This window comes from Microtus pennsylvanicus, chromosome 3, assembly GCF_037038515.1.
Source record: "Microtus pennsylvanicus isolate mMicPen1 chromosome 3, mMicPen1.hap1, whole genome shotgun sequence".
Taxonomy (NCBI): Eukaryota; Metazoa; Chordata; class Mammalia; order Rodentia; family Cricetidae; genus Microtus; species Microtus pennsylvanicus.
Window position 1 is genome coordinate 119,869,559 of NC_134581.1, and position 144,179 is coordinate 120,013,737.

The 144,179-nt window shown below is 46.4% G+C and overlaps 2 protein-coding genes across 5 annotated transcripts; both read right to left on the reverse strand.

The window, feature by feature from the left end:
• Nucleotides 1–39,158: 39,158 nt before the first annotated feature.
• On the reverse strand, nt 39,159–101,570 carry Cdh17 (cadherin 17). Of its 3 annotated transcripts, none has more exons than XM_075966958.1 (18): nt 101,465–101,570; nt 77,544–77,613; nt 73,524–73,622; nt 68,613–68,744; nt 67,685–67,823; nt 65,594–65,752; nt 65,297–65,496; nt 63,815–63,946; nt 63,386–63,533; nt 59,876–60,091; nt 56,502–56,578; nt 54,564–54,755; nt 51,117–51,361; nt 47,711–47,841; nt 46,325–46,564; nt 42,716–42,832; nt 42,471–42,584; nt 39,159–40,059 (listed from the first exon to the last, which is right to left on the reverse strand). In XM_075966958.1, the coding sequence occupies exons 1-18, from the start codon at nt 101,470–101,472 to the stop codon at nt 39,959–39,961; spliced, it is 2,520 nt and encodes an 839-aa protein (XP_075823073.1). In that variant the 5' UTR covers nt 101,473–101,570; the 3' UTR covers nt 39,159–39,958. The 3 variants fall into 3 exon arrangements, with proteins under 3 accessions (XP_075823073.1, XP_075823074.1, XP_075823075.1); XM_075966959.1 differs by lacking the exon at nt 101,465–101,570 and adding an exon at nt 87,123–87,251; XM_075966960.1 differs by lacking the exons at nt 65,297–65,496; nt 67,685–67,823; nt 68,613–68,744; ... (1 more) ...; nt 77,544–77,613; nt 101,465–101,570 and having other exon boundaries at nt 39,821–40,059; nt 65,594–65,650.
• A 21,877-nt stretch (nt 101,571–123,447) lies between these two features.
• Nucleotides 123,448–133,803, reverse strand: Gem (GTP binding protein overexpressed in skeletal muscle). Of its 2 annotated transcripts, none has more exons than XM_075966962.1 (5): nt 133,622–133,803; nt 131,955–132,291; nt 126,864–126,940; nt 125,927–126,131; nt 123,448–124,764 (listed from the first exon to the last, which is right to left on the reverse strand). In XM_075966962.1, exons 2-5 carry the CDS (start codon nt 132,280–132,282, stop codon nt 124,487–124,489), a joined length of 888 nt encoding a protein of 295 aa, XP_075823077.1. In that variant the 5' UTR covers nt 132,283–132,291; nt 133,622–133,803; the 3' UTR covers nt 123,448–124,486. The 2 variants fall into 2 exon arrangements, with proteins under 2 accessions (XP_075823077.1, XP_075823076.1); XM_075966961.1 differs by having other exon boundaries at nt 123,464–124,764; nt 133,652–133,774.
• Between the last annotated feature and the right edge of the window lie 10,376 nt (nt 133,804–144,179).

Genomic DNA, 144,179 nt, shown 5'->3' on the forward strand with positions numbered 1-144,179 from the left:
TGGAACACGTTCTATGGTGGGATGTCTTGCTCAGCCTTGGTCCTGCCTCAACTTGATATGCTAGGCTCTGTTGACTCCTGATGGCAGGCCTTACCCTTTCTGAGGAGTGGATGAGGGGGTGGGGAGAAAGAAGGTGGGGGAGGGATCAGGAAGAGAGGAGGGAGGGGAAGCTGTGACTGTTATGTAAAATAAATAAAAAATTCAAGTAAAAAAGGAAAACAGACAACTGAACTGTGGATCTGGAGAACGGGGGAGGGAGATGAGCTGCTCACATACGGGAAAAGATAAAGGAGCTAGAGGGTGCTCAGCCTTCCGTCACGTCAAGTCCTCCGGATGCCACTGACATCTGAATATGTAGCCCTGAGAAACTTCCAGGAGGTTCTGAGTAGCGCAAGACTATTTTAGAAACGTAGGCTGAATAGATAAATGTCTGCCCTTCCTATGCATGAATACAATACGCAGGACTAGTAGTGTGGTCATGTCTCTTCTTCTCCTCCTTGATCTCACACAAACTCCTTGTGTTCCTCTTTGGATCTCAGTCTTTGGCAAGAGGAACCTCACTTCCCAGATATGCAGAGCCACTGTTAAAAGCACACAGGCTCTATTTTAGCTCAGTCATGTTAGATACAAGTATACAATATCTTGACAATTAAAACTTATCTCAGGTCCTAAATATCGATTGGTTTAAGACTTGGTTGAATTTTAAGAGTCATTTTCTAAATGTTCTTGTAGTCCCTACAAAAAAAATAGCTCATTGTTATGCCTTTATTTAGAAAAAAAAACCTTAAAGATTCTGTATTCAAGGCTACGTGGTACTTGCTTATTGTGAAGACTGATCCCTAGAAATTGTGGCAAAACTTGCATTAAATTTGCCATCTTGCAAAGCCTAGCTCTAGGCTAACTAACAACTCCTAACAACACCAACTAAACATTGATTAAATGTCTTGAATAAAACATTGGCTGTAGTCATGCACCTTGGCCCGCGTCCTGCAGTCCTCACCTCGACTGTAACTTAGGGCACAGACTTTGGGGAGAAATGCAGCCCTCCCTCCCCCAACCCTGACTTCACTACAAGGTCATTCATTCTTTGTGGCCCTGTTCTCTGAACTTTCCAGGGGATGCCTGCCATGCTGGTCCCCCTCCTTCCCACTACCCCTATTCCCCCACCCCCATCCCATGCACTCTTTGCCACCTAAACTCTGCTTCCTTCCTGATGAAAACCCTTTGCTGTCCCCCAAAGGCCATCTATTTGCAAAATGGCAATAAAGTCAATATTTTGTAGCTACCTTGACCTCCTGGGTGTGGCTTGCTCCAGAGCCATGTGGCAATCCCTCTGTTCTGCACAAGAGCCCGGCCTTGGTCACCAGCGTTTCTTCTGAGTTACTTTCTCCCTGGGGGACCGGAGTCCCTACTCTGCTTTGCTGAGCTTCCCTCCTCCTCCCAGGCCCAGCATAGGGAGCGAGTGAACTGGTTCCCACGCAAGAGCTGGCTAAGAAGTGCCCTCTCTCCAGAGCTTCACCAAGAGACAGTATTGGGCACCAAACTGTCTTCAAATTTAGTTATTGACTGTGGTCTCTTCTTTGACAATTTAAACTATTTAAATTCCTTATTGCTAATTCATGAAACAAATCTTGTGTTTCTGGGATAGTTTAATAATTTTAGCACTTTTTTAGAATTCAAAGTACAGTGTGAAAGGTATGTAACCGGCTGCCCAGGAATGCTCCATCTGCAAGAGAAATCCAAGTCTTGTGTCGTCAGAGGACAGGTCTGAATTCTAGGCCATGGTGGCCCCTGGACTGTGGCATCTGCGTATCTTGGGAACTGGTTAGCAAATTCTTAGGCCTCACAGGGCTGGTCTAGTGGTCAGCCCCTCTGGGTGAGCCCTGCCATGAGTCTAATGCTGATTAAACCTAGAGAGATATTGTTCCGTGAAAATGACAGAACTCTGTCTGGGAGCAATTAGCTGGGAACAGAGGAGAATCTTCAGTCCCCAGCCACCTCTAAATCTCCCCCTCACATCTCAGGTTTTCGTACCCTCTAGGGGACAACGAAAAACAAAAATGCCCCTCCATCTGCTGGACCTGTCACAGGCTTGTCAGCCAAACCACCTGGGAGGCTAAGGCAGGAGGATCAACGTTCAAGACTGGTCTTGATAAATTTAGCAGCACCCCATCTTAAAGAATCATATAAGGCCAGAGCGTAGCTCAGTGGTAGAGCGCTTGCCTGGCATGTGTGAGGCCCCGGGTTCAATCCCTACTGCTGGAGGAAAAAATGCAAGAGGAAATGGAAGAATAGAAAGAAAAAATGGTTCTTCATAGCTGCCAAGAAAGAGACTGCAGGTGTTTTTCATAACCTGGCCAAGACCAGTTCCTCTGCCGCTGTAGAAGAGAATCAGCTAGGCATGAGGCACGGTTTAGTCTATTTTCTGTTGCTATAACTTGATACCACAGGGTCATGAGTTTATAAAGAATAAGGTTCATTAAACTTATGGCTGTGGAAGGTAGGAGACCCAGGGTCAAAGAGCTCCTCCCTGTGAGAGCCTTCTTGCTGGTGGGGGTTCTCTGCAGAGTCTCAAGGTGACAAAAGACATCACAAACACAGAGCCAGGCTGCCTACTGACCTATAATCTCTGTGCATGAATAGGGTTACTCCGGGAGCAGGGTCAGGACCTGTCACCTCCAAGTATCCCACGGAGGACCCGCCTCCAAATACTTCACAGTGAAACTCAATAGAACTTGAGTACCAGTCTAAGTTCTGTTGGGAACCAGCGCAGAGGGTCTTCCGTGACTCAGTTTACTGCCTCAGAGCACGATGAGGGGAGAACCACTGATCTCAGCGCCCTTGCCTCCTGTGACCACCACCCACGCAAGTGCCGGAGCATCCGAGCATCAGAACATACGAGCATCCGAGCTCCCCAGCGTCGGAAGAAGGCAGTGGAAAGGAAGCGTCCCTCAGAGCGATGGAAGAAATCCACCTTTTGCTCTGCCTCAGGTCATCAGTTTTCCTGGCTTCCCTCCAGGCCTGATCACTGTGGGAAATCAACTTCCTTTGTTGATTCCAATTAATTTATTTACTTTGGAGGGAAGAACTAAAGTGCCCGGATCATGGACGTTTTACAATGTGTAGGGAGTTAGCTGTAAGCAGGAGATGTGAACGGTTCTCCCATATCAAAAGCCTGGGCATCGTCCCAAGAACAGAATTTTCCACAACAGAACATCTTCTGTTTTTAAATTACTCTAGAGGTCAAAGGCAATCAGAGAGTGGAAACAGTTAGAAGGTGCCAAATAGGTGTCTATGCCTGCCCGGTTGTCCAGGGCTGGTCACTCCAGAGCCCCTAAGCTCTCACGGGACGCTGGGGGCCAGTCGGTGATTATGAGCCATGTGACAAGGACAAACCGGAAGGGCCCTCCTGTTGTTTTCATTCCTGCTTTTCACTAGAGTCTAAGGCTAGAAGTTCACTTTGCTTGGCTCTCTGGTCCAACATCAGAATATTCAAAGTTTTAAGCCAAGCACGATGATTCTTACCTGTCATCCTAACAGCCAAGATGATGAGACAGGAGAATCACCACAAGTTCCAGACCAGCCTGGGCTATACCATGAGTTGCAGGACATCCAGGCTATAGAGCAAGACCTTGTCTCAAAAACAAAGCCAAACCAACAAAAAAGTGTCTAATTCCGGACAGCTAGCCTAACTCTCTACAGAGCCATGGTTCTCAGCAAAGAAAAATTACATTAAGTTCTCAGGGAGAAATGTCTTATGAAAATGTTCATAAATTTTACTTTATTGCCATCCTATCTTTGATTTTTCCCTTCTGCAAAGTCATGCCTTTCCTATTAATCACAGGCTCGCTGAGGCCGAGCTCTTGTTCCCACAGTGCTGACACCTGGGAGCACGGGGTAATTACCCCTTCCGTTTTCTCCCAGGAAACGCCCATTCCCCCGCGCATGCGCTCAGACCCCGCAGCAGCCCAGGTGTTTAAGAACAGAGTAATTTTGACTGATCTTCATTTAAGTCTGCTGCCTTCTAAATCATGACCTGCCTCCCTGGCCTGATTCATCTCTCCGTCTGTGAAGATGCCCTGAAGGCCCTGACACAGGAAGACCCCAAACCACTGGGACTCCAAACCAGCCCGCCACTCAAGTGAAGCAATCTGCCATCGGTGACTGGGTGGCTTTGTGAGCTGGCAGGCTCGGAAAAAGAGTGGAGAGCATGGACCAGCAGCAGAGAAGGCGCTGGGTCCATGTGCCTCATCCGTTAAGCAGTGTCTGTGCAGAATGGTGTTTGTGGGAGGCAGAAAACACAGGGACAGCCCTCTGTTGTCCCTGCCGTGGGGAGCTTGCACGAGTCCTGCAGAATGGGACTAGCTCACAGTTACAAACTCCCCATGGCTCATGACTTTATTGGGAGCTGTGAACAAATTTCTCTTAACCTCAGGTGAATACCAACAACAGACCAAAGAAGTGGCTCCACCCAAGACTAGAATCGGTGAGCCACTGGGTTTTGGGGGGGGTGTTAGCTCCCAGGAGCATGGATGAGAGGTGACCTACAGGAAGGTAGCAACTTTGTGAGAAGTCGTCCCAGGGTGGATGAAGACCCCAGAGCTACATCCTGGTTCTTGCTCTTTTTAGTGGTTAAGATCGCCACGAGCTGGAATTCAGGACACTTTCTGAAGCGGTCGGGAGCTAGAAAAACAGTTAGGAATGCAAGCCTGGATTGACCCAGATTGGAACTTGCACTTATTTTCTGGTAAATGATCTGCAATCATCACTTCTGTCTATGGCAGACCATCAAGAAGACGAGGGGAGCTTGCCAGGCTCGAGCTGCTCCGGGCTGTTTGATCTCAGAGACCCTGTTAGCTGTGGGGAACCCAACGCTCAGCAGAGTGCAGGAGAAGAGCCTGTCTGGAAATGTGTGTTGACAATTACTTCTCTGAATAAACATAAAACTACCATTCTCACTGAGGATTTTTGATGGAAAGTAAACATACATAACATGTATTATAAGATCTAATAAGCACACGTATCACACACATGTGCATCAGGATAGAGACTTGCCTATCATTATAACGCCCAGGCAAAACACTGTTAACCACTGGTATTTTAAGTTGACGCTATACCATTTGACTTTTGTTTTATTGATTTGACAGACAGACGTCTCTAAGGTTTTTCAAGGTAGCTGAAGTTCACCACAGACTTCATTTTAGTATGCATAGTTATCCTACATGATGCTCCGTCAGTTTCTTTATTGCCATAGGTAACCTTTGCTTTTGTAAGTGGCACTGACAGAGAAAGCGTTATGATAATAATTTTCCTTATCCTTTAAAATTAACGTGTATTAATTATAAAATAGTGGTTTTCATTATGCCATTTTTATATGAACATATATAAATATTATTTTAATAAAAACAAATCTAAAACAAATCAAGATATCGAAATTTCAGTATTTTTCCTAAGCATCTAGTTTTTTAATTAATTAATTAATTAACTTTACATACCAACCAGTTTCCCCTCCCTCCTCTCCTTCCATCCCCTCCCCCACCTCCCTTTTACTCTCCCCATCCACTCCTCCTCCCATCTCCATCTCTGCTCACAAGGGGTAAGGCCTTCCTCCCATAGGAGTCAACAAAGCATGGCATATCAGGTTGAGGCATAAGCAAGCTCCTCCCTCTTGTATCAGGCTGGGCAAGGTCTCCCACCATAGGCACGGTTGAGCATCCTTTGGATATATACCATACAGGGCAAACGGTTGTCCCAAGTTGACTGTTAGGCGGATGGTGAATGAGTTTGTCACATGTTCTTTCAACATGTGTGATTAATATCAAGACATTGGGGCATAGCAGTGCACTGATCTGCCATTCACACGTGACTTGAAGATCTGTCATTTTGTTTTATTTTGTTTTTCAAGACAGGGTTTCTCTGTGTAACACTCCTGAGATGGAGCCACTGGCGAAAGGACAGGAGTAACTTCCAGGATGCTGATTAACATGTGTTCCCAAGTTATCGTCAAGAGACTCACGCCAACCGTGTACACTGCAAGGCCTCCCTGGGGCCAGGCTGCCATAGAGGACATTGGTTTGGGGAGCAGCTTCCTACTTTTATTTCAAAACAAACAACAAAACAAAAACAGTACCACACAATTTCTTTGGTGAGGCGTATGTTCAAACACTTAATCAGGTTTTTTTCCTTAGCTGTTTCTATTTCCTTCTTGAAATGTAGCTTTGACCCATTTTCCTTTGGAACTTGAATGTTTTCTCATGTCCCTGAATGGGTTTTAATTGACTATTTCTTGTGGGTGACACATTCTACATTCAAAGGTTTGTGACATAAAACAGTCGCTCTGGCCTCACACAGCCCCAACTCCAGAGATGACCTGTGCAGAGCTGTTTCTTATGGAATTGTCTTTATATGCCATGTCATTTCTTCCTTTTTGTCTCTTGTTTCCTTTTGCAAACTTTTTTTTTCCTGAGACAGGGTTTCTCTGTAGCGTTGGAGCCTGGAACTAGCTCTTGTAGACCAGGCTGGCCTCAAACTCACAGAGATTTGCCTTCCTCTGCCTCCCGAGTGCTGGGATTAAAGGCGTGCGCCACCACCACCCAGCTCCTTTACAAAGCTATTAATACATATTTAAAAAAAACTCACTGTAAATTTTTATTTTTGCATTTTTAACTAGCTCTTTTTTTCTTTTCCTTTTTCTTTATTGATTTTTATTGAGCTACACATTTTTCTCTGCTCCCCTTCTTTCCCCTCCCCTTCAATCCTCCCCTATGGTTCCCATGCTCCTAATTTACTCAGGAGATCTTGTCTTTTTCTCCTTCCCATGCCAATTAGATCCATGTATGTCTCTCTGAGATTCCATTTTACACCTGTAAGAATGGCCAAGCTCAAAAACACTGTTGACAACTTTTGCTGGAGAGGATGTGGGATAAAGGGAAAACTCCTGCATTGCTGGTGGAAGTGCAAGCTGGTACAGCCCCTGTGGAAATCAGTATGGCGATTTCTCAGAAAATTAGGAAACAACCTTCCTCAAGATCCAGCAATATCACTTTTGGGTATATACCCAAAGGATGCTCAATCATGCCACAAGGACATGTGTTCAACTATGTTCATAGCAGCATTGTTTGTCATAGCCAGAACCTGAAAACAACCTAAATGCCCCTCGACCAAAGAATGTATAAGGAAAATGTGGTATATATACACAAAGTAGTACTATACAACAGAAAAAAATATATAATTTATACACTGAATTTGTCTATGTTTTAACTGTGCAGTTTGATTTTTTCCTTATCTATGTTTAAAAACAAACAAGATTTATTCCTGCTAAATATCATCCACTTCACAACTCAAACTGACCAGATTCATACCGCTGGCCCAAAGATCTTTAAAATTTCTCCACCAGGCAAAAGTAAAACTGTATCTACTGATCGGCTTTCCCTTCCCACTCTGCCCCACCCTCAGCAAGCACAGCTCTGACTCTCAGGGCTGCCATTAGCTCGTTACAACCCTCATGAAAGTGGAGTTATGCAGGGTCTGTCTTCTTCTGACCAGCTTTTTTCTCTTAGCATGCTGTCTTAGGTTTAATCTATGAGATCTGATGGGAAGTTTCACTTTCAAGGCCGCAGAATGTTCCATTGTAAGCATAGACACATGAGGCTGCTTCCACATAAGAAATTATGGATAATCCTGTATAATGATCACGAGGCTAGACATATCTCATTAAGCTTTTGATTCAATTCTTTTGTGTAAACAGACAGGAATAGGATGGTTGGAATGTGAGGTAACCCTGTTTGGGGTGAGAAGGGTGTGGGGGATTGAACCCAGGGCCTTGTGAGCAGCAGGCAAGGGCTCCACCCTGAGCTCCCCGACTCCAGCTCCTGTTTTCAGGGTGCTGGGGAACTTCCAGAGAGTACTAGCTCCTCACTCATGCTCTGAGAAGTTTTCCGTTTTATACTTAGATTTTTCTCTCTGGAAAGCAAGCTTCATCATAAACCTCTGGCATCTCCGTTTCCAATTCTGCTGTCTTCCACGTGTATTTATACTAGAAACTGAGGTGAAATTACCGTTTTCTGGTTACATTTTTATGGGAGCGGGAGCATTGTTTATTCTGTTTCCTTCCTGCAAAGCCTTGTTTATCCAGGAGTTAATGGCAGTCCTATTTTTGGTGCCTTGTGGTTTTCACGTATTTATCATCAGTTTATAGGCAGGTTCACCTTGAGGTCAGTTGCTTGCAGGGTAGCCAAACGGGGCCGGTAGCCTTATTACAGGGGTGTCTCTTGGAGACAGCTCTTTGCTCACATCCTGCTCCCCGCTTTCTTGCACCCTGATGTGGAGACAGTGTATTAGAGGTCGCTTCCCACACCCCACTTTTCATTGCTTGCCTGCATGGGTCCCCTGCTTCCTGAATCCTGTACCAGGGCTTTAAGGCTGCATACTTCACCTAAATTTGGAAGCTGTATGCTTTTTGGAATTAGTTGATTTTTTTTTATTAAAGAGTGAATTTGAATGTGTATAAATAAGTTGACAATGCAATGGGTATAAAGATCTCAGGGTTTTAGGATATTATGGTTGATTACATTTTTAGATTCTTGGTAAACATGAGTGCCTTTTTTAAACAATTGTTTTCATACAGGACTCTCTCACCACGGTTTCCCCTCCCCCAGCTCCTCCCAGGTTCTCCCCACCTCCATGCTCTTCCTTTCTCTCTCTTTAGAAAACAAACAGGCAATCAAAATATCTAGAATGTTTATTTTAAAAAAAAAGAAAGAAAACCACCAGAAATATACACACATACAAAACACACAAAAAATGCAAAATCAGAAACCATAACTAATAAACAAAAGACAAGCGAGACAAATACCCCAGCAAAGCATTATAAGAGAAGATGACCGAGGAGGCTGGAGGCCTGGCTCAACTATGCTCTCCCAGGAGACCTGAGCTGGGTTCCCAGAACTCACATCAGCTGGTTCGCAAGCAACTCTGTCATTCCATCTCCAGGAGATCCGACACCTCTTCCGGTCTCTGCTGCCATCTGTACACACATCACAAACACACACACAGACAAGCACACATACCACAAATAAACTAGAAAGAGGACTGAAGGTGACAAGGCAGACTTCGTGTTACACACTGGGAACAAGAGAGGTGTAGGGGCTGGTGGTGCTTGAAAGAAAAGTAACACTCAAAAACAAAGAAAGAAAGAGAGAGGGGGAGGGAGGGAGGGAGACAGAGAGAGAGGGAGAGAGAGAGAGAGAGAGAGAGAGAGAGAGAGAGAGAGAGAGAGAGAGAGAGAAAAGACCCGTCCCTCTAAATCTATCACTGTAGGCTGGTCACTGTGTATGTGAGGACCGTGGTAGCACAGACGTGATCATCAGCCCCTCCCATAACATATTAATGATAATATGATAATATTATGATTAATGATAATACTGGGGAGAAACGCCAGCTGTGAGCGTGCTCTGTCCACCCCTCCTGATGCCCACAGCTGCCGTCTGCCTTTAGAAGAACGGCCTCTCTGAAGTGGTAGAATGGTTTACACAGAAGACTGCAGCTTGGCAAATGATAGTTCACATGGATTTGTCTCCTCGGTTCTAGTCAGCTTTGAAAGCGAAAGAAATAGCGCATCATTAGCCGTCATGTTATGCAGGATAGTGTCATAATATATCATTCGTATAAAAAGGGTTGGACAATGCATGTATTTGCATAAACTGCATGTTTTTCAAGAAGAACACTCGATATAATGTGGGTACCTCCCAGAAGGGGTGGCATGTATGAATATGTGTACTTTAGAGGAGAGTTTTTAACATGTCCAAGCCTTCTACTGAAGGTGAACCCTTTCAACCATATGCATTTATATTGTTTCTATGGTTAAAAACTATCTGCAGTAAACACCGGTCATGCAGCAATGCACAGAACACTAGTAACCCACTTAGGAGAATGATTACAATAGAAAACAGTCTGTCATATAATCCTCCTCAATGCCCGCTTCTCCGAGTATTCTCCAGTCCTGGATCCAGAGCAAGGTAAGAGCTTGGGCAGCATCCATACTGAGGAGTAGAGGGAGGCCAGAGATGCTGGTCTGTCAGCTCCACGGCTTTGCTCGTTTCTGACCTAGGTCAGAGAGAGATGTTCTGCTGTTCTTGGCATCTCGTCATTCCTCTGCGGTGGTCACATTCTGGATGAGAGCCGGAGCTTGGAGTCTCAAAATTAGCGTTAGACATGTAGCAGCAGGACCGAAACAGATAAATCCCTCCAGCAGTAAAAGCAGTTGGCTGAGACCTAGAGCCCTAAGTGGTCAAAGTGGAGGTCCATGGGAGAAGAAAAGCAAACATCAAAAGCAAGATGCAGGAACACAGGTGCCCCGAGGGTGTTTATGGGTTGTCCCTGAGAAAGATAGCTGGCCATTCTGGTGGCTGACTCAAGATTTCAAACATGCTCAGTCAATCCTCCCAACTTCTATGAGGGGGTCACTGTTCTGATGCCCATTGTACAGATATGAACACTGGGGCTGAGAACCAGCAAGTTTAGTGGTCACCTAACTGATAGATGTTGGTGATTAACACAGTACTTAACCCCAGAGACAGTAACTGTGCCAAGGGTAGGGATAAGGCACTCATAGCATTAGCTTCTGCTTTCTCTCTAAAAGGCAGGAAACTCCAAACTGAGGGAAGAAAGCTGAAGAGGTTTTAAAGACAGTTTATAGCCGACATGCTTGACAAATACATCAAGGTGAGAGAGAAGACATTTTGAAAGGCAAGGAGCTTAACTGAGACCCAGATTTCGATTCATCACCCCAAAAGGCCAGTGCATGGGATGCTGGGAAAGAGAGGACGAACAAGAGCAGATTTCTCCTGTGGCAGGAAAGGCTTGAGTGTGAAGAAAGTGAACATAGCAAATGCTAGTTGCTGCTGGGGGTTAGCCTAAGCCAGCACTGGGGAGGGTGATTAAATCTTGGGTTAAATCTTGGCCAACACCAAGACATCTAGTATTTATGGGAAGTGCTCTAGAAGGAAGGCTTTGGACTTCTTACAGGGAGTCAGCACGTGTACAGATCAGCCTCTATCACTCTGCTTGTCTGTGGACAAGGACACGTCCATTTTGTCCCTCTGACTCCTGCCTTGTGTGTCTCCAATTCTGGGACAATGCCCAGGTTGCACAGAGAGCTAGGATGGAGGACGGAGGCCTTTCTCCCGACTCTCTCTACTTCCTGTCTGGAATGACTCACCACAGAGGCAGACAACTGAAGGAAATTTGGCTAAAGCCAAAAGCACATTTTGTTGCAGGGCTTTTTGGCTTTCTTTACTCTAGGCTTTCAAAAGCAATACAAATAAGAGATGGACCAGATGCCAAGGCCCATTGATTTGTGTCTGTTAGAACAGAGGTAGATGGCAGCCGTGTCCCCACGTGGCATTGCCCTTCTGTTCTGTGCCAGAATGGTGCTGGCGAATGCCTATAACATGGGGAGTGAAAATCTGGGAATATGGCTCGCCCTCACTTCCTTTATCTAGGTTATGCACAGGGGCGAGGGCTCTGTCTACCGTAGAATTGCCGTATTCTGTTTGCTAAACTTTGGGATTTTTAGCTGGCTTTTCATTCCTGTAAGATTGTCCATTTAACAATCAGATGGCAACTGGTTATTCAAGAATGTACTAAAGTCTGGGTATGGTGGTGCATGCCTTTACTTCCAGAACTTATTCCAGATGGGAGGCAGGCAGATCTCTGTGAGTCTGAAGTCAGCCTGGTCCACATAGGGAGTTCCAGGCCAGCCAGAAAAATATAGTAAGATTTTGTATGAAGGGGGGGAAAGGGGGAGAGAGAGGAAGAAGAAGGGGGAAGAGAAGGAGGAGGAAGAAGAAGAGGAGGAGGAGGAAGGGGAGTAGGAAGGGAGGGAGAGACAGAAAGAAGGAAGGGAAGAGAAAAAGGAAGGAAGAAAAAGAAGGAAGGAAGGACTGCAGGCATTGCAGAGATTCATCCTTAACCCTCGAATGCTAAAGGGCTCTAATGTAGGAACTGCTGCATAAGGGGTGTTAGCCTCATTTGAAGAAGGTCCTCCCCAAAGTCCACTCCAACAGTTCCAGACAGGTGAGCTTATGGCTCTCACGGTAGAGCAGACTCTACAACCCTGAGCTTTAAACTCAAAAGCCATTTCACCAACAATACTCCCAGGACCCAGAAGAAAGGAGCCCCTGATACGGGAGTGTTGGCCTCCAAGTCACTGGCAGGTGACAGAGAGCATGATGGGAACAGAGTGAAGTCAGTCACATTTGGGGAGGTCAGAGAAAGCCCCAAAAGCCACCAGTCTTTTCATACCTCTTCAGAAGGACCCTGCTCAACCCGCCCCCCCTCCTTGGAAGAGAGTTTGTTTGCAAAGCATTATAGTTTAAGGTCCCTGCCTGGCCTTCTGTAGCTCTTGTCCCCTTGTGTGTCTGCCAGAGTCTTCTGATTGTGTTCCTGGCTGAGCAGCAATGGCTAACATTTATTGAGTTCCTACTAGAATTTAGCCACTGTCCAAGGTGAGTCCCATCCCATCCAACCTCAGAATCCCATAGTGTGGTTACTTTCTCATCCTTACTTTATAGTTGAGCTGCAACTTGGAGAAACTCAAGGATTATCCAAAGTCAGAGACAGAGCTTGGAGGTCGATGGGCAACCATTCCAACAGTCCAGGACATGCTCTGAACCAAGAAAGAGTCAACTTCGCTAGACATGCGCATTTGGCCCACTGTTTTTATAAAGAAAGTTTTATTGCAGAATAATTTTACCATTCCCTTACTATTTTCTGCAGTAAAGACATTTAGGTAGTTGTGACAATGACTGTATGCCCCCATGCAAAACCTAAAATATTTACTGTCTGACCCTCTTCAGAAAGGGCTTGCCTGTCCTGTGCTTGACACAATACTAAGTGACCTCCCTTCCAATTAAGTCTGTTTCCCAGAAAGCCCAGTCTGCCCAATCATCACCCCTTCCCAGTAACCTTAAACCTGGGAGGTTCTATCATTCATATACTCGCATAGACCTTAAAATGCTTACTCAAATGAATGGATTTAGTCTATGTTTAAATAATCTTAAATACCCTTCTAAATATGTAAAGACCCAGGCAAAAGCAACATTTACTGCAAGCTTCCTTGGACTAGACAAATCCCTGAGGTCAAGACTGATGTCTCTAACAGGGTAAGAGGACAACTCTGAATTAAAGTGGAAGCTACCTCTCTAGCAATCCTTTGTCAAAAATATGTTATTCCTGTGAGTTAGGTCTGCAATAAACTGCCCGCAGGAGAAGAAAGAATATATATATATATATATATATATATATATATATATATATATATATATATATATATCTTTCACCACTTTGGAAACCGGAAAGCACACATAAGCAAAAACCTCAAGGAGAGAAGAATAAATAAGGAAAATCTACATTAAGCTCCTGGCATCTTGCAGGCAGCTCTGGTTGGAGAAGCCGAATGGAGGGATGGAGCTGGTGGCTCTCGGCAGCAAAGGGTAGGGATGCTACCAGGGGCTTTCCCACCAGGAAAGGGTACTTATTCTGGGCAGTGCCTGAGAACTAGGTGAGAGCATTCGTAGCAACCCTACCCCAGCTTTCCCAGAGTTTGCTTGGTTCATTGAGGTCTGGAATGAGGGACGTCAAGCTGAAGGGGAGACCTGGGCACATTCTCTGGTGACTTCCTGACTGCATTACCAGAACCAGAACCTAACCAGCAAGCGAGTAGTCGGCGGCATGCATGAGTGAATGCCTGTTGGCATTCTGGGATGCCGGTGCTGGCACTAGGCCCAACCAGGCCTTTGCCAGCTCTAACGCTTTATGTAGTCATTTGTAAATTAGGTTAAAACCTCTTTGAAAGCAGGGCTCTGTTTTTGTCTTTCCATTCCCAGGACCTAGGAACCAGTAGGCACTCAGTGTTGAGTGGGCAAATCTGCTAAAACTCTGGCTAGTGTGACCATGAAATGAGAAAGCGGACATGAAGTCCCAACAGCCGCTACTAGTGTGGGTGAAGAGGACACTGGGAATGACATCAGTGATGCAGGATCAGTTTCTGTCTTTCCGTTTCCCTGACAACAACATAGATTCATCAATGCTGACTGGATCACATCTGTTAGGGATTAAGGTAGAATGAGCGCAAAGCGGCCTTCCCCCATCTCACGGAAGTCTGTGCCTCTCTCTATTCTAGTGGTACCCGGACCCCATTCTCCACCACCCAGTACAGGAGGTGGAGAATAGGTGCCCAGCAAACACGTGCCAAGACCAGCAGCCGTCAAAAGACACAGAGCAGCAGATTCAAGGAAAATGATGCTCTACAAATGACCTTTCAGTTCTGAATGCAGTGGACATTGCAGTTGTGCTGTAAAGAATCTTTGCCAGGCACTAGGAGGTAGCTCAGCAGTTAAGCTCAAATACTGCTCTAACACAGGACCCGAGCTCAGTTCCCAGCACCCATGTCTGATGGCTCACAGCTCAGGGGATCTGACATCCTCTTTTGGTCTCCATGAGCACCTGCACATACCCACCCACCCACCCACACATAAATACATACATTAAAAATAAAATAAAAGATTTCTCTTCAAAAGGAATATAATCAGAAAGCAAGTGACTGGCTAGCTATGTGCCGCATGCCAAAGCTCGCGCTGCTGATAGTCTCCTGCTTTGCCAAGTCAGCATTCCAGATCAATGTGCCTTCCAGACATTGGTCATGTCTTTCCTGAACTGGGAAAAAAAATGTCTGTTCCTTGTCCAGGTTTCTGACATCTTTGGTGTCAGCAGAATCACTTCATGAATAGTGTTTCCAAACTTGCTGGTCAATTGCACCAGCCCGCTGCTTCCCCAGGTCACAAATGTACTTCTTACAAAAGCCACCGAAGCCCCTTCTCTCTCTCTCTCTCTGTCTCTCTCTGTCTCTCTCTGTCTCTCTCTGTCTCTCTCTCTGTCTCTCTCTCTCTCTCTCTCTCTCTCTCTCTCTCTCTCTCTCTCTCTGTAACTAGTCAGCAGATCAGTGATGTTTTTAAAGGAGTTAGTTTTATGGGTACACATCTCTGGAGTCTTTCTAGAACCCCAGATGTGATTAATTTAACTCTCGATGTTTGTGAAATTGTGTTTGGCTGCAGCTGTAGCTGAGCTCAAGGGTAGAGCATTTGCCTGGCATGCATGGGGCCCTCCAAGAAGACAGACAAACAGCCGCACAGCAGCAAAGCAGGTCTACTACATTCTCTGCAGCTGCTGCATTCTCTCTTGTTCCTGCAAGTCCTACCCATGTGAGGGAGGGAGACAGGTCATTCTGCTGGGGGTGGAAGTCATTTAAGTTGGTCATTGGTAAAACTTAGTGTATAGTAGCAACAGCTTGAAAGAATTAGTTGCTTATAGCCAACAGTGGTTTGAATGAACACGGCCTTTGTAGGTTCATAGGCTGTAGTTAGTGGAACTGTCTGGGAAGGATTAGGAGGTGTGGCTTTGTTGCAGGAACGGTGACACTGGAGACAGGCTTTAAGGTTTCAAAAGTTATTCCCAGTAAGTATTTTCTCTCCCCTTCCCTCCCTCTCCCTCTTCCTCTCTCTCACCCTCCTTCCTTCTCCTTCCACCCCCCTACCTGCCTCTCACTTCTGGTCAGATGGGCACTCTCAGCTATGTCCTTGTCTCCAGTACCATGCCTATCTGCCTACTACCATGCTCCACACCATGATGGTCTTGTATTCTAACTCTCTGACACTGTAAGCAAATCCCATTAAAGCCTTTCTTTTAAAACTGTTCATGCCACAGTTGCGGTGTTTGTTCATGCCAGTGGAAAGTATCGAAGACACAGCCATCTCGCGTCTGCCTGTGATGCATTCATGTGTATACATCTGCAAGAATCTTCAAGAAAAATTGAAACACATGTACTTTTGCTGGGGAAAAAAAACCCAGAAAAATCAGTTAGAGCAAAGTGTCAGGAGTAAGATCCTGGCCAGCCAGCCAGATATGAGCAGCACACATATTGGTATTGATTGGCAGAGTCGGGAAGCACCAAGCTGTGTCCTTGCCTCACGGTTGCAGACAAGGGCAATTGATCCAATCTAAGGTTCTTAATCTTCCCTTGCCAGGGTGACAAGGGACTTCTGTTTCCTACACAGCAATAAGCATAACGGTGCTGTTCTCTTCTGCTCTGGAAAGTGCTTCTCAGTGCAGGGAAGGTGGGCTAACCATTCTACATAACCACCACTATGGCCTGTGTATGCGTGTCCCCATCTCCCCAAACCCATGTCATGGAGACAGGGATCAGGAACTGGGGCCTCGTAAGAGGTGGTTAAGCCAGGAGGCAGCATCCTCCTGAATGGGATCATGCCCTTATAACAGAGCCCCAGAGAGATTTCTGATTCCTTTCATTAAATAAGAAAGCAACATTGACTGTGGCCAGGCCTAAAGTCCTCACCAGACACGGAAGCTTCTGGACCTTGATCCTGACCAGCTTCTGGAACTGTCATACACAAACTTCTGTTGTTTAAAAACTATCTAATTTGTGATATTTTGTTATAACGGCCCAACAGACGGAGACAGGCTGGGGGAGAGCTCTGCCTTCTTCCAGCAGGTCAGCTAGAGCCCGACTTCATTGTTCTTAGTAAGCCTGAGGACTTTAGTCTAGAAAGCCGTTCAATGATACTAAGTATCCAATTGCATTCTGTTATGCAATCTAACACCCATGAACCCCCCCACCCTCACACAGCCCCCCACCCTCAGACAGCTGCTCACACACCAGCTAATTTAACTTACACACTTAAATTGTGTTTTGTTACATTATTTGTGTGTGTGATGGGGTATGGGGTGCTCACATGTTATGGCACATGTATGGACGTCAGAAGGACAACTTGTTACATAATCCGCTCTCTCTGGTGTGGGTCCTGGGCGCTTGGTCAGGTTTGCAATAGTCACCTTAACCACTGAGCCATCTTGCCAACCTCAAATTTTACACTTTTAGTTGGGTTCTTGAGATCATAATAAGTAAAAATAAAACTGCAGATGTAACTTCCAGGGGAAAGAAAATAAATCTAAAATCCATATTCTGCTGTATATTATAGCAGCCCGGAAGTTAAGGGATTCAAACAACTAATTCTTCAAATATTTGTTACATTGAGTTCTGGGCTGGCTTGATGGCCCAAGACAGCTCCCCCATCCTCGGATCTCAGCTGACAAAGGACTGGGAGGTGCCCAGCTGAGGCCTTTGGGGGATCAGCCAAGTCACATTAATGGGTTTGTTTCCCAAGGCTGGGAACTGAATCCAGGGTCTTGCATGCGTTGGGCAAGCAGTCGACCACAGCGATGCATCCTCAGTCCTTGCAGTATTCGTTAAGAGCAGCAAATCTTATTAGCAAAGCATCAGACAGAGAGAGAGAGCAGAACACTGTTCTGTTTCCAGAGGTGGAGGAATTACATAAAGCGTGTCTGAGGGTGGATCAATGCCAGGCACAGTGGGGCCTTGTCTGCCAGCTAAGGGGGCTGTTTAAATTCATAACTCGGAGACTGGGAAGCAGGGCCACTGTCCTCCTGGCCATGCCGTGGCCTTTTTCGCATCAGAATGCATCTCAAAGAGACAGAGGAAGGAGTTTTAAGTGGGCAGGGTGTTTGGAGTTGGGTTGGCAGCTGTTGGTTCCCTGAAGGCAGGGCAGTGGGAACACCTGCGAACCCCTGGACAACCTGGCATTGTCCAGACAAGAATTTGGGTGGCGGGAGGAGCAGCTGTGCTGGAGTCAGCTCAGGTCTTCCAGGGCGAAGGCAGCCAAGGAGGCAGATGCGGTCACGCTGTGCCTTTGCCTTCTCAAGCCTTTTGCACATGCTCTAACACACACAGCATCTTGATGCCCATTAAAACGAGGTAAAAGGCAGCCTTCAAGGAAGGTCAATGGGAAAGAGACAAATTCCTGCTGCCTTCATGTTTACTTACATCTCATTGGACAAAAAGGGTCAGAGGGTCCTTCTTCAAAGCAGGAGAAAAGTCTTCCCGTGAGATGAGAGGAGCACCAAGGTCATGAGGTCAGAAGGTTGGTAGTCATCTTGGCAAATGGCGTGCCACCATTTCTCCATCCACGGTATGACCCCAAGCCCTTCTCTCCAAGGGGGGGGTTCAGGATTGGTCATATGACAGCGATCACATGACTTGAGCTGCACTCTGGTTGGTCACTTCCACAGTCCACTCAGGTAGAAAGGGTCTTTCTGGAATGAGAATGTGCTTGTGTGGCCCTTGGTCTTCCTATGATTAGCGATTACAAAGATGTCTAGCGTCTAGTCTTGATGCTGCATGGCTGTCCGTTTGTGTCTTGAACTTGCTGTGACATTGTTGAAGTGGGACCTTCAGTCTTGCGTCCCCAGCCTTGACCAGCTAGAGCTGAGTCATCTGGAGAAGAGGCACCCCTTCCCACTGGCCGGTCTAGACAGATATCTCTTGCTAATTACAGCCTGTGGTCTTGACTGTTCCTTGGGTTAGGGGTCTCTTCCTGAGGGAAGGACCACTCTGGGGGTCTTTCATTGTGACCAATGACTTCAATTTTTACATCATTGTGACCAATGACTTCAATTTTTACAAAGTTCCAAGTTAGTTCCCCAGAACTACAAAGAGTCGTGGCAGGCTTCCAAGTTGGCGCAGCTGCTCCCCAGACTGTTCCAGACAGACCCTGACCTTCCTCAAGTTCCGTAAAAGCAAGTATTTCTGCCTTTGGCCTGTCTCTCAACTTATCCTGCACCCAAGGCCAAGGCTCAGAAAGGGGAAGCAGGAACCCATGTTTCTTTTCTCTCATATCTTCTTCATACAGTCCCTAGGTCTAGAAAGCCGTGAAACTTCCTCCCTATCCTGTTCTTGCTTCCAATTCCATCAGACCTCAACTTTTCACCTCTGCTACACCATGTTTCCATCTATAAAGTTAACACAATATTGTCACACTAGAGTTGCCAACACACTGTACCGGCGTAAATAAATGCAAGGCTGATATTAAAGAATATATACAGCTTTAATGTTTAAATAAACTTACAGAACCGAGGTTCCCGCGCAGCCGTTTTCATAGGAGGCAGGAAAAGGGCAGAGCCGCCTCCCGCGCTCCCGATTTATTCATACGCATTCCCCGGTGGCAAACCCGCCCCCTAAAGGGGCTGGCTTAACCCTACATCTCCCCCTTTTGTCTAAATAAGACAGAACTAAACCAAATATAATTATAAACAATAATAACAAATGATAAATATAACAAACAATATTGAGAACAAAAGTTTTGCTAGACATTCTATCTCAAGGAGTCTAAATAATGTAGAGAGTAACTATAATTAAATAATCTTCAACTCCATCAAAGATATGAGAAGGGAATAAATATTACTTAACAAGTGAGAGATATCCAAAATGTGCAACAAATGACAGAGACAACTGACTACCTGGGCAATCACCCAAAGTCTCGTTTACAATGTTGAGTCAACCAACTTTGGCTAAGGCCTAATATAATTGACATACCATTATCAAATGCAAGGAACTTTCTTAGAATTATCCTACCCTGTCTTGGCAAGATAAGACAATCCTGTTTCATATCTTAGTCAGTAGTTGAGGTATGGGCTTTTCTTAACCCAAAGGCCAGTTCTTGCCAAGAAGACAATCTCCCAGTGGAGTGTCTTTGGTGCTCAACGTTCTCGGGGAGTAGAGTGGTGTTGCCAGGAGTAATTGTGTCTCGTAGGCATAGAATTCTAGCTTAGATTAAAGGCCATTTTCTATAGCTCTTCAAAGAGGCTGAAGATTATATTATCTATATTAAATATAATCTCTATGTATCTAAAAGACTTGATTAACCTAAAAATAAATATGACAAACATATAATTCTCAATACCTATCTAATTTGAAAACTAAGAGAAAAAACAACTGTGCAATATATGAAGACAATGATCTTCACCTGTAAACAATGTCATTACATATCAAATGTAAACAATGTTATTACATAAATAGTATCAGAGGTAGAAATTTACATTGTGATATGATAGATGTATCCATACAATATAAGCATACTCTTATACAAAAATAGAGGTAGGAACATTCACATTTAATATTCAATATATCAATATACAAGAAACAGTACCAATATAATTTTCTAAAAACAGTAAGTCATAAATACCAATCATCCAATCAAACCAGTTCCACACACACACACACACACACACACACACACACCACACACCACACACGTACCTCACACACACCACATATGTACCACACACACCACACACGTACCACACGCACACACCACACATACACATGCACACACACACCACACACACGCGCGCGCGCACACACACACACACACACACACGGTGGAGGGGTCTTTTGATGTTTTAAGTAAGATTACAATTTGCATCATGCCACACTCATAGCTATCCCAAAGTTCGTGGGAACCACAGGTTAGACCATAGGAAGGAACATTCCTTTATTCTGCAGACAAGCCTGTTGCTAAGTGTTTCAAGTTTGAACTGTCTTCCTTATTTACTAAAAAGAGGGCTAGATTTCTAGATACAGAAAAACATTTCTCAAGACAGTAGACAACTTACTGCCTGTTACAGAATTGTACTCTGTGCTTTGGACAATGACACTGAAATCTCTGTCTCACTTGGGGACAAATGCTCATCTGTCCCACCCCCTTTCTCTAAGTAGCTGGGCAATGGAGGCACTGCTCTGGGCTCTAGAGACAGCAGTGGCTCCCAAGAACTTGTCAGGCCTGCAGATTCCAAGTTCCCACCCAGACCTACTGACTCAGAATATTTTGGTGGGTGGACGGCAGGAATCTGTGTTTTAACAGCCTCTGGGAGTCTTTAAAGTTTAAGAGCACTAGGTTTGGACTACGAAGTGAGTAGGGTACTTGAAAATCAGCTGCAAAACTGTTAGTATTTCCATGGAAGAGTCTAGATTATCTGGGATGGCTTGGAGAATACGTGTAGGATGATCTCAACCCTAAAAGAAAGCAGCTGAGCAAGGAGGGATAGGGGCCTGGATAGCAACCCTTTTTAAAAGGAAGGCCAGCCCCCAGAAGTGACTACTACCTTAAAATTCTGTAGTGTGGCTTTGGATGGCCAGAGGGCGGCAGAGAGCGCATTGTTTAGGCCCGCGACTGGGTGGTGGTGGAGGGGTAGACATGCAGCCTAGGGTGGCAGATAAGGTGGACAAGAGCCGAGTATGACATAGACCAAATACAAGTCAACAGCCATTGCTAAAATATCATTCATCTCAGGAAATGGCAGAGTCAAAACAGATCTCCTGAATGGAGAGGATGGAGGTTAGAAATGTGGGGAGGGCGCACAGCATACATACATACACACACATACATATACACACAGATGCACGCACACACATACACAGACGCACACACACATACACATACACAGATATATACACACACATACACAAACACACATACACAAATATATACACACATACACATACATACACACACACACGTATACACACATACACACATATACACATACACACACACGCACACACACATACACACACATACATACACACACACATACATACACACACATACATACACACACATACACGCATGCACACACATACATACACACACGCATGATGGAGGAAGGTCATTGGTTAAAATAAAAGAAGCTGCTTGGCTCTCATTGGTTAGGAGATAGGTGGGAGGAGTAAACAGAACAGAACGCTGGGAGGAAGAGGAAGTGAGGTCAGACTCCGCAGCTCTCCTCTCCGGAGCGGACGCAGGAGAGACGCCATGCTACCTGCTCCAGGAAAGATGCACGTTATGAAGCTCCGACCCAGGATGGACTTAGGCTAGAATCTTCCCGGTAAGCGCACCTAGGGGCGCTACACAGATGATTAGAAATGGGCTAAATTAATATGTGAGAATTAGCCTAGAAGAGGCTAGATAGGAATGGGCCAAAGCAGTGTTTAAAAGAATACAGTTTCCGTGTAATTATTTCGGGTAAAGCTAGCCGGGCAGGCGGCTTGGGGTGTTGGGGACGCAGCCCCGCCGCCGCCCATATTACTACACACGCATACACACATACACACATGCACACACATACATATACACACGCATACACACACATACACACCACATACACACACATACACACACATACATATATACACCACACACACACAAACACACACCAACAACACAAGACTTCCCTCCTGAGTTCAACCCCTAGGAGAGAGCTCCGCAAAGGTGTCCTCCATCCTCCACACGTGTACAGCACACGTGTGCATACGTAGTAATGACTGTGGGCAAAGATAAGCATTCTAGCTAGAATGAAGGCCAAGCCAGAGATAATAAGGCTTCTCACGCCTGCAGACAGACGCTAGAAACTCAGGGCAGGTCTCTGGAGACTCGTAGCTCTAGGAGCACCACAAACCCTTGCTTCCCTTCTTCCTAAGCATTTATGTTTTAGCTTTCCCACCAACAGAAGCAGGCTCATGCTGACTGGTCTATTGCACTACAAGAACCCCAAGCACTAGCTGACATAACTCTTGAGCAACTGCTTTGTCCTGGCATCAGGCAGAGAGCTAAGCGCCAACACAGATCAAGATAATCCTTCCACTGGGGTCAAGAATAGGGAAAACTGTGGCCCAGCTGCTCATTTCTCTTAAAAATGTGTACCGGGGTGGGGAGGGGTCAGAGAGCTCATCACCTTCCCTGTACCTTGAGTATCAGAGAGAATTCACAGGCTAGCTGGTGTGGGTGTGATGGCCTGCACTATGTGGGAGAGTCCATACTGCATGTGTCAGGGGTCTGTACTGTGTGTGGGTCCTACTGTGTGTGGAGGGGCCATATTGTGTTGGGGGCTCTGCACTGTCTATATGTGTACATACTGTGTGTGGGGGTCCTCATGTGTTGGGGGTCCACACTGTGTGGGGGGTCCATATTGGGGGGGTCCATGTATCGTGTATCGGGGGTTCGCACGGTTGCCTACAGCATGTGGTTTTGTGCAGCACAGCTATTTTGAGTTTCTTACTAAAAAGAAGATGCTGAAAATTCTAGAAGACTTCTGCGTTCTTCCCAACCCCTCCCATTTCTCTCCCAGCCTCAGGATACGGTGAGAAGCATAAATACACAATGAAGAACCAGCCTGTCTCCATATTAGGTGAAAAGCCATCTGTAGTAAAGCAAACTACGTCCATCCCTGTTTATGACTAAACCTCTCTTTCTCAAGGATTGGGCTATGCCCCAGCGGTAACCTTAACTACAAATGTTTCTGCACTGCCTGTTCCAGGAAAGTCAATCATGTCTTTGTTTCAAAAAGTTCTTTGTAAGTATCGTGCAACCCTGCCTCTGTTTCATAATGTTCTACGACCACCTAGGACAACCTAACTGGGACCACTGTGGAGCCATGTCTTTGTTAGGACTGATTTGTTTGTTCTGGTCCTGTAACCTCATCTGTAACCTGTAACCCCCCATTTGGAAATCCTCTACCACTGAGTTATAAAAGCTTTATCTTCCTCATATCTGCAGGGTCCTGGAGAAGTCCCACAGAAGACCGCCATCCATGTATTAGATCAGCAAGAGGGTTTACTTCAGCTGGGGCTGTCAGTCCCATAGAAAGGCAAGATAGTGATGACCAGAGAGGAGCACACAGGCCTCTTTTAAGCACAGCCATGGGGAGGTCCCAAGGCAGGTAGGGCATTTGGGTTATGATTGGCTTGAGCAAGTGGCAACCATATTAGTACATTCTAATTGGCCAGGACTAGCACAGGGCTGGGCAGGACTGCAGTTTTCTGCTTTGGGGCAGGCCTGAAAAGTCCCAGTCCCCTGCCCTTGAGCTACCCTGCAGGCTGGCTAGCCTAGCCTGTACTGACTGGGAGCTGACTCGGCGGCCCAGGTTTGGTGTGGCCCTATCTCCGTTCTCCGCGTTGACAGGGCCATCAGTGATTAATTGCCCTTCGTTTGTGGCTCTTTCGGAAACTGCTTGTTCAGTCTCTGGGAACTGAAATTGAGGTCTGATCTCTGAGAGAAGATGGAGCAGCCTGTTACAGAGTCTGCTTAGTCCTCTCAATATCTGATGCTGACCTATTGAACCCTGCCTCAGGGGGAGGCAGCCTGTGTACACTAATTTTAAAAAAGAAAAAGCTTACTTTAATTAATTCTTTGCTTTAATTTATTTTCCCATAATGATTTGGGCTGGTGCTCTTTCTTCTGAATCTTTGGGATTAACAAGACATTGAAATGTAGGAGGAAGGAAAGCAGGGAACAGTCACAGAAGTCTCACAGGTGACCAAGGATGGTTTCAGATGAGGACCGTCCATTAAAGGAGCGAGATGAGCCACTGCCTCGGTCTGTCAGACTGCATCAAAATGCCATGGTTTGTTCTTCTTATACATTTAAACACCGCAGAACTTTGTTAGAGGGTTTCCACATGACAATGACCACGACAGGGCTTGAGGCACGACTCCATGGAAACTCCCTAGCAAAGGACCTTGGCAATAAGAATGATTTCTATTGGCTGATAAAGAGCGCTCTGGGCTGGGGTCTAGAGGAAGGGTTTGTGATAAGCATAAGGATGGATTCTATTGATGGAGGAAGCAGAGTACATGGGGACCTCTTTCATTCAGTGGGGGACAAGGCTTGGTATTAAAGCATGAGCAGTGCTGAGGATATTGGGGGATCTAGGAAGGCTCGGCTCCATATTATAGCAGAAGATGATCAGGTTTCCAGCATCCACTCCAGCCTTCTGGGTGACCAGACATCATTCATTTCCTTAAGTGAAGAAAATAGGCCCACGTGATTAACAGTCCTGGCTTCTCCCATGCTTGCTCTAAGCTTTGCTTCCTATGATGAGTATTTTCTCTTTATTCATTTTTAATTTTTGTGAAATAAGCATGTATTTTTTTAAGAAAAAATGTCAGAGACAGTGTCAAGAAAAATATCTTTATGGTAGACTTTTCCAGAAGAAGGATGGAGTCCGAGATTGCTTCACAAGTCAACTGCCAGCAACTAGTAGGTATTACGATGTGTGGAGATTATTTCTGAACTGGAAATAGTACTGCTTCTAACCAACCAAAAGCTCTGGGACCCACGAGAGGCATTTGAGAAAGAGAGCCTGTATTTCAGAGAGATCATAAGTGAGTCTTCACTGAGAAATGTCAGCAAGAGTATGGAAAGACATCTGTCAATCACCAGCTTGTCGCCCTGTCCGCCTGGAGCCAGCAGCCACTGGGCTCTGGAACTTGACTGGAAAAAGAGGCTTCTGTTTTTGTCTTTTTCTGCTCCAGGGTGGTTCCCATTCCAGTTGTTTCTCTGAGCTTTCTGTTAAACCTGATCTTACTGTAGCTAAGCTGAGTACCTGTGACACCGGGCAAGCCTGGGACACTCTCCTTACCTATGTGCACTGGGCAAGCCTGGGACACTCCCCTTACCTGTGTGCCCTGGGCTCGACCTTCTGTGATCCCATGTAGCACAAGGATAGCCTTTACCCTGCACCCTATACTCAAAGACCACAGGGATGGGCATTTAAATTTGAAAATCATTGCACTTATGTGTGCGTGTATATGCGAGCATGATGCTACAGGCTCAAAGGTGGAGGTGAGAGGACACCTTGCAGGAGTCAGTTCCCTCCTTCTTCCTCAGCCTTGGCCCCAGACATCCTTACCTGCTGAGCCTCCTTGCTGGCCACCGTACACTTTCTAAGTTTAAAAACGCGTGAAGCATTGAGGGAAAATGCTTCAAATTCTCTTGGATACAGTCTGACTCTCTGCCTATGTGAATATTAGGATGATGAAATATTTTGAGTAAAATAGCTAGCATAGTGCCTGACACGTCATATAACCTGGCTGTTGGTAATTTCTCACTTTCCTTTTCAATAGGAAATAAATGTGTTAATTCTCCAAATCTGTCTGTTTCGAATAGTGAGAATGTTAGTTTAACTCTTGACTTGTGGAGAGTAGAAGTCCCAGATCACCAAATAACACTTTATCCCTGTGTCTGGCATGGATTCCTTTGTTTCCAAACCAACCAGTTGTCTTCCCTGATTTCATTAGGGTTTGGAAGTGTGGATAGTTCTTCAGTGCTATCTTCCTCTGGTACTCTTGAAACAGGCTGTGTGTGTTCAAGTGTGTGTGTGTGTGTGTGTGTGTGTGTGTGTGTGTGTGTCCCACAAGGGTCATTCTTGATGTCATCAAGGGGTTATTCCATGATGCTGTTCTTGACGCTCCTCCCCACCCCTGCCCTAGAAAATATTAAGAGTGTGTGGCCTTCAACATAGACTTCTGATCCAGATGGTCTCACGAAGGAAAAAAAGATGCAGTCTATACTTTGGAATGTTCTAATGTGGAAACCAATATCCAAGAATGAGCTGTGAAAACAGCATCGCTGCTATTTTTAGAGCACCCACCCTCTCCCTTCTCCTCCTCTTGGAATAATGGGCCTGACCCTGACACCCAGACTTACGGTTCAAGAACCGAAAGCCAATAAAAACCGCAATGTTATCTCCGTTGTGCTCACTGCGATGCTCAAAATAGCTCTGTCCAAAAGGAGACTGGGCTATGGCAGGTGGCTTCATGTGCCCACACATAAGCTGCAGGAAGGGTCTAGCGGAGTGGAGGAGAGAGCAGAGCGAGCTTCTGCTAGTCAGTCACTTCCGAGAACAGGTGCTATCCTTCTCCCAAATGGGGCAGCCAGAGCCAGAGCCTTCCCAGCTGCTGGGAGGACACCTGTGATCAGCCCTGGTGCAGAAGAAAGTTCTGGATGGCTGTGAGCTGGAGTTGGCCCTTTTTGTTTTGTTCTCTCTTTTTTAATCTTTTTTTCTTTAAAGTATTGTCCTGCAATTCTTATTGATACTGGAAGTTGCTATTCTTTGTAATGACTCCATGGTCACCTGCCTGAGTCTTAAAGGAGCTAGAGCCCAGATGGAGAGGGTTTGGTGTGAGAAAGGAGGAGGCCAATACTACAATTAAGTTATTTATCGAGCACTCACCATCCTATTCCCTCTGTCCCTGCCTGCTGGAGCACTCATAACAGAGCCCCAGGAAACAGGCTACCGAGCTAGGATAAGCAATGGCTCTCCCAAGAGACCTGGCCCTGGAGAAGGTTTTCCCACTAGCTCTGGGTTCCAGTACTCACAGCGACATCTACACATGTCTGTCTCCTGACTTTTGTTCCATATATACTATATGTCACATGATCATGGGCAAGACAGAAACAAGTAGAGAATTCCTCTCCCTCTAATTCTGACCCCCATACACAAAGTTTGGAGTAACTGGTGTTTTCCGTGTGTGTGTGTGTGTGTTTTGGGTGACTATTGGGTGACCCAAAACCAACACCTGATAATAGTGGCCCAAGGAAGTCTCAGTTGCCCATCTAAATTCATTTTGCCTGTTCTTCTGTTAAGGGAAAAACTTGAGGCAATTCCAGATTGGTATATTTGAGCAAAGAATGCCTCAAAACAAAGGAAACCCTGAGTTCTACTGAGCAGGGTGGGCAGAGAGCTTTTATAGACTGGGCACTGGAGTCAAGTTGCCGATTGGCGTGATTGACTTCAGCTAAGTATTCGCCTTATATGGGAATGTTCTCGCCAGTTGGACATGTGTTACCAAATATGCTCTTAGATTAGATTTAGTTCATGTGCTAAGTTAAGTTGTGGTTTGTGACTCTGCAGCCCAAAGCATGGAGACCACCTCACAGGACAATGGCCTCCTGCTTGTAGAATTTAACACTTTTGACTGAATCCCAGTTTCCTTCTTCGAGTAGCCTTGGGTAAACACGTCTCCCCGCTCCACACTATGCCTGATTCACCCAGGGCAATCTCTCCTGCATCCTGGTGGCTGGCTCAAGAGCAGGCACATCTCACAGTGAATGAGAGGAGGAGGAGGAGGTTGCCCCTGGATTTGTCTCAGAAAGTTGGCTTTCTCTCTGGTGTCTGGAAGAGCTTCACCGTAGAGTTGGTCAGCTAAGTAGAGCCAGCCTTGACCTGGCAGAGCCAGAAGAAAGGAATAAATTCCTGAGCCACACAGGTGAGCCACTGAGTTAGTAGCCTTGGGTTCTAGATGTCTACTTTCGTCACTTAGTATTCTTCCCGAGGAAGTCAACTTGAGTTGAATTGTTCCACTGCTCAGCGGCAAACGTGTCCTGCCTGATGAGACAGTGCTATCCCTGTCTTCACTTGGAGATCAAATCAGGCAGCTGAGTAACCTGTGCAAAGTGTCCTCTGCCAATGAGTGAGGACAGAGGTCAAGGTCATGTCTCTCTGCTGCAGTGACAAGTTCTAGCCTACTGATGAATCTGAGAGAGGAGCCTAGTCTCGGGAAGGCAAGCTATTAGAATCCTGGTTTAGACACTCAAGGGCCTGGAACATCAGAAGGAGGGATCTAACTTCTCGTCAGATGGGAAGCCTGAAGCAGACCCCCTAAGCAGTGAGGTGATACATTGTCCTGACCTCTGGGTAGGACGGTAACGGAGAGGATCCCTATGGGCCTTCTAGAGCAGTGATTCTCAACCTGTGGGTCAAGAGCACCTCGGGGTGCAACAATGCTTTGACAGGGATCACATATCAGACACCCTGCATATCAGGTATTACATTGCAATTCGTAACAGCGGCAAAATTACAGTTATGAGGTAGCAACGAAAATAATTTTATGATTGGGGGTCACCACAACATGAGGAGCTGTGTTAAAGAGTTGCAGTATTAGGAAGGCCAAGAACCAGTATTTTAAAGGGACATTAACCACTCACAATATTAACAACACATTTCCAAGGCATTCTTCTATATGCAAACTGATGGAGGAAGGTCATTGGTTAAATTAAAAGAAACTGCTTGGCTCTCATTGGTTAGGAGATAGGTGGGAGGAGTAAACAGAACAAAACGCTGGGAGGAAGAGGAAGTGAGCTCAGACTCGACAGCTCTCCTCTCCGGAGCAGACGCTTCAGAGAGACGCCATGCTACCTGCTCCAGGGAAGATGCACGCTATGAAGCTCCGACCCAGGATGGACTTAGGCTAGAATCTTCCCAGTAAGACCGGTGCTATACAGATGATAAGAAATGGGCTAGTCCAGGTGCGAGAGTTAGCCTAGAAGAGGCCAGGTAGAAATGAGACAAGCAGTGATTAAATGAATACAGTGTCTGTGTAATTATTTCGGGGCATAAGCTAGCCGAGCCAGGCGGCTGGGGTGTTGGGGACGCAGCCCCGCTGCTGCTCCTTATTACTACATGCAAACTGCTTTTCTGATATGACCTTAGTCATTGTGACTCTTTGAATAATCCAGTTGAGGTTTAAATTGTCCCCATTTTACGGATGAGGAAACTGAGGCTCTGTGCTGTTTAGGACTTGTCCCAAGTCTTGCATTTATGTGACAGACCTGGGAACCTGATTTGTGAGGTTCTGACCTTCTTGTCCTTTCCTTGTGGCTGTGTTTGTGGATGTGACTTGTCTTCCTGAAAGCCACATGCTCAAAGGAAAATAGCTTCAAAAAACTGGCATGGTCAAATCTCACCCTTCTGAGGGGTAGAAAATGTGCCAACTGCCTTGACAGTTCCCAAGCATTGCCCATCCCCAAAGCCAGGGAAACCTCAGTGAACCTGCTGATCAACCCGCCTGTGGGATTAGAACCTGTGGCACAGACAGACCTTTCACTAAAAGCCCTTCTCTCAACCAGTTCCTTGTTAGTATGAGGGAAGAGTCAGAGGGAAGAGGAAGGGCCCCTCTGTCTCTCTTCTGTCCCCCTCACTCCGTCCCCAGCAGCAAAACAGTTTTCCTGAGGAAACCTCTCCCCATGGATTCATGGAGAGATCGCTGTTGGTTCCCTGAGCACTAGCTGGGGCTTTTTTTTGGTGGGTTGTGACATGGTTATAAACCGGATTATCTCAAGGGAGTGCACCGACCACAGATCCAGCCTTTTGTCCTGATTAACAGCAATGCATACTTCCAGGAGAGGCCCCTCCCTGACATTCCTGAAGAGATTTTAGTTTTTTGATTTCTTAAATTTTTCTGTTGTGTTTCTTGTAGTTTTAATTAATTAAAATATAATTATATCATTTCCCCACTTCTTTCTCCTCCCACCTCTCCCTATCCCCCTTCCCAAATTCCTCTCAAACTCATGGCCTTTTAATCTCTAATTGCTATTGGGGTGTGTGTGTGTGTGTGTGTATGTGTGTGTGTGTGTGTGTGTGTAAATATATAAGTGCAACCTACTGAATCTACTTAGTATTGCTATATGTATATGTTTATAGGGATGATTACTTGGTCCTAGATAACCATGCAGGGGGAATTGAAGAAGGACGCTTAAAAGAAATCCCACACTAGTTCAGAATTGAGAAATAGATGGTTATTTATTTAGATGGTTATTTATCATCTGATTGTCATTGTCACAGGCATGTCATCTGATACCGTCATTGTTCTGGTCTTGTTTATGCAGCCATGTTGTTGATATTTCATGGATGCGGTTCCCAAATCATATCTAGAAGACTTAATCTCACCACAGACCTGCTGATCTTTCCTCCTCCTCTCAGATGTCCCCTGAGCCTCAGGTGGAGGAACTGTGGAATAGCTGTAACCGTTGGAGCTGGGCACCCCACTTTTGACCAGTTGTGTCTAATGCTCTCTATCTGATGCAAGAAGAAACTCTTGGATAGGAGGTGAGAGCTGTTCTTCCCAGCTTCCATACGGGTGAGCTACAGAGAGGGTTTAGTTTCTTCAGAGGACATTTTATTTTTAAAATACCAAGTGCTGACTCCAGCCTAGTCTTTAATCTTTACTGTCGGTGCCTGCAATGGATTTCTGAGGAATCTGAAGCTTCCTAAAGATTGACTGAAGTCCAGGCTGACTTTCTTAGTGAACCACAGTAGGTCTGAGTTAGAAAACTCAGGGTTCTGTGAGGATTAACTTGCATATCCTACCCACATGACCAGACAGTGGACAGAGAGCGAGGTCTCACAGCAGGTCTGGTCTATGTATTACCTAAATGCTTGGTGAATCTGGTTGGCCCCCAGCCTGGCCACAGTGAGTTTCTAGTTCACTGGAGGCAGATGTCATGAGATAAACTGCTAGGTGGACCCAAGTATGATGCAGACAGAAGCAATTGCAGGGCATAAGACACTACCTCTTATCCGGAATATCCAGGATGCCTGCCTAAAGGAGCCACCTTTTTCAGGGGGGTAATATCAGAAAGGAAGAGGAGAGTCCACACCAGATGCTACTTGGTTGATGAAGGCAGAGCTAGGGCAACAAATGGGTGACACATCACCAGAGATGGGGGATTCTTGAGGTTAATAGGACTGGGGGAGAGGTGAAGTGGAAACTACAGGCCATGCCACTAGAGAGGATGCACCACTGCAGGGCGTGACGTGGGATGGATGTTAGAGACCTCAGCAGCACGACGAGGGATGGAGGAGCCAGTGAACTGGACGATACAGGAAGAACTAAGGAAGAGATGAGGAGAGGACCCACGGAGCTGCAACCTGGTTTGGAGGAAGGAGGCCTCTGGGAGAGAGAGGAGTCATGTCTCGGAAGACTGTGTGAATCAGACATCCATGACATCCGTTTTTACAGTGGCGTACAAAACTCTGCGCTGGATTGCGGTCAAAAAGAAAGGAAAACTCTTTTAAAATGATATCCGTAGAAGTTCATCTGGAGAATAAATCTCTTTGATTGCAGGAAATATCTTTGAAGAAATGGGAACCCAGTAGAAAGCTTCAAACAGGATTGGCAGCCATACAAGTTCAGATGCATAAAATTCAGCTCAGCGAAAGAGGAAATCAGGGGTGGGATTAGCATTAAGTACGTCCAGGGCAATGGAACCGTATTAATAGTGGACTTATCTGCAACCGAGAGGATAGCAAATGCCTCTCAGGTTATGAAACAAAAGCAGCAGACTTAGAGCACCGTGGGTTGTTTGGGGAAAATCCTGTTATGGGGGACTCTCTTCCCGGTGCACCCCAGCTCCTCTTAGCAGCAGGAGAACTCAGCTCTTGTTCCCCTCCTCAGCTTGACCTTGCTCTCCACAGTAGACCCCAGAGTCAAGCTTGCGTGGACTGCTTGGTCTCTCCCACACGTTCTTGGGTTTCTCTATTTAACGTCGGAACAATGATAATGATGATGGGAAAGGGCTCTCTGCTGCAGAACTGTAGCGGCTAAACACTGAACGCACTGAAAGTGCTTAAAACAATAGTCTGCATTCAGTAAGCTCGCAATAAATGCTTACTGGTTCATCGTTGTTGCCAAGGGGCTATTACGTTTATTTTATAGGAACTTGCATATTTAAATTCCTTCACTAGTGTTAGTTAACCCAGTTAGATAAAAAGTGCTAGGGCTGGGTGATGTCAGGGACTGTCTTTTTATTTTAAAACTAATTGGAACGATGGGCTAAATGCTCCAGGCATCAAGAGAGAAAAGTGAGTCCCCAGGATATATGAGTGCCGCCCTTGCTCACCCTCCCCTATTGCAAGTGGGGCGGGTGGGGGGGGGTGATTCAAGCTCGCTCTTTGGACTTGCCATTCCCTGGGTGGCCATGGTTACCCCTGGGTGGTAGCCATCCTGTGGAATTTTGTGACCATTTGTTTCTTCCTAAATAAATAGAGTAGAAGCCATTTATGGGCAAAATCTCTAAACCTTGACCACAAATATCTGCTAAGTGACGCGATTTTCTCAGCGGTTTATCATATAAAATGCAGCACGGGTCACGGGATTTGCAAATGAGTCACAAACCAATAAAGCACCGACCTAGGCTCCTGTCAGCAACACGCTGTGTCTAGCGGCACGCTCCCCTCGTTTGAAGAGCTGACGCCACCCCAGTGCAGGTCCCATATGATATCAAAACCTAGCTTCGCTCATGCTAAGACATGGCACTAAGGTATCACCATCAGTCAAGGGAAATGCTAAATGAATATAACCCCTTGCCTTGTCTGATGGTTTTTTTCTTTTCATCAGTGAGGTAGAGATACTTTGTGACATGGTCTCCTAGCATGAGTGTAGGTGGTTGCAAGTAAATAAAAACTGTTTAAAGAGATGGAACCTTTTCCACATAACAGGTTCAGCAGTTCATGCTATCCAACTGCACCATCCCCATCCCTCCTTTCTTAATCAACTTTCTTTTGTTTTCTTTTTTCTTCATTTTTTAAAAAAGAAAACTACCTTTTTCTCGTTTTACATACCAATCCCCGTTCCCACTCCCTCCCCTCCTCCACTTACCCCTACACCCTATCCCTGTCTACTCCACAGAGCGGGTGAGGCACATTGCTTGAGGGAAGGTCCAAGGCCCTCCCCACTATATCTAGGTTGAGCAAGGTTTCCATCCAAAGAAAATAGGTTCGGCTGAGGGGGGGGGGACTTAGTTGGGGGAGGGGGAGGGAAATGGGAGGCGGTGGCAGGGAAGAGACAGAAATCTTTAATAAATAAATAAATTTAAAAAAATTAAAAAAAAGAATGACAGTTGATAAAAAAAAAGAAAAAAGAAAATAGGTTCCCAAAAAAGCTAGTACAAGAAGTAGGGGTAAATCCTGGTGCCACTGCCAGTGGCCCTGAGTGTGCCCAGCCACACAACTGTCACCCACATTCAGAGAGACTAGTTTGGACCTAAGCTGTTTCCTTCAACATCCTTAGCTATCAGGGAAATGTAAATCAAAACAGCTCTGAGATACCATCTTACACCAGTCAGAATGGCTAAGATCAAAAACACCAATCATAGCTTATGGGGGAGAGGATTGGAGTAAGGGGAACACTCATCCATTGCTGTTGGGAATGTAAATTTATAGAACCACTTTGGAAATCAGTGTGGCGGTTTCTCAGAAAGTTGGGAATCAGCCTACCTCAGGACCCAGCAATACCACTCTTGGGCATATACCCAAAGGATGATCAATCATACTACAAGGACATTTGTTCACCTATGTTCATAGCAGCATTATTTGTAATAGCCAGAACCTGGAAACAACGTAGAAGCCCCTCAATGGAATAATGGATAAAGAAAATGTGGCACATTTATGCATTAAAGTACTACTCAGTGATAAAAAAAAAAAAAAAACGAGTAAATTTTCTTCAGGGATGTGCCCCCGCCCCCGAGCATCTGCACATATTCCAGCAGGCGATCTCACACATGTGCACACACAGAAGGCAGAGCCAGCTCAGTGTGGGTGGGGCGAGCACCCATGAAGGGAGGAAGAAGCTCTGAGGGGAGGAACCAGAGGGAAATGCATGGGGGTGGATTTGATCAAAACACCTATTCCTGTGTGAAATTCTCAATTTATATATATAAAAAAGAAAGAGATAGATAAAGGAAAATAAGATAAATGGGACACACAGGGTGGGGTGGGAGATCACGGTTTGAAAATTATTTGGGTTTTGACAACCTGCCTCTTTACTCAAGCTAGAATGGAGTTTCTTAGAATTTTCCTTATTTTTGTTTTTGAGACTAAGTTTCATGTGGTCTAGAGCAGCCTTGAAGTATCTGTGTGGTTGGCCTGATCTTGATCTCTTGTCTCTACCACACAAGCACTGAGATCACTATTATACCACCACAGCCAGCTCCAGATTGGTATTTTCCTACCAAACCTTAAAGTCGTGAATCAAGAGACCAAAGTATGAATTAAGTCTGCGGAGACATCCATCCCGGGAGTCCTTCAGGCGGTGCTGTCTTCTGCACCTCCCTTAAGCCTGCAGCCCACCCTTCAGTGCTGTTGGATGCCGGCAGAGCTACAGTGTGTTCCTCCTCGTCAACATCGATGGGCAAAGGCAGGAGTCCTCGTCTGCTGCTGCTGTCCCTAACAGGCGGTGGCAACAGTGTTACAGTGTGAGCGCTCGCTCGCCCGCAGTCGCTGTTTCCCGCCATTAGGACGAACTCCCAGGGTGTGTCCTCACTACCCTCTTCACTGGAAGTTATGGTTCGTGGATCCACTTACCAATTAAATGAACGCTTACCGATCATATAACATATAGTAGAGATCCTGAAATCAATTCCTCTGGATGACACAACCATCTTAAAGATTAGATTCCTTTGGATCAGTGGTCTGAGGTTTGTGTATATTCAGACTGCAGCCCTCAAGGGAGGACACACCGGAGATGTCTGCTGCCCCATCCTGCCGCTACCCAACCTGACAGCATCTTCAGAAGCAGGCGGGGAGGGATGGACCATTCATATTTTCTCTGTTTTCCATTTGCTCTTGGAACATATGACTCGGTTTAGAAAAATTGGTGATGTTTGTCCCAAATTTGTTCATCTGAAAGTGATTTAAGGCAAATAATTTAATGATCGGAACATTTGGGAGTTTTTTCCAGGGCACTAAAATTCTTAACATGGTTTATGAATTTGGTTTCCCTCGCCTGTCTGTTCCCAGCTGTTGAGCAGCCTTTCCCAACCCCCTCTGCCGTCCCGAAGTAGGACCTCACAGAGATGGGCTTTTATAACGGTGTTTAGTGGTTGGTCTCAGAATGAGGCTCTGATTGTGGTCAAATACCAGAGGTAAGAGTAGCCCAGGACGGGCAAACGTCACAGCAAATATGAACGGATTATTTAGTGGAAGAATCCTTGACATGAGAATCTGGGTACATCCAAAAGAGTTCACAAAGACCAGATAGGGCTACAGGGTAAATGGAGAGAGAGCATTAAAAGCAGACGTTGTTGAGGTTGCTTCTTAGGGATAAGAAAGTAAAGAAGGTCATTTGTGGGTCAAGCTGTGGAAATCTGAACAGGCTTCTTAGCTGACTTAAGGCAAACACCCTGCCTGCTGAGAGAGCTTGCTGGGTACGGCCTCATCGGTGGCAGGCGTCCCCTCCACTACAGACTGCTCACTCCTTGATTTCTTGTCTCTCCTTTCCTCACCCTGAGCATTTTGCCATGCTCCCTCTGTATCCTAAATACTATTTAACTAAGAAACCCCTATGGGTGTTACTAACACTAAGGTGTTTTAAGGAGCTAAACAAATGTCAGAAGGAAAATCATTCCGGGTAGAGTTCCAGAAAACATACCTAAATGATTTCATTCCTAGCCCTGTCAAACGACCTTGTCAAGGCCAAAATGTAGCAGTCAATATATTTTCTTCAAACTTTGGAACAGCCAGTAGCTCCGAGAAGTGGTAAGATTCTGTTAGGAGCTTTGAACTGTTTCAGTCCAGCTGAAAGTTATTTGGGGCTCATTCCTTCTGCTCTCATCCAATCAGGTCTAATTTGGGATAAGGAAAGGATGCCGAAGTTAAACCACAAGTCAGTTAAGACTTCTCTCGTTGTCTTCGACAGGCACGGCAGGTTTGGGGTGTGATGGTGTTTTGACCAGTCTTCCGTCAAGTAATGAAATAACTGAGGACATCAACTTGAAAGGGGGAGTGGTTCATCTTGGCTTGTTGAGGACTCCATGCTCGTCCCCTGGCTCTCATGTTTGGGGTCTCCAGCTGGAAAAGCAGTGTGGAACAAAGAACAAAGCTGCTCACCTGTGGGGGTGAGGAATTGCCGAAATGGGAGGCGGAGGCCAGGTTCTGACCCCTCCTTCAAGGGCACACAGGCTCCCCACCCTAATCTGCCATCTCCCACTAGTGCCACAGCTGTGGAGCAAGCTTTCAACTCACAGCCTTTGGGGACACTTCAGATTCAAACTATATACAGCAAATGGTTAGGATGACAAGTTTGAACTCAGATTACTAGAAACCATCTGCCTTAGTCCACAGGGCACAACACGGAGCTTCTCGAAGGGCTTGGAATTCTCCAGCTTTATTTTGTGTTTAGCAGGCAGCTGTTAAAGATTCAACCATGGGGCAGTGATGGCACACGAATTTAATCCCAGCACTCGGGAGGCAGAAGCAGGCAGATCTCTTTAGTTTGAGGTCAGCCTGGTCCACAGAGTGAGCTCTAGGACAGCCAGGTCTACACGAAGAAGCCCTGTCTTGAAAAACCAAATAAAGATTCACAAGTAGTCCACGGAAAGCCCACAAAGATGATGAAGCATGACCCTATCCCTACGAGCTCGGGATAAGCATTTGATGGACGTGCAGCGGAGGCAAGCACATGCACACATCATGATGGGAAGACAGGGGCTGTAGAGAGGCGTCTCCCCAATAATTAAGGGAAATGAGTGCTGAGCACCAACCAGGACACGCACAGGAGACAAACCTTGACTTTTTCTTACCCTCAAAATCTATGATATGGGAAATCCAGGGTAGCAGAAGCACGTTTCTGTGTCAAGTTTTTACAAAGGACTCACGGCACAGACAATAATTGGCAAGGTCTAGTGGTATTTCTAAAACCTTGAATGAATTCCAAAATACAGCCGCTTGAGAGGCTTTTCTGCTCACAGGGACTTTCTCTGTCATGTGACATAAGGGTAGGGAGAACATCCATAACGGTGTTTCCAGAACATTCTCTCTCCTGTGGCAAGGATCTCACGCAAGTTCGATTCTGTGCTCCTTGCACAATTCTGTGCACACTTGCAGCAATGTGTTGTAGGTAGCGGCGGGCTGCGTTCCCGCACGCCATAACCGTGATGGTCATCCTGCAGCTGAATGGTTTCTTCCCGGCAGTGGTCCCATAACAGACCATCTTATAGTGGATTCTCCATCCATTAGCTCAGTCTTAGAACCATATGGTGGCCTGAGACTCGCAATGACCCTTCTTCCCACCTCCTCCTAAAGACCTATGCGTCTTCACTGGTCCTTTCTCTGCAGGTTCTTGTTCTCCACAGCCTCCGCTGCTTGAAGGTCCAGACCGGCCTATTACAGAAACTCTTGGCACACACTGGTGCTTCCTGGAGTCCAAACAACAATGTTAAAGTTTCTTTCATGGGTGTGGCTGGCCCTGCCAAAGAAGCCAGCCTGAGAAGAGAAACAGACAGCCGTGAAGAGCTTAAATACCATGGGAGTTTGGGGGGCCAAAGTTCAAGACAAACTAGACTAGAACTTTGGCAGGTACTGATTGGTCATATTTGTTTGCACATGAATCCCTCTTCCCTTCCTCTGCTCCACGAAGCCATCGGAAATCTCCTTGCAGAAGGGAGAAGGTTAGCCATGGCCTTCCCATTCTGGCCTGTGCCTGACCTAGCGACTCCAACAACCTCCCCGATTCTCAGTGGCCCCCTTTGGCTCTGATGAGCAGAGGCCTCAGGAAATGCTGCCTCTGGGATCTACTCTTGGCCAAGTTCCAGAGAGGCAGTGGTGTTTTATTCCATCCTAAACACCGATGTTGCCTCTCAGTCTTGGGCTTAATTAAGAGGAACTACAAATGCATGGTAAGCTTTGTTCCCACCTCCCCTACCTACAGCCCCTTCTCTTCCACATGGAGCCTTGGATTTTAGCCGCCCATGTAAGCCCAGCTGTTGCAATGAGAAACCTGAAAATGCTCTCCTGGGTCAGATGAACACTGGCTGCAGGAGCCTGCCTTCCGATGACGTTCCTGTCTCACTATCTTCCCCATGGGCACTCCTAGAGTGAGGAACTCCCGAGAAAGGGGACCTTTAGTTTCTCTCCAAAGAAATTAGTGACTTTCAGGACAGGTAACACGTGGAAATCAGAGCTACAGTTTGTATTTCAGCCATCACTATTGAGTCCTTGGCCCCAAAAATCACTTCAGAAAGCTGTCTTCCTGGTATGCCTGACACACGCAGGTCCTCGGCAAGCCATTTAGAAACCTTAAATAGAGCTGCTCCATGCTGGGTGAGAAAATCCAAACATGGGTAAATCTATAAAATAGGAAGCGATTGTATCATAAAACTAACCTCTTTATAACACTGTCAGGACAAAGAGCCACTTCTCCAAGTACATGTGAGAGGGTCCCTGTCTGAGAGTCTCTCCTGATGAAGAGGGACACGGCCCCCGCGTTGCTTGGCTCTGACCTCCCAGGGAATATCGGGGATGGGAGAGAGCCCCTGCCTTTTCTGCTTCGTCACAGGGTTCGCGGGTGAGGAGGCGGCAGCACCATCCAGGATGCCATGGATGAAGGATCTCTCAGGAGGAGGGATGGCTTTCCGAGTCACAGTGCCTTCCCCAAGGCCCATGTGCATCTCTGGGGAGTCTGGACAGGACCTGTCGGGGTTCCATGCGCCTGGGAGCCAAGGCGTGTAGTGGTTTAAAGGTTTGTGCACTCTTCCTCTTATCCTTACTCCATATGAAAGAAACATGTGAAAAACAACAACCATTGCTCTCTGAACCTACCTGCTCCCCCAACATACACACGCGCGCGCGCGCACACACACACACACACACACACTAAATGAAACAGATCAGAGAAATAAAAACAACTGAAACCAACATTTATTTCTGATTTTCCTAACCACTTCCAGGCGTCCTTGTTTCTGCCACATTATAAATATAAAACAAAACTTCAACGTACAAACAAAACATGTGCAGCGTGTATGTAAGCGTGTAGTGGCGAGGAAACCCAGACAGCTCTTCAGTCCTGTGCCCAGGTCCATGAAGCCTATCACTCTGGAAACGGAGCAACTGTCTTGATACCTCCCCACGGTCTGCACTGTGGTCAAGCTGGAGGATCTCCATCCAAGAGGGCTAAGGAATGAAGCTGCCCGCTTTTCTTTTCCCCCGAGACTTCACTTTGTTCTTTTGTGTGACATATTCTAAATTCGGTGTAACACCAAAATATAAAGAGACACGGGGTGGAAGAGAACAGGAAGAAACGGAGTCTGGGAAGCTTGGAGGTGGCTGTGGCAGGTCTCTGAAGCACCAGCGGACAGGAAGTGCAATCAGCTCATCTGTCTCAGAGCACAAAGTTTAGGTCTTGTGGCTAAGGGTTTTGTGGAAGAGGAAAATGTCATGGGAAAAATGGAAAATAACTCTCGTGTCTACAGCACATAAAATATCTCAGCAGTATAAAATATTACAGGACAAGAGTGGCGTGCTATCAAAGAAATTATAGCTCACATTCTGGATGACGCTGTGAGATTAAACAGCTGGGGCCCTGATATAGCACACGATGCATAAACTCTACAATTATACTTCACATTTTGGACAAAATTAAACAGCTGAGGCACTGATGTAGCACTTGGTGCATAAACTTGACCGTTTCTTTTCCGATTCAGCTTCTCAGAGGTTTGGCTTCAGGGGACTGAGGGTTTTCAACATTTCCCTTTCCTTCGTCTTTTTTCATGCGGTAGAACACCACTGCTAAAATCCCAGCTGAAAAGAGAAAGCTCGGGGTCAAAAAAGTGCCCTGTCTAGATGGGCGACCGCAGTCACAGTGTCTTGGCAGTGGGAGTGGGCAAAGACTTGTGAGCCTCCACTTGGGGGATTTAACGGTGCTTTGTTGTTCTAGTGAGAACGCAGGGCATTGGCTCTCCGGCGTAAGTAACCAGATCACTTGCTCCCAGTGTGTAGGAAGCCCCAATTTATAATGAATCTGGACTCTGACAGGTTCTCTACTGGGAATAGAGAAGCTGGTGTCCTAACTCCTCTGACAGAAAAGCACGTGGAAGAGTGTCTGAACTTTGTATGGACCCAAATGTTTATTCTAGTTTTCTTTTCCCAGAGAAAGGAGTTGAATCAGAACCAGAGAGCCAGCACACCTGCCCACCCACCTAGAGCCCTCTTCCATTCTACCTACAAAGCTTGCATCATTTCACGATTTAAAAACAGCTTTAATTTCTTAGTAAGGGCTTGGCATGCAGCCAGTGGTAGACACTTGTCAGACACACCGTGGGGACCTTCCTAGCAAAGCCAGCCATCCCGAGGGACCTCGAGTGGGCTTCTATACTTTCTGACTTCTCCTACCTCTCTGAACTGTTGCAAGATCACACCATGCTTTTAGGCCCTAATTGTAACTATCAGAGCCCAAAGGAAAGGGGGTTTACTTTAAAAAAAATTGCTCATCAGCAGTTACAGGAGGCACCATGGTGGAGGAGACAAGATGCTCAGACACTCGCTAACAATCTTGTGATAAGCCACACACCCCGTCTGAAAAGAACAAGGGTCTGAAATAAAAGGCCCTGTTAATTCTATTCCTGCATAGCCTCAAAACTCTGCACTCTTTAACTTAGAGTTGGATCGTGGAAGTGAGACCGTGGGAGGAAATTGTAACTTGATGCACGAGCTCAATCCTCTCAAGGTGGGAAAACAGTGAGAGGTGAAAAGGCAGAGGGTGTTGAGGGGATGGTAGCTCTCATACCTCGCTCTGAGCCTGAGGCGGGGAGCGACCTGAGTTCAAGGCCAGAATTAACTACAAAGAGGGTCCCTTCTCTCAAAAGAAAGGAACTTCATCTCTGTTGCATGAAGTATGTGCAGCAGACAGTGGTTCTCAAGGAGGTTACCTGGTCACCATGCGTGATAAAGGGAGTGGCAGCCAGGCTGCCAAAGCCCTCCCATCTCATCCATGTTGTGAGGAGTTTGCACTGAAGAGCATGGGGAGAGGGCGGTCCTTACAGGGCCCCGTGTTCAAGTCCAGCGTGACAGATTGGGACATGAGAGCATAGTATAGATATGAAGGGAATGGCTGAGAAGACTTTAGAGAAAGGAGGAGATGTGGATTATTCTGGGAGACAGTGTGAGACTGTGTTAAACCCTCAGTCATGTGCCCATGAGTACCAAAGTGTCTTCCTAATCAACTACCGTGAGGACAGTGGTAGGAGAGATGACTATTGGAGGAGGGGAAGGTCCTCCAAGAGAGGAGTGCTGCCCAGCCAGGAGGAGAGCCAGGGCTATGCTGCAGTGAGATTACTCTGGATTATAAAGAACCAGGGTCCAGAGTCATTAAAGAAAAAAACCCTCAAAGCAAAGGGAAACTCGGCAGCATTTCAGGTGTTGCAGTATCTTTGCTTCGAAGTCCACACCCCTACCTATTCCACCATGGGCAGGAGAGCCTGGGGCCTCTGTGAGCAAAGGGCCTTGCCCATCATAGTATCAATCCACAGAGTCCGGTGCCTGGCCCTGCAGAGGGCAAAGACCACAACTCTTTCCCCTTCAGAAAAGCTTGCTAACTAGGCTCAAAACACAGCAATTTGTATGCAGAGCTTTATATGGTTTCAATCTTGCATGTCCTCTGAAGGGCCCCAATTCAGCACTGCTAGCAGGTGGTAAAAACTATAGTATAGTGAGCAGGAGTCTCCCCTAGCCCTCTTTGAAGACGTACCCTCCAAGGGGACAGTAGGACCTTAGCCCCTTCCTCTCTCATCTGTTCCCATCTGGGAAGTAAGCAGCTATACTCAGTAAAGAGCTGCCCTGCCATGGACCCTGAAGCAATGGGCCAGCCAGTCATGGATCAGAACCTCTGAAGCCATGACACAAAAAGGAACACGTTTTTAGAGTTGATTATCTTAGGTGTTGCTTACTTAAATAAAGACTGATTAATACAAAGAGTTGCATGGTAAAAATGCCAGCGTAAAAATCCAAGGGTGGAAATGACGGGAGGAGGGAGGGCTTCTTTTGACAGCGTATCTCCCAATCCGGACACTGACAGGACTGACTGCTTGGTGCCTCTGTTACTAATCTAATACTAATACTAATCTAGTACTAATCCTTGGTTAGTACCCAAGCCAGGAAACCCCTAAGTAAGATGATATGATAAGCTCACTTTACAGCCAAGAAGTCATACTCACCAATGACCAGGAGGGTGGTCAGAAGTATACCGACTGCCATCCCTACCGTGGGTATCCCATCGTGTCTGCCTGCTTGCCGGAAACAGCTTCCTTCCACACACTGGCAGAAAGTAACTAAAGAGCAGAACGGTATTTGGTAGGGTAAGTTTGCAAGGGACTAGCTGCCGAATCCCACTGTGAAGACAAGCACTCCTCACACTGCCCATGGCAACAGGTATTCCACGTCACGTATGCGAAGCCCCTACCTGATAAGGAGACAGTGCCTTGCATGGGTGGCTTCCCCTCATCGCTCAGGAGAATCGGGATCTCATAAACACCTTCCTCGAAGCGTGTGTGCTTGGTGGAGAGTCTAGCATGAGTACCTGTCAGAACAGGGAGAAAACGGACTCAGAACCCTTGCTTGGCAGGAATGATACTCACTTTTGCATTGTCTGTAATGAGATGGGCTGGAACATAGCCTGACATAGGTGATACGTTGAGTAATTTAACTTCTATTTTTTCATGTTGCTTACCTTTAAAAATAGACTAAAGCATCCTTTAACTTCTCCCTTGCCTATTTGTATCACCTTTCTCTCCTTCTTTTGTCTATTGCCCCAAGACTTTACAAGAGTCGGGAGGGTGAGACCTCCTTGTCTTGTTCCTGATGTTAGTAAAAATGATTCAAGGTTTTCTCCACTAAGCACGATGCTGGCTCTGGGCTTGCTACATATTGTCTTTGTTACATTGAGTTGTGTCCCCTGTATTCTTAGACTCCCCAGAGCTTTTATCATGAAGGGACACTAGATTTTGTCAATGGCCTTTTCTGCATCTAATGAGACAATTGCTGGTTTCTGTCTCTGGGTCTACTTATATGATGTTTATTAATTTACATACATGAAACCATCCACAAATCTCTGGAATTAACAACCAACCTGGCAAGGCATACTCGCTGGTACAATAACGGCATGGATATCAGAGGAGTATCCAAATACTTTCTGATTGTGATTGGATTTAAGGCCACTTAATGAGATGAAACCCATACCTAGCACTACTATTGGGTCCTGGGGCTAAGACCCTATGGCTAAACATGTCATGAATTATAGGGGAGAACCTGACATTATTATTTTTATAAATAAACATAGCATTAAATTATACAATCAAAACACATTGCACAAAATTCTCAAAAAACTAATTTTAAAAAGTAAAGCCATTCATTGAGTTTTGAATAAATGATTTCTTGATAGAACAGCAATTCTATAAATTTGTTCCAAACACTGAAATAATAAGTATTGAAAATTTGCTCCTCAGAGAAATTCAGGTTTAAGCTTCTGTGACCTTTAACCCCAACATTTTAATCACGATAAATGCATAAACTTGTTTTCTGCTTCTACTGAAAGCTACCTTATTAACAAGTATGAAGTCACTGACTTTGAACTCCTGGCCAGCAGCACCATAGCCTACGTCTGCACAAAATGCATCTGGGACATCACAACGGCTTTGCTCTTAGGAACGCTAGAATGGCCCCAAAGGAGGGAAAAGCACTATCTACAGAAAAAAATCACCAGTAGAAAGCACAAACAGGCAAACACAAAGTAGACAACAGAAAGAACACCCATTACATCCTAAGAGACTGAAGCAAAAGGACGGGGTCACTTGCCTCAGCTGTGGCTGGGTACTGAAACGGCTTTGGAAAGTGACAGCACCTGATCTTCGTCTTTTATGGATATTCAATACTATAACGATATAGTATTGTAAGGTGGGGGGGGGGGGTTCCATGTGAATTTTTCTGAAATTTTCAAGATTATCCATGCTGAAGAGGTGTTTTGAATAAATGGTGTTAGGACAATTAGGTATCCATAGTAAAAGCACAGCGTCTTGACTGTAGCCACTTGCCCTCCATAAACAATAGCATGAAATGGATCTTCTTTTAGTGACCTTGTGTTAAGTAAAGATGTTTTCATTTTTGGCTTTTTTCTTATTTTTTTTGTTTTCAATACATCCTTACTGCAGTTTCCCCTCCCTCCGCTCCTCTTCCGTTTCTCTACAGAGAAGAGCAGGCACTTTTAAAACTCATAGATTAAACAAGAAACCAATAACTCTGACTCTGATTCTTTCTAAGTTTTCTGTTTAAAAGATATTGCAATGGGAGCGGGGAAAGGTGACTCAGAAGTTAAGAATGCTCACTGCTCTTGCAAAGGACCAGAGTGAGTTCCCGGCTCACCAAATCAGCCATAGCTACCCTAACTCCAGGCCAGGGACCCGGCGCCCTCTTCTGACCTTGCAGTCTCTCGCCTGCACGCACAGAGTGCACAGTCCCAAGGCACACATACATAATAAAAAGTGAATCTTTAAAAACGTGGAGAAGGCATTGCTATAAAAATTCAATATCCTGATAAAGCACACAATACACACACACATACACAACATACACACATACACACATGCATACACACACACATACACACACATATACACACATACACACACATATACACACATACACACACAACACACATAAACACTCAACACACACATACATACACACACACAACACACATACACACATACAACACACATACACACAACTCACACACACAACACACACACACCTACAATTCAACGGATGCTGAGGAACCTAAGCTTGGGAACAATATTTGATCAGCTGCTTCACTGATGTATGGACAGCAGCTTACCACATGCAAAGAGAAGAGACTCGAAGCATTAGTCACTAGGGAAACACCAATCAAAAATATAATAGGAGACTGATGCGCACCCACTGGAGGCTAAAATGAACTAAGCCTAGCAGGTGCATTGAGAAGGTGCTGAGCAGCTGAGGATCTCACGCGCTGGTGGGAATGTAAAATGTGAAGAACAAATTGGGATATGGTTTGACCTTTGCTTAACCAGCAAAGCATTAGCCTGCTATGTGAGGTTGTCATCCAGCTCCTTGGCATTCAGCTAAGACACAAGAAAGAGCACGCTGCTACCAAGACGCTTGTCCACACACGTGCCCAGAAGCTAACAATCATCAAGAGAACAGACACTAAATTGTCATAGCACTAGGGCACAATGAAGAAAAGAAACTCTAGAACCCAAAACGGGAATGCAGCCCAACTAATCATACTAAGTGGAGGGAACGTTATGACGTTACAAAAATACACACAGATTTGTAGCCACAGAGAGATCGGTCGCTGGCTGAGAAAATGGGGTGGGCATAATGGAGTAGGCAGCGGTAATAAAAAAAAATAAGGTAAGGGGGCTGGAGAGATGGCTCAGCAGTTAAGAGCACTGGCTGCTCTTCCCGAGGTCCTGAGTTCAATTCCCAGCAACCACATGGTGGCTCACAACCATCTGTACTGAGATCTGGCACCCTCCTCTGGCATGTGGGCATACATGGAGGCAGAATGTTGTATATATAATAAATAAATAAATCTTTAAAAAAAATAAGGTAAGACCAAACTTGAGAGTGGCAAAATATCCACTTGATTGTGCTGATCTTATATATATGATGACATATATATATATATATTCTTGTAAAGTTGTACACATTAATCAGATGTGATTTACTGTACATGAATTATGTTTCAATAAAATTTATAATAAAATCTGTTTCTCAGTCTTCCCTGGAAATTTACAACTGATGTTCAAATTGTTCATTTATCCATGTACCCCAGCCAGGATGTACACGGTGCCAAGCTTCCCTTCCCACAAAGCCTGGGGCTTTGAAGACTTTTCCTGTGTGTTCCCAGAGCGTGAATGGCTTTCTTGGAACAAGAAGAAATTTCCGTGCTGAGTTAGAAAGCAGACCAAGGGGGGAAGAAGCTTTATTCCCCCATCCACCACTGACTTTTCTCCTTGTACGTCTGATAACTCACCATTGATTTTGGAAACTTGCCAGTCATTTTTTAAGCTTTCTCTGCCAAGAGTGAATGTGAACTGGGACCTCCAAAGTGACTGCTGGTCATCATCGGTGACCTCAAAGATGAGACTCTCTGCAGCACTGAGGGGGTGGCAGAAGAACAAGCCGGTATACTCCTTAGCGAGGCGTGGGGGGTTGTCATTCACATCTGTGAGGGCCAGGTGGAAATCTGCCTCGGAGCTCAAAGCGGACCCACCTGAGAAAGCGAAAGGTTAGAACGTAATGTCAAGCTTTCTCATCATCCTGCAGAAGGAAGCATGTTTCTCTTTCCTTTAAAAAGAATCAACATTTAAACAGTCAGGTCTGTTAAAGTAGTAGAAAAAAGCCGTTAGAATTACAGACCTAATTTTAGTACTGGTTAAAATGTTTAAATAGAACCTACAAGATGACTCAGGGAGTGAATGTACTTCCTGTCAGACCTGTGACATGAATTTAGACATGAAAGCTAAGTGGAAGAAGAACTAACTCCCAAAAATTGATTTTGGCATGTATACACACAAAATGTAATAAAATGTTTTCAATGTTTAAATAGTAATACTGACAAGGGGTGTGTGGTGTGTGTGTGTCACTCAGAAGCTGCATAACTCCGCTAAGTTCACACAGCTCGTGCCCACTGGAGACGGCGCTGGTCCAAGGCTACCAGCCACCAGCTGAACCCTCGATCACTTACCTCTGCCTTAGGCATCCTAACTCAGTTTCTAAGCTTCATGATTTTCAGCTGAGAAGCATGTGGCTTTGCGATGCTCTCATGTGTAAACAGTGGTTACACACATGTGGTCTGTCATGCTAGACTAGTGAAAACCATGTCCTCTGTTGTATGACCCGTTGGTAGCTATGTGCTCTTGGGTAAACCAATTTCTCAATGCCTTGGTTTCTTTAACAGAGTATGGCCAATACCAGACACACACAGGAGGCACCCTGTGGCACAGCCGACCCAGACTGTCCTGGCCTAACCTCACGCCGACATGGCATCAATGGCTGGAGTCTACGTCCATTCCCCTAAGCTGTTTTCTGACTCCTGCTTTGATTCCGGGAAGCCCTGTTTTCTTGCTTTTCCTCAGACATGACTTATTGTCATTAAGCCAAAGACGAGTCCCTGATGTCCTTGAAGTTGTTTGGTCTGTTTACGCTATGCTCTCAGTGCCAACAGCTGAAACCGGAATCGGGCTTTGGCTCACGGTCACAACCCATGAAACCTGTAAAAGGTGAGAGCCACTCAGGGAACTCGGGCAGAGTGCAGCGTGGATCTGTGTGGGTTTTTAACCTCATCAATTTTCTTGCCTTCCCTCTCATTTTTATTGGTATTTTCCCTGATGATCTGTTTCAGCTTGGTTTTGCTCACCTATTTCAGTGGCCACCACGCGTACCCGATACAGACTTTCTGTTTCCCTGTCCAGCGGAGCCGCACTAAATATCTCCCCGGTGACGGAGTCGATTTTAAGCCAGCCTCTCTTATCGCCGCTCAGGGAGTATCTTCCATGAAGAGAAGAGCAGAAGAAAACACGTTACTTTATGTGAAAACGAAAGGAAGTCTGCGCATTTATACTACGACAATATAACGCCCCAATCAGCATCTCCATTACATGTCTCTCTTCGGAACTGTCTTTACAGCAGTTCTCAACCTGTGGGTTGTGACCCCCTGGGGGTCAAGTAACCCTTTCACAGGGGTCGCCTAAGACCATCAAGAAACACAGATATTTATTTACATTGTGATTCATAACAGTAACAAAATTACAGTTATGAGGTAGCAACAAAAATAATTTTATGGTCAGGGGTCACCACAACACGAGGGTCTGTCTTAAAGGGTCACAGCTGTTCTACAACATGGTGCTGGGATTGTTTTGTTATGTATGGCAGAGTGACAAACTGGCAGAAAAGTTACATTTTCCTGGCAACAAAGGTTTCAAACTCAAGTAATCGTCTTCTGAGATCTTTCAGTACAACACCCCCCCCCCCAAGGAAACCTGAGCAGCTCTCTGTGGGAGACAGGACGGCTGGTGGCCCAGTAAACCCTCACTAAAGAAACATCAGTTTAGGCAGGCAGGACCAAGACAAGAGTTGATGAAAGTGGACTTCAGACACACAGATAATTCCCGTAAAGTGTAGTGGAGACCGTGTAAGAGTTTGGAATCACAAGAAGGTTGATTGGACGGAGGAAAGCCTTTCTGAAGGAGATGCTGACACAGGCAAGAGGCTGTCTCATAGCTACATCAGCCACGGAAGAGAGACCAGGACCATCCTGGTCCATGCACAGTGTGTGGATAGCATGGGCAGGCAGGGACAAGAAAGATGAGGCCACAGAGGCGGAGAGAGCCAGGCTGTAGAAGGCAGAGGCGGCAATCAGGTTGTGTCGCGTGGAAGGTGACCTGGCTGGAACCGCGTCTTCAAGAGAACTCACTGGTAGGTGTAGACAGATTAATTTGAGAGAAGCAAGTCTTGCCTGAGGAGAAGCAATGAGTGTAGTCTTTGTAAAGTGTCATGTCACGACCGTCTACAGCTTATGCCTCTTACTCCCAGGCCTGGAAATGTCACCTCAATAAAAACTTAATAGGAGCTAAAGCATTGCATGCATGCGTGACTTCAAAACATTTTCTTTATGTTTTTAAATTCTGTTAGCCCACATGTCCAGGAATAAGAATGCTTAATTTTATATTTAGCCAAATTAATTTTGTATTAAAATTGTATTTTTTAGCATGTTGGATATGTCAAATACTGTGTTCATGTTTGTGTGGGGGGTGAAAAATGAGAGCTCCTTGGTAGTTGGGACCTCTCCCTAAGAGAAGCGAGAAGCCCCAGCCAGGGTCTGAAGAGCAGCTGGACAATTGGCTTGCTTTGTTTTAAAAGGCCCTTGTGGGCAGCGGTGCACAAGTTGACTCAGATGGGTAGGTAGGGGCTGGTGGGAAAGGCTGGGTTCTAGAAAAGATAGCAACGCCTTGGACCACACCGGAAGTAGTCAGAAACACTTGGGTTCTAGATCCGTGTCAACAAAGGGGTCGATAATGTTGGAAGCTGGGCTGGACTGGGTCTATTGGTGCTGATGGGCTCTCTAGGTACCCAGCTGGAGAGTTAAACGTCTCAGTCCACAGCTTTGGAATCTGTAAAGTTAGATCTTGCCCACGGTGTGCATCTGGGCTGACTTGATTAAGCCTCGTTAGTTTGCTGTCCAGAAGTGGACTTTACAGAACACCCCTTCCCTGTCTCCCTTTGTCCACCTCATCTTCTGACTGCAACTCTGTGGTTTTATGTCCTAAACCAGTTTTTGATCCACCAGAGGAATTTCTTTAAATGTGTTTTTCTCTGTACTGACATGCACATACCTCTGACCAGTAATTACATTAATTTATTTTATCTTTTAATTACTACCAATCATTTTTGTAGCATTCTCATGAAGGATGTAAGTCATCTCTTAGACAATGATGGGCTGTGGAATTAGATACTTTGGACCCCCTCATGACTTGCAACTCAGAAGAATGGCTTCGTTTCCACAACGAATAATGCTGTATAGCCCTTACTAGCTGGTAGCTTTACTCCTTAGCATGATATGGATGATGTGAGCATTGCCCCCCCAAAAGTTCTCGTGTTAGAAGCCTCTTTCTCAGGTGGTGAGTTTGTCATGTGCAGGACCTTTGAGAGGAAGGGCCGAATGGGCTGTCCTTCGGTCAATTGGGAATATGTCCTTCTTGCGGCACTGTGAGACCCAAGCGGCTCCGGATTCCTGCCTACAGTAGGATTCTTTCCCTTTGCTGGTATTGCTGTTCTGCTAATAACCACGCAGGCCTTCACACTCTTCCCGTGCTGGTGTTGTGCCCATAAGTGTCCAAAGCTATGAGCTAAATAAACTGCCTTTTGGAACAAAGTTACCTGCTTCACACTTTCTATTATAGTAAGAAAGCCAGTAATACACTCCATGCAAGACAATCAGTTAAGCCCATACAACTGAACCTAAGTGTCCACAGAACAGCTCACTAGGAAGGAAGAATTGTGGAGAATCTTAAATATTGGCCATTTGTAGCTATATGCACCAGTCAAGTCATGCTGAAGTATTTGCCATATATGTTCTGGACAATATTGTACAATACAAGCAGAAGAACTGGGTTCAAGTCCTATCTACTCTTACTAACCATGTGGTCTTTAAGATCATATAGATATTATACAAATGCATATATGTGCATGTGGTAAGTAAATAAATCGTTGTGCATTATTGAGACCAATGCATGTGGGGGTTGTTGCACGAAAAATGAAAAGAAAAGATTGAGAATAGTTAAGATAGAAATATGTCCATATGCTTAGCGTCTCACCTTGAGGACTGACTGGTCCCCCTGGGAATGCTGCCCCAGACTAGCTCTCTGGAGGGAAGGGGCGCCAGAGATCCCCACATCTAAGACAATCCCTTCAGCCTGTAAGGTGGCCTTCTCTACTTGATTGGGCTTTTACTTCTCCAATCCACTTTCCCTCAGAAACTTTCTCCAGAACCCCAATAGTTCAAACACAGTGACTGGTTGGAGGGGGGGGGACCTCCTGACTTTACCAGACCTCAGCTGAGACCTGCATCAAGGGAAAAGTGAATGGCACCTGATGCCATGTGTCTGAAACACCAAACCAACGCCAGAGACCTTGCTTCTGATTTCTGCTCCATGGCTCAGTCATGCACCCAGAACACACTGCTTCTCCACCTTCCCAGCCCTCCTTAGTCCCCTAGCTGTGGTGGCAGCATGCAAATCGGCCTGCACAGCCCTCCCATCCTTTACCTCATAGCCAGGCCTTCGGGGTCCCTGGCAGTGACATTGCCCAGTCTGGTGCCTACAGCAGCATCCTCACTGACTTTTGCTAGGAATATACGTTGGGAAAACACAGGCGCTTCGTTCACATCCGTCACAGTCAGCCTGAACGAAGCATAGGAGCTGGCATTGTAAGATACACCAGACACCAGGGGCTCAGGGTTTTCCGCTTTGAACACAATGTTGGCAACCGGTTGGGCTTCAAAATCGAGAGCCTGTGGAGGAGAGAAAAAGAGGAGAAATAACCTTGGAGTGAACAGATCACTTAAAGGATTCAATTCTTTAAACACTCCTAGTCTTAACCAAAACCCCTAAATCATAAGCACAATGAGAAACCTGGGAGAGAGAATCATATCAGCCATGGCCACCTGAAGTAAAACCTAAGCAGCAACGAGGTTTGTTTAACTGTGCGAATGTGAGAGGAGAGGCTGGTCATAGAAACTAGTGCCCACTGATTGCCGGGCAGGGGCTCTCAATGACTTAGTGAGCCGATGATCAATGACCTAATAGGACTCTTCTGTGCTCCGAAGTCCTGGGAATCTCTCCGAATGCCAGAAGGTGACAATCGTGCTGTCCAAACAAGGTATGAACCCAGGAAACCCAGCAGGAAGGAAGAACCCTCTAGAAAGTCAGAACAAGACGACAAGAACAGATGGGACTCCAGTTGATGCGCCAGCCTGCCGTGACAAGGACACTAATCCAGACTCAAGCGGACAACCCCACAAGTGTCTACACACCTAGGCAAAGGAAGCCGTCATCCTTGCCACCACAGCCCTGAGTCCCTGCCTAGTTTTCTCATCTACCAGTACAGCCCTAGAGGTACAGGGGTAAGGCGGTGAGACCTGGTGTCTGCAGATGAAGGGGACACTGTGGTGCTACAACAGAACACATGGGCAAAAAGAGAAAGATGACAGAGACGCTAGACATCAAGCCGGAGACCTAGGGCTTTATTCCTGACCTGCAAGGTCAGGCCGTGTTTCAGAAGTGGTCCCTCGATGCTGATTCCATGGGGGGACCGGAACAAAGGGAGCGGTTTACTGCTGAGCAGCTGGGCTCTCTGCCCAGCTTGCACATCTGCCTGACTTGACCACGTAACCAGACCTGCTGCAACAAGGAAAGTTAGAAACGGAGGGCACTAAATTAGCAACTCAGCAAACCCTGCTGAGTCCATCCACGCGGGCTTTCACAGCACTGGAGACTGAAAGCCAAGTGAAGAGACCTATGGGGACACATTCATCAGAGAAGCGGAAATCTGCCTTTGTCCAGAGAGTCCCTCTGCACCGACTGTCTCAAAGGTGAAGCCGCGGGTTTAGATTCAATCTGGGAACAGACAGCATGTCGAGACCAAGGGTCGGGGACAGGACACGTCACATTTTCACTGCACAGAAACCTTGTGCATACTGGCTTTCCAGCTGATGCCTGCGCTAGTTACAACGTCCATGACACAGGAATCCAAAAGTACTACCTACAGTAGGGAAGGGGGGAACTTTCATATCAAAATAAGCACCAAAGCAAACTCCAAATTTCAGGAAAGGAGATCTCGGGGGAATTACTAATGTACCAGAAAGAACTAATATAATAGACAATACCAAACACCATTCCTTATTACTGACACACCAGCTCAACCCTGAGAGCCTGACCATCCACTACCCTGTGGGGCTCAGAGAAGATGGATAAAGAAAATGTAGCGCATTTACACAATGGAGTATTACTCAGCTGTTTAAAAAAATGACATCATGGAATTTGAAGGCAGCTGGATGGAACTAGAAAAGATCATTCTGAGTGAAGTAACCGAGGCCCAGAAAGACACACATGGAAGGTACTTATTCATAAGAGGTTATTAGCTAGCTGTAAAGGCTAACCATGCTACAATCCATGGACCCAGAGAGTCTAGGTCACAAGGAGGGCCCAAGGTGGGCACAGAGGGATCTCAGGTAAGGGGAAACAGAAGAATTTTTGTGGGTTGACTGGGGGCAGGTAGGAATGGGAACATGAGGGATCACGTTGGGGGGCAGGGGGAGAGTACTAAAAGAGTCAGTCAACTGGAAAGAGAGGGCATTTAGGGTGAGGTAGAAACCTGGTACAAGGGAAACTCCCAGAAATCAACAAGGAAGTCCACAGCTAAGACTTCTAGCAATAGTGGATGTGTAGCCTGAACTGGCCTTCTCCAGTGACCAGGCAGGACTGTCAGTGGAGGGATTTGGATGACAGCCCAGCCACACAAACTTTGACCTGCAGTCCATGCTGCCTATGCCTCTGTGTGTAAGTTGGGGAGGGGTATAGAGATGGTGGGAATGGCCAACCAATGACTGCTCACCACAAGAGTGGTGCCTGGGGTATCAAGACCCTGAGGCTGGATAGTCCAGAGACCTAGGATAGAACCAAACACTATTGGAGGGAGAAAAAAGTCAACATAAAGATGCCTAACGATATTCTGTTATACTCAAAGATTGGTGACTACCCCAACTGTCACCAGAGAGCCTTCATCCAGTGACTGATGGAAACAGATGCAGAGACCCACAACCAAGCATTGGGCCAAGCTCAGGGAATACTGCTGAAGAGAGGGAGGAAGAATTGTACAAGCGCGTGCATGCCGCACACGGCGCCCTGGTGTCTGCGCTCTGTGCGCTGGCACTCAGTTCGCGAGCTTCGGGCAAGGGAGCTGGAGGTTAAAATACAAAGACACACACAGACAGAAAGACAGCGACACGGGTCGTCCTTGAATTCCCCAAGAATGCCCCCTTTATTGTGTTCAGGGGCAGATTATATAGAGATAGCCACGCCCCAGCCAAACCCACCAGAAACCACTCTCCTGCCATCAGGAACGCCTGAAGGTCTTGTGCTCAGAGCAGCTGTAGGCACTCAGATCAGGGGATTACAAGAAATTCAGGATCTGGGGTCTCATTGCTCCCAACACGCGCACACACACACACGTGTGTGTGTGTGTGTGTGTGTGTGTGTGTGTGTGTGTGTGTGTGTGTGTGTGTGTGAAGGACATCACAAGGAAACCTACAGAAACAACTAACCTGGCCTTATAGGAATTCACAGAGTCTGAACTGACAGCCAGCGAGCCTGTATGGGACCAACCTTGGTCCCTTGTGTAGCCTGATCTGCTTGTGGGACTCCTAGCAGTGGGAACAGGGGCTGTTCCTAATGCTTTGGCTGGCTTTTGGGAACCTATTCCTCATAACTGGCCTTGCCCAGCCTTAATATAAGGGGAGGAGCTTAGTCTTACTGCAACTCCATAGGCCATGCTTTGTTGATACCCATGGGAGACCTGCCCCTCTCTAGACAGAAACAGAGGAGTGAAGGTGGGGGGCTCAGAGAGGATGTGGGGGAGAGAATGGGAGAAGAAGGAGGATGTAAAAGCAATTGAATAAATTTAATTAATAAAAAATAATCAAGTGGGCTTTCTACCTGTTTAATGGTGACGTATCCGGCATTGGTCTGGGGGTCTGTGATGACTTCCAGTCTCCCCTCGGGGTCTCCCTCTACAATCTTGTAGAGGATTTTAGAGCTCCCGGTGAAGGGTTCATCCTCATCCGTGGCTTCGATGACCAGGATGGTGGATCCAATGGCCGTGTCTTCAGGGAGAGTCATGTTTCCATACTGAGGAAGAAATGGGGAGGGGAAAGGAAACAGGATGTCTGCTGTCACTGAGCTCAACTGCCAAACTCAAGCGTCTCTGGGTCCAAAACAGAGGTCACAGCTGACACTAACACCCAGCACAGGTTCCCCTGATGAACATGTTACAGGTGGTTTAACATCGTTTGTACCCGTGAACTGAAGTCTATGCCAAGGAACATACCATCTTAGACATTCTAGAAGGATTCTAAAACAGATTTCCCCTCCAACATCCAACATGCTTAAGAACTATAACTATTTGGATAATCATGATATAAATAGCTTTAGTATGTGAAATGTCTCTGATGTGACAGGTACTTCTAATGCTTCAATAAATTAAGTAACCGACATTAGGAGCTCAAAACACTGACCTCAGAGTTGGCTACAAATCATAACCTTGCTATTTGTCAGTTGAACAATGCGAGTTATCACATTTCTTCCTAGACAGGCTTGATCGCTGGTCTAAAGAGAAGATGTAACCCACTGTTTGAAGACAGGACGCCTGTAATGCCCCTGAATGGCTGATACACAGTGCATAGGAAAGATAGCAGTACAATGCCCTAGAGGGCACAAACTTACCAGTGACATTTGACAGAGGAGCCAAGGGCCAGCATGGTCAGCCCCGCCCAGGACAACATGCTGTGATCGTACCCAGAGCTTCAAAGCCCATGTTCCCATAAAGCATTCTGACTCCCCCAAAGCCCCAAGATCTACTCTTTCCCACATCATGATCTCAAAAATGGCAACAGCCAGGGTCCGAGAGAGGATGCTGGCAGCAGCGTAAGCAAACTCTTTCTCTCTAGCCTGGAGTGCAACTCCGAGCTTTAAACTCCCCCCTGCAGAGTTTTTCTGCTCAATCTTCTTGACCACTGTCTGGTAAAATGCAGGGCAGTCGCAATACTAGGAAAGAATAAAATGCCCTGGAGGATCTAGGCTGAGAAGAAATAAGTCCTTTATTTCACGCTTACTTAACCCCAGTGCCTTTTAGACAAGCTAGGTCCCATCGCACTTCTTCTGGTGCTGAGCCTTACCATAAATCAGTTCCCTCCTTTGTCACAACCTTGTCCCTGTGTTGATTAATGGACATCATCAGAGGGCTATGAGCTGCCTCAAAACTGACTTCTAACATAACAAGCTAGCCAAAGGGTCTTTAGTCTCCCTTGAGCTAAATAAACCAGGACATCCCTTTTAAGGGTGCGATGATAATGTATGCCATGACTACAGCGTTCACCTTGATGTCCTTCCTATACTGATCCTTCTGACTCTATGCCCAATTCTAATTCTTGCAAATATATGGAACATATTCTTTTGGGGCCTTTTCCCCTTTCCTATTGCCTGGTTAAATACAAAATGAGTTAAAGTTGCCAGAATTTCTGATGCTATTTTTTTTTTATTCCAAATGCTTGGATAAGATCAAGTGGCTCTCTAACTACTGTCTATTGCATGCAAGACTCTGTGACAAGCCACAGGCAGCCATTCACCTTCCAATCTGAAGAAGATTGGGGCTGTAGCATCTGAGCAGCCTTTGGAATGAGGCACTGCTGGCAGGCATTTGTAAACAGACATTCCCAGACATTATCAGTACATCCTAGTGTCCCTGGAGACTAAAGATGCTAAAGATGGTACCTGGCTTTGCTTGGTGCATTGGCCAGGATACCCGCCACTTTGTGTTTTTATTTAAATCAAACAGTGATCAAAACAAAGATAAAGCAAATGGTGGCATCTACTCACGTCTGATACTTTGAAGATGGGAATCTGATCATTGATATCGATAACGTGGACTTGCACAAAACAGAGGGTCTGGAAATCTGAAAACCAAAATCATAGCACAGAATTCTCACTGGAAAGCATACCCTGGCATCAGGACTTGGCAAGGAAATATTGGCAAATGGTGTGACAGCCATTGTGACGGTTTCACAGTTCATGAAAATGGAGGCTGCTCTGCTCACTACCTCACCCACAAGCAGGTCATCAAGGGGATGTGGAAGCTGGACTGGGCCCTGAGATGCATCCCTGAGCTTCCTGCTGCCCCATCCAAGGGAGGGCCTTCTCACCATACAGATAGCTACTTTTCTGTGAAGCAGCTTCCCTTCCCTACAGGTGGATGCTATGTACTCTCTGAAGTCCAAATCAAAACTGTCCTTCCAGGGATGCAGCTGAGCATCCCACAGGCTGCCTTCCCTTCTCTGAATACATCTGCCCAGCATCAGCCCCACCCGGCATGGTAGAGCGGTCCAAGGCCACCAGCGTTCCTCTCCTTCAAGTAAGGGAAAAGGTGGCATAATTCACCTCCAAGGGAGGCTAAGAGGTAGCTCACAGAACCCTGGGGAAATGGCACAGGCTCTGAGGGTGGTTTGACAGGTCAAGGACCAGTCTGAACCAGCAGTTGGCTCCTAGATCCAAGATGAGTAGATGAGCATGCTGGTAAGTGTGTTGTGGGAGGCCATCTAGGGAGAAAGCCAGAATGACATTCGGAGATCCAGATGTATTCGGAGTTACATCTTTTGAACTATAACAAAATGCGCTCTGCTCTGGCACCCCATTATTGGAATTCTGGCTTTTCCATACCCCAGAAATGTGAGGGCATGAGAGTGTCACCGTGTGTCTCTGTGCCTCGTCAGCTCATCTACGCAATGTCTTCCCTGTGCCCTACTAGCTTTTTATTCTGCTCCATGCTCAGATCCAGGCTGTATGAACCTTATCGGTGACATCCTTGTCCTTCCACTAACAGCTGGTCTCCGCCAGAGTGACTAGGCTGGAAACTGGAGGAAGGACAAGAAGAAAGAGGTGGCATGTCCCTCTTCCTGTCTCCTGAAGTCCTTTCAGGCTTCGGGGTGGTGAAGCACCCCTACTCCCACCCCTCACTCCCCCACATCCTGCCTCTTGTTAGCTTCCCTCCACTGTGCATCCTTTAAACTATTCTGGCCGCCTCTTTGGAGAAAACCTTCCTCTTCCAGCTGTCGTCCTCGCTGATCTGCCCACATAATCACCCCCGGAGCTTGTGCTTAAGGCATTAACCAGGAAGCTGAATACAATCTCTAATCTGATTATAACCAAACAGATATTGGTGAGAGTTGGAGCTGATCCCCAGAACATTTGCAGATAGAAATGGGTTGGTGCAGGGCTTGTAGCCTATTAGTGCTAGTCTCTGCAAAAGCCTTGTTTGGGACTTGATGGGCTTCCTGCTTACCAGGCTCTTTCTTCTTAATGTGTGCACATGCGCACATACTGTGTGTGTGTGTGTGTGTATGCACATATGTGCACACACAAAGACAACCTCCAGTGTCGTTCCTTAGGGGCTATCCACCTTCTTCTTCTTGATATGGGGTCTCTCACTGGCCTGGAACATGACAAGTAGGCTAAGCAGGCAGGGCATGAGTTCCTGGGGAAAATTTTGTTGTCTCTAATTCCCCAGTCCTGGGATCACAGATGCATGAGACAAAACCCTGCTCATTTGATGGATGCCCAAAAAGACCAGAGAAGGATGTTGGATCCTCTGGAACTGGCAGTTATGAGCCACCCACTATGGGTCCTAGGAACCAAACAGGGGTCACTCTGGAAAGCAGCCAGGGCTTTTAACCCCTGAGCCATCTCTACGGCCCCTATATTCTCACATGTATAAACTACTTCAGGGTCTGATGTCTTTGCACATGGAATCCCCACTCTTCCATAAGTTATCCTCCAAAACTTAGCTCACCTAAACTTTCGGGGTGAGGTAAGCTAACCTTCTGACAGCCTTGCCTGCTCTCGCTCATACGTGGGCTCCATTATGTGTGTCCCTACAACTTGCTGGCTTCGATGTCCATCCTCCTTGACAAAAGGAGCACTCCCTTCAGGACAGATGCTGGGTCTTGCTCATCTGTGCACTGCTAATGCCTTGTGTGGTACCTTGGCAAGGCAAATAATCAGACACTTGAAAGTGTGAGCGGCCAATAGTGTGACTCTGCCACTTCCCCACGGATAGGGGGTTTACTGCATTGTTCAACACAGTGCTGAACAGCATCAGACCCTCACTATGAGTTGAGTTACTAGCTTTTATGGAAACTTGAAAGACAGGCATTTTGTACTGGAGCTTGCTAAACTCAAGTTCTCCCAGGATATCCACAACTATAGAAAATCTAAAGATGAGATATACATATGAACCAATGTTCTTTCTTCCCCACATCTGTGTAAGCTGTGGTCCTCAGAAAACAATTACAGAACTGTTTCATAGAACAGTTACCTCCTAGGAGTCTGAGAGCACCAGAAATGGTGCCACATTTGTCTGTGGATATGGAGATAGGTTTGGGAACAGGAAGTTTCCATGAGACTCCTCTGCTCCTACAGAGGTTAAGAGCCACCCATTTTGACAGTCTACAAGGATTAAATGTCTCCTGGTATTGTGCAGCAGGCACCGAGAAGCAGACAAGAAAGGGCACAACTCTCCAAAGACATTTTCTCTACCACTTTTATACCCGGATACTTTAGGTCTGAAAGTAAGGACAGGGAAAGAGAGGTCGCGCTTCTGTTTTGGTAGCCAGGAAACTGTACCTGGCGGACTTGTAACAACCAGACTAACAGCCTGGTGGCTGCCCGGTTATGCTGCGCCCAACACTGCATTTGCACCAAGGCCTCATCCCCTTAGGCTGCCCCCAGCCAATTCCTGAACTAGCATTGATGTAAAAACAGGCCTATCCCCAGAGCTAATGCGGAACTCCTGACAGCGTTTGGAATTCTCCTCAGATGGTCCCTGGTCCAAGACATCCCCGTCAATGCTCCTTCCATCATGGTCAAGAACATCCCCGTCAGTGCTCCCTCCATCACGGTCAAGCCAGTGTTGCTGTCTGGTGATCTTCAAGAGTTCACAGCTTCCCTTCCATTCTTCCCAAAGGCATCTTTGAAATGCTCACCAAATCCCTCTTGACTCCTGGCTCTCAAAGGACCAAAAGCAACACCTAGCTCATGTAAAACACCTAGACCCGCACCTCTAGCTCATGTAAAAACAGCCACACCTGGGTTTCTCGAATTCACAAAGGAAGCAGAGAGTTCTAGAAGCGTGAGAACGGGCTCTTGACTCTTAAGTAGAGGATGACTCACTGTCTCCTAACCACGGGGGCAGCACTCACCTTTGTCGGCCACCTCTACTGTCAAGTTGTACTCAGGGTTGTCTTGCTTCCTCAAGGAGCGTTTCCCTAGCTGGACCTTTCCCTCATATTCTTCAATGAGAAAGAGTCCATCTGAGGGAATTTTTGGGGTTTGGTCTACAAGTTTGTACTTCAAAATACTGTTGACAGTGTTGGCTTCATCCATGTCGCTGGCACTCAGGTACCCGATGCTGCTACCTGTGGAGAGGAAAGGACAGTCACTCACATGAGCTCTGTGAGGTTAACGCAGCTTCCTAGAAAACGCAGGGGACACTTTGGGGAGTGAACAAAGGCATTTAGAATTATTTTGGTTCCTCGCATTTTCTCATGGATGCTTTGTTGAACACTGCGGTGGATTAATTAACCAGTACTGGCAGAAAGTATTGTGGATTGAGAGAATTAACAAAAACCTGCTTTCTCCGAGTCCTAGAGGCTGGAAACCTGAAATCAAGTGTTGGCAAGGCTGCTCTCCTCCAAGCTGCTCTCCCTGGCTCTTTCTTCCTCCCTATGCATCTTCTCTCTGTACTTTGGCATCCAAATTTATCACAGGAACTCCAGTCAGATTAGATTAAGGCCGACCATTGGGTCCTCACCTTACGTGTCTGTATGTACGTTGGCGTACATGTACATACGTTTGGATGTGGAAGTCAGAGGGCAACCTTGGCATCTGTCCTCAGAAGCTACCCACCTTGTTTTTGTAGTTGTTTTCTTTTGTTTGCTTTGAGACAGTAGAGGGAATGCTCTCTACACACACACACACACACACACACACACACACACACACACACACCTGATATCCCACATGCCAAGGCCCTATGTATTCCATGCCCAGGGGGTCCAGAAGTCAGTGGATGTGATTCCGTGTCCCACCAGCCCTGGGAAAGTTCTGATAGATTCTGGGGTCATCCAGATCCATGAAGTGGGAACAGGAACTATGGGTTTCCTTACACACAGCAAGAATCCCACCTGAGGTTTATTTGAATTGAATGTCATGTTTGAATTGGATTACACCCTTCCCTTACCTCAGTTTACCCCACTGGCTCATGCAGACTCTTAAAAGGGGTGGGTTTTAAAGGGAAGTACTGTATCTGAGTAGTGCTGGGCACCCACAGGGCACATGGCCTAAATTCAGGGACCGTCATGATTTTGTCTAACAGCTGAGAAAACTTTGTGGCAGCATACATCCTCCCAAGGTAAGTATCCTGACCATTTCCTCTAGGTAAGCACGTGCGATGAGAAGAACGTGGTGTTGTTCTCTTCACAGGAAACTCCCATCTGCCAGAGGCAGAGTGAGGGCTGTTGACATCACAGACATCCCTTGGCCAGAGGTGGGTGGCTCTGGATGGACCAGAGTGAAAGGAGTACCCTCCCTCCAAGGGACTGAAGGAGGTGTATTGTCTATGCCCCTCACAAACTGCATACAGAAAATATATTCAGTTGATTTCTAATAGAGTTCCTTTTCCTTCAAAGACTTCCTGTTGTACTTTTACAAAACAAATTCTTACCTCTCAAGAAACAGGTAGCATCCTGAGACCCTGAACAATTTGTTTTACTAACAATGACTTTGCTGGTCTAAGAAAACTATACTATCATCTTCCCCCTTGAGATAGCCAGCCTCCAAATGGCCTTGACCCTCCTCATCTCCTGGATCGGTGCCCCGTGACTTCTGCCTTCCCGTCGTGAGTGGAGCCTAGTGCCTGATCTTGATGAGATGAATGTGACTCAACTGTTGGGACGTCACCTCCAAGTTCAGGTTAGAGAAACCCTGTGACTTCCACATCGCCGTTCTACCTTCCTCTCCCTCCTCCTTCCTGTCACCCTGAATCTGAGGCCCCAACTGAACTGTAATCAGATGCATGCTCATAGACACCAATGCAATGAGTGTCTGCCATTTTAAACTGCTAGATTTGGGGACAATTTGTTAGGTGGCAAAAGATAACAAATATAACATATGTGCAACCCCATATGAAGAGATGTGCAGTGTCACCTACAATGTCTGTGAAGGGCTTGCCACCTTTGCTCAGCACCGCAGGCCATCCCTGTTTCATTAGAGCAATAGTCCCACAAGTACTTGTTGGCTGATTTGTGTGACACCACTATACAATCATCCTTACATCAACCAAAAATTTCTGAGCTATGATCCAACCCTTCCCATTGAAGGGAATTGCTCTAAATGAAACAAAGAAGACCTCCACAGGACACAGGGATAGTAACCTCTGTGTGACATCTAACCCCGGGAGGAAAAGAATGACCACAAGGGAGGAAAACCCACTAAGCCACCAAGAGAGCAGCTGCTGTGTCAAAGCTGTGGAGCAGCCACAGCGGAAGCATCCAGGACACTGGTGAGAATGTCCATCGCTAGACACATAGACCCCGCCCACGAGGAGAACAAAGTTGCCAACCTCACAAACCGAGAAAGTACACCACTCAAACACAGCCTATGCATAGACCTCGTCCACAAGGAGAGAAAAGTTGTCTATCTCACAAACCTAGAAAGCACACCACTCAAACACAGACTACTCAAGGGCTCAACTCCAAGAGGGAAACAGACAAAAGTCCCAAATCCAGGAAGAGACAACGAACTCAGAAACCTTTAACATTCTTATAGTGTTGTTCCCATACAAACTTAACACCGTCAGGAGAGATAGTTTTTTCAAATGTAGAAAGATCAAAAGGACTGTAGGGATAAGTCCCGCCCCTTAGGGGGCGTGTCCGCCTCAGGCTAATGTTTACCTATAAATCTGGCGAGCGTGCTTGCAGTGCTTGCTTCTGCTTTCCTGGTCTCCGCAGGAACGGTGGTTCTGTAAGTCTATTTCTCCATTAAAGCTGTATATATATTTTTACAATCTGTCTGCATTCGTTTATGCCATTACATTTTGGCGCCCAACGTGGGGCTAGAACCCACGACCCTGAGATTAAGAGTCTCACGCTCTACCAACTGAGCTAGCCAGGCTTAACTGGGGTTTAACTTCACTTGCCAGCTTCCTCGGTTACCATTGTCTTCTAGAACGGGAGACTCAGGGTCAGGTTGAACTTGGTATTACCTACTCATTGTGGGGTGTTGGCCCAGGGATATAAATGATCAAGTTCTTTAGCGAGTTGGATGAGGTTTTATCTTTCTTTACAGTGAGTTGTTTAGTAGTCAAAGAAGATAACCGAAAAGAAAACCTGGCAAGGGGGACGCTCCTGGGATGCACCAGGATGTTGCTATACAGTGATGGAACTATGGGCGGTACTGAGGGTGACTGCCATTAAACAAGGGGGGGCAGGTAACGGCAGTCATAAAAGTCCCAACTGGAGGACTGGAGATCCTGCTTATTCCAAACCATTGTGCCCGCATGACTCTCCCGATACCTTCAGAGTCTGTGCTGCTCTAGCCATGAACAGTGGCCTGCAGCGAGCAGCTACCTGACGTTCTGAGGCTAGAAAGGGCTCACAGAAGCATTGAGGACAGGTGCACAGCCTCGGACATGGACAGCTATCGTCTCTTACCCACTATTTCGTTCTCCTGAACTTCAAACACAGTCATAGCCGGACATATTGGTGGGTTGTCATTAATGTCAACAACTTTCACATGAACTTCCACAGGGTATGCAAGTAGTTTTCCACTCTCGTCCTTGGCAGTCGCATAGAAAAGGTGCTGCAATACCAAGGTCAGAATTAAGACTCCTCCCCGTCCACTTTAATAGGAAGAGGAGATGATACTTCGTTCACCCCCACCGGCATTACTGTCAATGAGAAGTGGGGGGAGAGGAGGGGATAGAATGGGCTGGGCTTGTGGGAAAGTTAGCCAATCTCTGAGAGCTCATTAACTTCTAGGGTCTAGAGCACGGGTTTTTCAGTGCACAATTAACTTTGTCCTCAACTGTGAGCAGACATAAGATTTGTCTCGTCCCCTGCCAGACTTTCCCTCTTACTCACTGATTCTTTTTCCTCTCGGTCCAAGGGCTGAGTCACATAAATATTTCCTTCCTGGTCAATGGAGAATGGGAAGTGCGGCAGCTTCTCCTTGTTGACTAAGGAATAATAAGCCCCCGGATCATTCCACTGCACCTGTGTGGCCAACGTGCACAGTGAGCAAAGAGGTGTACGGGCAAGCACACTGAGAAGGGATGCAAACAGCTTCTTGGGTCTCACTTCAGAACACTCGCAACTCTGTCCGCATGTCAGTGATGTCTTAGGACAGCTGAGTTGAGCTTTTACAATTCTTCAACCCAAACTAATTTTAAAAACAAGCAGACAAGGGAATTCTTCCCTCCATGAAAGAATCCTTGCAAACACATGGAAGCATCTGTAAGTTGTTTTCTTCTAGAACTCTAACTGGATGTACCATCCATTTGTGAAGCAAAGCGTACTTCACAGCTGGAGTACTCGAAGATTAAACCATGATGCATGCTGAGCTGCTAGAATCCACAGTTAAGATGAGTTAAGACCAATAGAAGATGCCTTAGACCAGGGGTTCTCTACCTCCCTGGTGCTGTGGCCCTTCAATATGGTTCCCCGTGTTGTGGAGATCCCCAACCATAAAATTATTCCTGTTGTTACTTCACAACTGTAATTTTGCTATTGCTATAAACTGTGGTGTAAACATCTGATAAACAGGATATCTGGTGTGTGCCCCCTGTGAAGGGGTCATTCAACCCCCAGAGGAGTCTCGACCCACAGGCCGAGAACTACTGTCTTAGACTCTTCATTCATTTTGTAGAGACACGTGCATAAACGAGGTGCATATCTGCAAATATTTAAGTCTGGAAGACTTCAGGAATAAAAATAACTGCTAATCCCCAGAGTTCTTTTATAAACAACAAAAAAAGTACATTTTTTAAGACAGGGTTTCTCTGTGGCTTTGGAGTCTGTCCTGGAACTAGCTCTTGTAGACCAGGCTGGCCTAGAACTCACAGAGATCAGCCTGCCTCTGCCTCCCGAGTGCTGGGATTAAAGGCATGCGCCACCACCACCCAGCTAAAAACAAAAGTACTCTTACAGTAAGACCTTTTACGTAGACAGTGCCTGCTTCTCTGACATTGTTACTGACAACACACACTGAGAGTTTCCCACATGCCACAGAGCCCACTACAAAGCAGTCCTATTTCACACTACTTGATGTGAACAATAAATCACTACATCTCCTTCTAAAGTGAGTATGAGTTAAGTCTCCTTTCTGACTCTCTGTGTGTGTGTGTGTGTGTGTGTGTGTGTGTGTGTGTGTGTGTGTGTGCGTGTGTTTCCTGCCGGTGATGATAAACTCCAGAGATGTAGGGCCTTGGCTACTTAATTTTCTTTGTAATTACATGATGTAAAATGTATCTAGTCAAACAACAAGAAGACAGTGAGGAAAGGTCTGTTCACCACAAGGTATGGATCACGGTCAGCAGTTAGCTGTTGATGTCCTCTGGATGCTACCTGGGTGATTTTGATGGGGTGTGGCTCCGTTGAGTTTTCGGTAATCTCCACCTGTCCCGGTGCTTTCCAGATGTTCTCCCTCACAGTGATGTCCACAGATGTGGTGTGACTGAAGGAATTCTCATCTTGGCCCCCCATGTCCTTTACGGAGACCACCAGGTTGTAGAAAGAGTTCTTAGATGGATCCAGTTCCTGGGATCCTAAAGTAAGTAGGGGAGGAGAAGAAGAAAGGACGCATCTCCGAAGGTGGCAGGCCTTCCCCTGACTGAGATTCATGAGGGGCTGGCTTTGACTTACCTTCTTGGGTGAGCGATATTGCTCCAGTTTTGTTGTTGATCTGAAAGTACATGACATTGTTGACCAAGGGAAGCTGAATGACAATTTGATAAAAAAGCTGGCCATTGAGAGTGTTTGGATCATCCATGTCTGTGGCGTTGACATACATGAAAGGCTTTCCTGGTGAGAAAGCACACACAGAGAAAGAGAATTAAAGCCTAAACCGTCTGTATCTAATTTTGCCTCCTGAGATGCAGAGATCAAACAGGAGGAAGTGCTCGAGTCCCTAAGAGTGGCGGCATTAATCTTCTTGTGGCTCCCTCTCCCTACAGTAGGGTTTCCTCAGAGTATGGTCTAGAAGCCTACAGGAGTCCCTGGGCATAGTTCAAGATGTTTATGATGTTAGAAATCACATGTGAGAAAGACCCGTTTAAGAACAAGATGATTTGATAGGTTTTAATGTAAAATAGAACAAAATAGATTATTAATGAGGGCTAATCATCTATAAGAAACACCCACTTTCAAGTTTCGGTATTAAATCAAAGAATGTCCACGATATCTGAAATAAAGTTTTTCCTAAACTACAGATCTGTATGAGGTTAACTTTTGTCACGTATGGCTTCAACAGGAATAGCCTATGGGAACAGCATGAATGTAGAAACACACCATTAACCCAATTGTTTTTATTCATCCAGACATTAAAGAAATTTGCAAAGATTCAAGCAACGTCATTTTTCTCACCAAATTATTTTTGTCTTGAAAAATACATTTTCTTTAAACTCTCTGTGTTCTTTTTAATTATTTAATAAACAAGTGTTTTTGTTTCCAGGCAGTAAGTGCGGGCAGATGTCAGGCAGTGCTGCGCTGGACTCCCCGTGTGAGAGCGTAATTTTGAATTTTCAGAAATTTTTGAGCTGATTACTTTTAAATTTTTTATAAGCTTGCTTATAAAATGGTGCAAATAAAAATATCATACACTAAAACTAACTAGACCCAAAGTCTATAAAACTCATTTATTGATAGCACCAATAATTTGGAAAAGGCCAGGGTAGAGGATTTGTATCATGAAGCCTTGCAAATGCCACAAACCACTCTCCTCTCGCTCACCCCGGGAGAGGCAGCCACTAAACACTGGACCAGGAAACCATGAGGTGTAACTCACGGGTTCAAAAGTTTGTGTGAGTTCCCCCCGACTTGTAGTTAACACAGAAGTCCTGAGCCACCAAATTTTGAAAGTTACTTCTCTAGAAGATTTGATTCTTGGATAAAAGGGATGTTACTGTCTGGAAGATTCTGGTGTAACAAAGTTTGCATGTGTGAGTCGTTGGTATGCCACCCAGAGACAAGGGACGGGGACTGCACAGCTCTCCCTGAATGGTTACTCGTGGGTACTGAAGACTGAGAAAAGGAGAAGATTGAGGACACAAATGGCTAACTGATAGGAGTTGATGGAGCTATCAAACGGAGTAGGCCACAGCTGGGGACAGCCATAAGAAAAGGAACCTACAGCAGCCCTAAGCATCCCACAAGCTGTGGAGGAGCAAGCTCGTCTTTCCAGACAATTCTCGGGTATTCTAGGGCTGTATGGCGTTTGAAAGTCAGCTAAAAAGGGATGTTTTTGCCCCTCCAGTACGTTTGGCAAGCTCTGGAGACTCTTGAGGATTTACTTTGTTTTTATTATGCAGGGAGGGTGAGCATGTGTGCACTAATGTGGGTGCCCACCGAGGCCAGAAGGCAGTGGACCCCTGGAGCTAGTTACAGGCGATGGTGAGACACCCCTCACGAGTGCTTGGAACTCAGCACAGGTCCTCTGAAGAGCAGCCGGGGCCCTCGCTGAGCCGTCTCTCCAGCCCTCCTGCAGACATTTTTATTGTCACAGTGTGGAGTGGGGGGTGTTTCTGCCATCCTACTGTACACAAGCCTCAGCAGGACCAAGGATGGCACTCTGGTCCAGAGCAAGAGGTACAATCACCCAACACTCAGATCGCCACAGAATGGGCATAAGGCAGGAGGTTCTTGAGGAGGGATAGTGGCCACTGTCAGTCACACAACCCTGCTCTTCAGTCACGCCCTTTCATCGGTATGCAGACTAGTCAGGCTCCTGTCTATTACCTGGACGAGAGTTCTGCCTCACCGAGCCTTCATATTTTGACTGGAGAAATGTGGGTCGGTTGTCGTTGATGTCCTTGACTTCTATAGTGATGGGGACTGGGCCCTCCACTATTTTTCCTTGAGAATCCAGGGCTGCAAGCTGTTGTTGAAGAAAAGAAAACTGCCTTAGTGTCCCTGGGCTTCAGATCACGTGCCTAGAATCACTCCCAGGACCAATGGTCTGGTGACTGCAGAAGAGAAGAACCCACAAAAGCCCACAGTGTGTGCTGCTAAAATAGGGGTCCGATCAATTCAGTCAGCCTGAGGACGGCAGCGGCTTTCCAGCCGCGATAGTCCTGGACCCAGGGCACATCCTGCTATAGACAATGGTGTGCCATGACTCCTCAGAGCTAGTTCAGTGGTCAGCGTACAAAACCGTGGCAGAAGGTGACAGACCACTGCCGGCTTGTTCTTTTTCAGTTATCTCTCTGCCATCCCGCCATTCAGACAACCACTGGGAGGCTCTGGGGAAAGGGAAGGAAGGGTATTTCCAGTAGGCCTGACTGTCCATTCCTCTTGCATTCTGGGGCCCCAGTGGCTCTGCCCAGCATTGATGCTGTCTTCATTGTGGGTGTGGATCCCACACCACAGCCACAGGCCAAGCACCAGGGCATATCAGAGGCTTATAGCTGGGGTTCAGCCCCAGGACCTGAATGAGTAAGGTCATCTGAGGACTTTGGCCCTGTAAATTGGATTACTCTTGTCAAAAAGCCACACCCCTCTGTAGTTGGTTTTAAGGCAGAATGGGAGGAAAGAAGGGAAAGAGGGAGGGTGTGAGGGAGGGAGAAAGGTCATACGAGGACTGCACAGTTTGCCCGTAACTTCAGGAGGTGCTGGGGGGCTCCAGGAGCATGGGTGCTAAAGTTCCAGCGCGCTGGCCTCAGCTCACCTGGAGGTGATGAACAGCCCTGGTTTCTCTGTCCAGGGCTTTGGTGCAATACAGAAGCCCATCTTCTATCATAAAGATACCATCTGTCTCCCCCGTTAGTTCAAACTTCACAGCTGGACTGTTGGCTTTAAACTGAGAAAAAGAAAAACACCGATTAGACCCTGAGGGAACAGATGTTCTCGAATCTGTAGAAAGTCGCTGGTTTCAGTATTTTATTTATACAAACGCTGAATAAGAAGCCCCAGGCCCTTTACAAAGGTGTATGCCGAAAGCTTGCTGTGCGTTCCTTACATAGCGTTCAGAACACGTTTCTCCCAGGAAACGATCGCACTATTCAACATAGCACAGAAAGGTTGCCTTGCCGTAAACTGTGGCTGAGGTGAAGATTCTTTTCACTGAGTATCTGAGAGCTATGATGTTACCAGAATCTAAAACCATCTCTGCTGATGCGGCCTTATTGCTGGAACAAGAGGATGTCATTTAGCTCTTTCCAAGTTGTGACCAAGATGGAGATGCAAGGTAAAGCTAAGGAAAACAATCCTATTCTCACGGTGACTTCTTATGATGTGGAAAAACTGATCAGCCATCAGCCACTACTCATGAAGTAGTCGTAGCTCCTTTCAGGGCGATAGCTAAAAAGTAGGAATTTTACATAAAACTAAGAATATATAAAAGTTGCCCGACTTTTAATATATAAATTAATAATTTTAAGTATATCTCATAGGTATCAGACTATAAAGAAATACATATATTATTGATGGAGTGTAATTTATATAACCTCTCTGGAAATGACATGAGGCTCAAAATATATTCTTTGGCGGTAAACAATGCTATAAAAAGTTTGCCTTAGAAATTTTAAACATGAATCATATACTTAGTCTGCAGCAAACAACTGTGTGGCATCAACTAAGTAACTGCTACATGTTGTAAATATAAAACTGTTCCTGAGGAAGCCGTGACATTGAACTCACTAAGGATCTTAAGTGTCCTATTTTAGATCCAGAGCCAAGGGAAGCCATCTCTAGAGGACTAGGAAAAGCATTAAAACAACGTCTTGCCAAATAGGGAATACTGACACAAGTTTGTTTTTTTAAAAAAAAAAAAATAAGAATTCTGGACTTGAAGGAATAAAAATTTGAAGGAGACTGAAAGAATATTTGACCTAGTAGAAAAACTAGAGAACTCGAAAATGGATGATTATCTACCTTAATTTCAAAAAAGAAAGCAACAATATCAAAAAAAAAAATGAATGTCTGGAAAGGCCAGCAGGGCACCACCAAGCAAGTGCACACGCGTGTGTACGAGTCCCAAGTGGGGGCAGTGAGTGAAGGAAGACCTGCTTTGTGACACTGAAAACCACTGAATAATAATCCCATCTTTAAGTTTCTTATTTGTGTGTATCTGTGTGATGAGACGGAGGATACGGGTGCAGTACCATGCCTGCGTGGGTCAGAGAGCAGTTTTGGGGCGCTGATTCTCTCTTTCCACCTCCGTGTGGGTTCCAGGGATCAGCCCCACATCATCACACACTCACACACAAAAAAATATAAAAAAAAAAAAAAGATTAGGAAAACTACCTCTTGATAGTATCGCATGGGAACGGAGTTTCAGCAGATGGATTTGGAGAAGCATCAGCATTTTTGCACTGACTTAAGCAGGGCCCTATTGCTCCTCACTGGACTACTGGTCACCCAAGACCCTCCCACTCTTCCCCTTCAGCCTGTGCTCATCGGGATCACAGAGTTAGCCTGTACCATCACGAATATATGTAGGGAACACCTTTCCAACGAGCACAGGATTACGGGCCAATCTAATCTATGCTGAGTCAGCAGCTTGCAGACTTTGTGTTCCCCAGCTTCCGTGCTCAGCTCTGGGCTGCCAGTCACCTTCTTGCTCAACAAACATCTCTACCATCTGAACCTTACTGATCCAGTGGCTCCCTTCTATACCTTCTGACTCCAGCACTCAGTTCAGAGATGCTGAAACCATCCTGGAGGTCACCCACTACCATCTTCCTTGAAAATCAATTCTGCAAATGGTATTTGAATTGATACATATTACATATAGTAATTGATTCAATGTATGTGAATGTATATATATATGTGTGTGTGTGTATGTGTGTCAAATATATATATACATATATATATACTTGTGCATGACAAATATTTGTGTTGTTTGTCAACTTCAAAACTAAACTCATCACTTTTTTCCACTGCCCTTTGACCTCCAGCCTCTCATCAGATTGTCCCATGCATGGCTTTGAGTTTCACTTCCTCTGCTGACCACGAAGCTCACAGGGTAGGAGCTCTTTGGTGCTCCTGTCGTGTGGAAAGGGGCTTTGTGTACAATAGATGTTCTGCTTACGCTTAATTTTAAAAATGAACAAAATGCCTAATGTGTAGAGTACTGTAGGCGAAGGAAATGAGTAGAGATGCTAGGGGACCCTAACCTGTGCTCCCTTCCCTGGCAGGGTGGAAAATGAGGAAGCCATGTGCTGCAGACCCCTGCCTTCTCCCCAGCTCTGTCCAGCTTGCAGCCAGAGGAGGGATCTTTCTGACCAGAGACTTTAGTCAAGCCCATTTGTGATGGGATACTGATGAATTGCCATATGCTGTTTAAGCTTGTTGAACACGGACTCTGGGAGCAAGGAGGGTTCCTGTCCCAGATTCCAGAATGTTTATGTCAAGTGTCCTCAAGATCTGTCAGAAATGAGCTGGCCTCTTGACTCTGTGACAAGGAGGCAGAAGGAGAGCGGAATAGCACAAGAGTCAAAACTCTGTGTCCTGGAGAAAGGCTAAGAGCCAAGCTGTTCCCACCCAAGGTCACTACTGTTTGTCCCAGTTATAAAGATGCTTGCATGGGGAGAGAAGACAGAGCCCATCTGTAGAGAGAAGACTCTGCCTGGACCTTCTGATGCGCTTCCAGGGCGTTTCAGTGTCCTGAGGAGCTTCGGTTCCTCGCTCAACCTTCAGGTCAACCCTCAATCTGATGCTGTGTGCATGGGTGGGGTGTGTGTGTGTATGTGCATGTGTATACGGTTTTGTGTTCGTGTTCTCATATGTGTGTGTGTGTGTTAAGAGTTCAATATCAGGAGTCTCTCTTACTATTCACATTATCTCAATGATGCATGTTGTGTGTGGTACATGTACATGAGTGTGTATGTATGCACACAGCGTACATGCCCCTGCGCGCACACAAGAAAACCAAGGAAGAACATTGGGTGCCTTTGCCTGTTGCTCTCTGCCTTACTGCCTTGGGACAGTCTCTCACTGATCCAGAACTTGCTATCTGGGGCAGGCTGGCCAGTCAGTGAAATCTCAGGATCTGCCTCCCTCTTCCCCCATCTAGGGTTACAAGCACCTGTGACCATGTCCAGCTTTTTATGTGGGTGCTAGGATTTCAAACCCAGGTCTTCGTGCTTGCAGAACAAGTGCCCTTACCCCTAAACCCATCTTCCTATGCCCCCTACACTCTATTTTTCAAGACAGAGTCTCTCTCTGAACCTAGAACTCACAGACTTGGCAAGACTAGCTGGGCCAGCAAACCCCAGGGATTGTCCCAGCTCTATCTCTCCAGTGATGGCATTGTAGGGATGAGCTGCTCCACCTGGCTTTGTCTGTGTGTGGCTGCTGAGGATCCAAACTCAGGTCCTCATGCTTCTGTGGAGAGCGCTCTGTTTTATCAACTGAGCCGTCTCCCTGGCCCCTGCTGCTTTCCATGGGAACCTACTCACCTCTCAGGACTATGGCTTGACTATGAATCACCTGCCCCAAAGGCTCATGTGCTGAAGCCTGGTCCCCAGCTCTGGGTGCTGATTGTAAGGGTGTGAACATCATTAGCAGACTAAGTCATCAATGAGCTCATTTGGGGAAGTGGGGACTCAGAGGAATGGGTCACTGGGAGGTGACCTCTAGAGTACACAGGTCATTGCTGGGCCCTCCCTGCTGCCCCTGCTTCCCTCCCCCACAGGCCAAGCAGTTTTCCTCCACTGTGCCCTACCTTGCCACAGATCCATAAAATGGAGCCAAGTTACCAGAGATTGAAACCTTGAGTCAAAATCTGTTCTCCCCTGAGCCATTTGCCCTCCACCCTCTAGCTGGTCACCATTGTTGTTTGAAAGTGAAATGCTGCCCAAGGGCTCATGTATCAAATTCATGATTGTGAGGACTGTAGGGCAATTCCAGGAGGTAGAGGTCAGTGGAGGAAGGGCATCACTGGGCCCCTAGGATGAGGCTTTGAGGTTTTACAGCCTGATCCCACTTCCTGATTTCTCTGCTTACAGAGTGATGCGCTGTGACTATCTCAATCCTCTTCCACGTCTTCAGTACCATGATGGCTATGTCCTCTCCTGCACTGTGAGCCCAAACACACCCTTGCTGCCTGAATTGCCAGGGCATTTGTCACAACAGAAAACGAAATGAAAAGTGCCACTGTGGCAGAAAAGATGAATAACCCGTCCAGCATGCCCCGGGCAACCCACAGGCCAGGGCATCAGCCTGCGTGCAGAAGAGGTGGACGGGGGGCACACCAGGCTATGGCCGCACAGTGACGACCCGCCTTCAAACATCTCATGGGCCAGGCTCATTGTGCAGATGTCCTACTGGTCAAAAGGCCAGCACCGCCCAAAATCAGTACCTTTTCCACTCAGGGCAGAGGTAGAACCACAATGCCAACTCCCTGTGATAGGAACAGAAGATCTGGCCGCAGGTACAATTAAGGAAGCCTGTGTGAGGATGCCGGATGCAACTCACAGGTCGCTATACCCACCCACCTCTGCAACTCAGCTCCCAGAGTCACCACTGATAAGTGCTGCCAGCCTCCATGTTACTCCCCGATGTTCCAGAGAGCTGGGAACAAAGGTCCACTGTGGGCAGGAAAAGCCGAGGTGGCAAAGATCAAATGCAGCTTTACCTGGAAGATGATTTGGTTTGATTCTTGGCCTTCAAAAATAGAGAAGGTCATAGGTTTCAGGGGACCGCTGAACTTCCCCTCTTGGCCATGGCTGCCCGCCTGTTAGTAAAGAAAGAGAAAATGAGCACTTACTGTGAGCATAAGGGCGTCACCTGGGGTTTCATTAGGGGACTGTCCTACCCTGTCACAGTAGTCTGCCACGAACTTCCCGTTGCCTTTTCCCATTTAACCAGGAGAGCTGCCATCCCATGGGGAAGAATCTCAACTCCCATGTTACCAAGGAGACTTCCAAGAACGCAGCCCAGAGGGCAGCATGGGTGTGAGAGGCAGGGACTTAGCACTTTGACCTAACTTAAGTCTGTGGCCTCCCAGGAGCCACTCCCACGGCTCTGCCAGCCTTTTGGAACACCTCCCACCACGTCTAATATTCTCTGACAACGTTTGTGCCACAGTCCCAGCATCCCGAATGGAGTTTGTAGTCATCTCAAAGACAGTTGAGTTTTAAGGGGGAGGGGTATTAGATAGTTTAGCGTAATGGTCACTTGGCACAGGGTCGCACGGCAAATTCTAGTCAAATGGCAACTGTGGTGTTAAGGAAAGCTTAAAGCGAGCTCACAATTGACCAGCACTTTATGTTCATTTAAAAATAATAAAATCAAAAAGTGTTTACTTCAAACAGTGGTTCCTCATGGTTCGAAAGTCCAAAGACCTCAGGAATCTTAGCAGCCTTCAGAGTCACTGGAATCCAGGCCAGGAGGGTAAGGAAAGTCTACTGTTGCTCAGCTGGTATTCACGGGAGTCTGTGCTAAGTGCTTTAACCCTGGCCATGACCCGACCTACTGGGGAAGGGTAGTGCAGCGAGCCATGTAGGCATGGAAAAGTTGTGTGCCCACAGAGGAACTAGAAGCTGGATTTGAACCTATAACTCTAGAACCAGCCTTCTCAACCCTAGGCATTATTGCCTTCAGGGGGTGAAAAGGTGTTGGGAGGGAAGCTGGCTGTAGCAGGCGGGGCCTGAAGGTGTGATTCCCACCATTCCAAACCCTGGAGCATCTTCCAAGGCCAAAGGGATATCACCACAGTTCCTTACTACAGCTCCTGAAGGACATGGGGGCAGAGTAGAGAGGGTAGAGAGGCAATCAGTCTTACACCCAAGACCAAATTTCAGGGTCCTAGCCGGGCTGCTGGCGTCTCCTTCCTAGGTGCTGTCTGGGCCTCCATTGTATGGTGAGCTGAGCTGGGTTAAGTTAGAGTCAGGCACATTCATGACAAGTTTTGAAGTGAAGACCATTCGTTTCCCCTTCTTCAGGGAGAAGAAGTGGTTGCTTGCCACCAAGCTACTTCCTCCTGGGAATAACCCAGTCAGCGCCCAAGGGGGGGGGGGGGTCCTGAACTGCATCTCAGCCACCAAATGTTGACTAATTGACGCTGCTGGTCTGATTTTACAAAGGCAAACGAAAGCAAGGGCCTTAAATTTTGCTTCTCTGGCAGTTTCTCTGACAAGCTGCCCTTAGCCACCGCCAGTCTCTTTGCTGCCTCCCACCACAGACAGAGGAAAGTCAAGCATTCCTGATGGAAGCTGAGTCCCATACTTCCTGTTCCTGACAGGAATGGGGAGGTGGGGAGGGCGATGAAGAGGCTAGGTGTTCATTTCCTGGTGGGAAGGACAGATATGGCTGGCATTTTTGCCCGGCCCTGTGGTCCTCTGAGAGGCAATTGACTTTGGATCTGCTACTGGAGCAGTCACCCTGAGCTGTGAGGAGACAAACCAGCTAAAACGATAGGGGCCCAAAGAGAAAAGCATCCCGCCTCTGATACACCAGGTGTGGTTGGCCCTGCCCTGAATGTACCACTTGGACCTCCTGCTTCTACGAGAAATAACCCTCCATTTATTTAAGCCCAATTTCCTGTTATTTGCAGCTAAAAGCATTTTTAACTTCCACAATAATTTTCTAGACTTTCAGCCGCCTCCTCCTCTATGAGATTTCGGAACCTTTCCCTCCTTCTCAGGTCTCCTCCAGCCCCATTACTAGGGAAGGGAAAGCAGACAGGAGGACAGGGAGGGCACAGCTGTCCGCTGTCACCTCGGTGGGTCTAAGACAAGGGCAGCATTTTTTTCCTGCGGCTCTCCCAGCAAGCTCCGAGGCTCCACTCAGACCACCCAGCAAGCAATCAGCCTTGCAATTACCCACACCAGTGGAAACTTCATTAGCCCACAGAGCTCACAGGCCGGGTTCCGTTTCCCACATACAGACCAGCTAGCACACTGCAGGGAAGGAGAGCCAGGTCCAGGGTTCAAAGTCGCATCCTCGTATCGGAGCAAATCTGCCTTCCCTCCCATTAATATGACTATTGGGGCCATAAAGATTTCAAAATGAATGTGTACATTATGAGTCAACAAACCACACCACCAAGCTGAGATGCACGGCCTGGTGGAAGCGGCAAAAACACAAGACAGTTTTCATCCCGAAGGAGAAATGCAAGTCACCTCAGACACCAACAAAGTATCGCCATCAAGTGTCATGCTCTCTCCGACCTCAATGCTGCTTCCTAATTCGTAACATGTGATTCATTTCCAGCCCAGCTCCCAGCTCTGCCTTAGGCGCTGAGGCTGCAAAGGCAGCTAAAATGACCTCCTTCAGCAGGAAGGTCAGGGTCCATGTGGCCGTAGGTGCTGGACGTTGAAATGTCATGACGCTGATGGCTGGTACCTATGCAGTGCTTAGGCCGCTCTGCTCTTTGATCCAAATGCTGAGATTAAACCCATTCCAAAGGACAGAAAACTGAGGTTTAATATCCAAAGTGACTCAGTGCATTTCATATCATGGACAAATGGCAGCCATGAATTTGAAGCTGGCTCATATTTTACTGCCCTGCTATGATAATGTGGGTAGAAAAGGACATTTGAAAAGCTATGAAGAACAGAGTCAGACAACGGGGTTTGGTGTGACCTTGAGACTTCTCCTGGGGACTGAGCAGTGGTCCCCATCTCAACCTTGAAGGAGGTCCTGGAAAGCTCTCGTGGTTCTATTTCACAATGTAAAAAAACTAGGCATGGGGGAGTGCTGGAAAGACATATGTACATGTGTTAAAATGTGCATCTGCATTATGTATAATGTATGTGAGTAAAACCATTAAACATTCAAACTATATAGGCCATAGGAGGCATTTGAAGTCTTAAAATTTGATTTATTGGTTTGAGGTGCCAGAAAAAAGGAAGCAAAATTTTAGGTGTAGCAATCTAAAACTTCCTTTTATGGAAGAAAAAAAAAGCAAAAGTGCCCCAAAAATCGTGGCTCATGAGACAGTGAAACTTTGGACAGCCTTCTGCACCTCAGGGACCTTGCGAGTAAAGCAGAGACCATCTCCTGCTGTCTCCCAAGCTCAATGGTTGAGGCCTGGCTTCCTTTCAGTTACACGCCCAAAGCCTGTCAGACAATAACAACAGCACAAGACATGGCTAAAAACAGGCTTAACTAGGAACCTCTGAGCCACTTATGAAAATAAAAATACAGCGTATAGAAACATAAGAACGGGGGGGGGATAATTTTTTGATGTGTTTCTGTGACTCGTTTTCACGGTTGTTTAAAGACTAGGTGACAGACTGGTAGACACATGGCTGCCATTCCAATCTGCAGGCAGAGGCAACGGTGAAGGGTGTGTCAGGTTTAAACTCTGGGCTGTAGCTCAGTGATGCTTGTCTGTGTACTAGGGCCTGGGTTTGGGCCTCAGTGTCATAAAAATAAACCAATAAAGCCACAAACATTGAGCTAAGCCATGCCCATGGCAGGGTTTATTGGCTTCTAAGAAGTGAGGATATCGTGTCCCCATCAGTGATGGGCAGCCATGGGGCTTGTAGACCCTTTCTTAGACACAGCCTGTGAGAACATATCACACCCATTCTATACGATGACTTAATTTTGATAGGCTACCTTTAAAAAAAGCAGGGATGACTGTTCTTTACATGGTGTGGAGCAGAAGGACGTCAGAAAACTTCGTAAGAACTCCCTTTGTGCTTACCAAATAAAGTGTGAGAAGACACAGGAAGTGGAGCCAGGTGGAGGCCATCTTGCTATCTTCTCTTGGACTCCTGGGAGGGAAACAGAGATAAAGGACGTTAGCTACCGGATTGTCAAATCATATCTATACAACACTCAGAATCTTTGGGGGATATCCTGTCATCAGCCTAGCAAAAGAGCATCCCAAGAGGCCAGCTCTCCACTGTGTGGAATGACCACTCTTCCAGAAACTTCTCTAGCCCTGTCCAAAGCAATACACCAGCCAATGCCCCAGATGGGCTCTGTGATTTCATTTCTGTAATTGCCTTTCTCCACGGGAGAGTCTTAAATCATAGGCATAACATATTTCTTTCACCCATTTTTGCTCCGCGTTTTGTTTTATGATTTTTATTTGTTCCCCCAAACAAGAAGATGTGCTGCAGCCAATGCCAGGAGAGCTAGGTCAGAGAATTTACACGGTTCAAAGCTGCAAATGCGTGAGCTGCCTCAAGTGCAGGGAGGCCAAGGCTGTCTGCAACCCTCGGGACCTCGCCAGCCGCCTCCTCGGTCTTCTGACTATTAATGTAGCCTGTGTTCTTCATTGCTCCTGAAGAACCCATGCTCTTTTCCCACCCCTCCTTAAAGCTCACATTGCACAGAAATTTAACTTGCATCCTGACATGTGGCATGACGAACTGATTCCAGTACTCAAATAAAATCCCCACCTGGCCTGCTAGGGAGCGTGACTGCCTATGACTATACCAGACAGCCAAAGTCAAAATAAATAAAATTTGAAAGAACAAACAAGAAATCAAAGCATGTATTCGTTTCACTAAAATCCCAAGCCAGTTCATTGCTATACTTCGGGATTATAGATGATGCCTGATTAGTTCATCTGCTTATGGATTTCTATGTTGACTATGTATTACTAATATCAACTGAATAGAAAAATGATTAAAACTTTATGGCCTTAGGAGGAACATGCTATCCCATTTTAGCCTCACCAGAGCCCTGGGAGACAAGAACAACATATGTCATCACCTTCAGACCTCCTGGTTGAAAAGCCCTTTGAGTCAGCCCAGAGCGGGGCAGATAGTGGGTTAGCCAGGCCGCCCAGGCTGCTGCCCTATCTCAACCATAAGTAAACAATTTCACTGCTCCGTACCCCAGTTTCCTCATGTGGAAAATGCCTCATGATTACATAATGACAGGCGTGAAATAAAAAATAATAAGAAATTCTTGTCGGAATGTTAAGGATGAGGAAATCGGACTCTAAGTTGAGCAATCTGCCCGAAGCCCCTTAGGTCAGAAGTGGCCTGGGCAGACGTCTCACAAGAGAGGTGAACTCCAGACTCCAAAACTCCAGAGCTTCCTTCTGTTTCTTCTTCTATGCGTATGTGACGAGGCAGCGGCAAAGACACACACAGCCACACAGGTGGAGGCATTTATACAGTGCACTGTCCTCACACACCATCTCAATTAAACACCCTCTCCTGAGTTCCTATGGCTATTTTAAGAAAAAGCTAGAATTATGATTCTTCTTGAGTCTTAGATTCCTTAAATCCTTGACTGTTTAAAATTTAGCTTTTCTAACAGAATAAATTTGGTAGACATGCCAAGTATTTTAGATTAAACTCATTATAATTAAATACAAACAATGTGTTTCTTTAACTATTGAGGACTGCTTATTTGATCTGGGAAAACATTGAAACAAATTAAGAGTGTTCCATATTCTAGAATAGTATGATAGGAAAGACAAAGACAAAGAAATAGTAAGATAGAAAATACATACATCCACAAATTCCTAATCTACAGATTCAACTAGCCACAGGGAAAAAAAAATACCAGAGGTGGCCGGGGGCATGTGTCAGCCTTACACACATAAGAAAGTTGTTTTTTATCATTCCCAAAGCCGGACAATGTAATGATTTCCGTGGCATTACAACCAACCAGGCACTCAGGCTAGTGAGATGTCCCAGACAGAAAGTGTGGTACTGAAAAATAAGATTGCCATGAGTGAGTGACAAGAAACCATCATGTCAAGCCAAGTACAGCAGACTTGGAAGGCAAATGCTGAATGTTTCCCCTTATATGCAAAACCTAGTCTTAAAATGCAATGCGCCTGGCTGTGGTGCACACTGTAATCCCAGCACTCGGGAGGCAGATGCAGGCAGATCTCTGGGAGTTCAAGGCCCGCCTGCTCTTCAGAGAGAGTTCTACATAGAGACAGAAAACAAAAAAGAAAGTGATATGTGTGTCTGTATTTCTGTATTTGTATTTGCAAGTCATGAAATTAGAAAGGAAATTATGAGAGAGGAAGGAAGAGATTTAAGGGGTATAGGCGGTAGAGTGAAGTGGTACAGTGAAGAAGACCAACAGGAAGGGGAAAGGAAAACAGGGGAGCCAACCTTAAAAGAGCACTCAGGAGGCAGAGGCAGGCGGATCTCTGGGAGTTCGAGGCCAGCCTGGTCTACAAGAGCTAGTTATGGGACAGGCACCAAAGCTACAGAGAAACTCTGTCTCGAAAAACCAAAAAAAAAAAAAGTTAATTATTCTTAAATGAAAGCCAATTGTGCGTTTAGGTAATAGAAGCTGGCTTGGAGTGTACAGGAGGAGGCGGGTGGTTACCTACATGGCACCCTGTTACCTAAGGGCCTGGATCTGGTATGTGTAGATGTCGTAGATACAAAAAGGGTCTTCATGGGTACTGAGGGGTGTGTGTTCTTAAGCTTAACTTCCTGTTTAACATGAGCAAAATGCACACAGCCAGTTATCAACCTACAGTTTCCTGATACAAGTGAAACCGAGCTGAGACACGGAGTCCTGGTCCTCAAATTCCTCCCCAGCCAGGGCCTTCACAGGCTATGCCCGCTCTCTGCACTTATCTGCCACTCCCTCCCCACACCCTGGCAGCCCATGCCCTTTGCCCAGATCTGTGTCCTGCACACTGATCTCCTTCCCACCTGCCACAGGCCTGGGGCACAGACAATGAACAGCAGGATTTGCTTAACAAAGTCTCTGTGAGCTCCCTTCTCACTCTCCCTCTGCCAACAGCGTCCAGCTCACTCGTGTACTGACAGATGTTCAGCCAGGCTTCTTAACTGCGCCAGATAGGACGCATGGGTCTGCCATTGCAGAGCTGGGCCCTGCTCATCCTCCCTTCAGGAAGCCACCCTTGATCTTTAGACAGAGGCCTCTTCCTTCTAAACATCCTCATCTTCTTATTTATCATGTATTGACTGATTGATTTATCTATCCTTTATTTACTGGTAATGGTAATACTGCCTCTAATAAAAAGTAAAGACCTCTGGAGTAGAGATCTTGCTACTTTTTTAACCTCCCGGAGTGCTCCGTACCATAACACACATATAGTGAGATCTCAACAGATGTGGGTTAGGTTCTACAGTATTCATCACTCCCTAACACAGAAAGCCTATTAATTTGCCCTCATCCATAAGCCTTCAGAATAAATATTATTCTCATAAAAATAACTATTCACTAATTTGAAATTTAAAGCCTAATCTTCAGGCATAGCACATTAATTCTTTTTTATTGATGAAAGGGGCTATTTCTCTGTTAAATGCAATAATAATTTTTGCTCCAATAAATGGTTGAGGAACAGTTGGAATATGTCCTCTTCCACTGAACTGATTTTTTATTTTTTGGATTCTTGAATCATTCAAAGAAATACAAGTTGAATGACAAAAAAAAATCAACATTAATAAAATGAACTTCTTATCATCGTCCGGGATAGTGATCCAAAGACACCTGTTCGTCATTTGGACATGGCATTGCCACTCCCAGGACAGTTTCCTGTGGAGGGAGAAACAACCACTTGCCACATCTCTGTAAGGGGTGTCACGTTGTATCTGAGGACAATCTTCCATGCCATGAAGTTGTAAGCCGCCCAGTGGAGTCTGGAGACTGATTGGCTGGGGTCAGGCTTCTGCACTGGCTCTGGCCCCTCGCTCACCAGTGAGAGCTGGAAGAGTCAGGATTAATCCTGGAACAGGGTGTGCCATCCTGCAGCCTGGGCTTTCTCAGTCAGAGCTTTAAACGCCCTTGGCTTGAACACCTCCTCTCACAGCCCCCTCGTAGCCCCCAGATAGACCAGCGAGACTGCAAGTGGCAGCCTTCCCCAGAGGATTGGAGCGAACTAGGCCAAGAGCTTTGTTCTCTCACACAGGTCTTGCTCTATTTCCTCTTTGCAGGAACATGACTCACTGGGTGACTCTCAGACCCTGGGTCATGAGGACTCTGACCGGAAACCACTGAAGCCGCCTGAAGGCACTGACATCCACTCACAGGACACTCAGAGAGACCACCTGAACAGGACTTAGTTGACTGTCCCATAACCCCGTGGTGTCTCCTCTGAAGGGATGGCCGAATGTCTGCTTGAAAATTTGGCTATTGTCAGGGTCTCCCTCAGGTGCAAAGACAGGTTCAGACAGTTCCTATGGTAACTATCTGAAAGGCCAAGCTTACTTGCAGTGACAAAGGTCAAAGGCTCTGGGCTCTTAAGGAGTTTTAAATTGAAGACCTCAATCACCTCGCCCAGCAGGTGGCTTATCAGGACCTTGACCTTGAATTGGAACCAGTCCGTCTTAGCCCAGAAGTCACAGGCATCCCCGCAGACTACACAGGATCACAGCACAAAGACAGTCGGCACTTACTGGAAACAAACCACTCGGCTCTGAGGCTTTCATATGAATTATCTTTTTCCCCCCAGAGGAACCCTATGAAGCAGATATCACATCATTTGGAATGAGAATAGCAAGAGGCTAAAGTCTGAGTGGTTAAGAAGCTCGTCCAGGGCCACCACACTGCCGCATTCATCTCCAGGCCTGCACTCTTGACTGTGGACTCTTCTACCCAAGAGAATCACTTTCATACACTACGCCCTTCCACAAATTTAAAAAGATTTTGCTTGTACTTCATGGTTGTTCTTCCTCTTCCTACACTGACGTGACTCACCCTACCCTAACACACACACCTCATACCGTGCCAAGGCCAAGGTTGTGTCAATCTGACAGATTTTGTTCTTGTCTAGAACATTGTTTGTATGTTGTTCTCTCCTCAGTCCCCTCTGGGCCTCACTCCAGGAGTCTCTGAATTTTTAACTAAGTCTATGTGATCCTCTGAACAGTGTATCTTCCTCCCAAGTTCATACATCAGAGTGCTAACTTAGCCCAGCTTCCTTGACATGTGATCTCGTGTTAGATTCTCCATAGAAAATGAAGTCAAAATGAGGACGTCAGGGTGGGTCCTAATCCAAGATGGCTGTTGTCCCTATAAAAATGGGGAGCTTGGCCATAGATTCATGGACAAGAAAGAAGACCACTTGAGCATGAAAGCAACCATCTACAAGCCCAGGAGAGTAACCTGGGACAGAATTTCCTCCACAGACCTCAGAAGGAAACCTGCAGACACCTAGGTCTTCAACTTGAGCTCCAGAAGCATGGATTCTGGTGCAGTCACTCGTTCCTAACTTTGACTGAACAAGGTGCTGCCATCTGAGGATACGGTGGCCTCCAAGGAGATGTTTAGTGCTAATACATTACTATCCACATCATGGCATCCCCAAGATGACACTAGGAGCACCGCATGAGCAGTTCTCTTGCTGCTCTCTAACACTTCTAAAAGGCTTTCTGTTCATTGGAAACATTCTTGTCGTTTCTCTACTTCTCTGGGTAGTGACAGGAACTTTCTAGGTCTCCAACTTCCAAAGCCGTGGAAACTCAACATGCAAACATCGGCACGCGCACGTGCACACATACAAACACACACACACACACACCTGGTGAAAAGCTAAGTGCTATGCAAATCTTAAATAAGGTCAATCATCTTGTTTCATTTGGCTTTTGGGGGAAGAGGAAACACAGTGGACTTTGGAATAACTCATCCAACACTGAGGAATGAGCCATGCAAGAAAGAAAGAAAGAAAGAAAGAAAGAAAGAAAGAAAGAAAGAAAGAAAGAAAGAGAGAGAGAGAGAGAGAGAGAGAGAGAGAGAGAGAGAGAGAGAGGGGGGGGGAGGGAGGGAGGGAGGGAGGGAGGGAGGGAGGAAGGATGGATGGTTAGAAGGACACGAAATGAATTTATCACAGGGTGGTGTGGGCAGGAGAGGTTGTGACTGGATTCATAACACCAGCACGACCGAGCAGCGCTGTGTAGCCTGTGTATCGTTTATTTTACAGCTGCAATGTATATTGCAAAGAGCAGCATAAATTTTAGGGCAAGGCCAGATATGAATAAAGATCAGATGGAAAGCTGGCTCACACCATTGCTCACCGAGCCATGCCGAGGTCACCCACGCCCATCTTCTGCCCTGGCTCACAAATCACCAGCACCAGTTACATCAGTAAGTAGGAGCTGACTGGTTTGCACCCCTGACAAATTGGGGACCCAATTAACGCAGCTTTTAATCAACTAGAATCAAGCGCCCAGGTGTAAAATGGGGTCTGCTGCCTCACGCTGCAGACTCATGCTCCCGAGACAGAATCGGCGGTGTGGTGAGTTCAGAGCTGAAGAGAAAAAAAAAGGAGGAAAGAGGGAGAAAGGGGGGTGACCACATCTACCCCAGGTCCCCACAAAAACACAAGCTTTTTGATCTCACTAAACTTCACAGTGTGGATAAGCTGGTCTCTAAATATGAGAATCGGGACTTAAGCATCCAAAATTGGCAGTGATGGTTTGATCAGCAGGTTCGGGACGAGATACGTGAATTCACGAGAGGATAGGTAGTTCCCTTGGAGAAGCCAAAAGTGATTTAAATTTACATCTTTCTCTCTCTCTTTCTTTCTCTTTTTCTTCTTCCTCCTCTTCCTTCTCCTTCTCTTTTTCTTCTTCTTCCTCCTCCTCCTCCTGCTTTGAAGCCTGTTCTGGAACTAGCTCTTGTAGACCAGCCTGGCCTCAAATTCACAGAGATTCACCTGCCTGTGCCTTCCAAGTGCTGGGATTAAAGGCATGTGCCACCACTGCCTGACAAGAAGCATGTTTCTATGCCCACATCAAAGCATAGAAACACGCTTCTTGTCATGCCACACACTAGGCAGCAGGCAGTTCATCTCTAAATGTCTTCCAAAACCCAGAGCTAGCATTCTGATTCCCTCCTGCTCAAGAACTGCGTGCAGCACTTGCCTAGCCTGCACGTGGCCCTGGATTTAACCCCTGGCATCAGAGAAAAAACATACCTACAAGTCATAAGCTTTTAAATGTGCTAAGAAATTATTGAATCTTAATATCTTGGATAAAACTCAAATTGCCATCATTACGGAATATTTTTAAGAAAATTAAGGTTTTCTCTCACCACCAAAGCAACTACCAAGTGTAGCCTAATCTGTTACATATTGCTTACATGAAACATATCTGTTGTAATACAATTAATAGTTGAGCTACTGGGTGACTATCTGATTATATTAAGTTAATGTATCTCAAGGCGAAGTAGGCATTACTGTTGGCTCTTATAACTTACAAATGGCATTTATATCTGTCCTCAAGAAAATTCTCTACATTTTTGTTCCTTGTTTAGGTAGTCAATAGCTAGGCCAGAGACAGGCTAAACCCATATAAATTAAACACCAGACATTTCTGAATGAATACAATCTTATGCCAACAAATAAGTATTTCCCCTCCTCTATGCCATGATTACTTGTGGACCTTATGAAAACAGAACAAAGCAATGCCCATCTTTGCTTTCCAGAGTTACCTCTCTAGACAGGGCAGAGCATGTTTTCTTTCTCCGTCCATCCTTTGATGGTAGAGCACTAGTTATACTTTGACTTTCATACAAGAAAGAAGTGACTGTGCACGTGATGGCCCGTCTTCAACAGTAGTGGCTTCCTTCAGGGCTTGTCTGAGTGATCTCCAAACCTCAAGACTTACATGGGAAGCAGCTGAGGGACTTCTAACCTTTTGGTGCACTATCAGAACCCAATCACTTTATCATCGGAATTATGTCAGATCCCCTGTTCTTAGCATAACTTTGTGTGTGTGCATGTGTGTGTGTGTGAATGTGTGTGTGCACAATGTAGGAAGATCTTTCTGAAAGGTTGTGATGTTGCACTCCTATAATCCCAGCATGCACAAGAATCACAAGCTAAAGGGTGGCCAACACCACAGCAGTGAGTGGCCATCTAAAAAGACTGTTTTCTGTGGCATTACTGCTTTTGTCTTCTAAAGAGCAAACAGCAATGCCTCAGCTTGGCCTGGCTCAGTTACCCAGACCTAGCCGCTGTTCACGGAGTGTCTACCATTGCAGTAAGCACTTTACCTAAGTACTTGCTGATCATGATCCCCCATTTAGACAGGCTATACGTTATCTAAATGGAAAAGATCAGGGTTCAGGGGGCATAAGGACTCTGCCTCATGGGCTCTAGCCAATCAAGGATGAAACTGGCCCAACCCAACCGTGCCAACCCCAAAGACTCATAAAGATATGTCCCGCAGTCAACTGTAGATTCCCCGGAAAAGATCCCTTTCATTTCTGTAGAAAACCTCCATGTTGCCTGTTTTTCTTGTCATCTGAATGTGTACTTGCTTCTTTTAAACAATGCCTTGCTGAACTTACATCCTTATAGGAAAATAAAGACAGGACAGTGTCAGAGACGGCACAGCCTGAACAGTCTGGTTGGCACACCCGACTATGGAGCCTCTGTTTCATATCTATAAAGTCACCTGTAATCAAGAAACACAGGCAATGGCCAAAACTACAAAGATTGATTCCAAGTGACAATGACGTCTCAAGAGTCCCTCACAAGCAAATAATCCATCAGCCATGAGGGGAAACAGAAGGCAACACATGCAAATGCACACACACTCTCACACACACAAACACACTCACTCATGAATACACACACACACTCACACATGCACACACTCACACACTCTCACACATACCACACACACACTCACACACACACTCTCACACACACAAACACACTCACTCATGAATACACACACACTCACACACACACTCTCACACACACAAACACACTCACTCATGAATACACACACACACTCACACATGCACACACTCACACACTCTCACACACACCACACACACACACTCACACACACCTAGTAGCAGCAGTAGCAGCCTCCCTTTTCCAACTGTGTGGCAGGACTGGTTCTCTTCCTTTAATTCTTCTTCTAGAACTTTCTTATTAGCCTTCTTTCTCCTCCGTGCCTCCCCTTCCCACCACATCCCCGTCTGTCCCAAGAATCAGACACTGGATTTGTCTTCTCTGACGAGTCGACAGAACCATCTTTAAAGACATCTGAGCGACATTACAACTTATGAGACTAAGATCCTAACTCCAGTTCCTAACAGCCAATCTTTGTAATCGAGATGCTAATTACAAAGAATGGCTGTTACTATCCATGTACACCTCATAGTCATGAGAAGGGACTGTCAGAGAAAGAAACTGTGTCCTCCCCAAAAGCTAACGACAGTAGGAACAAGGGCCTTTTCTAGGTGTAGCTCTGCACCTTGAAGAATACATGTCTCCAGTCCTTCTTAAGTTCCCCCCACCCCACCACATAACTTATCCTTCTTAAAAAAAAAAGATCACTGACACAGCCACGAAGACCAGCCACCCTACCTTCTGTAAGTAAGGAAATGCTGCCTAGAAGTTGTTGCCTTCCATCCAGCTGTAGACACCAGGAGAGCTGGAGAGCGCTGTAGACACTTCCTCTACCTCTGTTCCTCTGGCCTCTCCCTTCACCTCCAGTCAGTGAAACATTAACCACAGACATGTTTATTGATCCCTGAGAGACACTGGGCACCATAAAAGGAATCATTACGTTCAATCCAGGAAAGAAGTTACTTTATCCGCCTCAAAGTTCCATTCATACTGAGCATGCCTCCTGACTGCTTGGCTGGGTTGTAATTGGTTTTTTTGTTTAATACGTGAGCAAATTAGAAGTTAGAAGGATGAAGCTGTGTATTCAGCTGTCTCTGGAGTGAGATCCCTGCAACATCCAAGAGGGTCGTTTTCCTTTCACGCCAACGCTAGTGTAGTGCCTGCAAAGCAGACGCTGCAACAGATATGTGCATAGGTTTCCTGCATATGCAAAAGGCAAGGTACCAAGTCTGGTGACAATGCAGTCCCCCAACAGCCACAGACAAGAGAGAGTATAGATGGTCCAGATGGCATGCTCTGCACGTGGCTGTAGACTTCTGAAAGCCAAGGGGGGTCCATGCAAAGACAACAAAAGCTTTTCCCCAAACACAAGCTGCACGCACACACACACATACACACACACACACACACACACAGAAACACACATACACACACAGACACACATAGACACATCAGGGAAGAGTCTTGCCTAAGATTCTTCCAGTCTTACCAAATATTCCAGGCAAAATGCTGTAGAATAGTTTGGAGGGGTTTTGTTTGTTTGTTTGTTTTTGTAACTAATGCCACAGATGTCTTAAGTCAAGACTTCATTCTGACTAATTCCCACACTTCAGTGCCTCCGGGAAGTCATGCTGAAAATGTGAAGCCGTACCAGTCAGAGGTCCCATATGTCAAACTTTGTCATGTTTCTGGGGACCTTCTGAAGCTTGTCTGGTTGTCGTCTGAGCTACCATTGCCTTTTCCTTCCTTCGCTGGGTTCAGGACCCTGAAAGTCCTGGCCTGCTCTTGGTGGAAGCCCCCTCTCTCTAAGATCTCCTGAGCAGCTTGTGTGAGTCGGCTGAACCGCTGACGGACAGTCACTACATGCTGAGCATCCTAGAAGGGAAAGAACTCCATTGCACAGCAGTGGCGGCCTCTGCGGAGGAGCGCAGGGTCCAGGAGCGGCCCTTCCTCCTCAGCCTCGCTGAGCTTGGAGAAGTCAGAGTAGCAGGCCAAGAACTTCTCACGTTTTTACCATCTCTGCTCTCCTGTCAGCCAGATAAAATGACCACAAAATCAAAAAGCCTCAGCCTGTTTCACTTCCTGGAATCAATCAGTCAGACCCCCCCCCTCGCAGAACGCTCTGGAAGGAGCCAGCTTCTTGCCTAGTAATCTTTTAATAATGTGTGTAAAGGGTAATTTTTAAGTCTGCAAAGTGTTTTTTTTTTTCAGAAAAGGCACAGATGGATAACTTTCTAGATCGCCGTTATTTTCAGTCATAATGCCATGCTGCCGTGCCCATGGCATGTGGGCATATCGGTCAGTGTCTTCTCAAGTCGTAAGTATAATTCCCGCTTAGAGACAGCAAACAGAGCAGGAAAGGATTTGTGTCTGGGTGGAGTCACATAGCCCGGGCACCACTGTTAGACCTCTGTCCTGCCGTGTCTGCCTGATTCCAAACCCTGGCAGCATCCGCGCCTGAACTCTTCTCTTCCAGCGCCGTAGGAATAACAAAGTGAAACGCCCATGGGCCGTTCTTCTTGGGAGATGACCATGACCCTGCCTCTGTGACCCAATTTCACGTTACTCCTTCCCTTGGCTCCCAGCCCAGAGTCAGTTGACTTAACTCTGAAAAGTCCCAAACAGCCCTCCAAGTGACACGTCGTTGAATTTCTGGACCGCTGCTTCCTTTGTTCTCTGAAACAGTGGGTTCGTGTGGATCCAAGAGCCATGTCAATGTTCGTCAGAACAGGTATTCTTCCCAAATAACTGCAAAGAGTGATGATCGTGTTGACCAATACATGGGTCAGAGATGACAGGAGTAATACCTCTTGGTGATAGCAGGAATAAGGATAATATAAGTGATAAAAACTAGTGTTTCTCTCTTTAAAAGTGAAGGACATAGGATTTTTACAATGAAAGCAGCTGAATAGGGACGCAGAAATAGTTCAGTCGGCAAAGTGCCTGTTGTTCAAGCACGAGAACTACAGTTTCACCTCTTCCACCCATGTGGAAAGCCAGGCATGGCCGCAGGTCCTTGTACTCCCGGAACCGTGGAAGTAAGGTCACAAGAGCATCTCTGGACTCTGTTGGCCAACCAGCCTTGCCTAATCAGTTGGCTTTTAGTCCCAGTTGGAAGACTGTCTCAAATAAACAGATTCCTGAGGTACACACACGCATACATATTTACACAAACAAAAACGTGCATACACACATGAAAAATTAATATTCATATAAAAAAGTTTAATTGTTAAGTACCCTATACAGGGGATAGAATTCCTCCCACAAGCTATAGGTTGCCAAAACAAAAAGCCCAAAATGAAGTGTAGGGTAAGTTGTTGGTCAGGGGTATTAGAGACTCCCCAAGCGATACAGCCTATTGCTTAGCTGCTCTCCAGAACTTTACACTGAAGACTCCACACACTTGGGTCACAGGACATGGAGAAAATCAAGTTGGTAACTGACATGTAATTTTTCTCTCTGACAGCTAGTTTTATTTTTTTTCCATAATCTTTTTTTTAATTGAAAAAAAAAATTTCCGCCTCCTCCCAGCCTCCCATTTCCCTCCCCCTCCTCCCACTCCTCTCCCTCTCCCCCCACTCCTCTCCCCCTCCCTCTCCAGTCTGAAGAGCAGTCAGGGTTCCCTGCCCTGTGGAAAGTCCAAAGTCCTCCCCCCTCCATCCTGGTCTAGGAAAGTGAACATCCAAACTGGCTAGGCTCCCACAAAGCCAGAACATGAAGTAGGATCAAAACCCAGTGCCATTGTCCTTGGCTTCTCAGCAGCTCTCATTGTCCGCCATATTCAGAGAGACCGGTTTTATCCCATGCTTTTTCAGTCACAGTCCAGCTGGCCTTGGTGGGCTCCCAATAGATCAGCCCCACTGTCTCCGTTGGGGGGTGCACCCCTCGTGGTCCTGACTTCTTTTGACAGCAGGTTTTAAATGTCCTAGAAGCTGCCATGCAGACTTCTGAAGGAGAGAAGTCACCAAGGGCGTCACCGGCTGTGAGCCCTGAGAGCTGTAATAACAATCAGCATGGCCAGATACGCTTCTGGCTACAAGAGTGGCATGCCTGTCACGGGGTTAACCAACCACTCTCCACCTGATCTTAAGACCTGCTGCACAGGAGCTAACACGTAACCAGCTCTGTAAGTCAGGCCAAGAGGCCAGGGTTGGGAGTAATCTATTATTACTATTTTGCTAAATAAACATATTATCAAACTGCCGTCTAAATTTTTCTCTCTTTACCCATAGATTAGTGCAGTTCTCAGACCTCCGAGAAGTTTATTTGTGCAGCGAACAGAAGCTAACTCGGAAACTAACAACCAGTCAAAGGGCAGAGACTACCCACGAGTGCTCAGCCACACACAGGACACCTACATCCCTCCCACCCTAAGGCGGGGAAAGGGATTGGGAAGATCGTCAGAGCCAGAGGTCAGGTAGGCCCGGAGTGAACGAGTGTCTATCACACATGAAAGGAGAGCTGCACTAGTGAAATCACAGCCCCTGTGGTGGCCTGCACAGGGTCAAGCCACGCAACATACCAGCATGGAGGCAGAGTGGCTTAGAAGCCCCTGTGGACAATTGCTGGTTTCTGGAGAAGGGAGAATCTCTTGCAGGGTGTGGTTCCTGTACTCCAGGGATGCCCAACATTCATAAGTATATGAGCAGCACACGGGACTTAGTGAATCTTACAACACACACATATGCACACAGCACGCACACACACGCACATGCACACACACACGCACTCACGTGCACACACACAATAGAGGACAAGAAGTTGGGGAGCACCTGCTGGGTCTGAGAGGAGTTAGGGGAAAAGTGGGGTGCATCTGACTAAAACACATTGTATACATATGTAAAATTCCTGAAATATTCTTTAAAATATTTTATTTTTAAAGATAAGTAAACAAGAGGGTATGAAAATACTTTTAGCAGGTGGTGGTGATGCATGCCTTTAATCCCAGCACTTGGGAGGCAGAGACAGGAAAGTCTCTAAGTTCAAGGTCAGCCTGGTCTACACAGGATGGTCAGAGTTACACAGAGAAACCATGTCTGGAATAAACAAAAAAAGAAGCTTTTAATTATAGTTTCATGAAGGTGAAACATTTTAGCACTTTTGTCTGTAATGATATTTTACCCACTTCTCTAACATTAGCCATAGAAATTTCATAAATAAGTCCCATTTACTGATAAAGTTAGTTAGCAAAGAAATTATAGGTAGACTTGCAGAACAACACGAAAACTTAGAATTTCTCTTAAATGTTCACAGTATGGTGCATTTCGGTCATATTTTTCCTTTATAACTCAGAGACTAGAATCGATGAGTGCCGATATTTTTTATTTCCAAGCACTTGAAATGTTTTTCTAAATCATGAGTTACATACGATGTATCAGCTCGCCGACACTCGCCTTCCCTAGCAGACGTACGGAGAAATATTTTAATTACTTTACTATCTGTCCTGAATCTGTTAACGATGACAAAAAACCATCTCTGACATCCATAATCTCTTAGGACTCACTTCTTAGACCTGAACGCCTATTGTTATGCGATGTTCTGAACACCAAGCTTGCTCTCCTACAGCCTCGAGCAGCTGGCAGGAGCCCAGACACGAACCACTCTGCACACCTTCCCAGTTACAGTTTACGTTATTTCTGTCCCACACGTTTTCAGTTGAAAGAAGCAAAAATAATTTCCTGCCAATCAGTACTTTAACCTGAAACCAAATCTTTCCTAACTCCTTTCCCTGCCCAGGACAGGATCTTCTTTGTGAAGAACTCAAACAGAACGGTTTTCACTTTCCCATAGTTCTTATACCTGGTTCTGAGTTTATGCCAAGGCTTGCTTTGTTGTTGTTGTTGCTGCTGCTGCTGCTGCTGCTGCTGCTGCTGCTGCTGCTGCTGTTGTTTCGGTTGTGGGAAATTTTCTGAACCAGGTTACCTAGAAGGTGTCATTAAAGGAATTTAAAGCGTGAGCTAATACCACTGAACCGTGCATACTGCCTGTCTGAGTCTCTGCTCTGGGCTGTGGAGAGACAGCATGCTCAAGACAGCTCTAGCTCCAGCAGCTGACTGGGGCTGGCTGACAGTTTCCAAGATTTATTCTGTTATCATCACGGCAGACAGCATGATGGTGCCCAGGGCAGACATGGCGCCGGAGAGGCAGTTGCGAGCTATCTCCTGATCTGCAGGCAGAGAAAGAGACAGACTCTGGGCTTGGCATGGGCTTTTGAAACCTCAAAGCCCACCCCAGGGACACACTTCCTTCACCAAGGACACACCTCCCATTCCTTCTAAGTAGTGCCATTCCCTGGTGACAAAACATTCAGATCTATGAGCTTACGGAGACCATTCTGATTCAAACCATCACACAGCTGTTGAAAAGCTTGTAGCTGAACTGTCCCTAAAAATATTAAATTGAGAACTTTGGGGGGCTGGAGAAATGGTTCCATAATTGAGCATGTATACCCCTCTTCAAGAGGGCCAGAGATCAGTTCCCAGCACCCACATCAGACAATTCAACAACCACCTGTAACTCCAGCTCCAAGAGCTCTGCCAACCTCTTCTGGCCTCCTTGTGTAAATGCACTTATATACACAGACACACAGAGATACACAATCAAAAATAAATGTTAAAAACTCTTTACAATAAAAAATGAAGTTGGAAGCCAATAACAAAAACCCAAGCCCCACATCATCCTGGCAGACATAGACCCAGTCCACTGTGCATGCCACGGGTATTTGAATTATCTGTAATCGCCAGTCCACGTAAGTCCTTAACTGGGCCCCTGTTAGCCAAACGAAGAAACTGGGGGAAAGCCTTGGCTATTGAGCGTTCGTATTCCCAGCTGTGCGCTGGAGAGATGCCCGCTGGTCCTTCCAAACCGGAAGCGTTTTCTGAAGCCAGCTTACATCCTGAGGGGCTGGCTCACTAGGTCTAGGTCCCGGGGAACTGACATTGTCCCAACACTCTAGACTTCTGACACAGGTGGTGGGGGCCCTCACGTGAGCTGCGCTAGCTTAGTACTCTATCCATCAGTAAATGCTCTTCAGCAAGACCTGCATGTGCTGAGGTGTTTTCCTACCCCAGAAGACCCATTTCCACAGAGATATCTCTGACAACAATCAAGCCAGATCTGACACACAGAACATGCCCAGCCAGCCACAAACATTTCTTCTCACAGTCCAGCTAAACACTTGGTTTGACCTTGCGTGTTCTTTAAATTCTGATAGTGATCGTGGTTTTCTGAGACGGCTTGTAGGGTTCACCAGGCGAGCTGCTGCTTACATCTAGCCAAGGGCTCTTATCTTTGCATCTGACATCCTCCTCCATCCCCACACAGCGACACCACTTGCCAAGACGACCAACCGCTGTCTTGTGAAAATCAGGATGTCACTCTCTCAGCTGTGCTTTTGTGACCTCTTGCTGAGTCACCCTTTCCCCAGGGTGACCACAGCAAACTGTCCTGGCTTGTCTTCTGCCTTTGGAGACAACCCCTTGCCACTGCTTAAGTGGGGCTCCTTGGGTCCAACCAGATTATCTTGCCTTGGACCTCACTCTGGTAGACTAGATGTACCAAATTTCTCTCTCCAGTTCAGGTCTCTCTTCTGGTCAGAATCTGGCCATCTATTTACCCACAGCTGTACCTACATCCCATAATCACAATGAACTCCGCAATCCACAATTCACAATGTTTTAAAGATTTATTTTTTATTATGTGTGTGTGTGTGCGCACACACATGTGTGCATTTGTGTGGGGGTGCCTACAGAGACAAGAAAAGTACATCAATCCCTAAAGCTGGAGTTAAAGGCAATTGTGAACTCCTCCATGTATGTGCTGGCAACCACACTCCAGTTTTCTGCAAGAGCAGCAAGTTCTCATTACCGCTGAGATATCGCTCCAGCTCCAACCTTGCTGTCCTGCTTCCTCTAAAACATGCCCCTTCTTGCACGCTACCCCTTCGTGAGAGTGCTGGCAGCGCTCATGGCTCACGCTCGGCCAGCCACACGCTATAACTGGCTTGTTACTCTTGACCCTCACAGTGCTATTCTCTTCTGTGTCACTAAACACAGGAGACCAAGAAGCCAAACTGTCCTCCCCTTTGCCTTCCAGTTCAGTAAGTCCCCACATCAACCCAGGAGAATTTCCAAAAAGTCACTCTAACTTAGAACTGGAATTTTCCAGTTGCTATATGACAGGGACTGAAATATCACAACTCTACCCCTCCCTGCCCCAGCTTCCTGGATAAGGGAAGCCTACCCACTCTCCATTAAAGGAAGGAGGGGGCACATTGCTGGGTCAGATTCCTGTAACACTACTGGGTACATGCTGAGGCCCAGTAAAACCCACCCGACTTAACCTTGATTGGGCAGGCATACTTGAGAAATGCCTTTTATTTTGGAATCTTTCCAATTCTGTTCCTCCAGTCATGAGAAGTACAATTTCATAGAACCAAGATTGTATCCAACCAGACCTACAAGACAGAGGTGGCTGAACCTCTTTTAAATAACCCAGTAGACTGGGCGGTGGTGGCATACACCTTGAAGCCTAGTGCTTGGGAGGCAGAGACAGGCTGATTTCAGTGAGTTCAAGGCCAGCCTGGTCTACAGAACTAGTTCCAGGACAGCTAGGGCTGTTACACAGAGAAACCCTGTCTTGAAAAACCAGATAGATGGATGGATAGATAGGTAGATAGATAGATAGATAGATAGATAGATAGATAGATAGATAGATAGATAGATAGATAGATAGATAACCACAGTACACCAAAGAAGACTAACAGCAGTTAACACATCATGGACTAAATGCCAGCTGTCTTTCCCACACCTGTAAGGAGTTTGCTTCATAGACACAATGATTTTCACTTGGAGTTTCTGAACCTTGGCCACATGCAGTCATGGGGACTCAGGCTGTTCTGGGTTTTGGTGAAATTTGTCAGACTGTTCTTTTTAAGTCTCCTTGATTCTGATCTACAGGGATATTAAGACCTAGCAGGCTAAATGTCTACCTGCTACCAGGCACTTTTGCAATTATTCACATATATTATCTTGTTCAAGCTTCACAATTAAAGACTTGCGGACAAGGAAAACACAAGGACATTTTTCTAAGGTTTGGCCCAGCTCACTTTGCTGGGTTACCACAGCAAGAGAGGGAAGAGTGGAAAGAGCTGGAGGCTGGGCTTTCTCTGACTATAATAATGTACTGTACAGATCTGCCATTCAGCTGGTGCCAGGGACTACCAGAGTTATACAAGGCTAGCTCAACTAGAAGAGAAGCGGCACAAAGGATCTTGACTGTGGAGCTGGAGGACTAATTGCTCAGGAATTAATCCAAATGAAATGTCGAATGTCTGACTGTGTCCTCCGTGAGGAAGAGCTTAGGAACAAAATGCAATCGCTTTAACAGACTCTTAAAGCTGCTTCCAGAAACCGGACCGTCACCTGAGAAAATATTAATAGTAAAACAGGAAATCACTGCCACTCTTGTACAGAAATGAGATTTTAGGTAAAAAGAGAAGATGATTATTAAATCAACAAAGGGCAATAAGAGGCCTACAATACTAAATTTAAAATGTTAGTAAGAACTCATGATAAATTTAATCTTTAGTATTGTTATCAATCCCTCCCACTGAAGAAGACTAGATGATTACCATGGGCTGGGAAGATGGTTCAGCAGACAGAGCGCTGGCCGTGATAGCACGAGGGCCTGAGCGTGGACTTCTAGCACCCAATAACAGTCAGGCATGGTTGCACATGTCTACAACCCTAGCCCTGGCGAGACAGAGACAGAGAGCACATGGTCAAAGCTTGCTAGTAAACGATCTAGCCAACGGAGGAGCAAAGAGCACAGTGAAAGACCATGTCCCAAGGAGAAACAATGGAACATAAGGCAGATTTTCAGGTCATCCTGTAACTGTGTGGACCCCCAGCTGAGCTGTGTCCTGCCCCATCAGTGGGAGGCAAGGACAGAAGCTGGGGACAGAGCAGTCAGAGGAGAATGGGAGCTCAAGGTGACTGTCCTCCTCAGGCTGGGTCTGGGGATTTGCCAGTACCGTGGGGATGTCTCAGGGCTATAGAGAGCTCTGTCTGAATCTCTTCATAGGAAATGTGACCTGACATCGGAGTTACAAACCTTTACACTAACTACAGCCTGTGAGTGACAGTCTGTAGACCATGCAGACCATGCTACAGCCTCCTCTGCCATGGTGGGCAGAGCACTGTTTTCTAAATAAGGAAGTGGCTAATATAAGAAGTTAGATAAACGTTAGTAGCCTTCCCAGCCTCATGCGCCCCAGGTGGGTGGTCTAGCCTGGAAATTCCCTTCGCTGCTCTCTGGATTTGGTGAACCATGGGACAGTGCTCTATAGACATGGCTGGTTGGTGTCTCTGCACAAAGGTCACACAGAGGAGTTCCTGGTAACCATTCTAATCCCTGAACCAAATGCACCCTTGCCATCCAGCAAGGCCAGTGAGTCAGAAGACAGACAGCTCACAGTCCAGAGCAGCCCTTTCGTCAGAGCAGCCGGTGGGAACAGCCAAGGGGCTGGGCATATGCTGGGAGAGAGGGAAGAGGAGGAACCATGGTCCCAGCTCTGCTCCTACATCACTTTTAAACAGACCGTGAACAATATTCTAGACAAACGCGGTCCCGTTCCCCGTGAAGCAAGTAACACAATAACCGATCAGCAGCCCGTTGATGAGAAAGCAGTGACAGAACGCAGTGGGAATTTGATGACTGAAGGCAGCGTGGTATCGGAAGAGGCTTATGACTCATCATCACAGTGCAATTACACGCAAAGAGACAGGACAGTGAATGCATCTCACTGAATTAACCTGAGAAACTGTCCGCAGCAGTGGTCGTGTGTCCGCAGCAGTGGTCGTGTGTCCGCAGCAGTGGTCATGGGTCCACAGCAGTGGTCATGGGTCCGCAGCAGTGGTCATGTGTCCGCAGCAGTGGTCATGTGTCCGCAGCAGTGGTCATGTGTCCGCAGCAGTGGTCATGGGTCCGCAGCAGTGGTCATGTGTCCGCAGCAGTGGTCATGTGTCCGCAGCAGTGGTCATGGGTCCGCAGCAGTGGTCATGGGTCCGCAGCAGTGGTCATGTGTCCATCACAGAAACAGAATACCCGAGCACCCAGAAGGCCACACTTCCCAGCCATGCTGACTTCTCTGCCTCTGGGATCCAAGCAGGGTCATCATACCTGCTTCCCATCTCGTGGACTGCGGAGAATCAGACTTATAACTCGCCTGGAAAGAATGCGCTATTCAATGGGTGTAAGGCAGACTTCCCCTAAGACTACATTGTTCCTAGGAAGAATACAACAGGGCAAGTGGGAGCCACAGAGATGCTCGCTGAGTCAGTGAGGGCTGGACATCTAGAGCTTTTATGATTAAGAAGTCATTCCTGCAGGGCTAAGGAGGTAGCCCTTGGGAAAGTGTTTGCCTTGCAAGCGTGAGGACCTGAGTTCAATCTCCAGAACCCATGTCAAAAGCTCAGCATGGTGGCACATGTGTGTAAGCCCAGCATTGGGAGACAAGGCACACATATCCCTGGGGTTCTCCAGCCTGCCAGACTAACCTATCCGGTGAGCTACAGGCCAGGGAAAGACCCTGTCTAAAATAAATACATATATATATATATGGTGGTCATCTCCTGGGAAGCAACATCCAAGGTTGACCTCTGGCCTCTTACTCGCGTGCACACACACAAATACACACAGTGAAATAGCACATTCAAGGGGCTTGACTGTGCATTGGTAACTACTCTTGTGACAGTATTACAGTACACTGATTGTAGAAGTAGAATGGTAAGAATTGACATGTGTTGTCTTTTATCTTCAAAAGCAAAGTGGGGATAATATAATATTCTGCAGATCCATAGGTTCATCTCTGGTTGCGCACACTATGAGCAGGACTCAGCTGGTTGTACATCAAGCCCATGCAATCCCATGCAACATAGAACAACCCTATATATAGTTTTGGGGATGCTTCTGGTAAGCATGCCCATGTGTCCCAACCAACCACAACCTTTGACAGTTGTCATCTGTGGGGGCTTCTTACTATAGCCCTGGAGAGGCCAACATGCAGCCAGTTTCACGGCTCTTGTTTCTGCCCAGGTAAGCGTAGGTAATGGGTGCTGCCGTCGACAGCTAAAAGGTTTCAATCTGCTGAGACACAGCCAGTCACTAGCACAGCTGTTCTGTGCCCCCAGCTGGTTCCAGACAGTGGCAGGAGACATTGGCAGTGCCCCTTAGAAGGCTGTATTCTCGGTGTGGCTCAGATGTGTTCCCGTTCCCAGTTGGTTCTCAGAGGTGGAAACATCAAGGGGCTGATTGTCATGGAAGCTCTTGCTGTCCAACTTGAAGGTTCCTGCTGGGATCCGGGCTGGGAAGGCTGTCTCACTACAGGTCTGTCACCTGCCACTACCCTACTATATCAAGGGGGAAAACACATCCTTTCTCTCCTCTCTTCTGCAGCTGGTCTTCAGTAGGCAGGGGGCTAGGGAGAGGCTGGGTGCCTGGCAGAATACCCAGGTACAGCTGTGACAGGCAACCATCGGTCCATGGAACGGGCCTCAACCAGGGTGGGTAAGGGATGACCGATCCTGCACAGCATCCCCTAGGGAGAGCGGCACGGGAGGGATGCCTGCCTTCCTCCCTCAGCCAGCCAATGTACAGTCGCCAACACTCTGAACACCCGGCTAAGCTGAAAACAGTATGGAGACAAACCTCTACCAGAGCAGAGCCACAGAGAAGAACCCCAGGCCCTTACCTGCAAAAGTAATAATTAGAAAGCGAAACAGTGGCACTTTAATTCTGAAACCACATCACCAGCAATAAAGCAATAACTGGCAAAGACTCGTGGGAAGAGGATATTGTACCAGGAAAAGAAATAACAATGATTCATTAACTCATCCAGGTCTGAAAGCAGCAGGCTCTGAGGCACATGCCGTCATCCTCAGACTTCCAGACAAGCACCCTCAGATCCGGGGGCTGGAATAAACTCACACCAAGTAACGGCACCAGTGGCCCGCTATGGCCGGGAGATCTGACTCTCAAGGCAAAGAGCTTAACCGCTCTGCTGTCCTGTGTTCTAAATACTGAGAGATTAGGGACATCACAGGGGTTCTACTGAGAAACTGAACTGGGATGTAAACGTGCTGGTTTCCATACAGGGAGATCTCCTTTTAACTCAGCATCTTCCTTAGGTTTGTAGGGTTTAGATTTTAACCATGCCATAGAGACCGTCCTGCGTGGCACGGCAGGCAATGAGCCATCTGTTCCAAGGTCAGTGGCCGTATGCTTTTAATGTTCTGGTTGAGAGTCTCATGGTTGAGTCCTGGGGAGAACAGCACACAGCCCGTGGCTAACTGAAGACCTGGAGGAGCACCTCAACCGAAACCAGAGTCCACCTTGCATACTGCAAACGGCCAACACCCAGAGCAGTGACCATGGAATCTGGGGGTGATTTATGAGGAACACAGACTGGCACGGATGGCTGGGGCAGTGTCTCGTGCCCAGTTCCAGTCGTCTGGTCTGTGCTGTGAACGGTTTGAACCATCCCCAACGGGGCTCAGATCTTTAGTAAACACCTTGGGTGCTGTTCCCTTGCTAAAGAAAGCATAAAAAGCAGGGGCTTAAGACATGGGGTGGGGGCAGAGTAGAAGCAACCAAGAAAAGACAGCCCTCTCCTGCAAGAGCCTGAAGGAGTGGGGTAAGCAGGCCACAGCACCTGCGAAGGGCTTTCGTAGCTCCATGGAGACACGTGAAAGGCACGGGTGATTCTGATTGGCTGAGAGGCTCAGGAACCTATCTGCAGCAGCCCAAGACCAATAATCCAGCCTAATTTCATCTGACCCTCACACCAGCTCCAGCAGAGACGCCCATCACCCTGAAAGTTTGCGAACGGGAGTGGTTGAGCAGTTGCTCCAAGACAGGTGAAGTCAGGTTTGTGTCCCTCACAAGCCCAGGCAGTACCCAGCTAGTACTCCGAAGTCTGAACTTTAGTCTCAAAACTCCATGCTCCAGGCCTGCCTGGGCCCTGAACCTGAATAGCGTGACCCCAAAATCCCTGGAGCTGATCCTCCCATCCCATCTCTGTGAGAGACATCAGCGGCTTCCTAAGCCCCTTCTGCACCACCTGTAACAAGAGCCAGGGCCTCTGCTTCTGGGTCATGCGGCCAGTCAGTCCTGCCCTCAGCTGGCTTGAATCTTCATCTCAGAAGCTATGGAATGGTGAGGACACCCCAACAGTTCCTGCTTTATTCGGGCTCCCTGGGTCTTCACGGACAGAATGATAAGGACACCCCACCGGTTTGGACTTGGTCATTTATGTTTTTATAAAGCTCTCAAATCAGTTCTGTGGCTTGGAGGCTGCAGGATGGAACTGCAGCCCCTGAGACCCCGGCAGAGTTTGATTTTCACAGTGTGGTGGAGGACCCTGCCCTCAGCCCAGCAGGCCTAGCAGGTGAAGATTAATTGAACGCTGCCTTAGCTCCAGGCTGCAATCCTGAGCTGCACCCTCCTGTGTGTGAAAATCAGTCTTGCATTTGTGGGAAGCTGGCTGTGGGGACAGCTTGGTTCCTGCCCGAGTTTCAGGGTATGACCAAGTCCCTTCCCCGGTGACTCACAGGCCTCATTGCCGTCTCTGGAGCAGCTGTGGCCTCCCTTGGCATCTGTCACACTGAGACTGACTTCACAGCCACCAAAACCACCTCCCCAGCGCCCAGCAGATTCAGTCTCCAGGCAGAACTGTTTACGCCACCATAGCTGCTTCCCAGCTGCTGGCTACCTTAAAAGGTTCCTTCAGAGACTCCCCGTGTCCCACACATTTCCTGTGCCTAAGAAGGGTGCAGGCTAACCACAGCTGCATGGGAGAGACGAAAACCCAGGTTCGACTTCAGTAAACAGGACCCATCCTCACCCACTCCACAACACCCCAGGGCAGGGAGGAGAGAGAGGGACACCCTCATTTCCAACACAGACAGCCTGACTTTAAGACCTATAAATCTAGAAAGATCCAGAGCTGGGAAGTGGGAAGAGACAGTGTGGCATCATGGAAGGGCCCTGCCATGGGACCCAGAATTGCCTGATGGCCTTACCCGTGCATCCACGGCTAAGTTAACGCTCCACTCCAAGTCTGAGACTCCGCGTTGTGCAACAGAAGTTCTCAGGCTGCCTCACTGGGTGCTGCAAATGAAACCGTGTCTGAAAATCCAAGCCAGGCACGAGTCACATGGGCCATATAGACCACATCTCTCTCAGGAATGAGGGGCAGTACACAGGGAACTGAGTTTTTCCTCCCTATTTCGGGCCTGTGCTTCTTGTATATTGGGGTGCACCCACTCTTTCAGCTGCTTATGTAGGACAGGGTGGAGCAGACCAGAGGAGTTGGCTACATCCTCAGAGGTCTGAGCGGGAGACAGAGCAATAAACTCAAACTTTGGGAAGAAGAGGGGCCTTTGGGTCCTGAAGGTGGAGGAGCCTAGGCTTCAGGCTCAGAGGTAAGGGAGCTCTACCCTTCTCAGCTACTCCAGGCTCAGAGGTAAGGGAGCTCTACCCTTCTCAGCTACTCCAGGCTCAGAGGCAGGGGAGCTCCAACCTTCTCAGCTACTTCACTTTACCATTCTCAGAAGCAGAGAGGTTTGCCTACTTTCAACTGGCTGTCGTGAGGGCTCTCTGGGCTTAGGGAATGACTAGGGGTCTGGAATGGTTTTGGGACTTGGAACAGCCATGATCCTTCTCGATTGTCAGGCCTTTAACCTAGGGACAGGCCTTGACCAAGTCTCCTCATAGCCAGAAGCCTGAACTCCTCTGGACTGGCCCTCTTCTTTCAGCATAAGATCACAAAGGACCCTACCAAAGATAAACTTACCTCTGTGACAGAACGTTTTCTTGTTCCGAGGGCAGTTTGACAGCAGCCTCATGTAGACCTGAGATCCCCCTGTGACTCCCTGAGCCTGCTCCTTCCTGAGCTGCTCCTTCCTCCCTGAGCCCACCCTTTCCTCCCTGAGCCTGTTCCTTCCTCCCTGAGTCTGTCTCCTTCCTCCAAAGCTACCAACACAGTGGCTCCTACTGATGTTGTTTCTTGGCATAATGCCTATAACAGGACAGACACAAAGCAGGTAGCAAATGATAGCTGTGCTTTCATGGGTGGAAGATCTAGGAGGAGGGATAGAACCCATGACTAAGCTACAGAGTAGAACAGCAGGCCCGGACTCAAAAGGCTGGAATCAGTCCAGACCTACTCCTTCATAGCCGTGTGTCCTTGGACACATCACTGGGCCTCTCGGTGTGGTCTCACGAGGCACAGTACCAAGGACTTCTGCAGGTTGGCAGTTAAGTTTTACAGATGTAAACAGACCCTGAAGGCATGTCACAAGGACACATGGCAGGTCTTATTTAATGCCATGTCCCATTAGAGCAGGGCCTGGCCCAGAATGAAAGCTTGGAAAGTGTTGGTTGTGAATAGATTGATTTAGTCTGACTCTCTTAGCTTCACGGGGACAAGTGTCCTGTAGCACAGAGGTCACTAACCACCTGTGGAGGAACTCCAGTTTTGCTTCCTGGTCCACTTTCTGGAGAATACCACCATCATTACCAGGACGCTGGTTCTCACTTGTCCGGGGCCCAGCTGCTTTCACTCAGACTGGGTTGCTGGGCAGCAAGGTGAGTCTGCAGACCACAGAATTAGGAAGCTGCCTGGGATCCTAAGAGACTCCGGATGCTTGACTCACAGGACACCAGCGGTGCTGATGTATAAAACTAATAACACCCCCGCTTTCCTGCTGCCTCTGTGGGAGCAGCTCCTGGTGGGACACCATTCCCCGGTGCACACAGCAGCATGGATAAGGTGTAGAAGTTTTGCAGTCTGCCTGAGAGAAGCTGATGTGACAACAGAGAATCTAAAGGCACTAAATCTGCAAACCACAATGTTCTGCAGATGGAGGGGATCCGGCCGTTCCCTGGGACCTCAGGTTCCTGCCCAGTCCCACCTCTTTCACCTTCAATTCCTTCTCATCAGGAGTACAACTCCAGACTTAGCCCACCAGGTGCATAGCCACAGTCAGGTGACACCTGCAGGCAACACCTTCTAGATGCTCCCCTCTGACTGACAGAAGCCTCTGAACACAGCTCTATGAAGCTGAATGTCCTGTTTCATTGGGTGAAAAATGAACTGGAAAGGGACATCCGTGAGAGCAGGCCTGAGGCAGCGACCTCCATGGGAACAGACCCAGGCCAGTGACCTCATCCACAGGAGCAGACCCAAGCCAGGAACATCCACGGGAGCAGGCCTGAGGCAGCGACCTCCACCAGAGCTGTCCTGAGCCTGCGACTTTCTCCAGAGCTGGTCCAAGCCAGCCACCTCTGCAAAGACCAGGCCCAAGACAGTGACCTCCATGGGAGCAGGCCTGAATGACCTCCGGGATTTCAGAGTGACCCTCGGGAGTGCCAAGCAACCTCCAGGAATGCCAAACAACCTCCAGGGTGACTGGAACAGTGGCCCTGATTCCACCATGAGGAGCAACCATCTGAATCTTGGATCCACTGGCACCTGGAAGAGACACAGACAGCCCCAATTACACTAATCAGAGGAAAAGACAAGGTAAGAACACACTCAACACCACAAAGAGCAACACAACACAACAAAAACTAGCCGCTCTACAACAGCAAGACTTGAACACACGAATACAGATGAAGCAGAAGAAAATTATCTAAAAAATAACTTTAAGAGGATGTTTAAGGCCCTTAAAAAGGAAATGAAATTTTCTCTCAAAGAAATGGAGGAAAAGACAAACAAAAATTTGAAAGAAATCAACAAATCCCTTAAAGAAAAACAAGACAAAGCAATCAAACACGTGAAAGAAACGATTCAAGACTTGAAAACCAAAATAGAGCTTCAAAGCAGAGATGTCCATGGCTGTTCTATTCCACTTCCCTAAGGGAGTTTCCTAGCAGAGGTGCCCAATGCTTCTCTGTTCCACCCCACCAGGGAGTTTCCTAACAGAGATGCCAATTTTTTTCTCAGCTTCAGCCCACATTGTTACTTCTCTGCTTCAGTGGAGTTAATGGGAAACTTACAGAAATGTTGCAGTCACTGGTGAAGCGTTGCACATTTGCCCTGCTCCTTTAAGGGAGTTTGCCAGCAGAGGTGACCAAAGCTTCTCTGTTCCAATCCACTACAAAGTTTCTTACCACTACAGTGAAGGTCTTCACCCAAAACTCATTCAAGAAATTTATTTGGAAGGGAAGAATCCAGGAGAAGGGCTGTCTCTGCCAGGGCAGAAGCCAACTGAACATGACAGAGGAAGGAGGGAGAACATGAGCAAAGAAGTCGGGACCACGAGGGGTGCACCCACCCACTGAGACAGTGGGGCTGATCTATTGGGAGCTCACCAAGGCCAGCTGGACTGTGACTGAAAAAGCATGGGATAAAACCGGACTCTCTGAACATGGCGAACAATGAGGGCTGCTGAGAAGCCAAGGACAATGGCACGGGGTTTTGATCCTACTTCATGTTCTGGCTTTGTGGGAGCCTAGCCAGTTTGGCTGTTCACCTTCCTAGACATGGACGGAGGGGGGAGGACCTTGGACTTTTCACAGGGCAGGGAACCCTGACTGCTCTTTGGACTGGAGAGGGACGGGGAGAGGAGTGGGGGGAGGGGAGAAAGGTGAGAGGATGGAGGGAAATGGGAGGCTGGGAGGAGGCGTAAACTTTTTTTTTCCTTTTCTCAATAAAAAAAAAAGGAAAACCAAAATAGAGAAAATAAAACACGAACCAGGGGAATTCTGGAAACAGAAAATATGGAAAAATGATCAGGAATCACAACTGCAAGCATAAACAGCAGAATACAAGAGATGGAAGAGAATCTCAAGTACTGAAGATATGATAGAGGAAATAGACTCGTCAGTCAACGAAAATGTTAAATTTAACAAAAGCTTAACACAAAATATCCAGAAAATATGAGACACCATGAAAAGACCAAACCTAAGAATAGTAAAAATAGAAGGCGAAGTCCAACTCAATAGCACAGAAAATATATTCAACAAAATCATAGAAGAAAACTTTCCCAACCCAAAAAAATATATGCATATGAAGAGACAAGAAGCTTACAGAACACTAAATAGACTGGATCAAAAAAAAAAGTCCCCTTGCCACATAATAATCAAAACACTAAACATACAGAATAAAGAAAGAATATTAAGAGCTGCAAAGAAAAAAGACCAAGAAACATATAAAGGCAGTCCTATAAGAATTACACCTGATTTCTCAATGGAAACAATGCAAGTCAAAAGGTGCTGATCAAGCATTTATGCAGACATTAAGATACCACAAATGCTTCCTAGTATACTATACCTAGCAAAACTTTCACCGTAGATGGAGAAAACAAAATATTTCATGACAGAACCAGATTTAACCAATACTTAGCCACAAACCTGGTCCTATACAAAGTACTAGAAGGAAAACTCCAACCCAAGGAAGTTAGCTACATCCAAAAAAAACACAGACAATAAATGACCACACATCAGCAAGTCCCAAAGAAGGGGAAAACACACACAATAGCATCACCAACAATAAAAAGTAAAATAACAGGAATTAGTGATCACTGGTGATTAATATCCATTAATCTAAATGGACTCAACTCACCTATAAAAAGACACAGGCCAACAGACTGGATATGAGAACAGAATTCATCCTTCTGTTGCATATAAGAAATACACCTCAACCTCAAAGACAGATATTGCTTCAGAGTAAAGGGCTGGGAAAAAATTTTTCCAATCAAATGAACTTAAGAAACAAGCTGGTGTAGCTATCCTAATACCTAACAAAATAGACTTCAAACTACAATCAATCAAAAAAGACAAAGAAAAATATTTTGTATTAGTCACAGGAAAAATCCATCAGGAGGAAATCTCAATACTGAACATCTATGTCCCAAATACAAGGGCACTCTTATATGTAAAAAAAACAATTGTCTTTACACACATTAAATCCCATGCACTAATAGTGAGAGACTTCAACACACTGCTCTCACCATTGGACAGGTCTGTCAGACAGAAACTTTACAGAGAAATAAGGCAACTAACAGATATCATGACTCAAATGGACTTAACAGACATCTATAGAACATTCTATCCAAACATAAAATAATATACCTTCTTCTCAGCACTTCATGGAACTTTCTCAAACACTGACCACATATAAAGCAAACTTTAACAGATACAAAAACTTGGAAAAATTCCATGTATCTTATCAACTCACCATGGCTTAAAATTAGAATTCAACAGCAACACTGATTTCAGAAAGCCCACAAACATATGGGAATTAAACAATGCTCACCTGAATCACCAACAGGTCAGAAGAAATTTAAAATGTCCTAAAATTCAATGAAAATGATCACACAGCATATCCAAATTCACGGGACACAATGAAAGCAGTATTAAGAAGAAAGTTCATATTACTAAATGCCAACTTTAAAGTAGCTGGAACAATCCTGCACTAGTAAGTTAACAGAATACCTGAAAACTCTAGAACAAAAAGAATAAAACTCACCCAGGAGGACTAGATGGCAGGAAATAATCAAATTGAGACCTGAAATTAACAAACACAAAGAATCAATGAGACAAAGAGTTGGTTCTTTAAAAATAATCAACATATTATACAAGTCTTTATCCAAAATAACCAAAAGGCAGAGAGAGAATATCCAAATTTAAAAAATCAGAAAAAAGGGGGATATAACAACAGACATGGAGAAAATCCAAAGAAAGGTCATACTTCCAAAACCTGTACTCCACAAAATTGGAAAACTTAAAGGAGATGAACAATTTTCTGGATAAATATCACTTACCAAAATTAAATCAAGACCAGATAAGCAAATTAAATAGACCTATACCTGCTAAAGAATTAGGAACAGTCATCAAAAGACTCCCAACAAAAAACAAAAATCAAAAAAAAAAAACCTCAGGACCAGATGGTTTCAGCACAGAATACGACAAGATTTTCAAAGAAAAACTAATACCAATACTTCTCAAATTGCTTTACACAACAGAAACATAAGGAACATTGCCAACCTCTTTTTATGAGGTTGCAATTACCCTGATACCCAAGACACACAAAAACATTACTAAGAAAAAGAATTACAGACTAATCTCACCCATGAACATTGGTGCAAAAATACTAAATAAAATACTGGCAAATCAAATCCAAGAACACATCAGTAAAATCATGCAGGATGACCAAGTAGGCTTCATCCCAGAGAGCCGTGGGTGGTTCAACATATGAAAATCTGTAATGTAATTCACCATATAAACTAACTGAAAACTCCATGATTGTTTCATTAGATGATGAAAAAGCCTTCATCATCTAATGATGACAAAATACAACATCACTTCGTGATAGAGGTCTTGGAGAAAGCAAGGAGAACAAGCAACATATCTAAACATAATAATGGCAATATACAGCAAGCCAACAGACAACATCAAACTAAATGGAGAGAAACTCAAAGCAATCCCACTGAAATCCAGAACAAGAAAAGGTTGTCCACTCAGTAGCTATTCAATATAATAGTTGAGGTCCTAGCTAGAACAGTAAGACAACAAAAGGAGATCAAGGGGATACAAATCAGAAAAGAAGAAATCAAACTCTCCCTTTTTGCTGATGATATGATAGTTTACATAAACAACCCCAAAAATTCTACCAAGGAACTTCTACAATTCATAAACACTTTCAGTAATGTAGCAGGATACAAGATTAACTAAAAAAAAAATCAGTAGCCCTCCTTTATACAGATGGTAAATGGGCTGAGAAAGAAATCAGAGAAACATCACCCTTCACAATAGCATAAAATATCTTGGAATAACTCTAACCAAGCAAGTAGAAGACCTGTATGACAAGAACTTTAAATCTTTGAAGAAAGAAATTGAAGAAAACACCAGAAAATTGAAAGATCTCCCATGCTCTTGGGTAGATAGAATTACTATAGTAGAAATGGCAATATTACCAAAAGCAATCTACAGATTCAATGCAATTCCTAGAAAAATTCCAGCAAACTTCTTCACAGACCTCCAAAGAACAGAACTCAACTTCATATGGAAAAGCAAGAAAACCCAGAATAGCCAAAACAATCCTGTACAATAGAGGAATTTCTAAAGGCATCAAAATCTGTGACTTCAAACTCTACTACAGAGATACAGTTCTGAAAACAGCCTGGTATTGGCATAAAAACAGACAGGAGGACCAATGGAACCAAATCAAAGACCCAGATATTAACCTACATACCTATGAATACCTGGTTTTTGACAAAAAAGCAAAACAACATAAAATGGAAAAAAAGAAAGCATATTTAACAAATGGTGCTGGCATAACTGGATATAGACATGCCAAAGAATGAAAATAAATCCACATCTTTGCCAGGCACAAAACTCAAGTCCAAATGGATCAAAGACCTCAACATAAAACCAACCCCATTGAACCTCATAGAAGAGAAAGTGTAAAGTATACTTGAATGCATTGACACAAGAGACCACTTCCTAAATATGACAATATAACCTTGTAGCACAGACACTGAGAGAGACAATTAATAAATGGGACCTCCTGAAACTGAGAAGTTTCTGTAAAACAAAGGGCATGACCAACAAGACAAAATGGCAGCCTACAGAATGGGAAAAGATCTTCACCTAACCCACATCGGACAGAGGACAAATCTCTAAAACATATAAAGAACTCAAAGTATTGGTCATCAAAAGAACAAATAACCCAATAAAAAATAGGATACAGACCTAAACAGAGAACTCTCAACAGAGGAATCTAAAATGGCTGAAAGACACTTAAGGAAATGATCAACATCCTTAGTCATCAGAGAAATGAAAATCAAAACAACTTTGAGATTCCATCTTACACCTGTAAGAATAGCCAAGATCAAAAACACTGATGACAACTTATGTTGGAGAGGATGTGGGGTAAAAACTCCTGCATTGCTGGTGGGAGTACAAGCTGGTACAGCCCCTTTGGATATCAATGTGGCCTTTTCTCAGAAAATTAGAAAACAACCTACCTCAAGACCCCAGACGCGGCGGAGAGGCTCGGCAATCAGGAATAGGCTTTGGGAGACCCGTACGGCGGCAGACAGAGCAGATCGCCCCACTACAATTAAATCAAAGAGGTAGGCCTTTTGTTGGCGAGGTCACTGGCAAACGGGGAGCCTGGTCCTGTCCTGAAGACCCTTCGGAGGGGTGAGAGGGTTCTTGGCCTGCAGCAGGAACCAGGAAACAGAGCGAGGGCATTATGTAAGTGGAGCCCTTGGCCAGCAGAGAAACCTGATCCGGTTTTAAAAGACCTATTAGATAGGATCAATAGGAGGAGATGGGCAGGCGCCAAGGCAAGAATTCACCCAATAAGCTGAAAAACAACATGAAAACACCAGAACCCAATGATCTTACAACAGAAGTATTTGAACACTCTAACACAAAAGAAGTGGAAAAAATTGACTTTATGAAAGCAATAGAGTCCCTTAAACAACATGTAAAAAACTCCCTTATAGAAATGGATGAGAAGTATAACAAAAAGTTTGAAGAAATGAGTAAATACGTACATAATACCCTGGGAAACCAAGAAAAAAACGATCAAACAGGTAATGGAAACAGTTCAAGAATTGAAAACTGAAATGAAGGCAAGGAAGAAATTACAAACTGAGGACCAGCTGGATATGGAAAATCTAGGTCAACCAGCAGAGTCTACAGAAACAAGCATAATCAATAGAATACAAGAGATAGAAGAAAGAATCTCAGATGCTGAGGACACCATAGAGAAAATAAACGCACAGATCAAAGAAAACAGCAAAGCCAACAAATTCTCAGCACAAAACATTCAGGAAATATGGGACACAATAAAAAAAAACAAACCTAAGAATAATAGGAATAGAAGAAGGAGAAGAGTCACAGCTCAAAGGCCCAGAAAATATTTTTAACAAAATTATGGAAGAAAACTTTCCCAACATAAAGAAAGATATTCATTTAAATATCCAAGAAGCATACAGAACACCAAACAGACTGGATCAAAGAAAAACATCTCCTCGCCATATAATAATCAAAACACAAAATATACAGGTTAAAGAAAGAATATTAAGAGCTGCAAAGGGAAAAGGGCAAGTAACTTATAAAGGTAAACCAATCAGACTTACACCTGACTTCTCTATGGAAACCATGAAAGCCAGAAGGTCCTGGATAGATGTACTGCAGAAGCTAAGAGACCATGGATGCAAACCCAAACTACTATACCCAGCCAAGCTATCGTTCACTATCAGTGGAGAAAACAAGACATTCCAGGATAAGAACAAATTTAAACAATACATAGCCACAAATCCAGCCCTACAGAAAGTAATAGAAGGAAAATCGCAACCCAAGGAATCCAACATTGTCAACACTGCCTACAATAACTCAGGCATCTAGCGACCCTTCACCAGCACATCTCAAAGAAGGGAGACACACAAACTCTACTACCAAAAACAATAAGAATAACCTGAGTAAACAACCACTGGTCATTAATATCACTTAATATTAATGGGCTCAATTCACCTATAAAAAGGCACAGGCTAAGAGATTGGATACGAAAACAGGATCCAACATTCTGCTGTTTGCAAGAAACACATCTCAACCACAAAGACAGGCATCTACTCAGAGTAAAGGGTTGGGAAAAGGTGTTTCAAGCAAATTGTCCTAAGAAAAAAGCAGGTGTGGCCATACTAATTTCTAACAAAACTGACTTCAAACTAAAATCAATCAGAAGAGATCAAGATGGTCACTTTATACTCATAACAGGAACAATTCATCAGGATGACGTCTCAATCCTGAATATCTACGCCCCTAATATAAAAGCACCCACTTATGTAAAAGAAATATTACTAGAACTCAAGGCAGATATCAAACCACACACACTAGTAGTAGGAGACTTCAACACACCTCTCTCTCCAAGGGTCAGGTCAATCAGACAGAAACCTAATAGAGAATTAAGAGAATTATTGGAGGTAATGAACCAAATGGACTTAACAGACATCTATAGAACATTACACCCAAATAGGAAAGAATATACCTTCTTCTCTGCAGCTCATGGAACCTTCTCGAAAATTGACCACATACTTGGAAACAAAGGAAACCTCCACAGATACAAAAAAATATCAGTGTCCACCTGTGTCCTATCTGATCACCACGGATTAAAGTTAGAAGGCAACAACAATGCTACCCACAAAAAGTGGACAAACTCATGGAAACTGAACAGTCAACTACTGAACCACACCTGGGTCAAGGAAGAAATTAAGAAAGAAATTAAAGTCTTCCTTGAATTTAATGAAAATAAAGAGACAACATACTCAAACCTATGGGACATGATGAAAGCAGTGCTAAGAGGAAAGTTCATAGCACTAAGTGCCCACTTAAAGAAAATGGAGAATGCATACATTGGAGACTTAACAACACACCTGAAAGCTCTAGAAAAAAAAAGAAGCAGACGCGCCCAGGAGAAGTAGAAGACTGGAAATAATAAAACTGAGTGTGGAAATCAACAAAATAGAAACACAGGAAACAGTCCAAAGAATCAATGAAACAAAAAGTTGGTTCTTGGAGAAAATCAACAAGATCAACAAACCCCTATCCAAACTAATTAAATGGCAGAGAGAAAACACACAAATAAATAAGATCAGAAATGAAAAGGGGGACATAACCACAGACACAGAGGAAATTCAGAGAATCATTAGGTCTTACTACAAAAGCCTGTATGCCGCAAAACTGGAAAATACAAAAGAAATGGACATTTTTTAAAATAAGTACCATATACCAAAGCTAAACCAAGACCAGGTGAATGATCTAAATAGACCTGTTAGTCGCGAAGAATTAGAAATGGTTATCAAAAATATCCTTTCGAAAAAAAGCCCAGGACCAGATTGTTACAGTGCAGATTTCTACCAGAACTTCCAAGAAGAACTAATACCTATACTCCTTAATGTATTTCACAATATAGAAACAGAAGAGTCATTACCGAATTCCTTTTATGAAGCTACAGTTACCCTGATACCAAAACCACACAAAGACCCAACCAAGAAAGAGAATTACAAGCCTATCTCACTCATGAATATCGACGCAAAAATTCTCAATAAAATACTGGCAAACCGAATCCAAGAACACATTAGAAAAATTATCCATTATTATCAAGTAGGCTTCATCCCAGAGATGCAGGGCTGGTTCAACATACGCAAATCTATCAATGTAATCCACCATATAAATAAACTGAAAGAAAAAAATCATATGATCATTTCAATAGATGCTGAAAAAGCATTCGACAAAATTCAACACCCCTTTATGATAAAGGTCTTGGAGAGATTAGGGATACAAGGGTCATACCTAAATATAATAAAAGCTATTTACAGCAAGCCAACATTAAATTAAACGGAGATAAACTCAAAGCCATCCCACTAAAATCAGGAACACGACAAGGATGTCCACTCTCTCCATACCTCTTCAATATAGTGCTTGAAGTTCTAGCAATAGCAATAAGACAACATAAGGAGATCAAGGGGATTCGTATTGGAAAGGAAAAAGTTAAGCTTTCGTTATTTGCAGATGATATGATAGTATACATAAGCGACCCCAAAAACTCTACCAAAGAACTCCTACAGCTGATAAACACCTTTAGTAATGTGGCAGGATACAAGATCAACTCCAAAAATTCAGTTGCCTTCCTATACACTAAGGATAAGGAAGCAGAGAGGGAAATCAGAGAAGCATCACCTTTCACGATAGCCACAAATAGCATAAAATATCTTGGGGTAACTCTGACCAAGGAAGTGAAAGATCTATTTGACAAGAACTATAAGTCTTTGAAGAAAGAAATTGAAGAGGACACCAGAAAATGGAAGGACCTCCCTTGCTCTTGGATTGGGAGGATCAACATAGTAAAAATGGCAATTCTACCAAAAGCAATCTATAGATTCAATGCAATCCCCATCAAAATCCCATCAAAATTCTTCACAGATCTGGAGAGACAATAATCAACTTTATATGGAAAAACAAAAAACCCAGGATAGCCAAAACAATCTTATACAATAAAGGATTGTCTGGAGGCATTACCATCCCTGACTTTAAACTCTATTACAGAGCTACAGTAATGAAAACAGCTTGGTATTGGCATAAAAACAGAGAAGTCAACCAATGGAATCGAATAGAAGACCCTGACTTTAACCCACAAACCTATGAACACCTGATTTTCGATAAAGGAGCTAAAAGTATACAATGGAAAAAAGAGAGCATCTTCAACAAATTGTGCTGGCAAAACTGGATGTCAATCTGTAGAAGAATGAAAATAGATCCATATCTATCACCATGCACAAAACTCAAGTCCAAATGGATTAAAGACCTCAATATCAGTCCAAACACACTGAACCTGATAGAAGAGAAAGTGGGAAGTACTCTACAGCACATGGGCACAGGAGACCACTTCCTACGTATAACCCCAGCAGCATAGACACTAAGGGCCTCATTGAATAAATGGGACCTCCTGAGACTGAGAAGCTTCTGTAAAGCAAAGGACACTGTCACTAAGACAAAAAGGCAACCCACTTACTGGGAGAAGATCTTCACCAACCCCGCAACTGACAGAGGTCTGATCTTCAAAATATATGAAGAACTCAAGAAACTAGACGGTAAAAGGCTAATCAACCCAATTATAAAATGGGGCACTGAGCTGAACAGAGAATTCTCAACAGAAGAAGTTCAAATGGCCAAAAGACACTTAAGGTCATGCTCAACTTCCTTAGCGATCAGGGAAATGCAAATCAAGACAACTTTAAGATACCATCTTACACCTGTCAGAATGGCTAAAATAAAAAAACACCAATGATAGCCTTTGCTGAAGAGGTTGTGGAGAAAGGGGTACACTCATCCATTGCTGGTGGGAATGCAAACTTGTGCAACCACTCTGGAAAGCAGTGTGGCAGTTTCTCAGGAAATTCGGGATCAACCTACCCCTGGACCCAGCAATACCACTCTTGGGAATATACCCAAGAGAGGCCCTATCATACAACAAAAGTATATGCTCAACTATGTTCATGGCAGCATTGTTTGTAATAGCCAGAACCTGGAAACAACCTAGATGCCCTTCAATGGAAGAATGGATGAAGAAAGTATGGAATTTATACATATTAGAGTATTACTCAGCAGTAAAAAAACAAGGACTTCTTGAATTTTGCATACAAATGGATGGAAATAGAAAATACTATCCTGAGTGAGGTAAGCCAGACCCAAAAAAAGGAACATGGGATGTACTCACTCATATTTGGTTTCTAGCCATAAATAAAGGACATTGAGCTTATAATTCACGTTCCTAGAAAAGCTAAATAAGAAGGTGAATCCAAAGACAAACATATAGTCATCCTCCTGAATATTAACCTTCATCAGGCGATGAAATGAGACAGAGACAGAGACCCACATTGGAGCACCAGACAGAAATCTCAAGGTCCAAATCAGGAGCAGAAGGAGAGGGAGCACGAGCAAGGAACTCAGGACTGCGAGGGGTGCACCCACACGCTGAGACAATGGGGATGTTCTATCGGGAACTCACCAAGGCCAGCTGGTCTAGGTCTGAAAAAGCATGGGATAAAACCGGACTCTCTGAGCATAGCGGACAATGAGGACTACTGAGAACTCAAGAACAATGGCAGTGGGTTTTTGATCCTACTGCACGTACTGGCTTTGGGGGAGCCTAGGCAGTTTGGATGCTCACCTTACTAGACCTGGATAGAGGTGGGCGGTCCTTGGGCTTCCCACAGGTCAGGGAACCGTGATTGCTCTTCGAGCAGATGAGGGAGGGTGACTTGATTGGGGGAGGGGGAGGGGGAGGGAAATGGGAGGCGGTGGCGGGGAGGAGGCAGAAATCCTTAAATAAATAAATAAATTTAAAAAAACAAAATAAAAATTAAAAAAAAGACCCAACAATACCACTTTTGAGTATATACCCAAAGGATGATCATCATACTACAAGGACATGTGCTCAACTATGTTAATAGCAGCATTTTTTGTCATAGCCAGAACCTAAAAAAAAACCTAAATTGCCCCTTGACCCAAGAATGGATAAGGAAAATGTGGTACATTTACACACTGGAGTGCTACATTAATGGCAAAAAAAATAATGGCATCTTGAATTTTGCAGGAAAATGGATGGATCTAGAAAACATTGTATTGAGTGAGGTCACCCTGACCCAGAAAGACAATTTTCCTATGCACTCACTCATAAGTAGTTTTTAAACATAAAGCAACGAAAACCAGCTTACACATCAGAATCCCAGAGAACCTAGACAACAATGAGGACCCTAAGAGAGACATACATGGATCTAATCTACATGGGAAGTAGAGAAAGACAAGATCTCCTGAGTAAATTGGGAGAATGGGGATCATGGAAGAGGGTTGAAAGGGGAAGAGGAGGTAAAAGGAGGGGAGCAGAGAAAAATGTAGAGCTCAATAAATCAATTTAAAAAAAGAAAAAAATCCTGCTTCCCCAGATAGGTCTGTCACATATTCTAGGCCTATAGGCCAAAAGTGAATGCCCCAAGATCACAGGGGAACCTTGGGTGACTGTCCAGGCAGCCAGATATCTGTCATGTCTATAGTTTTGGAAGTTTCTTGTTCTGCACTTCTTGTTACTCGGGTAATATTAGATCCTTCTCAGGTCTTCAGTGGGGTTGAAAACCATATAGTTAGTTACAGTTTTACTTACCAAATTCAGAAAAGTAATTTATATAAGAGATATAAAGTTTATAAGGTTAAGAAACATAAAAACTTGTTTATCTAAAAAAACTGTTTTAAGGTCTAAAAGAATATTTTTAGGATGGTAATACAAGTTATAATAAAAATAGTTTAGGTATGGTATAAAATGTTATATTCATCGAGACAAAATAGATAATAGAGTAATTTTTCCAAATAAATAGACTAAACATTATAAATGTAATCCTTATTTGATAATTATTCTTATTGTATATAGTTTTACTATTTTAGAATTAAAACCTTTACTTTTATTTATATAAGAAGGGGGGAATGTTGTGGGATATTTGTACACTGTTTGAAGCTACATCACTGTGATTGGTGTAATAAAATGGTGAATGGCCAATAGCAGGAGAGATAGGCAGGACTTCCAGGCAGAGAGGAAGAGGATAATCAAGGCCCCCATGAGACACCATGGAAATAAGGAACAAGTCAGACACACAGAGTAGGAGAGAGGTAAAAAGCCATGGGATTGAATGTAGTTTAAAAAATATGGGTTAATTTAAGTTATAGGAATTAGTGGGACAAACCTAAATTAAGCCTGGGCTTTCATAATTAATAATAAGTCTGTGTTGTTTGGGAGCTGGCCACGCAAAGGAAAGCCCCACTACACTCTACCACACAGGTGGACGACCCCTGTCTGTGTTCTGTGCAAACATCTTGTCTTGCTCATGGAAACACCTGTGAGGCCCCAGGGCCCATTTATCTATGGGATAAAGCTCTGTTCTCCTTAACAGCAGAAGAATAAACCAGATCACCCTCCAAATGGGGTTTTTAATCAGCCAAAGATCCTTGCTTTCAGCACCAAAAGTTGCACTCTCATTGACAGTCTGGAAGGAGGCTCCCAGAGGCATGACAAAGAAAATCAGATTAAGAGTTCCCTTCCTCGGTGCCAGGAGGGGTGGCATCAGCATTTTCCTGGCAGCTAATGTTTTGAACTGGCTTTATATCTTCTGAGGGCCAGTGATCAAGGCCAGTAAATGTAGGCGAAAATAAGTGTCTGTCTCTATTCTGGGCAAGGCTGGACACGCTGGAGGTGGTCATCAAAGGATCCCCCTGACCCGAGGGTCTTCCCATGCACGCGAGATGCCTGGAATTCTCCTTTAAACATCATCAACTCAATTGACGTGCAGGCAGGTCCTGGAGCATCCCGAGTGCCCAGGATGTTGATGGCTCTGTAGAGAATGAGATGTCCTCTCTTTGCCACTTGCCCCATCTGTCATCTTAAAAACCCCCAGAGTTCACATTGTTCTTCTGTGTAGATGGGTTAAGATTTCATGAACAGCAAAACTGGGGGCTGGTATCTCGGACTTCCCACTCTGAGCCCGGCATTCTTTGATATAAAACATCTCTGCTTCCCTAAAGCAGCCCTTTCCCCTGGCAGAAGCCAAAAGCCTGGGACAAGTGAGTTCTGTTAGGTGTGTGCTGGGAAGAGTGGTCTAGAGAATATGGTACCCACAAGCACAGTGACCAGAGAGCCTCTGCCTGACAACAGTGCACCCAGGTGACATGGCAGGATACTCTCGTGGTCTCTGTGATGATCCGGCACCTACAGCAAACGGGGCTACTGAGTTACCTGGGGCAAATACCACTTGGTGTCAGATTTGTATAAGGAAGAGTGGGGGGCCCATAACCAAGGTCCTCTCAACCTCTAAGTTTGAGTCATCTTTCGGAGTCAAGAGAGTTACATGTGCTGCCATGTGACAGAGCCCAAAATAAACATCAGCCGCTCCCATCCTCATCAACAGAGACTGCTGGCAATGACTCAGATCATTTACACATGACAGCGAGCATATGCCCTTCTCGGCGCCCCATGGAATGGCAGCAGGGCCAATGGCAGGGCCGCCTGCCTTCCTGATGCTATTCTCAGACGTTTGCCGTTCTTGTCCAAAGACATCTTGAGGCCCTGGTTTCACTTACTCTTAATTTTCCAACCCAGCTCGGAACTCTATTTTCCCGATCGTTCCTCCTATAATCCAAGATCCTCACAAGCCGTTTCCAAATACTGAAACACATTATGGCAGGCCACCAGCCCCGTCTTATAATCAAACAGATGAATCACAAGGCAATTTCCTTTGGATTTTTTTTAATAGGATTTCCACTTCCACCTCCTTGGTCTAGTGTTTACAGAGAAAGAAATGATTGCTTTCAAATATATTTGATTGTGTTTTTTTAGCCAAGTTAAAGCCGATGTCTTAAGTTGAATGCCTCCTCGGCCTGTTCCACATCCATTTTCTGATAGTCACGATGTGCCCTTCCTTGGTGATGCTCATTTCCCCAGAAGTGCATCCTCCAACATCGTATGCAAGTAAGCCATTTCTCCTCCAGGTCAGCCACCAGCACGGGGTCTCTGGATGATGCTAGTGGACCCTCCTCAGTATTCTCACAGTGTGGTTTTCCTTAGAGGAGGTAAATCCAGAGGCTAAACTTTTTTTAGACTGAAAGATGCAGGGGAACCTTCGTGTTTACTTACGTGATCGCTGCCCCACTAAACTTAAGTAACAGTGGGTGAAGTTCCGAAAGGGGACGTTCCTCCAAGACGCTCCCTGTCCCAGGTGTGCTCTGAAATACTTTCGGCTACTGAAAGCCATTTTTGGAACATAAATATTGAAATGTGGAGGGGGATAACAGTCTGGTTGACTCATTGATGTGTGAAGCTATTCTGGAGAGAGAGAGAGAGAGAGAGAGAGAGAGAGAGAGAGAGAGAGAGAGAGAGAGAGAGAGAGAGAGAGAGAGAGAGAGAGAGAGAGAATAATATCACCTGTATATATTCCTTTATGGAAAACCTTAAGTCCTTGGTTTGTATATATTTCTTTCCCTTCCACTGACCAGGAAGGTGCCCTACACATAGTTCCCTGCTCCTGTGGTTTGGATCAGTAAGTCACCCAAGGTCCAGGGGCACCTGATCTTCTGTGCCTGTCCTCCAGGCATCCTTACTCCAGTGAGGTCGTGCAGACATGCCCTTGCATCTCGCCAGAGCCCTTCTGCGCTGTCATCTGGCCCTCGCAGGAACCAGGACTCGGTGCTTTGCTAGTCCACGTAAGAGGTCACCACGGGCCCTCAGTGTCCTCTCTAGGATGCACGCACATGCTAAGAGAGCCTCATCTGTACCTGAGGACTCCTCTGCGTAGGCCACCTCACTCCGCCCTCCCTCCAGTCCAGGGCAGGGGCGTCCTGCTGCTCACCGGAAGTGAATCTCTCCGCCCACTTCCAGCCAACATCCTCAACCCTTGAGCCCTGGGAGGAGGCATCAGGGACACGCCCTGTTTGGGACTATTAGTCACTTGATTTCCCTGCTCGAAACTCAACATAGCCTGCACCTTCTCCCCAGCTTATCTGTCCAGCTCACTCCGTCCCCGCCTCTTAGAAGATGAATCAGTAAGTAAAGAAGATGAGGGCCTCTCATTTGGGCCTCATATTCCTGGGCGGTGAGTGCCGTTTCCCTCACCTTTTAGGTAAATAGAGCAGGGCTCAGTCAACTAAGATCCCTTGTTCTGAACGACCCGGGTGCTTAGTTTCCTAGCACTGCTGGTACTATCATAAGCATAGACTAAAACAACAGGACTCGATGCTGTTGCAGTTCTAGCAACACCAGGACTTGGGTCCCTGTCATCTGAGACCGGGAACCCTTCCATAGCTCTTCCAGCTAGGCAGCTCCAAGGAGTCTTCCATACGCAGCTTTGTTGTCCCAACCTCTTTGTGGCCACCTTCTCTGAGAACCACAACCACCCTCGTACATTCTCTCTCTCTCTCTCTCTCTCTCTCTCTCTCCCCCCCCCCCCCCGTGTGTGTCCATGTGTCTGTCCGTCTGTCTCTATGTGTGTCTGTGTCCTTCTGTGTATATGTATGAGTTTATTTGTCTGTTTCAGTTCCTGTCTGTGTGTGTATGTGTATATACTGTCTCTGTTTGTGTGTCTGTGTGTCTGTCTGTCTCTGTGTGTCTGTCTGACCCTCTGTGTTCCTGTCTCTCTGTCTCCCTCGCTCCCATCTCACATATCCGTCACTGTCTTCCACATCACACCCAGGTTCTTGTGCATCTGTCCGCATTCACCATCATGCCCGCTCTCCGCCATTACCTTCTTGAAGGCAAGCTGCTTTGTCCACCGTGAGTGTACTGTGTCCCACAGTACCTTACATAAGCTGGAGTTCCTTAAGTTTGGCTGAGATCTTGTTTATATATCTTTATTTACACTGGGTCTGGCACGACAGCCCAGGTTTGCTTCAAACTCGTGGTGCCCCAGCCTCAGTCTGGCAAGTCCTGAGATTACAGGCGTGCACCCCAGCACCTGGCTTTAGCCAAGGAAATGTCTCATAGTCTGCTTCCTTTCCTGCATTTCATAGCTCATGGATTGATAAGCAAAGCCAAGACTGGACTAGGAATTCACCTTTCTCCAACGCCCCAATACCCTCAAAGATAAATTTTTGAAGCCCAGCTTGCTTTTTTACATCTAATCAAATCATTTTTGTGATGTTCCCTCATTTGAAGTTTACCTTGGGGAAGAAAACACAATCCCTTCCAAGTATAATACTCTCCATATTTTGTTTTATTTTCTTCCTTGTCCAATGATGCCATGTTTGTTCACTGGGGACAGTCAGATTTCCTGCTGATGGATGAGGTTTCTGAGGACAAGGACAAGTCTTAGTCATTGTGTTCCCAGCACCAAGTGGTGCTTGGGTGTGTGATAAGGAAAGAGGGAGCCTGGGGGGAGAGGAGGAGCCTATGCTGCACCACAGAGAGGAAGCCTGGGGGGAGAGGAGGAGCCTATGCTGGCCACAGGGAAGAAGCCTGGGGAGAGGAGGAGCCTATGCTGCACCACAGGGAGGGAGCCTGGGGGAGAGGAGGAGCCTATGCTGGCCACAGGGAAGAAGCCTGGGGAGAGGAGGAGCCTATGCTGCACCACAGGGAGGGAGCCTGGGGGAAGAGGAGGAGCCTATGCTGCACCACAGGGAGGAAGCCTGGGGGAGAGGAGGAGCCTATGCTGCACCACAGGGAGGGAGCCTGCGGGGAGAGGAGAAGCCTATGCTGCACCACAGGGAGGAAGCCTGGGGGAGAGGAGGAGCCTATGCTGGCCACAGGGAAGAAGCCTGGAGGAGAGGAGGAGCCTATGCTGCACCACAGGGAGGGAGCCTGGGGGGAGAGGAGGAGCCTATGCTGGCCACAGGAAAGAAGCCTGGAGGAGAGGAGGAGCCTATGCTGGCCACAGGGAAGAAGCCTGGAGGAGAGGAGGAGCCTATGCTGGCCACAGGGAAGAAGCCTGGGGGAGAGGAGGAGCCTATGCTGGCCACAGGGAGGGAGCCTGGGGAGAGGAGGAACCTATGCTGCACCATAGGGAGGACTCATGGCTCTCCCAGGAGGTAGCAAGGGGCTCATCAAATCCCACACGGCATTTGTTCTCCTGATAGTACAGACAGGAAAATGAGGCTGGGAGAGAATCAAGAGTGTCCCCTAGTGTGCCAAAGTCTGGCTCTAGAGCTAAAGCTCTCAGCCAAAAGCCCATGGAATCGTCTGGATCTCCAGCCCAGGTCCAGCTCTGAGCCTGCTGACAGTGCTGAGCACCGCTCTGTCTCAGAGGTCTGTCAGATTCTGCCACTGAGGGAAGAGAGGGGTTTGCTAGTTGCCTTTGTTGTTGTTTGGTTTTGTTTTACAAAACAGGATTTATCTGTTTAGTTCTGGCTGTTCTGGAACTCAGAGATCTGCCTGCCTCTGCCTCCCGAGTGCTGGGATTAAAGGTGTGAACCACCACTCTGTTGGGCAAAAGCTGAGTTTTAAAACAGAGAAAAATTAATATGAAAATACATAGATGTAGTGTGTGTGCGTGCGTGCAGTTTGTAAATACATAGATATAATGTGCGTACGTGTGTATGTGGCATGTGTGCAGTGTGTAAATGCATAGATGTAGTGTGTGTGTGTGTGTGTGTGTGTGTGTGTATGTGGTGTGTGTGTGTAGTTTGCATTCCTGGTATGTATGCTATGTGTTCACAGCATGTATGTATAGTAGGCAATGTGTGCTTGTTTTTTTTTTTTTTTTTTGTGTGTGTGTGTGTGTGTGTGTGTGTGTGTGTGCTGTGAGGAATTCCACCTCCCTCGTGGAGCCACCAAAGACCTGTGAAATTCAAGAAGAAACACCCATGAAAGTCCCAGCCCACACGAGGGGCGATACAGAAGAGCAAAGGTGCGGAGGGGAAGGGAAAGGCATGGCAATCTCAGACTGGAATGGGTTTCCATCTGAACTGGGAGAGATGGATCAGAAGCCAGTTCTAAGCTTCACAGAAGGAATCGCAGCAACGAGTGGCAGAACTCGCATTTCTCAAGCTCCTCACAGCACAGCAGAAACAAACGTTGACTCTCCCAGCCACCTCAAGAAGAAGGTATTGTTAGCGAGTCCATTTAGCAGATGGGAAAATCAGAAACATTTGTCAATCCAGAGACACTCTGACTCAGAGTAGGGCCAAAGTTCATCCCAGGCCCGCGCAACCTGACTCTTTCCTATCGGTTCCCTGTGCAATTTCTTGAGCAATTCAAAAATATAAAGTGGACAGATGTGGAACGCTTGCCCTCAACTTGGAAAAGAAATTCCAAACAAAACTTGGAACGCCTTTGGAAACTACAGAAGTTTGAGGTGATTCAGGAGATCCCATGGGTGTGACATATTGGGGTGTCTACAACCTCAAAAAGAAAGTGGGGTGACAGGGAAGGAAGGTCTAGGAGGAGCCAGTAGAGGAACACCAGCAGGTTCTGTTCCAACAGGGGACACACACGGCCCTTGCAGAGGTGTCCTGGGAGTCAGGCCGAGCTATGTTATTGGCAGAAAGGGCAAACAGTTTAAACTCTGCCTGGCGAGATCTCAGACTGGAAATCACCAGTGTCCGCTGCCCTCAGCTAACCACAGAGAGAGAAAGACAGAGACAGACAGAGAGAGCTTTAAATCCCCCCAATGTCTGAGCACCGCCTAAGACCGTGAGCCTTCAGGGACAATGCCAGGCCCATCTGTTCCATCAGGAATTGGCCAGACCCAAAGCAAAAACCCACAGGCCAATCAGCTTTGATTATAGCTCAGCTTTCTATGACCCCAATACTTCCCAGCTCAATCAGCCAAAAATACCTCTTCTTTAATGCGGACCATGATTTCAAAGGACAGGAGTCAGGGGTTCCACAAAATAAAGAAGAAACAGCTGCGGACTGAGCCACCGCTAACGACAGGAGAAGCGGTGTCTCCGTCCATCTCCCAGCAATGCAGCTTGCTCTAGAAGCCACAGAAAATAATCGTACTGAGCTCACTCGGAGAGGAAAACGGAATGCCTTCCTTTTCAATGATTTTATTTATTTTATTATAAGACATATAGGTAAAAACTTGCATATTTTGAAAAAAGATAAAAAAGGTAATAAAACAGACTTTTTCTCAGTAAGAAATATGTTCATAAATATGCTTTATCAAATGTTAAAATGGCTATTTGCAAAATAATAATAAATAGAACACAGCTGCGGCATACAGGGCTGGGGCCTTGCTATGCTTTGGGAAAACAGTTGTTGACCGTATTTAAAGAGCAATCACTCTGCACTCCAGGCTGTCAATTAGCTGAGATTTATAAAAAACACTTTTATGATAGCTCCATGATTTCAAAAAACAACAAAGCAAAAAAGATTTGACTAGAATTTGGTGAAAATGCTTTCCTCAAAATAAGCAATTGTTTAAGACACATAAGTAAACAGTTTTTTTGAACCTCTAAGTGCTACATGGATCAGCTCCGAAGACTACAAATCTCTGTGGTCTCTAAACAAACCCTGTCAGTATGCGTCGGTCTCCACCCAGCCAACTCCAGCGCTGCTTCTCTTCACAGCCGTGAAGGGGACAGTTCTGCTCTGCCCCTCCAGGGAGACACATGTACAGAAAGCCCCCCTTCCGACAAGCTCTCGCCCTTTCCCTAGGTTTCTGTAGGACTCAAGGGCATCAGATTCACAGAGAACAAAACCGGGCGAAACTTCGATGATGAGGCACGCCTGTTCTAGGCATTCTGGGTAAGTTTCGATATTCTGCTTCCCATAGAAGAGGGAATAAAAGCTCATGTGAACCCCAGACATGCCCTTAAATGAGTCTCAGGTGTCCGTGTAGCAGGCCAAGCTGTTCTAAGAATAAATACTGACTCTTGACAAAGATTCCCTGGCCGTGCGCGTGGCTGCCCATGAGGCTAACCTGTCGATTCCCATCTGCAATCGGGGAAGCCATCTCTAACAATGCTTATGTAGTCAATCTAATATAGATCACTGGTCCCAAAGGCCTTCAATGATGTCCCGTGGGGGACATCTGGGTGACGTGGGGTACCTAGAGCACAGAGAGGTCATGGCAGGATTTCGACTTGAGCTTGAAGGCCATGTTCTTGTTGTTCTTGGCCACAATCTTGCCCCAGAAGCGCCTGGCTTTCCTGGGGAGGCTCTCCCGCCTCTTCTGGTAGGCCAGCCTCCTCTCATTCTTCTCCTTGCTGTCCCGGCGCAGGCGGACCTGCCGCACGATACCCTCAAACAGCTCCTTCACGTTGTGCTGCACGGCCGCAGAGGTCTCGATGAACTTGCAGTCGAACACCACCGCGCAGGCTCTCCCTTCTGGAAAAGGAGGAGGGGAGAAGGAAGTCAGAGGGGCCACAGAGTACGATCCTGCACCACGTGGCCGCGCTGGAGGACACGTCTCCAAAACTGCACTAGGGTAACATCGAGCAGCAGACTACTTTATAGGAGGAGGGAGGCAGCAGGGCACACAGCCTCTCTCATCAGCTAGGTGGAGAAACTGGCTGAGGTGTTTTAAAAGCATGAGGGAACTCAGGCAGCTGACAGGGACAGCAAACCCAGCCTTGCTTCACGCCCAAGCTTATACACTTTCTCCTGACTCCGTTTCCTTCCCCAAAACCTGTAATTCGAATTCTGTTACTTAGCTTTCCTCTCTTTAAAAAGATAAAAAAAAGTATGATGAGATGAGATCTTTTGAGGAAAAATGATGGTTTTATAAATATATAATATGGTTACATCAAACTATTCAAGCTTTTCTGAAACTCCACTGGGTTTAATAACTATGTGTCCAAGTTTTAGTTTGAAAAGGAATAAACACTGAATCTGCTGTGTCCTAGCAAGACAGTCCAACTGCTTGGAGAGATTGTCTTGACTGAGCGGGGACTAAAAACGCCACGCTTTATTTTTACGGTCCTACTAAATCTACAGGAAACCAATACAAACAATCTTGAGGGCCCTAAAAAGAATACGGAGGCACACTCGTCAAACAGGAATTATCCTTGAACAAAGGATGAAGAAGCAGACTGGTTCCATCAGTCTGATGCCCTCCCAGAAGCTTAGAAGGAGAGGCTGGGGACCAGAATATTAGGTAGATATAAACAACCCAAGGATAACGCTGTTTTGTTTGCTTCCCAAGCCAGAGCTCCTCACCCTTGCATTACTAAGCCACGTTCCCTCCCTTGAACTTGAAATCTGATTGGAGAACAGAAGGACACAGGGCAAAGGTTAAGACTGCCAGTAAATTCCTGAGGATGCTCTCTTCCCAAAGGGCAGTGGGGAGAACCTGGAACCCTGCAGGAAGACCAGGATAAGGAGAACAAGAGACAGAGACTAATACAAAGGATGGGAACCATGGGCGTCTTAGACATGAAACTCCACGGAGCACCCCACTGCGCCCCTAGTTGCAGCCTCGCAGGGTGAGGGAAGGGAACCTGCCTGCAGGCCAGTGTGTGTGGTACAAGGGCGGTGCCCAGGGCCTCACCTGACACAGACACTTCTCGGCACCGCACTAAGTCACTTTTGTTGCCAACCAAAATGATAGGGATGTCCTCTGTCTGCCGGGCCCTGCGGAGCTGGATCCTTAGCTCGGAGGCCTTCTCAAAGCTTGCTCGGTCTGTGATAGAGTAGACAATCAGGTAGACGTCCCCAACCTGCATGCAGTGGTCCTGGAGCCATTCACTCTCCCCCTAGAGAAGCAAGAAGACCTGCCGTGAGCTCGGGCCAGCCTGAAAATCGAGATGTCATTGTTGCAAAGAAACTGTATGTCTTCCCCAAGTAAGAGAGAGGAAGAAAACTACTTCTCACCCCTCAGAATGCACTGGTCTTCCAAGATGTCTAGGGACAAAAAGAGAGTCTGTATCGTTTCTGTGCCAAAAAACTTCCTTTCCAATTACTACAACTTGAGCTGGTGTGATGCATACAAACATCTTTGACAAACAGTGTTTCCAATTTTCATCTAACCTGCCAAAAATAGGCCTTTCCCAACTTCCTATGAGCTTCCTTTTGTCTTCCTCAGAGGGTAGAATTAAGAATTCTTTGGTGAGAACAGGAGGGTTCTCAACCAACAAATGACCTTGCGTATGTGCTGGGAGGTCAAAAGCCTGCCCAAAGCCATGCTGGCATGCAGCGTTGGAAATGAGTGGCCATGCTCGCCTGAACTTTTCCTAAAACAAATACACTTCTTGTGGTTTTTAATAGAACTCAGGGCAAGCCGCTGCAATTTGTTTGTTCTTTAGGGCTCGTCTGTGGACGATCTGTTCCTCCGCAAGCTCTTGCTCTCCAGAAGTAAATGCTAATCAAGCAATGAGCCCACCTCCTCTGGAGCATCCACTGTGTGGGACAAGGTCACCCTGGCACAAAGCAGCCTGTCGAAAAGCAAGCCCTAAAAGAACACACCCACAGCGGCGGGTCATACATACCTTATTTTCCCACATGTCCAGGAGAATAATTGTTGCGCTCTCTCCATCAACGACCAGGGTGCGCTCATATGTGTCCTCTAGAAGAGAAAGGACATTGCTATCAGAGTCAGGCATAAAAGGCTCCTGTCAGATTCACACTAGAAAATACGCTCCGTGGGCGCTGAGGAGACAGCTCTCAGTTAGCACCGTGCTCACTGTGCAAGCACGGGAACTGAGTTCGCTCCTCAGAATCCATATGAAAGCCGAGCATGGTGACAAGCACTTGTAACCCTTGCTTTGGGGGCGGGCGCAGAAACAGGCGTATCCCTAGGGTTCACTGGCCAGCCAGCCTAGCCAGCTCAAGTCTCTCCAAACCCAGAGGTTCTCTCTCACAAAACAACATGGATGGTTCTGGAAGAACAGCCCCTGAGAATGACTTCTTGCATCCGTGTGGACATGCACACATATACACACATACATGCTTTCACAAGAACATGTATATCTTATGCGCACGCATACACACTGAGGGAGACAGACAGACAGACAGACAGAGACAGAGAATTACTTAGTACATATACAACAAATTATGTAAATATACAAACATTTGCGAAAAAATTACCAAATGACTACTGTAAGGGCTAGGAAGATGACTCAGTCTCTGACTCCGCTGTGTATCTGCACACACACACACACACACACACACACATACACACACACTGCTGCTCTCCTTCAGCATGGGGCACACAGTCCTCCAGTCCTACTAAGACATCTTCCACAGTTTTGTATGTGGATGGCTAAATCGCTTGAATTAAAGGGAACTTATTCCCATCATTCTTGAGCCTCTTTGGAGGAAAACCATTTATAGGGATAAATAAACTCCCGAAGAACTTTTGACCCCAATTCAAGGGACGAAGCCCCGAGGAAGCATTAACGGTAAGCTCTAAGCTCCATCGCGGGACATTTTAACTGTAAGCTCTGTTTCCATGGGCCTCATGGAAAATCCACTGTGAGCTCCAGTGGGTGGTCCCTGACCATTTACTCTAGCCGTGTTTCTCCTCTTTGCAGACACACAAGAGCAAATATTCTGAGATGTCCCTAGTTGGCCCGTCATTTATCTTCTTCCACCCGCTGCCCCTTTGTTTTGTTGCATGAGGCTGGGGTGAGATGGGTTCTCACCAGTAGCCTGGTCAGCCTGGAACTCACAGGCTGGCCTGGAAGCTGCCCCGTAGGTGCTGGGATTACAGGAATGTGACATCACGCCTGGCTTCTCCGTCTTTGAAAACAAATACACAACACAGCTTGTGTTTTCCTGTCAAAGGCAACTTCTCTTGGTCATGGACACTTTCCCTCTGAACTTGGGCCAAGATTAGCAGTAGGTGAAGGGTAAGAGCAGTCGAGGGCCAGAGGAGTTCCATCTGGAAAAATCCTGTCAGGGGTTGGAAGGGCAGGCTGGCCTGGAATTTTTCTGAGAGGTTTTCCCATCAACCTGGCACAACTACCAGGTGCCTACTCTGGGTTTCCTGCTTTTAATTGCAACTTTTAAAAACTGTAACTTTCATGACAATGTATCTCTTTTGGGTCCTTGTGCCGGGCTCATCCCCTTTAAGTCCGAGGGAGGCTTGTCCCTGTTAACCGGGTGTTTTCTGAATGTGCCTTTAAAATCGCACCGGAACTCTGCACTTCTTTCCATGATCTATGCATCTTTGCAGCCTAGCATCTCACCTAGCATGTAGCACATGCCAGTTACTTCCTGCGCTGTGCTAGCCCCCTGCCCGGTTGTCTCCCTAGCTGCTTTGCCTTCTGTGGCTCCCCTTGCCCCGTGCCCACAATGTGCTTGACCCTTTGTATACGCTCGGTATAAACCTGAGCACTGAATGGATAAGCAGCAAACGCCATGGCATTGCGGCTCGGGGCACACACAAACCTGAGTTCAAATCTGAGAGCTGCCCTTCCTTTCCCACGTGGCTCTAAACGATGTAAGTTGCCCAAGGCTCAGTTTTCTGACAGACAGAGAGATGGAGATGCAGAGTCGACGGTAAACAGTGTTTATTCTGTGTGCACCACAGGCCCGCACTGTGCCACACACTTACCGCTCTCTCCCTTGGTCCCCAGACCACCCTAGGAAGTGTCTCCCCAATTATACATGTGAGGAAGCTTCCTAGGGTGAAGAGGCTGAGCCAAGGGCACATAGCTAAAGCCTGAATCACCTCGGGGTGGGAGATTCTAAACCTGTGCCTTACATTTCAAACCCAGAGCTCTTTGCCAGACTGCTTGTGTACGCGTGAGCACCGTCTCTTATAGCCTAGCTGTCTTTAAGGCCAGCCCAGAGATGGCCTCTTCCACCAAGCCTTTTCTGACCCCCTGAATTCCACTTTATCCTTGTAACTCAGAATGCTGTCCCATCCCAGCTAGCTTTCTGGTTGGTGTGTGTCTGACCTCCACAGCACATTGTGAGGCACTGCCAAGAGGAAGCTCCAGGGCTCTGCACCCCCACCACGCCTCATCAAGTACTGTGGTTCGTGCTAAGGAACTGTCTCGAAGTGAACGAGCCAAAGGATGGAGGGACGGGGGATGCACAGGTGGAAATAACCATGCACAGAGAACCATGGACCATTGCAGTAGTCTGGAATAACAGCCATCTTTATTAGGAGAAATGTGGGGAGACCAGTGTGCGCACCCCGGTTAATGCTGGAGAGAGGAAAACAATGCACGGGCGTACCCTGGAAACCCTTCCTCTGGGAAAACACAAAGCTAACGAGTCCATGAGAATGAGGGTCCACTTCTAAATCAAAGGAATAGACTTAAGAGGACTGGGTGTGTCCCTCACTGAGAAGCTTCTCTTTATCAGAGGCTCGGGTGAGCAGGCAGTTAAGGAAGAGCCCCAGCCCCTCGCTCTCCAACGAAACTCCTGTCTTTCCCAGTTCCAGCTACAGATCAATCAGGCAATCCCTCTATGCTTATTGGCTATTACCCTCTGCACTGACACGGCCCCTTCGAATAGGCAAACACTTCTAGAAGCCTGTTATCCACTAACTTTTCAACTCCTCCCTCTTTAAACAAATAAAACACCACCACCTAGCCAATCCCTTCCTTACACCAACCCTACCAGCCCTCAGAGCAATTTACTGTTGCTTTCCTGGTGCTTCTAATGCACCATGCTGTAAGTCACGGTCACTGGCACTGAACTCTAACAGTCAGCCATCACTGGGTACCCACGTGCTGTGTGCTTAACAGCACCCGGAAGTTAAGTCTTAGGCCTGCAGAGGACAGTGAAGGAAGTCATTTGATTCTGTCAGCCTCCACCCCAACACCTTGAAAGTGGGGACAGTAGCATTGTATTGGTTCTATCCGTGTACGCATTGCCAAAAGCACACACGAAAGGCCTAACACAGTGCCAACACATAGCATGGACCCCATGCATGGTGGAGTGAGTGAAAGAGCGCCAACGTGAATTATAAAAAGCCCAGCCTCCACACGCAGCTTCCCCAAAGGGGCGATTCTCCATCTGCCACTCAGTCTCTCATTCCCTCCCAGACCCCATTCACGCACAGGCAGACACCATGTTAGGCCTAGGTAGACAACAGCCAACAGGAGGCACTCCGCAGAGCGCCCCCTCCACCGCCAAAGCCCACTCTGGCATCAGCGCCCCCTCTTCTGCTGTCTTCTAGCACCCACCAGTCTATACTAAGAGCAAAGCAGCTGCACACCTGCCCTGTGTCTCCCCTGACTCTAGCTTAGTCCCCCAGGTTCCAGAGTGAGGAGAGAAATGAATACTATGTCAGCGAGTCATCCTTCCTGGTGGGTCCCTGAGCCGCCTCTTGAAGCAGTGAACTTCCTGACTCGAAGACAGCGGAGGAGAATGACGTGGGCCATGGTAGTGAGGGCCAGGGTTTACACAAGTTGGGTAGAGAGAAACAAGTCACAGTAAAAGCCATCTTTCCATCCTTACTCCCCTCACCCCGAAGTCTGCCATGAGGGGTACAGTTAATTGAAAGTGGAGACAGACCATGTGAAGCATGCAAACACTGAGCATGCCTTCCTCCATCTCTACACTGTAAATGGGGTATGCTGCTGCTCTGGGCTTGTGTGCTGATGTTGGGGCTCTAGCTGAAGGAAGCTGCATAGAAATAACTGATCACTAGAGTTGTAATGTCTACCCCAGAATGTAAAGCTATTACCTGTGCTGCTATAATATATGTTTTAATGAACTAGGTCTAGAATTAGGTAAGGACTGAATAAATAAATATTTGAAATAAGACCATATGGAGAAACCCATGTGGAAACCCTGCCAGACTCTACACAGGGCATTTATCATCATTTTTATAGTTTGATTGATTTTTTTTGGGGGGGGGGTTCGAGACAGGGTTTCTCTGTAGCTTTGATGCTGGTCCCGGAACTAGCTCTTGTAGACCAGGCTGGCCTCGAACTCCCAGAGATCCGCCTGCCTCTGCCTCCCGAGTGCTGGGATTAAAGGCGTGCACCACCACCGCCCAGCTATAGTTTGATTTTTTTAATTATGAAGTTACTTCAAGTATAGCATTGGACCTAGCTACCCTTGTAAATTCCTCTGGTATTAGTGGATCAGCCAAATGATGCACTCTAACAGGGTTTTGTGCTTCCCCAAAATCAGTTTGGTTTTATGCATAATCATAAAAAAAAGTGTCTGGGCTGATCAACTCTTCAAAAATTATCCAGGCCAGAGTGAGCCTCCCTGGACCCCTCAGACTTGACCTTAGAAAGCCCCCTGATGGCTCAGGGCAATAGATTCTGGTGCTGTGTGCACATGTTCTTCTCTTCTCTTTTCTTTTTTCTTCTTTCTTTTTTTTGTCCTGAGGGCCTTTGTAAGGACTGGGGTTTGACCTCGGCCACCCATCTCGGTATCAAACAGATTTCCTCCTAATTCTGAAGATACATTTTGTTTTGATTTATTATTTTTTGAGGCAGCGACACATAGCCCAGGCTAGCCTCAGACTCACTACATAGCTCTTCCCAGAGCTGGGATCACAAGCTCATATCATCATGCCTGGCTTCCAATTCCGCAGAGAAAATGACCCGAGCACTCTTGCTCTTCCAGCCTACAAGACAGAAGTCCACCAGGGCTGGGCCACCTACCTCCCAGGACCTCACAGTCGCTGTCCATGCTGTCCTGCACACCTGCAAAGATGTTGGCCAATGTAGACTTGCCCACCCCATGCTCGCCTATAAGTACCACTCGGTAGTAGGTGTTCCCCGACTCAGAGGAGATGACGGAGTCCGTGGAGTCGGAGGACCAGCTTTGCCGGCAGTGGTCTTCAGGAGCAGTGCAGTGGCCGTTGCGGATGTTGCAAGGGTGGGGATCCTTCTGGACCATCAGATGCCTGCCGTCAGCAGGGATGCTCCAGCGCTGCTGTGGCTGCATGCCCACAGTGCCCTGGCGCATGGTGACATTATTCAGAGTCATCGTGGGGTCCTGGGAAGCCAAGCAGACAAGATGCTAATATTAGCAAGGATGAACTAGGCCCAAGGGGGTGCAAACACGGTCCTCGTCGGTGGTATTTCATTTGATGGGTAAGAATTAAGCATTCTTACTATAAGGAACACCAATGAAACAGTTACCAAGGCCCTACCTAGCAAGAAAAATTTTCAGCTAGAGAGTGAGAGCAAGAGAGAGAGAGAGAAAGAGAGAGAGAGAGAGAGAGAGAGAGAGAGAGAGAGAGAGAGAGAGAGAGAGACTGGTTTCTCAAGCAGGCTGTCATTTGCGGTTCCAATAGCATCACCAACTGCCCATAATCTTCCTTCATCCTTAAAGTAACTTTGAAAATCCCACTGGGAGCTGGCGCAGAGGCCGCTGGAAGAACCCACTGCCTCCAGAAATGACTTTACCATCGGCAACAAGTCTGCGCAGTGGGGACCAGCTGGCCAGGGTTAGCTGCTCTTGCCTAAACATGGCTCTTAAACGCACCAGCGTCTTGCAGGCTTTTGTGCCTCAGTGGGGAACACGTGGCAATGACATCACTCCCCTGGCTGAGCTGGACAGGCACTTTGGGGGAACTTCCATGTTTAGTAAAGTTGCCCTGATGTTCTCCAGCTGCCTGAAGAGAACATTATTTGGGGAGTGGGGTGCTTCTGTTTGAGGTTCAAGCCTTACCTCTGCCCCCTTGTTCATGGATACTGTTTAGCATACTAGCCCTGAGCTTCGCCCTTCTGAGACAGGTAGGACCTGCTCACAGTTGGACACATCAAACTTATGCAGAAAGTGCTTCACTCTTAACGAACCTCGCCCACTCCAAGATCTATTTAATTAGCTCATCTATTTAATTAGTTTCACCTTATTGAAGTAAAGAAGGTCAAAGACTCAGCGAAAAGACACTCAACAACTTCCTACAACTTTCTCCTTGCAAGATTTCCTCACCTTTCAGAGCAGTCTGTTCCACCAAGACTACCCGAGAGAACGCAGAAGCATCCACGGTTAACTCAGCAAGTGCCCCGCGTGAGCGCGAAGCTCGCACAGAGCTTGCACACCCTGCTCCACAACGCAACTCCTAAGCCACTAGCCAGAACTAGCGGGTTTCTTTTTAACGGTCTCTGGGCTGGCGAACTGGGCGCCTGGCCACCTACTCGGTAAGGTGACACTTCTCTGGGAACTGAATTAAGGAACCCCCATGAGAAGCGCATCCTTTGCACCTGAACTTCTTTCTCCCATGGCAGAACCCCCAGGACAGACCTCACAGCCGAGGGGCTCCCTTCCCAACTTAAAAAGTTCAGAGACCAGGCACGCCCCTCCCCACCGCGACTCCTACCGGGACTGCTCCTCGGCGATGCCCTCTTACTTGGTTGCACCAGGCCGCTGGGTGGACGTCTGCCGTCTGTCGGCACAATGCCTGCTGCAATGCCTGATGCCTGCGATGCTGGCTCCGCAACCCGCGGCTGTGTGGTATCCGCTGGCAGTGCTGCCTCCTAAAGCCACCGATGCTGGCCGCTGTTTATAGTGCTCGGCGTCCCCGCGACGGGGCTTTTCCGTGACGTCAGCGCTCCCGCCGGGAGGGGTCGGCTCTGCAGCAAACTCTGGAGTTGCAGCCACTTGGCTAAATCAGTTACTCGCAGTCATGTGATTCCCCTCGCCCCTTGAGGGGAGAGAAGAAAAAAGAGAGAAGAGAGAAGAGAGGAGAGAGAGAGAGAGAGAGAGAGAGAGAGAGAGAGAGAGAGAGAGAGAGAGAGAGAGAGAGAGAGAGAGAGAGAGAGAGAATAGACAGTTTAATCCTTGGCCTCCTTGATTTTGTTTTATTTTCTTTCTACCAGGTGCACACTGGAAAAATACACTTAGTGCTACTTAATCGCTCTTCCCAGCAGAGCACTTGTGATCTGTCTGAACAAAGGATGGGGAAAGACACTGCCCTGAGTTGCCAGTCCACTTCGCCAAGAAAGCAGACCTGCCTGAGCGAGCAAGGCTTCGGCTTCCAGGACGGAGGGGGGGGGGGCTACAGTCCCCCTAGGTGGGCAGGGCAATGGGGCTCTTCCTGCTTCGCAGCACCTTCTCTCTGGATTGGGGAGAGGGGGAGCAGTTCGTTTCCCTCTTCTGGCCGAGGCCCAAAGACAGGGGGGCAGATGAAAGATTTGGGGAGACCTTGGAAAGGGCAGGTTGGCTCTGAGCAGCTGATGATAAACACTGCCTCCTCCTGTTCTGACCATGATGCTGAAGCTCCTCAATCAGAAATTTAATCACATCCCAATTGGCGCATCTGAGAACCAAGCTGCTTGGCATGGAAGGAACCGTGGCCTGGAGCCTGGGCTTCCCGGACATGGGGAGATGCCCAGGCCGGATCCCCCGAGGGTCCTGGCCGTGAAGGACACACGATCACAACTGCTACAGACATTTGCTAGGATTTCCAAAAACCTGTGGTGCTGGTGGGCCGGGGACCTTGCTCCTTTCTGCAGTTGTAGATGGAGGAACTAGTGATGCTGCCAGGGAACCTGCCCACGGTCAGTGTTGGTGGCAGGGGCAGCATTCAGAACCAAGTCTGAATAACTTTGCAACTGCACCATTAAGTGACCTCTTCCCCGGGACATGGGTATTTCCCTCATGCTGTGTTTAGAGTCTTGCTAGCTTGTCCAACACATCCATCTGCTTCTCTGGCCAGCCTCTGCTCTGAGCTGGCTGGTGGGAAGCAGCCAGAAGCACCGATGTCTATTGCGGCTGCTGGACCGCTCTGGGGTACAATGGATTCCCAGTTTTCCTGCAAGCCATCTATCTGATTTGGGAACTATCCAAGTAACTGGCTTCTGAGGCCTGTCAGGGACCAGCTTGGCAGAGACAGAGACTCCACCAAGTAATTTAGAGAGCTTTAGTCTCGGGGTGGAGCCCCAATCTTATTTATGCACAAGGGAGCCGAGTCAGAGGCATGAAGGCTACTCAGAGAGGAGATGGCCAAGCTGGAAGTGCATTCTGGGTTCTATAATGCTCTGAGTACCTCTCTTCATCCACCAAGTTATTCCACAGGATTAGTCAGGAGGAACAGATGCAGATGTAGACAGAAAAAGAGAGGATTGGGGAGAGAAAGGAGGGAGAAGGGAGAAATGAAATGGAGACAGAGAGAGAGAGATGGGGAGGAGGAAGAAATACACACACATTGTGTGTGTGTGTGTGTGTGTGTGTGTGTGTGTGTGAGAGAGAGAGAGAGAGAGAGAGAGAGAGAGAGAGAGAGAGAGAGAGAGAGAGAGAGACTACAAATCCCCAAGGCCATATCCAAGTAGCTATATTAAAAATTATCTTGTTTCCACCAGGTCTCTTACTCTACCAACTATACAGACACACTGTGGAGTGAACTGCCGTGTGGAGTTTGTAAGCATATCCCAACCTCTCTTAATTCCACTTCTGCATGTCCAGAAGGACCTCATACTGGGGGCTGCAGTGACAGCTCAGTTAAAGGCGCTTGTATCTCTTCCAGAGAATTCGATTTCTAGCATTCATATCAAGGGGCTAACAGCTGCCTGTAACTCTAGCTCCAGGGGCTCTGAAGCCTTCTTCTGTGCTCCGCAGGCACCTGCACACACGCACACACACGCACGCACACATGCACACACACATACACACAATTCATCAGGGAGATGGCTACACAGGCATGAAGACTAAGTTTAGATCCTTAACATCCGTATAAAAGCCAGGCATGGGGGCACGTGCCTGTAACCTCAATGCTGGAGAGCAGGGCAGAGACAGGCAGATACCAGGGCCAGCCAGGTCAGCTGATCAGTGAACTACAGGTCAGGTAAAGAGCCCATTTTATAAAAATAACGGAGAGAGCAGTAGAGAACGTCATCCAAAAAGTCAGCCACTGGCCTCAGCTCTCATGAACAGGCAAGTACGACTACACACACACCGTCTCACACACACACAATAGCCTCGCATGTAACTGAACGTCCTGGCCATATCCACTGCGAACTGTTTCCATATGTAAATCACTCTGCAGAAAATGACCTGTGAAGGAGGGAGGAGGGACAGCAAGGATGTGTTTGAAGGAAAGATCTACCTTTTCAATTTTTCTGGCCCACAAGAAGACACATGAGGACAAATGAGAAAATAATAATGTAAGACAGGTTCTGGCTAAATGATCGTTAAATGAAAATACAGGGAGAGAGAGAAATCATGATTGCACCTCACCAGAAGCATGTTTGAGAGCCAAATCCTGTCTCCCAGAGTCCCGATGGGCTTGCCCAGGCTTCTGGCTCCAGGGGCCATCCGAGGGAATGGAACTGCACAGAAAAGGTGCAATCAGGGCGTCTGAGCGAGTGGCAAGTTCTGAAGAGGGGAAACTGGCAGCATCTTTTTGCTTCTCATTCTGCAAATACTGTCTCCATATTCTTTCTGCCAGCATTGGGAGGCTTCCTTAGGTCACAGCAAAACGAGCAGCTGAAGTCTCATAACGGGGCAGAACCTACACAAGAGCAATAAAAATCACCTTTCCTAAGCAATGCCCAGGCTTCATCTCTGTCCATCCTCGCCATGCCTCCTGCAGTTATGCACATCTTACAGAGGCGAGGCTGTGGAATGGTCTAACATGGGCTCTGGAGAGCAGAGCTGCTCTCTCGGGACCCACCCATCGCCACTGCTTTATTCTGCACAAGCCTTGTTGCTCCCACAGTAGCCCAGCTCATCCTGGTGGAGGCTTGACCAACTCTCCTCCTAACTCCTCCAATAGGCATAGGTGTGCGGACGATTGTCCAAAGCTGTGATCTTCCTGGAACCGCATTTCCAAGGGAGCGAGGCTTCGGTCCTCAAAGGCATGAGCCATAGTTCTTCTCCTAGCTCAAAGCCCTGAGTAAGAAGATTAACTTGGGGTCTGTCCATGTCACTGTGCCTGTGTCAGAACGGAGACTTGGGCAGCAGCTTCCAGTGTTTCAAATGGGATAAAAGAGGAGGCTAGAAATAGAGGAAGAGCGAAGCCTTTGCTTCAGGATGTAAATGAAGGTAGTAGGGGTGTGTCTCTCATAATCACTGCCTTAGTTAGGGTTTCTACTGCTGTGAAGAGACACCATGACCCTGGCAACTCTTACCAAGGAAAATCACTAAATTGGGGTGACTCACATTTTCAGAGGGTCAGTCCATTGTCAGCATAGCACGACACGGTGGTGTGCAAGCAGACATGATGCTGGAGACAGAGCTGAGAGTCCTGCATCTTGACTTGCAAGCAACAGGAAGTGGTCTAAAACACCGGATGGTATCTTGAGCATATATGAGACCTCAAAGCCCACCTCCACAGTGACATACTTTTTCCAGCAAGGCCACACCCACCCCAACAAAGCCACACCCCCCAATAGTGCCCCTCCCTTTGAAGGCCATTTTCTTTCAAACCACCACAATGACCCTGAATACCATGCCTTGAAAACGAGGTTATGGGTTGGCCTGGGGCTCGTACATGCCTGAGACTATAATACTATTCTGCAACTAGTTCTATTCCGAAAGCAATGGAAGCACTGGCTTACCTGTAACAAATCCCCTCATGTGCAGGCACAACCAAGTCAGTGCTACGCTGGCATGCAGGGCATGCATCGTGAACACCCTGCAAATGGTCTCCACTTCCCACCAACAACCAAGAAGATAACGAATGTGTTTGCTTTCTTCTCGATGCCTTTTAAATCCCGTATTGGTCAGCCGTCTGTCGCTATAATAAAATAACTAAGGTGATTAGCTTACAAAGTCAGTTTGGGGCTTGTGGCCCTGGACGGTTGATAGTCCATGATAGGGGTGGTTTCGTTTTCCGTGGGCCTCCAGCAAGGCTTCCTATCCTGATGGGAGCAGGAGTCAGAGATAAAGCACTAACATCAGAGCCAGAACTGAGAGACCAGTGTCTCTCCATCCCTTCCGTGGCCTGCTCTAAGTATCAAAGGACCTCCAATCACGCCCCACCTCCTGAAGACCTGGCCCACCTACCACTGGCAGAAACGCAGACTCTCTTGGGAGCCTGTCCATCTCACAGTCAGTCTCTAGGCCTTTATTGCTGGCCTTTGGGGGACTTAGAACATCCAAACTATAGCAAGGTTTACAATTTAGCCAAGCCCACAGTCCTTACTAATCCTTAATAAGGTTGACTCAATGGGCTTTTCCCTTTTACATTAGCTACTGCCCCCTAAAGAAAATGCATGATCCCTGCATGGCTGAAAGGAAAGTTGGAGGGGGAGGGGTTCACACCCTCCCTCCTCCCAGTGAAGCCGAGCCTCAGCGCTGGTCTCTGCTGCTCTGCAGACAGACGGACTGAACTGTGGAAAAGCTTGTTAGCTACAGATGGGTATCAGCACTGTGCTGACCGTGACCACTGGCGCCTACAGCCACCTGCCCTCAGCTCTGCTGCCTCTTCAGGCTCAAGTTAAATTAATCCAGCAGAATTCAGGACACAGGCAATGGCAGAAGGAAGGGCGGCAAATGTCCTCCTGCGGGATGTTACTGGGAAAAAATTAGCAAGGAGAGTGGTGTGGCGAAGCTCTGTAAACAAACGAGATGGGGGCCAAATACCCAGCACACATAATAGGTATCCGTCAGCCACAAAAATACTCAAGGGAGGAGCTGGGTGGGAGGCAGTGTGCTAATGTGAGCGCGAAAGGAGCCGCCCGCCCACCGTGGGAAGCCTAAGGAGGGAAAGAATTACTATATGGAAAATCATTGCTTTCCAGAAGTAGGGGGCTGCCAATTGCACAATCAAGAGAGCCCTGATTAAGAGAAAAATAAAGGCTGAAGAAAAGACGACTAAGAATAACCTCCTGGCACCCAGAGGCCTGCAGGATCCAGATGGACAGCCCCTCCAGCTGCATCCCCTTGAGACTCCCCCTTCTCATCAGACTCCCGCTGAGCACACTTCATTCCCATTGAAGAAACTCTTAGCTAGCGTCATCTACCATTTCATGAGAACAGCCGGCTGCAGGCCTTCATGTAACCAGGTCCTGCCGGTATTCATCCTGCAGAGCAAAAGCAGGATACAACTGGCTGCAGAGCTGGGGAGGGGCTGACATTCGTTCTTTCAAAAGACATGCAGAAGGGGGTGGACATACTGGACACGAAGGATAGAGTGGGGACTGAAGGCATGCCCGTTGGTAGGGATCATTAGCGCCAATGGTTACAAACTAATGGCCCATATCCTTCATGACCCAGCAATTCCACTTCTAAACGCACATCTTATTACACAAGGAAATAAAAAGAAGTGTGGTCACGAAAAGCACTGTTGGAAAGAGCAATGACCAGAAGCCGCCTCACACCGTCAGTGAAGAGATGCCTCGTGGTATGTGTTGTATATATGGTGTGTGTGTGTATATGGTGTGTGTATATATGGTGTGTATATATGGTGTGTGTATATGGTGTGTGTGTATATATGGTGTGTGTATATATGGTGTGTGTGTGTATATGGTGTGTGTGTATATATGGTGTGTGTATATATGGTGTGTGTATATATGGTGTGTGTATATATGGTGTGTGTGTATATATGGTGTGTATATATGGTGTGTGTGTATATATGGTGTGTGTGTATATATGGTGTGTGTATATATGGTGTGTATATATGGTGTGTGTGTATATATGGTGTGTGTATATGGTGTGTGTGTATATATGGTGTGTGTGTATATGGTGTGTGTGTATATATGGTGTGTGTGTGTATATATGGTGTGTATATATGGTGTGTGTATATGGTGTGTGTGTATATATGGTGTGTGTGTATATATGGTGTGTGTGTATATATGGTGTGTGTATATATGGTGTGTATATATATATGGTGTGTGTATATATGGTGTGTGCATATATATGGTGTGTGTATATATGGTGTGTGTATATATGGTGTGTGTGTATATATGGTGTGTGTATATACATTTATACAGAAGTAAAAGTGGGCATCGTGCATCTACTTATTAAGAAAAATGAATATCAAGCTCATATTGATAATGTGGGAAGGCAACTGACAGGATATTGATGGAATAATCATTCATATAAACATTTTAGTGTCACACCAATTGTTATGGTTAAATACATATAGTGAAGGTAGAACAAGAGAGAGAGAAAGCCGAACAGCAGCTTCAGACAGAAGCATTCTTGAGGACAAGAAGGACGGTCGGATGGACAGCAGATGCTCTCAAGAGGCCAGCAAAGAGTTACCCAGTAAGAACAAGATGCCTAGCAAGCCAATCAGGGAGCTCATTCCTAAGAGAGGCTAATTTTCCCTCCCCCAGAAAACTTCAATAAGATACATTCACCCTTCTCCTGCAAGGAATAACATCCAAAGTTTATTTTAAAATGAAAATTAATCGAATCTTTAACAGATGAAAAGTTATAAAGTTTAGTTGATTGCTTTTCTTTTTCTTTTGAAGTCCACTTAAGGGCAACAAGTGTAGGCCAACGCTCTGTGTTCCGCTCTGCCCTACACATAGGGGCATTATTTGACTCCAAAGGGTGCACTAATGGAAGACAGTGAAGCTAAGCAAATAGGGACAGCATGGCGGGCACTTGTCAGGCCCTGGAGTCCTCGTCAGAACTTTGCAAAGCAGTTACAACATGAATAGCATGCAGACTGAGATCGTGGGGTAAGTACTATAACTCTACATTGACTTCTATTATCTTCCATACCCATTCTAGATCCCGGCTCCTAGAGGAAACCTGGCACACAGTGGGTTTTCAATAAGAATCTTTTGGAAAAACTGAATAAATGCCCTGCCTGATCTGGTAAATTATTTAAAACTACTTAATTCCAGCTTCTCACAGTGACCTCAGAAGACAAGTCTCCATGGAAAGGCCTGCATACCAAGGGCTTCCATCCCGTGCACTGGAGCTTGGTCTCAGTAACCACGTGTGGGGCCCTCACTTTGCACACATGTGAGAAACCACGCTGGGGACAGAACTCAGGTGTAGTAATAAGGGCGGCGGGGCTGCGTCCCCAACACCCCAGCCGCCTGCTCGGCTAGCTTATGCCCCGAAATAATTACACAGACACTGTATTCTTTTAATCACTGCTTGGCCCTTAGCTCTAGCCCTTACTGGCTAATTCTGATATCCCAATCAACCCATCTCTAATAATCTGTGAGCACCGGTCTTACTGGGAAGATTCTAGGTTGGAGCTTCATCGCGTGTGTCTGCCCGGGAGCGGGGCATGGCGTCTCTGCTGAGGCGTCTGCTCCCGAGAGGAGAGCTGTCGAGTCTGACCTCACTTCCTTTTCCTCCCGGCATTCTGTTCTGTTTACTCCACCCACCTAAGGGTGGGCCTATCAAATGGGCCTAGCAGTTTCTTTATTGCTTAACCAATGAAATCAACAGATTGATATATGACACTCCCACATCACTCAGGGAATAAGGCCAGACACAAGGAGCCCCAAACCCAGAGGACAGAGATGCATGTGTCCAAAGCATTGCACGCAGCACAGAGGGAGAGATGCGCCTGCACAGTCTCCCCTCCTGCACGAGAGCCTTCCCGTCCTCCAGCATGCCAGCCTCAGGTCTGCGCTCTGCTGCAATCTCCTCACCTTTTAAGAGGACCAGGACTGAGACCTGCGCCTGACCATCTCCCCACACACCCCTGCCTTCTCACCTCCTGCTCGTGGGAACACGTGGTTTATTTTCCTCTTGTAGTCTCTCAAGCAGCACAAGGTTGTGGCAGGAAAGGCCTGTAGTCACTCCATGTAGCATTCTCTGTGGGTGACCATCAGCAGCTCCCCCCCCCCCGTCTTCCCCAAGAAGTTTGCTCAGTAGTAGAGGGGGAGCTGCTGGCATCAGAAGGATCACAATAGGCTGATCCAGCCAGAGAAAGCTTGTCTTTGCTGAAAGCTCCGTCCAGTGGGGCGTGTCATCTTGTTCCAGCCAACGGCTCGCACGCGTAGTGGTATCCCTCTGAGAGCTAACCCAGGACACCGGCTCTGTGTTCTCCATCTCTGTGTTCAGAACGTTCGGGTTTGCTCCTTCCTCAAAACGCAACTTCCACGGAGGTGGGATCATGCCTGATTTCCTCAGCGTCACACAGTGGCATCTAACACGGTGCCTGGATCACACTCAGCCTTTACCAGTCATTCTGAACGACCCACTAAGGAATGAAATTACTCCCAGCTCGAATGACTGAAAGGGGCTGTGGTGGTATTTAAGACGAGTCTTCAATAGAAAATATAGGATTCTCGTTACGAGACGAGAACCCTGGCTAACATTTCCCGAGACCTGCTTGGCGTGTTCAGGGCCCGGTGAAACTGCATCATCTTTCAGTCTTCACAACTTCCCTACAAACGAGGTGCGTCCGCCATTACTATTTTACCCAAGAACAAACTAAAACACAGAAAGTGTGGTTAATTGGCCCCAGGCCACACAGCTAGAAAATGGTCGTTTGAACTTCAGCTTCCGGTTCCAGAGAGCTGTACCCACGCAGACTTAATCAACAGGACATGGGAGTCAACCATTTAACTGAGCAAACAGATGTGAGATGCCTCCTGCCTGACAGTAGCGCATGCCCCTGCCAGTTTCTCCTCAGCCTCTAGAAATAGAGGGACATAGGGAAGTCAGTCTCTGTGTGGATGGCTGAGAAGACAAACTGAACACTTAGTATTAACAGCTGTCCTCTACTGAGCAAGGCAGTTTACTAAGAGATCTGCATATGTCATCTCATACTGTGGGCATCGTTAGTAATATCCACACTATAAATCAGAAAACTGAGTCACAGAAATATTAGGTCCTTTCCCGGTGATTACGCAGTGACAGAGCTGACATGTGCCCATGCCATTTGTCTTCGGAGTGGGCGTAACTCTACCCGACACCATCACCGAAAGCGAAATGGCAGGAGCCTTCCCGGAGGTCTGGGCTCCGAGGAGTGGAAGCAGCAAGAGGCGCGGTGAGCCGTGCTTTCAGTAGGTGAGAGCGGGCATGGAGAAATCGCTGTCACGTGCTTTCTGCTCTGAACAGAACCTGGGAGGGACGTGCATCTCTGTGTTCACACACTGGGAATGGAATATGTCGTTGTGTGTATGTTCTAAGCATGCGCACATGCACTGCTGAGTTTCCCGAGTTGAGAGGGCTGTGACGAGGAACCTTAGCCAAACATTGAACTGCATGTGGAGAACCCGATGCTCTGTTTAGTCTCATGCCAGTGACTCCGAGTCCAGGCAAGAACCAGGCGGTGCGAGGTGAGAGCAGTCTCTCGGGTCCAGAGGCAAACGAGAAGCCAGCTTGACCAGCCTGGAGTTTCAAATGGGTGCAGGAAGCAGACATTATGGTGCACAGCCACCATGCCTTCCCAAACAAGGACAACAAAGTACCAACAACGTCTTAGTGGAAAGAGCTCCAATAAAGGGAGGTAAGAACTCTTGTGTGCCTACTGGTGCAGGCTATAGAAACAAGATCCACAAAGACAAGACAGGAAGGGCACGCCCACTCAGATGCCATTCTCTGGAGTAGTGAGAGGTTGGTGTCCAAGTACCCACCCTCTCTTCATCCCTTCCTCTTTCCCTTCTTCATCCCATCTCTCTTCTCTCCTCTCCACTTCTTTGTCTTTGATCTGCATTATTTTCCTAAGCATCCAGGGCACCGCAAATATAGCTTGTGTTCAGCCAAGAGATTGCCATCTCTACCCAATTTGAAACACCACAGTTGGATGGGGAGCAGATGTTCCTGGCCCTTAAATTTCATATGAAAACACAAATGTTCCTCTGACAAGGGAGATAAGGAGATGCCTCTGAGAAATCATGAAGTCATCCCCGTTGGGGAAGTCAGCAGGAGTGATATACGGGCTGGTGGCAAGGGCTTGCTGTTTTTCCTGCAAAATTAAATCACAATCTGGAGCTGTGTGTCTCTGCAAATGACATGGAGATCCAATATCCTACCTGTTCTCCCCGCGTTGGGCTAGGATATTGCATAGTGTA

What these genes read in the sequence shown, in the direction of transcription:
- Cdh17 (XM_075966958.1), bottom strand. An exon ending in ACCGAGAGGAAAAAGAATCA is followed by an intron (nt 63,534 to 63,814) that starts GTGAGTAAGAGG and finishes TTGGTATTGCAG; the next exon opens with CACCTTTTCTATGCGACTGC. An exon ending in AGGCACTGTCTCCTTATCAG is followed by an intron (nt 42,585 to 42,715) that starts GTAGGGGCTTCG and finishes TCTGCTCTTTAG; the next exon opens with TTACTTTCTGCCAGTGTGTG.
- Gem (XM_075966962.1), bottom strand. Translation starts at nt 132,282, where the DNA reads ATGACTCTGAATAATGTCACCATGCGCCAGGGCACTGTGGGCATGCAG. An exon ending in TGGACATGTGGGAAAATAAG is followed by an intron (nt 126,132 to 126,863) that starts GTATGTATGACC and finishes TTGCTTCTCTAG; the next exon opens with GGGGAGAGTGAATGGCTCCA. An exon ending in CCGAGAAGTGTCTGTGTCAG is followed by an intron (nt 124,765 to 125,926) that starts GTGAGGCCCTGG and finishes CTCCTTTTCCAG; the next exon opens with AAGGGAGAGCCTGCGCGGTG.